At 36.7% G+C, this 121896-nt stretch overlaps 6 protein-coding genes, 2 long non-coding RNA genes and 1 pseudogene across 14 annotated transcripts; 5 read left to right on the top strand and 4 right to left on the bottom strand.

Moving 5' to 3' along the window:
• Positions 1-760: 760 nt before the first annotated feature.
• Positions 761-1600, bottom strand: LOC311095941. The gene is made up of 3 exons (XR_014608925.1): positions 1374-1600; positions 899-1040; positions 761-791 (listed from the first exon to the last, which is right to left on the bottom strand). It is a non-coding gene; the product is annotated as an uncharacterized lncRNA (long non-coding RNA).
• A 230-nt stretch (positions 1601-1830) lies between these two features.
• Positions 1831-2450, top strand: LOC311095940. Its single transcript, XR_014608924.1, has 3 exons — positions 1831-1975; positions 2061-2156; positions 2241-2450. It is a non-coding gene; the product is annotated as an uncharacterized lncRNA (long non-coding RNA).
• Positions 2451-3509: 1059 nt separating this feature from the next.
• On the bottom strand, positions 3510-8021 carry LOC311095936 (vacuolar-sorting protein SNF8-like; annotated as a pseudogene). The gene is made up of 8 exons (XR_014609506.1): positions 7658-8021; positions 7523-7573; positions 7298-7425; positions 6868-6972; positions 6422-6494; positions 6200-6341; positions 6047-6121; positions 3510-5201 (listed from the first exon to the last, which is right to left on the bottom strand). The product of XR_014609506.1 is annotated as a vacuolar-sorting protein SNF8-like (transcript).
• A 3392-nt stretch (positions 8022-11413) lies between these two features.
• gip (gastric inhibitory polypeptide) lies at positions 11414-12671 on the bottom strand. Its single transcript, XM_084134833.1, has 5 exons — positions 12598-12671; positions 12431-12518; positions 11962-12090; positions 11781-11876; positions 11414-11696 (listed from the first exon to the last, which is right to left on the bottom strand). The coding sequence occupies exons 2-5, from the start codon at positions 12511-12513 to the stop codon at positions 11687-11689; spliced, it is 318 nt and encodes a 105-aa protein (XP_083990959.1). The 5' UTR covers positions 12514-12518; positions 12598-12671; the 3' UTR covers positions 11414-11686.
• Positions 12672-13490: 819 nt separating this feature from the next.
• Positions 13491-26287, top strand: mxra7 (matrix-remodelling associated 7). 2 transcript variants are annotated; one of them, XM_084134676.1, is made up of 4 exons: positions 13491-13991; positions 14433-14562; positions 15867-15963; positions 25698-26287. In XM_084134676.1, the coding sequence occupies exons 1-4, from the start codon at positions 13713-13715 to the stop codon at positions 25810-25812; spliced, it is 621 nt and encodes a 206-aa protein (XP_083990802.1). In that variant the 5' UTR covers positions 13491-13712; the 3' UTR covers positions 25813-26287. The 2 variants fall into 2 exon arrangements, with proteins under 2 accessions (XP_083990802.1, XP_083990803.1); XM_084134677.1 differs by lacking the exon at positions 25698-26287 and adding an exon at positions 16618-16710 and having other exon boundaries at positions 13575-13991.
• A 93-nt stretch (positions 26288-26380) lies between these two features.
• On the top strand, positions 26381-30704 carry st6galnac1.1 (ST6 (alpha-N-acetyl-neuraminyl-2,3-beta-galactosyl-1,3)-N-acetylgalactosaminide alpha-2,6-sialyltransferase 1, tandem duplicate 1). Its single transcript, XM_084134675.1, has 9 exons — positions 26381-26612; positions 26748-26946; positions 27035-27197; positions 28310-28478; positions 28603-28741; positions 29209-29309; positions 29543-29626; positions 29702-29801; positions 29942-30704. Exons 1-9 carry the CDS (start codon positions 26518-26520, stop codon positions 30113-30115), a joined length of 1224 nt encoding a protein of 407 aa, XP_083990801.1. The 5' UTR covers positions 26381-26517; the 3' UTR covers positions 30116-30704.
• A 6724-nt stretch (positions 30705-37428) lies between these two features.
• On the top strand, positions 37429-41134 carry st6galnac1.2 (ST6 (alpha-N-acetyl-neuraminyl-2,3-beta-galactosyl-1,3)-N-acetylgalactosaminide alpha-2,6-sialyltransferase 1, tandem duplicate 2). Its single transcript, XM_084135586.1, has 9 exons — positions 37429-37722; positions 37863-38076; positions 39303-39465; positions 39560-39728; positions 39894-40032; positions 40116-40219; positions 40347-40430; positions 40526-40625; positions 40741-41134. Exons 1-9 carry the CDS (start codon positions 37616-37618, stop codon positions 40918-40920), a joined length of 1260 nt encoding a protein of 419 aa, XP_083991712.1. The 5' UTR covers positions 37429-37615; the 3' UTR covers positions 40921-41134.
• Positions 41135-44109: 2975 nt separating this feature from the next.
• Positions 44110-98643, top strand: LOC311096484 (CASK interacting protein 2). 4 transcript variants are annotated; one of them, XM_084135668.1, is made up of 22 exons: positions 44110-44295; positions 44655-45002; positions 57874-57925; positions 68800-68897; positions 69429-69574; positions 72790-72885; positions 74953-75065; positions 77310-77418; positions 77727-77835; positions 78694-78788; positions 81418-81535; positions 84483-84653; positions 85476-85565; positions 85959-86095; positions 87992-88070; positions 90359-90444; positions 91258-91368; positions 91556-91657; positions 92493-92631; positions 93205-94863; positions 95532-95772; positions 96981-98643. In XM_084135668.1, exons 2-22 carry the CDS (start codon positions 44909-44911, stop codon positions 97075-97077), a joined length of 3942 nt encoding a protein of 1313 aa, XP_083991794.1. In that variant the 5' UTR covers positions 44110-44295; positions 44655-44908; the 3' UTR covers positions 97078-98643. The 4 variants fall into 4 exon arrangements, with proteins under 4 accessions (XP_083991794.1, XP_083991795.1, XP_083991797.1 ...); XM_084135669.1 differs by having other exon boundaries at positions 44116-44295; positions 85962-86095; XM_084135671.1 differs by lacking the exon at positions 85476-85565 and having other exon boundaries at positions 44116-44295; positions 85962-86095.
• A 70-nt stretch (positions 98644-98713) lies between these two features.
• On the bottom strand, positions 98714-102946 carry nme2a (NME/NM23 nucleoside diphosphate kinase 2a). 2 transcript variants are annotated; one of them, XM_084135673.1, is made up of 5 exons: positions 102828-102946; positions 102114-102246; positions 100833-100934; positions 100576-100688; positions 98714-98951 (listed from the first exon to the last, which is right to left on the bottom strand). In XM_084135673.1, exons 2-5 carry the CDS (start codon positions 102240-102242, stop codon positions 98834-98836), a joined length of 462 nt encoding a protein of 153 aa, XP_083991799.1. In that variant the 5' UTR covers positions 102243-102246; positions 102828-102946; the 3' UTR covers positions 98714-98833. The 2 variants fall into 2 exon arrangements, with proteins under 2 accessions (XP_083991799.1, XP_083991798.1); XM_084135672.1 differs by lacking the exon at positions 102828-102946 and adding an exon at positions 102321-102482.
• Positions 102947-121896: the final 18950 nt, after the last annotated feature.

Genomic DNA, 121896 nt, shown 5'->3' with positions numbered 1-121896 from the left:
TCATCAGCAATCAAGCTCATCACTCCCATCACCAGCTGCAGCTCATCTCATCACCCTATATATATGCTCACCACTTTCTCATCTCCTTGTCAGATCGTTGTTTGTGGTATCCTGGTTGTGTTCCAGTCTGCATCTCGAGTCTTGTGCCTTCCTTGTTCCTGTTCGTGTTCCTGTGGATTTATTCTGGATTATTATCATCACTGGATTCGTCTCACCGCACTGCTGCACTTCCACTCACCGGGTTCATCTGACCATCGGGGTCCCTGCGCCGCTAGCCTGTCTGTTCTGGACTTTGACCTTCATTATAACATACATTCAATAAAGAGCTTTTACTTGCATCTTGCTTCCTCTTCTCATTCGTTACAATTAAGAGAACTATTAGAACTATTTTCATTATAATAGCTAATAACGAAAGTGATGCATATCTAGAAAATCCTGAACCATTCAGTACTTTAAAAAGCGACACCATACTTTCCTAAATACATTATATCAGATCTAGAAATCCAAACGGACTAATCCTCATGACTGTAGACATGATCTTCAAATTCCTGCTGTTGCCAGTCATCAAAGATCTGAGTGCAGAATGGACACACTTTGTGAGACAGCTCGTGTTGTTCCAATTCCTCCTCGCTGATGCCAGGAAAACCCTTCTGACAGTGCTGGCACACCCTAATCGGCACATCAGGAAATGCAAACAATTCAGTCATTTTGAACTCTGGAAACTCATTCTCAAAATATATGTATTCATAAGAAATAAGTAATTACCTGTATCTCTGTTTCTGCAGGATTTGCTATAATGTACAAATATAATAAGTTATCAGGTTAACGCACTAATTTTTGAGACGATTTTAGTCTAACTGAATGTTTCAACTTTTAAGATAACTGTTATTTTACCGACCTGTCAAATCATCGATGCTCTCATAGTAATGGGAGGTGGGTGGGCTTTGAGGGTTGGGTAGTTGATCAGACATTGCGGCAACAGACGCAACCTGGTAGTCAAACAACAACCTACGAAATTTATTTACTTCTTCCTGCAGTTCCTAGAGATAAAAAAAAACACACATCAAATAAGAATATTTTAATAATTATTAAATAATTGACTGGCATGTAGTTCAGTGCTCTGAACTCCATAATGTCTTTTGTGTACTACTGTTCAAAAGTTTGGGGTCAGTACAACTTTTATTTGGCAAGGACACATGACATTTCAAATAAATGCTGTTCTTTTGAACTTTATATTCAACAAAGAATCCACAAAAATTCCACAAAAATATTAAATGTATGCTATGTAACTTCTATTTGTTCAAAATGAACACAATTTAAGTAATGAGTGAATACAACATCAATCCTACTTCCAAAACACGTTTTTGTCTTACCCTGATTCACTACGGTAAGCCTGTTATAGCCCTGTCAGGATGGTTTTTGCGGGAAATTGCGTATATACATCACTCGTGCGTGTCTTTTGACATGACGCGAAGGCCAAGTATGGTAACTTGGAATTTGTCCTCTGCATTTAACCCATCCAAGTTAGTGCACACACATTAGGAGCAATGTGTAGTGAACACACACACTCTGCAAAACTAGAGGTCCAAAAGTTATATAATGTACCTTTAAGCAGCACAACTGATTTCAGCACTGATAATAAGAAATGTTTCTTGAGCACCAAATAAGCACATATTACAATGATTTCTGAAGGATCATGTGACACTGAAGACTGGAGTAATGATGCTGAAAATTCAGCTTTGCCATCACAGGAATAAATGACATTTTTTTCAAGACAAGACAAATGAAATAGAAGATTGTTTTGTTTGTATGCTTTATTTGTTTTGTTTTCAAATATCATTAATAGCTCAATCCAGAAGTTTAGCCGTCGTTATGCTGAATCAACCATTGCAAGTGACATCAGCAAAATTGTGGACTCGATGGTTCAGAAAAACTTTGTCAACTATTTGCTCAATCAGAGAGAGAAGAAGAGCGAGTAAGTTTGGGGAAATGGACAGCATGTATATGTTACATATTCAGGTTGCATAAAGTAACAGGCAGCATCTGATGCTCATTTACAGACCAACTATGGCAGATGATTCAGACACTCGCATCTTCAATGACCTGCTGAAAAAAGAGTTTGTGATGTGGGTTCAGAGTAAAGCCGATGCCTTCAAGTAAGTTGCCTTCTGCAAGTGAAAATAATCAGGATTTACCATTGTGTAAATTGCATTTTATCATGTTTTATTCGTGACCCACAGGAATCAATAAAGCTAAACAGGACGTGCCTCTAAAGCGACCTGGAGAACAGATCGAATTTGAAGAGCAAAGGAGTGTACCAGAATATTTCACATTTTTTCCTAGACATCTCAATGGCAAAAAGTGTCCAAATCACCCTAGATTCACCCCTATCTAAATATCTTGTCATGTATCTCTAAATGAAAATCGGTTAGCCTAATTATAATTAAATTGTTTTCAAAATCACCAATTGTCATTTGTGATTTTTTTTAGCATTAGAAAAAAAAATATGCAGAGCTGTTCGCTCATGACGTTTAAATGGATAGTTCACAAAAACTTACTCACCCAAGTTGTTCCAGACCTGTATGAGTTTCTTTCTTCTGATGAATTAAAAAGAAGATATTCTGAAGAATGTTGGTAACAAGACATTTGACGGCATCCATTGACTTCCATAGGAAAAAAAAAATACTACAGAAGTCAGTGGCTACCATCAATAGTCTGGTTACCAACATTTAAAATGTCATGTTTTTAGTTCAACAGAGGAAAGAAACTGGTTTGGAACAACATGAGGGTGAGAAAATTATGACAGAATTTTCATTTTTGGGTGAACTATCCCTTTAATATGTATGCATGTCCACAGAGGCATTATTTGGGAATCTTTTTTTTTTCTCTTTTTTTTGTCAAAATTAATTCTGTCCTCACCTCTCTTTGAAAGCAACTGAGAGATGAATCATATCAAATCCTACATTTATTAATTTAATTCATATAAGTAAAACAAAACACATTTGCACCACCCAGAAGATCAGGGGCCTGATATATAAACCTTGCCACGCATTCATTAGGTTTATATATATATATATATGGCATAAATCTGGTTTATAATAGTTAACTAAAAACTAAAACCATAAAAAATGTGTTACCTATAAAATACACTTTAACTGAAATAAAATATAAAAAAATCAACCTATTTTTAGCAGCAACATTTCTCATTTTCATGTAGTTTAACTTACACATAAAAATTAAAAAACTAATAAGAATAACAAAAACACAACTAAATTACTTAAGCTAATTTAAAATATGAATTAAAAAACTATATATAATATGTGATAATATGTAAATATGTGAGCACGGTCCAACAGAATGATATCAATTTTCCCTCATATGCCACATAGAAAGGTAGGACATCTAGTGGTGAACATATGAGGCTACAGGTGTAAAAGTCACATTCTCAAAACTAAATTCACTTTGAACACACTCACAGACAAACAGATAAACCGAGACAGGCAGAAATATTCTATAAAAATACGTTTTATTTGCTTTAAATGTTTTTCATTGTCTGTTTCCTTGATGCTCAGATGATGAGAGTGAGACCACAGCATATGACTTGCTCAGTCTGTTGTGTTTGTTGATGAGCAGGTGTTTCATGGCTGGATCATTGCGGTATCTTTCGTGCAGTAACTGCCTTTGTATTTTCTCCTCTTCTCTGATCTTCTTCTTCTCTCTCTCTGCAGTGACCTTTTTCTCTACCAGGTTATAAACGAGAAGAAGTCCCTTCTGCTTTCTGCTGGACTTCTGGCTGATTTTGCTGCTGCTTTCAGGCTCCTGTAGGTACGTCTTTTTCACCTTTGCGGGAGGTGGAGTAATATCTGCTGCCTGCTCTGTCTTTCTATCTTCTATCTTTGCTTGTCTTTCAGGACTTCTCTTTTCATCTTCTCTTTTTTTCGTACATGTGACTTTTGCACTGTCTCCATCCATCTCCATCCAAGCAAGCTTTGCTTTTGCTGGTGGTGGAGTAGCATAATCAGTCTTTCTCTCCTTTTTCATTCTCCTTTCTTGTCTCAGATCCACCTCCACTACACACCTCATCATTTCGTCATTCATTACAGGTGTTTTATCTTCAACCTCTCTCTCTTTTTTTATTGTCTCTTTCTCAGCCTTGGTATCTTGTGCAGGACTGACATCCATCCAAGCATGTTTTGGCTTTGCTGGTGGAGTTGCACCTGGAAGTTTTATAGTTGAAGAGCATTTCTGTCTCTCCTTCTTTGTCCTTCTCCTTTCAGGTGGACACTCTTGCTCCACCTCAGCTGGTGCCATCTGAACCATCAGTGGTTCTGCCACAGTGGAGAAAGATATTTCCTCCTCAGCAGGTGGAGTGAGATGCCAAGGTGCTTCCTGAACCATCAGTGTTTCTGCCACTTCAGTGAAGTAGCTTGGCAATTCTTTTTCAAGTTCTTCAAACTGAGCCATCAATGGTTCTGCCACAGTGGAGAAAGATGGCTGTATTTCCTCCTCAGCATGTGCCTCTTGAACCATCAGAATTTCTGCCCCTTTAGTGGAGGAACATGGCGATTTATTCACCTCATCAGGGGGAGTTTCCTTTTCAGCCATCAATGGTTCTGCCACAGTGGAGAAAGATGTCCATGTTTCCACCTCATCTGGTAGAGGGTGTTGCGGTGCCACCTGGATCAGCAATGGCTTCGCCACTGTGCAGGAACGTGGAAATTTTTCCACTCCGGCATGTGGAGTTTGGGATTCAGGCTCCTCCACTCGAATCATCAGTGGTTCTGCCGCACTGGAGAAATCTGGCAATATTTCCAGCTCAACAAGAGAGTCCTCGTAGTCCATCTCTTCCTCTATGTCTGTATCTTCTGGAGGTCTCTGGATGGGCTCCTCCTGAATGCTGCTACATCCTAGGTTGCCATCACTGCACTGTCTCACTGGCTTGTCATAAATCAACCAAAAGTGACACAAAGTATATGTTAATACTACTGACATTCTTTGACCTTCACCCTGATCTCCTCCTCCTTGCATGACAATATATTTACAAAATAGTGTCTTATTCTCAAGGTGTCATTTGGCTGGCCTCCTCAGGCGTGAGTCACGTCTTGCAAAAACAGTTCCGCGAACAGAGCTGGCAGCCAGTACTGTGGCTCCACTGCAGCTTGGGAGTCCAGCCACGCTAAGCCTTCTTTCAGCAGGTGATCCTGAAAACAGTGCAAAAGATATTAAAGAGGACCTATTATGCTTTTTTTTGTACATTTTCAACTTTCTTCAGTGTGTAATGTTGCTGTTTGAGCAAGAAAAAGTTCAGTAAAGTTGCAAAGCACAAATTCCTTGGTGCTCAATTCCGATTTATTGCTCAGATCCAATTTTTTTGGTTTAAAAGCAGAATCATTACAGGTTAAAGCTTGTGTGAGTTGAATTTTTGGTGAACTTAGACTCATTTCCATACCGAATTTATAAAATAATCATTAAAACATTCCGCAATAATCTGATCATCATCCTGGATACAGCCATCCACCATGAGTTTTAAATGTTTATTTGCTGATTTTTCCCTTCCAAGTAATTTGTCAATGCTCTTCCATAACTTTTTAGAGTTTCCCACTGATCTAGAGTGACGGTAAAAGTCGCATGAATTCTGATATGACTTGAAAAGATTAGATTCCATGTGGTTTGTGCTGTTCACACTATCATTAGAAAAACAGATCTGAGTCACATGGAAGCAAAAAATAGATTTGGGCCACATTTACCTGCAGTCTGAACGCAACCAAAGTCCACTCCAAAGGGAGTTATTCTCTATATCAGTAAGCTCTGTTTTTGAACTCCCTGAAAGAGGGGCTTTATAAGACAAAACTAAACAGATAGACTGGGAAGAGAGCTTCTGTAACAATGTAAAATGAAAAATAGTGTTTTTTTTTTAACATTCAAGCATGAAAACCTATTCAAGTAGACCCCAAAATCAAGATTTTGCAAATGGGCAAAATAGGTCCTCTTTAATTTGTGATATAAAAGCATTCAGATTGGTGTTTTGTTTTTCCTGCACACTTACAAGAACGTGACAGGCCCGCTCTCTCTCCCACTTGAGGCTGTCTCTGATCTCGCTCACTGTCACATAGCCCTTTTTCTGTAAAACAAGGCCAATGATCAGATCTGATATCACAGAAGTGTAAAGGCCTCAGACTTTGTGTCTAGTATTGATTACCTCTGCTAGCTGAAGGACAACAGTGTGATCCATGTTGAGCTCTGCTGGGACCGACTGGACTAGATAAGAACCTCCAACGGGAATCATCCCGAAGCCATTTCCCATGGCCATGAGCTTCTTGATGGCCCGCACCAAGTCATCCCTGAGTGACGACATTAATGGGTGGTGAGAGAGTTCATGTGTTCAGAATAGATAGAGAACAGTACAATCAAAGACACTCACTGGCTCACATCCTGAGCAAACTTCCCTCTTCCTTTCAAGACACGGTGGTGAAGTTCCTCCAATGTGATGAGACCTGCACCAATAATATCATTTATTGATTAATACTTACAATTATTTTGATTGAAAGTGAAGTTTTAGAGAGTTGTACTGGGCAGTTATGTGGTCATTACTGCAAAACAAACCAGGTGACAAGGTGATCAGGTCTTGTATGGTGTTTTAGAGAGTGTCTAGGAACGTGTCAACATTATTTAGAAATATCTGACTTCTAAATGCCACGATTGACCAATCAGAATCAAGGAGTCCAGACAGCTGAATAATCATAATAGAGCATTTGTTTTGCCACACATATGCAATATCTCCAAGGCACAAAATACTACCATCAATATAAGCCCGTTTAATTGATAATATGCAATACCACTTTAACCCAATGAAATGACAAAACTTACCACCATTTCTGTGTTTTAAAGCTAAACAGACTTCAATGATCTGTACACCAAGCTCATAGTAGAAATCTCCAACTCCAAGCATCTCAGACCAAAATCCTTTTCCAGCTGCACAAAAAAAAAAAGAATAAAGTTCATAAGGTCATATAACTTTTTTCACTGAAATTCTAATTATTTATCATTATACTTACAATAACATATTATTTATATTATAACTATACTGTATATCATTTATATATAGTATAATTATAAATTATCATTAGTATATGAATGAGTATAAATCATAAAAAAGTAATAATTTATATAATTATACTTAGAATTTATAATGTAAATTATACAAATTTCATATGAGCACACTGTATAGACTACACTTTAATATTACGGTAAATAATAAAATGACATATAAAGGGAAACATTTAGGATAAATACATACATGCAAGTGGATCGACCCCTATGGTGGCACACATCTCTTGGAACTGAACCCTGAATTGAGAGTTTACGGATTTCTTGTTTATGCTTGCTGGCAAACTCCTCCAAATGGGTCTCCAATTGTTTTGACATCTACAGGGACAACACATACATTCTGAAACTGTTGTTTCACATCTGTAAAGCTTGCTTTCATTCAAAATCCATGTCGTGCTCATCAGGGTACACGCACCTGTGCAATCTGATCCTCAGCCAGGACATTACCTCTCTCTTTATACTTTGCCTGTGACAGTAAACAAATTAGCTGGATGAAAATGCTAAATTATTTTCCTAGTTAATTAATCTCGCAGAAGTGCTGTGATCATACCTCTGCAAGTTTCTTCTTGGCGATCGCTCCAGCTCCGACTCCTCTTCTGTGCATGATGTCTAAATAAGAATCTCTAAAATACTACAAAATGAAACGGTATTATTTTCCTGTTCTAACAACTAAGTTATAGTAATTGACTTCCTATTCAGCTGAACAGCTTACGAGCTACATAGTAACAAATCGAGACAGAATGAAGAAGCAGGCGAACTAAAATAGATATATTACAATAAAACAAACTAATAGTGTTGTTCTCTGTCAATTATGCTCTTTATCTACAAAGTTTCCAGCAGTCCGGAAAGAAGACATCAACAGAAGTGTATTATTTCTTCTGTACACGAGTTAGGGCTCGTCGTTACTAATGTTTTGGTGAATGTGTCGATAACGACACCCATCGGACTGGAGAGCAACTGACGAAACAATGTTACTTGGTCAAGTTCATAGATATATCTATGGGTCAAGATTTTGTGGGATCATTATTCACATGAAAACATTTTCTTCGCACTTAAAATGTAACGTTACTTTCTGCAGTTTAGAACATAAAGCGGAATTATTACAAACAATCCTCGCTGTCATTAATCAAAATGTAGCGCTTCATTGGAAAAATAATCCTCAACAGGGCATATCAGACTGATATTTCCATAAATGTATGTGATTTTTAAAACAAAACCCCATTATACGCACATGTCTACACAAAACATGCAAGTATGTAATATTTCATCAAATTTAGTAAATTCAATATTCAACATAGGCTTCATCAAACGTGTGCAAAAGAGCAGATTCAAATGAAGGATTTTGGCCGTAATTGGGGCTGCTATTTAGAACTTTTTTATTATTATTATTTTATTTATTATTTTATTTATTTTTTATTAATGCCAAGGTATCAAAAATATAACTTGCATAGCAAAAATGTACAAATTACATACAACGAAATAAAGAAAGCAAAACAGCATATATATAGGCTACATATAGCCTGTACATGCTCATAAAAAATAAAATAAGAAACAGAACAGAAAGCTTTAATGAAATAAATTAAAAAGTTGAAACAAGTTTATTGTCTTAAGAGCTTTAAGATTCTTCGATGACGAAATGCTTTGTTGGACCTCTCGACCTCGCTCCATTATGACGCAAACACTCTATGACGTCATAGAGGCCGCGCTAAAGTGCAAAGTTGAGCATCAGTCTGTTGAGTTCAGGAGGAAAACGCAGCGATTAGCAGTATTATCAGACTGTTTATTTGCTAGTTCAAATCGGATTTTTGGATATTTTATCAATCTACTGCAGAAGTATCATAGCAGACATATCAGAGAATTGATTTTTGCTAGTGATATTGGATTTTTGGATAAGTGCCTAATTGTCAATCCATTGTGATCAATTGCGATCCATTGTGAAAATGACATTTCTGAGCAAACTTTTTGGATGCTTTAGCTTCTTCTTGCCAAGACACCACTTGTCAAGACAGTGCAGTGATGGCAACCTAGGATGTAGCAGCATTCAGGAGGAGCCCATCCAGAGACCTCCAGAAGATACAGACATGGAGGAAGAGATGGACTACTCTCTTGTTGAGCTGGAAATATTGCCAGATTTCTCCAGTGCGGCAGAACCACTGATGATTCGAGTGGAGGAGCCTGAATCCCAAACTCCACATGCCGGAGTGGAAAAATTTCCACGTTCCTGCACAGTGGCGAAGCCATTGCTGATCCAGGTGGCACCGCAACACCCTCTACCCTCTAAAGGGGCAGAAATTCTGATGGTTCAAGAGGCACATGCTGAGGAGGAAATACAGCCATCTTTCTCCACTGTGGCAGAACCAGTGATGGCTCAGTTTGAAGAACTTGAAAACGAATTGCCAAGCTACTTCACTGAAGTGGCAGAAACACTGATGGTTCAGGAAGCACCTTGGCATCTCACTCCACCTGCTGAGGAGGAAATATCTTTTTCCACTGTGGCAGAACCACTGATGGTTCAGATGGCACAAGCTGAGGTGGAGCAAGAGCGTCCACCTGAAAGGCGAGGGAGGAGAAGGACAAAGAAGGAGAGACAGAAATGCTCTTCAACTATAAAACTTCCAGGTGCAACTCCACCAGCAAAGCCAAAACATGCTTGGATGGATGTCAGTCCTGCACAAGATACCAAGGCTGAGAAAGAGACAATAAAAAAAGAGAGAGAGGTTGAAGATAAAACACCTGTAATGAATGACGAAATGATGAGGTGTGTAGTGGAGGTGGATCTGAGACAAGAAAGGAGAATGAAAAAGGAGAGAAAGACTGATTATGCTACTCCACCACCAGCAAAAGCAAAGCTTGCTTGGATGGAGATGGATGGAGACAGTGCAAAAGTCACACGTACGAAAAAAAGTGAAGATGAAAAGAGAAGTCCTGAAAGACAAGAAAAGATAGAAGATAGAAAGACAGAGCAGGCAGCAGATATTACTCCACCTCCCGCAAAGGCGAAAAAGACGTACCTACAGGAGCCTGAAAGCAGCAGCAAAATCAGCCAGAAGTCCAGCAGAAAGGAGAAGGGACTTCTTCTCATTTATAACCTGGTAGAGAAAAAGGTCACTGCAGAGAGAGAGAAGAAGAAGATCAGAGAAGAGGAGAAAATACAAAGGCAGTTACTGCACGAAAGATACCGCAATGATCCAGCCATGAAACACCTGCTCGTCAACAAACACAACAGACTGAGCAAGTCATATGCTGTGGTCTCACTCTCATCATCTGAGCATCAAGGAAACAGACAATGAAAAACATTTAAAGCAAATAAAACGTATTTTATAGAATATTTCTGCCTGTCTCGGTTTATCTGTTTGTCTGTGAGTGTGTTCAAAGTGAATTTAGTTTTGAGAATGTGACTTTTACACCTGTAGCCTCATATGTTCACCACTAGATGTCCTACCTTTCTATGTGGCATATGAGGGTAAATTGATATCATTCTGTTGGACCGTGCTCACATATTTACATATTATCACATATTATATATAGTTTTTTAATTCATATTTTAAATTAGCTTAAGTAATTTAGTTGTGTTTTTGTTATTCTTATTAGTTTTTTAATTTTTATGTGTAAGTTAAACTACATGAAAATGAGAAATGTTGCTGCTAAAAATAGGTTGATTTTTTATATTTTATTTCAGTTAAAGTGTATTTTATAGGTAACACATTTTTTATGGTTTTAGTTTTTAGTTAACTATTATAAACCAGATTTATGCTATATATATATATAAACCTAATGAATGCGTGGCAAGGTTTATATATCAGGCCCCTGATCTTCTGGGTGGTGCAAATGTGTTTTGTTTTACTTATATGAATTAAATTAATAAATGTAGGATTTGATATGATTCATCTCTCAGTTGCTTTCAAAGAGAGGTGAGGACAGAATTAATTTTGACAAAAAAAAGAGAAAAAAAAAAGATTCCCAAATAATGCCTCTGTGGACATGCATACATATTAAAGGGATAGTTCACCCAAAAATGAAAATTCTGTCATAATTTTCTCACCCTCATGTTGTTCCAAACCAGTTTCTTTCCTCTGTTGAACTAAAAAGATGACATTTTAAATGTTGGTAACCAGACTATTGATGGTAGCCACTGACTTCTGTAGTATTTTTTTTTTCCTATGGAAGTCAATGGATGCCGTCAAATGTCTTGTTACCAACATTCTTCAGAATATCTTCTTTTTAATTCATCAGAAGAAAGAAACTCATACAGGTCTGGAACAACTTGGGTGAGTAAGTTTTTGTGAACTATCCATTTAAACGTCATGAGCGAACAGCTCTACATATTTTTTTTTCTAATGCTAAAAAAAATCACAAATGACAATTGATGATTTTGAAAACAATTTAATTATAATTAGGCTAACCGATTTTCATTTAGAGATACATGACAAGATATTTAGATAGGGGTGAATCCAGGGTGATTTGGACACTTTTTGCCATTGAGATGTCTAGGAAAAAATGTGAAATATTCTGGTACACTCCTTTGCTCTTCAAATTCGATCTGTTCTCAGGTCGCTTTAGAGGCACGTCCTGTTTAGCTTTATTGATTCCTGTGGGTCACGAATAAAACATGATAAAATGCAATTTACACAATGGTAAATCCTGATTATTTTCACTTGCAGAAGGCAACTTACTTGAAGGCATCGGCTTTACTCTGAACCCACATCACAAACTCTTTTTTCAGCAGGTCATTGAAGATGCGAGTGTCTGAATCATCTGCCATAGTTGGTCTGTAAATGAGCATCAGATGCTGCCTGTTACTTTATGCAACCTGAATATGTAACATATACATGCTGTCCATTTCCCCAAACTTACTCGCTCTTCTTCTCTCTCTGATTGAGCAAATAGTTGACAAAGTTTTTCTGAACCATCGAGTCCACAATTTTGCTGATGTCACTTGCAATGGTTGATTCAGCATAACGACGGCTAAACTTCTGGATTGAGCTATTAATGATATTTGAAAACAAAACAAATAAAGCATACAAACAAAACAATCTTCTATTTCATTTGTCTTGACACTTTACAATAAGGCCTCATTTTTAATTAATGTTGTTATTGTATTAACTAACATTAGGCCTAGTACATTTGTTACAGCATTTATTAATCTTGACATTATTTAAACTTTTTAACTATATTTTAACTATTTTAATTATTAATTATTTTAACTATAGTTAACAAACAAATGGAACTTTATCATAATAAGTGTTGGCGCATTTTTATATACATATACATATGTAAATGTATTATTTGAAAATGATTTGATGATGTTTAATTATGATCTTACCTGCTATCAACAGGCTGGGATCCTGCACATGACCATGAACTTCCCAGGCATATCAAAACCAATGCAAATACGGCAGCCTTCATTTTTCCTTATTTAAATACATCAAAACAGATGAGAAAACACCATTCACAACAAGTATAGTGGATTTCAAATGACTTTAGACCTACCTTTTTTGGTTCTGGTCCCTATAATGGCTTAAACTGGTGCACAACTACAGCAATCTGCTCTGGTCTTTTATACAATGTGATTGACATTAACAGCAGAACAACAACTTATTTCCACATCATTAAAACAATTAATAATGAGGGCGATACATAGACATAAAATCTGATAAGGCTGCTTTTTCTTACAGTCTTAGGTGTCAAATCTTTTTACACTCTTTGTGGTTTGTACTGGACAAATATCATGGTCGTGGAACTGAAAATAGTGAAATGACCCCATTAAACCATTAATTTTAAAAGTCAAACACATTTTCAGTATACACAATCTGACTAGTATTTGTTGATGTAAGGAAATGTACCAAGCTAATGACTCGAGGTGTACATTTTCAGGCATTTTAAGAAAAGCAAACAGATTATGTATTTCTAAAAGGTTCTTATGTTCTTGTAGCCATAACAACAGTGGTGATGGATATACAAAATTAAAGGAAAGAATGGTAAAGATGTATTATTAAATTTAAATAAACAAAAATAACCATTGATATTTCTACTAATTCTGCTATTTCTACTAATTCTACTATTAGTACTGCAAGTAATGTTGTAAACATTTTGACTGAACATAGATTTGAATATATTCTGTGCAATGTGTGCATACATATACACATCCTGTATGTTCTTGGCACAGATTAAAGTTTAAATTTGTGTGGATATGCCCGTCCACTATACACTAAAGGTACAAATTTGTATTTAGTATTATTATTATTATTTTACAAACGCAATACTTAAATAATACGAAGTTAATTAAGTTCGTTCAAATATCTTCAATAAAATAATCAATCTTTGTAATGCTTCTTCAGTGCTTTTGTGACTGACATTTCTAAAGCTTTTATTTTGAAATAAGAACTTCCGGTGTGAGTAGATCCATAAAATTTCGTGTTTATTTCTGTAGGGTCTGACCTATAGAGTCAAGTGTAGTGATTTAAAAAACAGATAAATTCGTCGCAGTTGCACGTTGTCAAAGTATGCATTTATTAAAATACGCGTGTCAGCAAACAAGAAAACGCCTACGTCAGCGTTAGTTAATAGTTAATCGGATATACCAACTAAGAAAGTTATTCATAGTCATGATGGATGCAACCTCAGATCTATTTTGGCCGGCGATGCTATTTACGCTGCTTGCAGTTATAGTAGCAGCAGTTGTTTTGGGCAAAAATAAAGGCCCTGTGCCGTCAAAGTGCACCCATCAAACTAGTGGTGCTGCTGTTGTGGAGGAGAGAGCTGGTCCAGAGCCTGGAGCTTCCTCACAGTATCATCCTGAGAAACACTGTAATGAAACCAGACAACACCTGCAATCTGGTGCAAAGATCCTCAAAGCCAAAAATGAAACTCTGAAACATGTAAAGGTAAGGATTTATTCTGCTTTTTATGAATGCATTTGTAATAGTTTACAAGTAAAAATAAATAAATAAATTACAACACAATTAAAAACACAAAGGAAATTATTTCTTGAATATTTCTCAGTCACATTTAAGATTAGGGTCCAGTTCTCACCATTAACTAACTATTAACAACGACTTTTGCCTCCGTAAACTCCTAATTATTGCTTATTAATAGTTAGTAGGGTAGGTGTTAGGTTTAGGTATTGGGTAGGAATAGGATTAGGGATGTAGAATATTGTCATGCAGAATAATGATTAATATGTGCTTTAAAAGTACTAATAAACAGCCAATATTGTAGTCAAGTGGAGTGATTTCAAAAACAGATAAAGATAAGCAACTAGTTAATAATGAGAATTGGACCCTTTTTCTGTAATCAACCATTTACTGATTCTGTCTTTACCTCAGGATTCAAACTCTGATAATGAGGAAGAAGTGTGTAAGTCTGATTCTCCAGTTCACTCCACCATTGGATGGGGCGAGGATTCCTCTGAGTCAGGGATAAGGAATGCTCTGAAGGATTATGCTCAATCGCCTGGTATAATAATAATAATAATAATAATAATAACCCTCTTTACTAATTTCCTGTTAATATAAATACTTTGTGGGCTACTGCTTCATAAGTGTTATATTAGACTGGTTTTAAACTATTTTTCAGACATCAGATTTGTGAATATAAATGTATTCACAGATATTACTTCAATAAAAATGTAACCTAATAATTATTTTAATAACAAGAATTGCGTTGTATTGGAATGCATTCTCAGGTTCCATGTTTAGTTATTTTTTTTCAATCTGACCCACATGCTATTATTAAATATTAAGTTTTGTTAAAACTTTGATCTCTCCTGTAATCATTTAGTGGCGTTGTACACAATGTTGCTCAGGATACATTATCGTTATTGCTTTAGAACTGAGGGGAATTTTCTTAGTCATAGTAGGTTTACCCTTGTGCAAAAAGAAGTGCTCTTAACTGCATTGAATGCATACTTCAAATCTTAAAGTATATTTAAAAAAAAGCTGTACTTACAGATAATATAATACTAATGAAATATAAGCCCACTTAAATGTACTTAAAGTCCCCCTGTGGTGAAAATCAAGCTTTTAATGTTGTTTATATGTATATGTGGTGTTTTTAATATGCTTTAAGACAAACCATGTGCAAATTCATAAGTCAACGCCATTGCTGAGTATTTTCTCCTTAAAACTGCAGTGAAAAAAATACAGTCTCAAAAACGCGGTTTGAAATCGCTGGTGTTTCTGAAATTCTGACGTCACAAGCACGTCAACGTCTTTACATTTTAAATCATTAGATCATACTGTAAAGAAGTACACTTATAATAAGTGTCTGAAAACATTACTTTTTTTACAAGGATAGGTCTTGGTATGCTTTATATGTAATTTCCTACATATTGTCACATGTTTAGAATAAATGCACATTTTGATGTGTATTTGACAAAATGATCAAAAGACAAAAAAAGGTTGTCGCTAAAGGAAAGCAGCAATCGCAAAAAGCAGCCACAAAAGTAAATCACGATGGATGGGTCATAAAATAGATAATAAAAATAAAAAATCATGATAAGAAATGTCTGTGACCTTATTGGCAAACAATGTTTAAGGCTAATTTTGTCTACTAGGGAAGTTTTATTTGACTTTTGTTAAACATAATAAACTGACTAAACAAATCCACGGTTTGCAGGCTTCACAAGCATTACTGTTTGGCTATTCGGAAGCTGTTTTCACTTTACTTTTACTTAGGTTACAAATAATTTACTTGTGTCTTGTAGGATGGTAAATTTGTGAACAAATTGCAGTGGTTTGACATCTTTCTCTCTGCAATAGACGCTGAGAATAAACCCTTAAAGTATATGGCTGGCATGCTGAGGACCTGCCAGCTTGAAAAGATGATGACCAAAGAAGAACTGGAGGAAGAGCAGAGGTGATTCAATACACCCCTAAATATAGCATAATTTGTGAACATATTACACCATTCTCTGTATGAATACTCAATTCTGATTGGCTGGAAGGTGTGCTTTCAAACATGTAATGCACAGGTAGTTCCAGTCAGTTTAAACACGGTTCTATATTAATGCGGTGACTTAACTGACACTCGCACTCAGAGATCAGAGATTGTGCTGCACTCACACAGAAGCATTCAGAAGCATGGAAACTTGTCAACGCTGTGTAACGAGTTAGTTCAAAGGGGAAATATTAATAATTAATTATTAATATTTGGGTCAGTTAATTGGATTAACTTGATGTAGCTAAATTAATATTACAATCAATTAATCAGTTCGTCCAACGAACTATTTTGATTATTTATTTATTCTAAGAAAAGCGTATCTTTCATGGCCACCGAAAAATAATTATTTCTTAGCATGTACAGTTCTTAGAGCATGTAACAAGATCAAGATCGTAAAATAGACTTTGTTGCAAGCAGAGTTTAGTTTGGGTTAGATTTTATTTTTATGGTTTTGAAAGAAGTCTTTTATTCATATTGAAGTCTTTCATATTATGAAATATTATTATGATTTAAAATAACTGTTTTCTATTCTAATATATTAAATGTAATTTATTACTTCTGAATTTTCAGAATCATTACTCCAGTCTTCAGTGTCACATGACCCTTCAGAAATCATTCTAATATGCTGATTTGCTGCTCAATAAACTTTTATTATTATTTTCAGTTTTGAAAATAATTTGCTGTTAAATTTTTTTTGTTTGGAAACCATGATTTTTTCAGGATTCTTTGATCAATAGAAAGTTCAAAAAGAATAGCTTTTATTTTAAATAGAAACTTTTGTAGAATTAGAAATGTCTTTACTGTCACTTCTGATCAATTCAATGCATCATTACTGACCTCAAACTTTTGAATGGTAGTGTTTCTTCACATCCTTTCTCTTTGTCTCAATACCAGATGCAGATCTCAGAATTTAAATAATAACATTTAATTCACATTGTACATACATGTACATACATCATTATAATATAAATGTACAGTATAATCAAGGTTCACTTTGAGTAAGTCTTACCCTTACTTAGTAAGACTCAGTCAATCGTGTATGACCCATGCAAACAATCTTTCTTTATTTTAACTCCACCCATAACCAACATTTTGAAATAATTGTTCTTAAATAAACTTTACCAGCAAACAGTTCTGTCAGGCAGTTTTACCTTAATATTATAATTCCACAGTTTTCCTGTTTGACTTAAACATTGCATGTAGTTTGCATCGACCCAATATATACTCAACTAGGTAAACAATGGCATTTTCTGTTTAAACAGCATACACTTTAACACACCTCAGTGATCATGTTAGATAAACTCACAATTACAGACTAGAGCAGGGGTACTAAAGTTCAGAGGCCAAGAGGGACAGATTTAAATTGCATAAAATGTGAAGGGCCACAAATTCCAAATTAAGACTCTATTTACCCTGTTTAAGACAGTATTAGTAGTTTTATTTATAATTGGGACTTTATATCACGCAATTCTGACTTTATAACACGCAATTGAGAGTTTATATCTCGCAATTCTGAGGAATTATCGGAGGAATGTTTTATTCTGTGGCGGAAACGAGCTTCCCATTTAACTTGGTTGTACTCAAGGCAAAGCGAAATAAACACAATCATGTATAACACCAACAATATAACACAATAAAAAATAAATAAATAAAAATATTAAATTCTGCAATTCAGTTTGCATTGTATGATAGAGTTCAGTTCACTCAATATGTGTAAAATAGTTCAGTCCGTTTAATATGTGTAGTAGTTCAGTTTGTGTGAAAAGGGAAAAAAATTGTTGAATCCATTTCAGTTCATTCAATAGGTGTAAAATAGTTCAGTTCCTTCATGTGTAGTATATCATGTAGTGATATCCACAGAAACTTGAAACAGATGACTGTAAATTATACTAAGCTCCTTCCTCCTTAAGTACCCTACCTGCTATTCTATCAGGGCCTACTGACTTCCTTGTATTAACCCTTTTTAAGGTCCTACAAACTTCTTTAGATGTTATAATTACCTCCTGGCCTACATTCAATTGACGTCTAATCAAATTCCGCTCAGTCTTAAAATCTAATGTTTCAAATCTACCAAAAAATATATATAGTTAATTTGCAAAGGTCCAATCATCCCCATGATTACTCTGAATTGATTTCCTCTTCTCCTGTCCTATCATTGTATACACTCCCTGCCATGCCTACCTTAGATTGTTATCCCTCATTATCCTCTCAATCTTTTCTTCTTTAATGCTGCCTTTAATTCCCCATTTATCCACGGCTTATCATTTGGATACATTTTAATATTTTTTTTTGGTATGACTTTATCCACACAAAAATGTATATAATCTGTCACAACTTGATTTAGTTCATCTAGATCCTCACTGGTGTCTATAAAGACATCCCATGCTGTACAGTCAAAACATCCTCTAAGACAGTCCACAGATTCATCGTTCCATATCTGAATGGTATGGTATGGTATCTGGTATCTGAATGCTGGTTTTAAGCCGCTGTTTATAAAGAGGAACCAAATGAATAACATTGTGGTCTGACTCTCCTAAGGAGAATCTCCTAAGAATCTCCTTTAATGCACTCTTAATATTACCAAAGCACAAATCAAGAACCCTTTCTCCTCTGGTGGGACAAGTAATATACTGATAAAAATGGGGCAGCACATGCGTTAAGGAACAACCATTAAAGTCCCCAAGTATGAATTTAGGAGCGTCTGGTGCAATGTTTTCCAGCCGAGCCACAACATCATATATAACGTCTGCCGCAGCCTGGAAATTCGTCCAGGGATGAATATAAACAATAGTAATGAACAACTGTCCAAACTCACTAGGGAGGGAAAAAGGTCTTAATGACAAGGACAAAAGTTCAATACACTCAAAAAAATGAACTAGGAAGGTTGTGCACTTTACATAATATATTTATATTTAGTTTACTTATAATAATTGTGTTTGTTGACTTTAAATGTTTTTTTCTATTAAGGTCCACGTAATTATGTCTCAACTTAACAGTACAAAATCCTAACGCGTTGTCTAAACACAAACCATTTATGTTAAGTAAAAAATTCTTACATCCAGCGGGTGGCAGTATAGTGCAACGCCAACTGCCATTTTGCCCTAACTTAATTTGATTGTGTTCAATCTGCTTAATATGTAAAATTTAAGGTTACTTAATCCGTTTGTGTTGGATTATATGAATGATTTGTGTTGCATTAACTGAAACTGGGCAGGGCTTGTTAGTTCCCAGCATGCTTTGCATATGGTTGAATTAAGAGAGAATAAATGTTAAAATTAAGTGTTATTTTATGTTTTTTTTTGAGAAAATGAGAAAAGGGGAAGACTTGATAGTGTGTAATTGTTCAATTACATTGGAATTATTAGAACCATTTAAATTACAGTGGTTTACCATTGTGGAGACGTGTGGAGCATTTTGTTTGGCTGTGGACTGATTCAGTTACTTTTAACTGCTTTGGTTGAAGGAGCATGTAAATCTTAGCATTTAAGATGCTGATATGTGCTACTGCTAGCAAATAGCTAGCTGTAGTCTATCAATTTACTTCTGTGTCACTAAAATAAATGAAATATTAATGTATGATGAAAATAACAATCGCATAATTTGGATGCAAAGTAAATTAGTTGGTCCAAAACATTGCAAATTAGTTGGGCTGACAAATGTTGACATTAAATTAAGCTGTGTCCAACCATAGTAAATAAGTTGAATCAATGATTTTTGCTTATGGGTTCTATTTGCCTAGATTAAGCTGAGATAACATAATTCAAATGCGTGGAAATGTGTGTCATAATTATATTAAGTTACACCAACGATTTATTTTTTTGAGTGTATCCTCTGAGCAATAGGACTCCTGCAGTGTGAAGTTTTTGCACCATCTATCGTTTACGTAGACGCACACACCTCCACCAACTTTCTTCCCCGTTACTAGTGGATCATGATCAGTTCTCACAGGTAAAGAGTCGTCAATCGTGTCTTTAAAGGGGTCATATAATGGTACATGCACTTTTACAAGTTGATTGTACTGAAATGTGTGTTGGCAGTGCCTGTACACAACCATCATATAATGATAAAAATCCATCCAGTGGTCTTTTTTAATCTCCTTATGCTTTCCCCCGTCTCAAATCGAGCCGTCTGACGTGTGACATCACACGGTCGGACGCCCCTCCCACGATTGTTAATTGACAGCAGCGTTTCAACACAGACCCGCCCTGAGCATAGTCCGCGCGGACATTGTTGATACGCTGGAGCAGAATGGCGTCTAAGCGATTGTGGTGTTCTGTTCTTGGGTGTAATAACGAACACAGCAGTCATTTTGATGTTCCTAAATCCGAACCGCTGAAGACACAGTGGTTGAGTTTTGTTTTCGAAGGGAGTATTCCCCACGATCAATGTCAATGCTTTCATGTTTGCGCGAATCATTTCTCACCAGACTGCTTTATAAAGGAGGGTCAGTATAAAGTGAGTGTTACGTTTTATTAACCTTTATATTAATCTTTGCAAATCGCTTGCACGCTTCACGATGAATGCGGCTAAGGTTTACACTCAGGGTACATTACGGCATGTTTTCTATGTACAACATTCTCAACAATATTCTTCATAATCCCAAGTTTATAATGAACAACGCGTTATGGTTATTGTGTTATTACAAACTGTGTACGCACAGAACAGAGGGGCGGGGTGAGCAAAGCTCATTATCATTTAAAGACACATGCACTTAAATGGCGTGCTGAAAACAGAGCTGTTTTTGACCAGGTAAAATGAGTGTTTTCTTACAATACTAATGAGAATTTTTAATTAAAGTGTATTACAAACTTTTCATTTAGACCCTAAAGAATCATAATAACTTGTACAAAAATGGCATTATATGACCCCTTTAAGCCATGTTTCTGTGAAACACAGCAAGCAACTGTCTCTGTACTCGGTGAAATACCTTACAGCCGACTGAAATTCTGATAGTTGCTTGGAGAGAGACCGTGTGTTGGCAAAGATCACCAAATTATTTCCCCTCTAGTATTGGTAGGTTTAGGATTAGTTCTGGGGGAGAGGTTAGGATTAGGGGTGGGGTTAGGATTACACAATTAGGTACTGACTTCAACGAGGGGGGTAATAATTAGGCAGGGAGTCGAAATTCGGAACAACATCTCCTCCATCTCCTTTATGCTGTATTCGCAATTCCAGTGAAATTCGGCAATCACCATATTGTCCCCAGTCACCGGGCTGATCTCAGCTGTGGCTGCTTGCTCTCCTGTTGTTAAGATCTGTGTCGCAGCCGGTAACAGCAAATAAGCGACCAACAGTAGCCCATAAAGCAGCACTACACAACACATCCAAAGGGGCTCCATTAGGTTTAAAATACTAAATAACAAAAACATACAAAACAAACAAATCAAACTTGACTGGTGCACCACAGACACTTGTCGCCACCGTGAAGCGCCAGAAGTGAGTTGATTTGAGTTGATTCTGTTCAAAAACTTAATTAAACAAGTTGGCAGAACTGTCTAAATCGGTTCAGTTTGAATGGTTTGTTCAGTTTCCTGGTTTCACACTCGGAGTCTTAATATCAAAAGCGTTGTGACAGCAAATCTGCAGATGCACCCTTTTGTTTGACAGCGATGAAGATCTTTATTAGTTGAACATATGCGTATGCTTTCTGTGAATGAATGATTCCACAGGACGATACATTCGATTTCATTTAATTCAGGTAATATTTTGCAACCAAACAGATTATCACGTCATGATACCACTACTACAAAAGTAAAGAATTATGAGATATAATCAGTCTGTTTGATTGTTTGCCCATTGTTCCTTTAGACCCGGATAAGCACGTCATGAGTTTACATAATTTATTATTTGAATAGGGCAAATATGTGTAAATAGGCTAAATACTCTCCAGATCTTGCTGCTTTACTCATGTAAGTAAGTCCACTGAAGGCAAGTTTGAAGAACCCAAGTGCAGCATTTGTTCAAAATAAAATCAAACATAAAACAAAGGCATGATGTGGCATAAACTCAAAACATAAACATGAACACTTACAAACAGTGGTTACACAAACAATACTTGACAAAGACACAAGGCAAACATGAGGGCTTACACAAGACTTAATGACTAGACAAGGGACACCTGTGAACATAATCAAGACAATCAACCAATGACAACATGACATATTCACATGGGGAACATATGGCAGGATCACATGACTATAACGGGATCACATGACAGACATGAAACAAGAACATGGAACATGAAACAAAACCAAAACGTGACAAATCCCCCCCTCTATGGGCGGCTCCCGACGCCCAACATGAAACAAAAACACAAGAGTCCTTGGGGAAGAGATGGCGGGCCAGGCCTGTGCAGGGGAACAGGGCAGATTGCGTCCATCTTTGCCGAGGGCTCACGGGCTGGAGCCGATGTGTGTGCTGCCCACGCACACAATGATCAATGACCACTATGATCAGCGCTGCATCTTCCGGAGCTGACTCAGGCGCGGTGGTCATCTTGTCTGAAGACACAGGTGCGGCAGACATGGCGTGAGCAATCTCTGGCTAGGCAGGTATAACGTTAAGAGGCTCAGGCTCAGAAGGCCTGACGTGAAGAAGCTCAGGCATGGCAGGCATGACGTGAAGAAGGCCAGGCTCGGCAGGCATGACGTGAATAAGCTTAGGCTCAGAAGGCATGACGTGAAGAAGCTCAGACTCGGCAGGCATGACGTGAAGAAGCTCAGGCTCGGCAGGCATGACGTGAAGAAACTCAGGCTCGGCAGGCATGACGTGAAGAAGCTCAGGCTCGGCAGGCATGACGTGAAGAAGCTCAGGCTCAGAAGGCATGACGTGAAGAAGCTCAGGCTCGGCAGGCATGACGTGAAGAAGCTCAGGCTCGGCAGGCATGACGTGAATAAGCTTAGGCTCAGAAGGCATGACGTGAATAAGCTTAGGCTCAGAAGGCATGACGTGAAGAAGCTCAGGCTCGGCAGGCATGACGTGAATAAGCTTAGGCTCAGAAGGCGTGACGTGAAGAAGCTCAGGCTCAGAAGGCGTGACGTGAAGAAGCTCAGGCTCGGCAGGCATGACGTGAAGAGACTCAGGCTTTGGCGTGCTGGCTGTGGTGTGCACTGCGGGATTGTGGAGCCCCTTATCCACAATTCCCACAGTAAATGAGGAACCGCTCAGCAGAAGGGCATGGTCGATGTATTTCTCCAGGGGCCAGTGTATTTTCCCCCCAGGGAGCCGTGAACTAATGGGTTCGTTCAAACCCACACGAAAAATGTCTTTGAGTACCACATCATTAAAATCTACCAAGCAACATAGTCCACAAAAATCTTCAACATAGTCCTCAATGGACCGTTTGCCTTGACAAAGGCGAAGGAGGGCAACTGCTGAGTTCATGTTGAGGTCAAATATTCTGTAAGTAAGTCCACTGAAGGCAAGTTTGAAGACGCAAGTGCAGCATTTATTCAAAACAAGATCAAACATAAAACAAAGGCATGTCATGAACTGAAAACATGAATGATTACAAACAGTAGTTACACAAACAATACTTGACAAAGACATGGCAAATATGAGGGCTTAAATACACAAGACTAATGACTAGACAAGGGACATCTGTGAACATAATCAAGACAATCAACCAATGACAACATGACACATTCACATGGGGAACATATGGCAGGATCACATGACTATAACAGGGGTTCACGTGACAGACATGAAACAAGATCATGAAACAAAACCAAAATGTGACAGATCAGTAGATCTAGTGTCATTACTATACAGTTGTGGTGATATGTTAACATACACATTGCAGAATCTACAAAATAAGTGGGATCATAAAAATGACTTCTTCAGCTTATTCAGGGCAGTACTAAATAAAAAAAAACAAATATGAAAAAAATCCCCAAAAAAGAAATGTTTATGAATCCTCCCATTTTGGAAAAATTATTAACATCTAGCAGGTTCTGCAAGGTTTATGCAAATGTTTGAACGCAGCTGTGGGCAGTGTTGGGGGTATAACGTGAAGAGGCTCAGGCTCAGAAGGCCTGACGTGAACAAGCTCAGGCATGGCAGGCATGACGTGAAGAAGCTTAGGCTCAGAAGGCTTGACATGTGAAGAAGCTCAGACTCGGCAGGCATGACGTGAAGAAGCTCAGGCTCGGCAGGCATGACGTGAAGAAGCTCAGGCTCGGCAGGCATGACGTGAAGAGGCTCAGGCTCGGCAGGCATGACGTGAAGAGGCTCAGGCTCGGCAGGCATGATGTGAAGAAGCTCACTGTGGTGTGCACTGTGGGATTGTGGAGCCCCTTATCCACAATTCCCACAGTAAATGAGGAACCGCTCAGCAGAAGGGCATGGTCGATATATTTCTCCAGGGGCCAGTGTATTTTCCCCCCAGGGAGCTGTGAACTAATGGGTTTGTTCAAACCCACACGAAAAATGTCTTTGAGTACCACATCATTAAAATCTACCAAGCAGCATAGTCCACAAAAATCTTCAACATAGTCCTCAATGGACCGTTTGCCTTGACAAAGGCAAAGGAGGGCAACTGCTGAGTTCATGTTGAGGTCAAATATTCTGTAAGTAAGTCCACTGAAGGCAAGTTTGAAGACGCAAGTGCAGCATTTATTCAAAACAAGATCAAATATAAAACAAAGGCATGTCATGAACTCAAAACATGAATGATTACAAACAGTAGTTACACAAACAATACTTGACAAAGACATATGGCAAATATGAGGGCTTAAATACACAAGACTAATGTCTAGTCAAGGGACACCTGTGAACATAACAACATTGATAAAAAAAAACAAAACATGAAAAAAATCCCCAAAAAAGAAATGTTTATGAATCCTCCCATTTTGGAAAAATTATTAATATCTAGCAGGTTCTGCAAGGTTTATGCAAATGTTTGAACGCAGCTGTGGGCAGTGTTTGGGGTAACGCATTACAAGTAATGTGAGTTTCGAAATCAGATTACTTTTTTAAAATAATAATTAATGCATTACTTTCAAATGTACAATAAAATATCTGAGTTACTTTTTCAAATACGTAACCCAAGTTACTTTGTTTTCTCATTTATGGACAGACACCTCTCCTGTCCATGTCAAATAAAACAAATATACTTTATGTATTTAATCTCACTTTATTAACCAATGTCTTTGCTGCTGACCTTCGATGATCCAATTCAGCAATTATAATAAGCAAAAATGACTTTAGTCACTCTTAGTCACATTTGTTTTTAAGTAAGTGTTGAACTTCCTTCTCCTGTGTCCCATTATTTTGCAGTCCAGAATGGCAGCACAGCTGAAAGGTTTGTTTGAACTTCGAGTGAGTTTTCATCTCCTCCAGTCTGAGTCTTATTCATTTCACTCTTGGTGTGAAACAGCCTTTACATTTGTCAAAAATAGAATTTTAGTTTTTTTATATAAAAAAACAAACAAGCAAGAAACATTACATTACTGAGAAAAAGTAACACAAAAGTAACGTAACGCATCACCTTCCATGAAAAGTTACTAAGTAATGCTATTTGTTAGTTTTTAGGGAGTAACGCAATATTGTAACATTACTTTTAGAAGTAAATTTCCCCAACACTGGCTGTTGGTACAGTATGAATGTACAGACTGCAATATATTTTATAATGTGTGTGTGTTCTGTAACAGGGTTCAGCAGGAGCAGTTGGCTGCCATCTTCCAGCTTCTCAGAGACAAACAAGACACGTTCGGTGACGTGACCGAGGGCGATTTACAAGAACAGCTTAAACTCTACTCTATTTGACACCGGGATGTCTGTATATGTGGATTTGGTTAAGCTCTTCGTCATCTTCATAGATTCAGATACTTTTTATGCAAGTGTTCAAATTAATACCTGTCACAAATAATTGACAAATGATTTTACTAGATCAAATTGATTGAAGTCACATATTTAAAAATATTTCAAATATGAAAAAAGGGGTTTGTTTATGTCTTGCATGTATTTATTGGTCATTCATATAATTTTGTACATAAAATTAGTAATGAAGAATCGAAAAAGTCTGGATAAGTTTAGTAGCAGTCTCTTTAGCTTCACATTATGGGTGTAGTGCATGTCGGTTCAAACCAAATCCATATTACAAATGTACGGTATGAACTGAATTTTAACTCTAGTTATGTGTTAACACTGTGCTTAAGTTACAAGTATGCAAAATGGACACATTATTAGTGTTGTTTTTATAAATAATAATAATAAAAAAAACACTTTTTGCTTTATTGTATATTTTAATAGTTATTCATGGTTTTATTTTTAAACACTGCCCATAGATCTGTGCTGGCCAGGATAATCATGTCATTCAAATGGAAGGGGCGGACTGTAATCCAAAAATAAACAAATGGTGTGATGATGTAATGAATTTCAAAAGGTAGATTATAAAACACTGTTACCAAGTCTTTCACATAGTTTGCATGTGACCAGACTGATAAGATGAGTGCCAGTCACTCATGAAATATGTTGAAAGCCTGGGGCTTTGTTAGTCTCATTCTGACTTTTAGCGTGCTGCTCTATCTAGTCCTTTGGTTGAATCTCTCTGAACACTTCCACAGGTAAGAAATAAGTGTATTGGCTAAGTAAATCTTTTGAAAATATCTTATGGTGTAATTATGATATTCTTCTGACTCGTATTTTGGTATTCTTGCTAATTTGTTCCTGTTTTTAATGTACATTTTCCTCCTCATTAGCAAAACGTTCATTATTTCTGTACTGAAATTATCATCACTTGGAAATACTATTTTACACAAAACTGAAAAACCCTTTCACTCCGCTGAGCGAGAAGTGAACATTACACCTATTCCGGTTCTCTACAAGGAAAATTTTACAAAACTGCCAGTGTGGGATTTCGAAGATGTTTATTTGCGAGACCATCAAGCAAGAAAACCTGTAAGTGCTCCTTTTTCAATACTATTCTCGCGTCATGTTTCAGCTGTGCAGTCGTTTTGATCCCTATGAAAAATCACCTTTTCCGTAGACCTGTTCAAAGTCTCTTCAAAACACAGAGGATCCCACGTTCAAGGAAGCTGTCCTTTCTGATATTCAGCTGTGGCTATACAGAGGTCAACTCAACATAACAGAATGGAATCGATTAGCACACTTCAACAATCCTTTTGGCTTCATGGAGTACAGTTACAATGGTGATCATCTAAGGCAAATTACACAACATTTCTGGCAGATTTTACATGTTGTATGGGTGTCTAAAACCTCTGGCACATCCTGCATGTGTTTGAGAAAGGCGTGTAGTAGGTTATTTATCATAGGCTAGATAAATATTGTAAACCGTTCTCTCTTTCTTTATTCAAAGAAACATTATGGGTTCAGTGTAAGTTACGCTCAAATCAGTCGACATCATAATGTTAATTACCACTCGTCCCATCTTTTCTTTTAAAAACCACATGACATCAAAACTGACAATTCTTACTTTTTATGGAATATTGCAGTGTTTGTTATAAATGATTTATCCGTGCCCACTTTTTCAAAATTCATGTGCCCTCATAATCTTTAATCAGAATAACTTCTCCCTCTTGCAACGACTTCTCTTGTTGACATGTTTACTGGTGGGAGGCAACTCACATTATCAATTCAACATGATCAATGGGATCGGAGAAATAATGTTCATCGTCCTGTATTTTTCTCGTTTGAGAAGCCATTTCATGCAGATATAAGCCTCAATAGGGTAAAGATTGATGCCGCCTTTAAAAAAGTAAAGGTCTGGATTACAGTGAGGCACTTACATTGGTAGTAAATATGGTCAAGTCACAAAACAAAAATATTCAGTTTCAGTTGACTAGTCGGGGTAGCGCCATATTTAATTTTTGACAGGGATGAAAACGAGGCTGTGAGGGATAGAATAAAATGCATTCAATGGATTGTACTGTTTAACAATACACAGATTGTTCAGCTGATGAAACTTCTTTATGGAAAAAAACTTTCAATGGACAAAAATAGTTTGTCCTCAATTTTTATATTAAAGAAAAAAGGGACGACTAAAATATATGTTTGTTCTAATTATCATTATGCCACAAATACTGTTGATTGAGCTTTACTTGCAACCTTGAAATATTGGATGAATTTGGATGCCATCCCTGACAGCAACATAGTGTTGGGCCAGATCCGGGCCACATCTGGGCCACATCTGGTACATGTGGATTCCATGCGTCAGATATGGGCCGGATCTGGGCCGACACTATGTTGCTGTCGCACATTGCATTCCTTTACGTACATGTACGTTGTTTCTTTTCCACCGAAGAGGTGAAAAAAGCAGTGGACTTAATTCCAAAACCCCAGTCTTCAATATTACTGCCTGTGCCTGAAGGCTCAAAAGATGGCTGTATCCGCTGTGCTGTTGTGGGTGCTGGTGGTATTCTCAACAACTCAAAGATGGGCAAAGAGATAGACTCCCATGATTATGTTTTTCGGTAAGCGTGAAACTTTGAAACTAAAATTATCTTTGCGAAAAATGTCTACGGTAGAGATGACAATTGAATGAAAAAGTTATTATTAAAGGTCATGACTGTGTATTCTGATACTGTTTATTCTTAGAGTAAATGGGGCTGTTACTCAAGGTTATGAGGAGGATGTTGGAAATAGAACATCAGTTTATGTGCATACAGCTTTTTCCTTATATGCCACCTTGCTGAATTTAAAAAAGGAAGGCTTTCACAGTATTCCACAAGATGAGGTCAGTATTTTTTACACTGAATTCTAAAATAATATATTCACTGTAATTTGCAGATACTCACTTCAATGCACTATGCTGCTGTGCAGTTAAGTTTGTTTTTTTCAGTGGCAGGCAACACTACTTTTCAAATATTTGGGGTTGGTACGATTTTTTAATGTTATTGAAAGAAGCCTCTTCTGCTCACCAAGGCTGCATTTATTTGAACAAAAATACAGTAAAAACGATAATATTGTTAAATATTATTACATTTCAAAATAACTTTTTTCTATTTTAATATGTATTAAAATGTAATTTATTGCTGTGATGGAAAAGCTGCATTTTCCGCAGCAATTACTCTAGTTTCCAGTGTCACATGAATGATCCTTCAGAAATCATTCTAATAGGGATATATTGTATGTTATAGAATCACACACACACACGCATATATATATATATATATATATATACTCTCTGGTGTTATTCAATAGGGTATCAAATATGTAATGATCCCTGAGGGCCTGAGGGACTTTGAGTGGCTCCAAGGACTTTTGCAGGGAAAAGTAGCCAACGGTTCATTCAAGGGTGTGAGGTAAAGTATCCAGCTCTGCCAGTAAGCAAGATGAACACGGTAATATTAATACAGAAGTTCTTCGAGATAATTTTCACCACAGTCGACTGGCCAATCAGAATGAAGTATTCCAGAGAGCTTATAAATAAATAATCTTAAACCTTACTATGTTTGGCTCCTTGATAAGTGGTAAATATTTATCACTGTGCTCTTGATTTGTTTAAAAACCAATATTTGCATTTATTCTTTCGTAGGCCACTGAATTATTTCAATGGGAATTTTAATGAGAGTAGATTCTACGTTCTTCACCCTGATTTTCTTCGATACATTCGCAACAGGTAACATTTATGTTTACAGTGACCAGTTTGTTTGGTCATAGAACGATGACTCTTATTTTTTAATTTTTTTAATAGATTCATGCCATCCAAACAAATGCAGGGCAATTACTGGTCAATATACAGACCGACCAATGGAGCGTTTGCTTTGTTCTTGGCTATTCACACATGTGATATTGTAAGTAAATGCATATTTTTTCTATTACTTCAACTTATTCTTTGTTTGCAGCTCTTTAAAAACTGAAAAATACATTTTATGTTCATATCATCATAATTGCATTGTATTAGTAATACTTTATGAACATTACTTGACATCAGGTGGATGCCTATGGATTTATTACTGAAGACCACCATAAGTACTCCAACTATTATTATGAAAAGTTAAAAAAAACCAGTGTCATTTTCTATATTAACCATGACTATGGCCTGGAGATAAAGACCTGGAAGAAACTGCATGAATCTGGAATCATTAGACTCTTCCAAAGACACTAACACATCAAAAACAGAAGGTAGACTCTGTTCTGTCAACAGGTGTTATTTTAAAAGATATTTCCAAGTTATGATTCTGTGTCTTGGTGGTTGGTTATTCAAGGGCAAGATGGACAAAGGAAAGCTATGGACTTAAACTAAATGAAACTTCTGTGAAATGCTGCAAGTGAAGCATGTTTTTGGTTTCCTTTTTTTATAGAGAAAGCTGATATTTATACAGGTTTGTGTTTGTGTTCGGTCTTTTATTATTATTCATTATACATTTGATTACATTTCCAATATAAAACTGTTTTTTTTTATGATCAGTTTTCTATTATTAATCATTACTCTTTTTATGACTTTATTAGTTTTTTTTATAAATGCAAAATAGATTAATATTTTCCTAAAACTGGGCTTCCAATAGCCATACACAAACATAGGACCAACTTTAAAGAAGTATGCTATTTATTGATATTTAGATCTATATTTTATGTTATATTTTTTTAAAGCACCATGTCCTATCTAACAAATTCCAGTTCTGTGGATTGCAGAAATGTGTATTGATACACATTATCAAACAACATGAAGATAAGAATAAAAAGACGTTACACTTATTTATGGTGTCTGTGTTACAGTGTAATTATGCATTTAAGTACTGTGTAATAATAATTAACGACATGTATGGGGTTGGGTTTTGGTTTAGTGTTAGTTGCACGTAATTATGCATAATTTATAGTTATTAACTACATGTAGCGTGTAACAAGGACACTGTAAACCTGTGTTTTCATGCTGATTTATTCAAAGTACTATTGAACAGCTCACTTCTGTGAAAGACTTCTTTGATTTAGTTTGCTTGAGCTGTAATCTGATACAAATTCACTGCATCATCAAACCATGTGTTTATTTTAGGATAAAGGTAAACCGGAACTAGTCATCACACTTTCTCCAGTAAATATTTGTCAAGGTTGGGTCCCCAGGGGAAAGGTACTGTAATATGTTAACTTATCATGTTGGCACTGTATAGCATTGTACATTAGTTGCCAAATATGATATCCGGAGGGGATAATTTCACAATATTTATCACATGTTATATTGGGAAGAAGGATTCACTAAATTTGTTTAAGGTATTAAAAATTACAAAATGATTTGGCATGAAAGGCAAACGCAAACATATAATTAAAAATGGAAATATAGCTTACATTGACTACAATGTAATCAGTTGTGAATATTTTGTTGGTTCTCCCTTATTTTTGATTACAGCAGCCATTCTCCTGGGCATTGACTCACTAAACTTTGCACATGTGTCACACTTAACTTCTTTCCAATTCATGAACATATGTTCTTTCCAAGATCAATGTGACTTTTCACTATTCAGCTTTATAATATCACAAAGGTTTTCAATGGCTTTAAGTTTAGGAGACTGAAGAGGCTACTTGACAACTTCAAAATGCTGAGCATGAACACTTTCATTGCACGCAACTTTGTTTCATGCGTCATGTGTGGTGTGTTTGGGATCGTCATCATGTTGCAAAGTACACATTTGATCTCCAAACAGATCCTCCATCATACTTGGCTACATTGTGTTCAACAGGATTTCCCAAGTATTGATTCATTTTCAAACTGCCAGCAAATTTGAAGATCCTTCCAACACCTTCTGCAGACATCTGTAAATGGCGCACCATGTACAGTGAGGAAAATAAGTATTTGAACACCCTGCTATTTTGCAAGTTCTCCCACTTAGAAATCATGGAGGGGTCTGAAATTGTCATCGTAGGTGCATGTCCACTGTGAGAGACATAATCTAAAAAAAGAAATCCAGAAATCACAATGTATGATTTTTTAACTATTTATTTGTATGATACGGCTGCAAAGAAGTATTTGAACACCTGAGAAAATCAATGTTAATATTTGGTACAGTAGCCTTTGTTTGCAATTACAGAGGTCAAATGTTTCCTGTAGTTTTTCACCAGGTTTGCACACACTGCAGAAGGGATTTTGGCCCACTCCTCCACACAGATCTTCTCTAGATCAGTCAGGTTTCTGGGCTGTCGCTGAGAAACACGGAGTTTGAGCTCCCTCCAAAGATTCTCTATTGGGTTTAGGTCTGGAGACTGGCTAGGCCACGCCAGAACCTTGATATGCTTCTTACAGAGCCACTCCTTGGTTATCCTGGCTGTGTGCTTCGGGTCATTGTCATGTTGGAAGACCCAGCCTCGACCCATCTTCAATGCTCTAACTGAGGGAAGGAGGTTGTTCCCCAAAATCTCGCAATACATGGCCCCGGTCATCCTCTCCTTAATACAGTGCAGTCGCCCTGTCCCATGTGCAGAAAAACACCCCCAAAGCATGATGCTACCACCCCCATGCTTCACAGTAGGGATGGTGTTCTTGGGATGGTACTCATCATTCTTCTTCCTCCAAACACGTTTAGTGGAATTATGACCAAAAAATTCTATTTTGGTCTCATCTGACCACATGACTTTCTCCCACGACTCCTCTGGATCATCCAAATGGTCATTGGCAAACTTAAGACGAGCCTTGACATGTGCTGGTTTAAGCAGGGGAACCTTCCGTGCCATGCATGATTTCAAACCATGACGTCTTAGTGTATTACCAACAGTAACCTTGGAAACGGTGGTCCCAGCTCTTTTTAGGTCATTGACCTCCCGTGTAGTTCTGGGCTGATTTCTCACCTTTCTTAGGATCATTGAGATCCCACGAGGTGAGATCTTGCATGGAGCCCCAGTCCGAGGGAGATTGACAGTCATGTTTAGCTTCTTCCATTTTCTAATGATTGCTCCAACAGTGGACCTTTTTTCACCAAGCTGCTTGGCAATTTACCCGTAGCCCTTTCCAGCCTTGTGGAGGTGTACAATTTTGTCTCTAGTGTCTTTGGACAGCTCTTTGGTCTTGGCCATGTTAGTAGTTGGATTCTTACTGATTGTATGGGGTGGACAGGTGTCTTTATGCAGCTAACGACCTCAAACAGGTGCATCTAATTTAGGATAATAAATGGAGTGGAGGTGGACATTTTAAAGGTAGACTAACAGGTCTTTGAGGGTCAGAATTCTAGCTGATAGACAGGTGTTCAAATACTTATTTGCAGCTGTATCATACAAATAAATAGTTAAAAAATCATATATTGTGATTTCTGGATTTTTTTTTTTAGATTATGTCTCTCACAGTGGACATGCACCTACGATGACAATTTCAGACCCCTCCATGATTTCCAAGTGGGAGAACTTGCAAAATAGCAGGGTGTTCAAATACTTATTTTCCTCACTGTATGCATTTGATATTAAAACACTCCAGTCGTCTCCTACGAACATATCTGACACCATCCAAGGCTAGGATGTTAGATTTTGACTTGTCGGACTGCAAAACACGGTTCCAATCTTCTATACTCCAATCCTCATGTTCTTTGGCAAATGCAAGGTGTTTTTTTTTGGAGTAGATTTTTAATTTTTTTTATTTACTGGTACACAACCTCTCAATCTAGCCTGTTATATCTGTTGGCTTATATCTGTCCAGCCACAGCACTTCACATTCTACATAGTGGTCTCACTATGGTCTCACATAGGTTGGCACTAACAAGTGCTTTCAACCTTCTTTTTGATTTGAATGGAATGCAGAAAACACTTGAGGTTTGCAATAGACTTGTCCCACTGCCTAGAACGCAACCGAATGCTTCTTCAAGCACCTCCTACTTGAAAAAACCCCCCCCTACTTTTAAACAGGAAATTATGGAATATACATATGCTGATCTATTCGCACTGGATTAGCATTACCTGAGGTCATTTTTTACAGAAGGTAAAAGTCGCCGTAATCTTTACTGACACTGTCTGTTTGGACGGGACTAAAATCACTGAGAAGCTCTGGTAATAATTACTTTACCCCACCTCTCCATGTTAAACTAATCCCGTCCGAATAGGGCTCTAGACTAAAATGCATGTTTGAGCTGTTATAATGATAATGTTCATGAGAGAGTAGGGGAGTTAGGGAGAGTTAGGCAAAACCTAACGCGGGGTAAATGTAACACAGACCTTTTACATAGTTAGTCAGGGTCAAGCAGGTTGTGTTTCCGCTCTTTTTCTCTCGCTGCCAGAAGAAGTCGTCTCCGGCGGATTTGTGGAAAGTTTTGATAAGATTTCGTGAAGATTCATGGAGTGTTTTGACACCATGCAAGTCAAATTTTTCATCATACGTTGTTTTCGGTTTCTGAGTTGGGTGTGTACGTCACCAAATCTAACTTTATATTACCTTAATCACTGTCTTGTTGACTAAAACATGGCACCATTTTGAAACATATCAGCAACTCCTAGCAACTGTTAGCTAGGCTTAAACTATTTTTTTTACACAGCGGGGTTAGTTGTAGCACAGTGTTACAACTAAGCCGCCAAGTGTACAACGATAATGAAATGAAAACCAGAGGTTTGAGTATTTATTTATATATTTATTTTGCCACATTTAACTTTGTTGGACTTTCACAAACAATGTTGGAATTTAAATGTCAAAGTATGATTTTTTTCCACAATTGCATTGATCACTTGTTTATTTATTAAAAAGCCTGTTTTTCATGCAATAAACCCTTTAAAATGTGATTTTTAGCTCGTTTTTATTATTATTACTGTTATTATTAATAATAATAATTTTGCATGCAGCTGCCACACACAAATATAATTCAATAGCAATTACAATATTTGATGATTTTATTTATTTATGTATTGCAAAACTGTGCAGCCCTTTCATATATCTCTATCCATGATATTGATCCATAATAGAAGGATGATTGGATGAGGGATGGATGTATGGATATCTATCTATACAGATGTACAAACAATATCAAACTATACAGATAAAATAGTACTGAATTATGTGTGTTATACACAAGTGTTACAACTAACCCCTCTGTCTGTTACAATTACAATTACAGTCTGTACCAAGTTAAGTTGTAACATTTGCACTTCTGTCACTTTCAATGCAACTGTACGAAAATGGTAGGTCCTAGAAAAAAACTTTCAGTGTTCATTTGTAGCAGAGATGTGTATGTTGCTTGTGTAAAAAAAAAAAAAAAAAACGTAATTATTTTTTTAATAACTGAGCCAAAACCAAAATGTGTTAGGCCAATAGAATCTGGCGCGACAGATACCCCTCACTGCAGTACACAAGATCCAGGGGGCGGAGCTGGATCCAGAGGGTGGAGCTGGATCCCCTCTCACTGCATTTTGATTGGAGTTTTGCCAAAAGACATGTCATTCATACTTGTGTTGTTGCTCTACCGTTTTTCGCATTTTGAGTCGTAACAAGTAAGTTATTGTTATTCTTTTGACGGAAAAACAAACTGGCTGAAAACAAACTTTTTTAATAACGTTTTTAATGGTTACCCATACAGCAACATAGTGTCGGCCCAGATCCGTGTGGAATCCATGTGTACCAGATGTGGGCCGACACTATGTTGCTGTCTGGGTAGTTACAAACACTGTAGTTTGTACATTGTGTGAATGTGCACCTTATAATTATGTACAGTGGTGGGCAATAACCAAGTATTTTATTAGAATATTTTCATTTAGAGAAACGTTGCTTTTACTCCAAAACATTTAACAAAAAATAATGTAAAAAAAATTCACCTTCCCTGAAAAGCCTGTAGTTCCTTGTTACATGTCAGAATAAATATTTCTTAAAAAGAAGTGTAGCCTATTCTTTGATTGGCTGATCCTCTCCCAGTGGTCCCCATGCACTTTGACTTCAGTAGATTAATAGGTAGGCACATCTACTTGTATTGGAGTAATTTTAAATTAAGTTCTCTTTCTACTTCTAAGTAGAAAATATATGTGCTTTTTACACCACTGATTATGCATAATATTATAAAACTGTAGTAGCCTATAGCAGCACTATCATGTTATTATGAATGACTTCACAAGGGCATCTGACTTAATTTACATAACATAATAAGAGCATCTCACTAACATAAATGCATGCAAAATACATTACCAGCACAATGAAATAGAAAACAAACAACAACAACAACAACAAAAAACGTTTATTTACACACAAGGTAAAACAGACACTGAATACAGTAGGGAAACTTTGAACGCGAAACATAAGGAAACCCACATTAGGAGCACATCGTAAGCAGACTCACTGAACGTTAACATAAGCCGCTTTCCGACCGGAGGAACCTTTTCACAGTTCCTAGAACTATTGGCTAAAGTACCCGGATATTGGCGTGTTCGCACCGCAGGAACTAGGAACGATTTTAGTTCTAGGAACTCCATTTGTAGGAACTAATTTGGGTCCTACTTCAGAGTAGGGTCTAAACCAGCACTATAGGAACTATCCGTGACGTTAGTGTACGCTGATTGACCGAACGCACGCGGAACATCAGCACCCGCCATTTTTAAAACAGCTAGAATGTAAACACACAGATTATAGCCTATATATTTACTCCATAAACTATACAAACATGGAAAACAGTGATATATGGGTCTCTAAACCTTTATGCTGAAGAGAAAATCCAACGCAACTTTGAGGGGACCAAGCCAAACATGATTATGTTTATCTGCCCAGCTAGCAATACTGGACATCAACCACACGGCATAGGCTAATAACCTTTTTTCATATACTGTCTACTTTCTATAACAGTTCTATCTAATAAGATATTAAACAGTACTGTTAGACAGATTGCTAACTAATAAACACAGAGAATGCGAGCATTGTTTGCTCTGGCGTTCTCAGCGCCGCCAAAATAAAGGTCCGTCGCGCCGTCAAAATAAAAGTCACCGTGCTTGCGTCACTCCCTTACCCCTCCTACCAGTTCCTATGGCCACTTGGCCAGTGCGAACGCAAACAGCAAAACCGAGTTTGGGGGAGAGTAGTTCTTAGAACTGTTTAGAAGTGGACAGTTCCTAGAACTAAGTTCCTATAACTACTTGGTCGGAAAGCGGCTATAATAACACACCAACATTATGGAAACCACAGGACATTAAAAAGTAGTAGTAGTGAACTTACACACAGAATTAAACACTAAATCACTCATTCATTCTTTCACACTGCACTACATCATGCACACACAACACACTCAAATGTTGCAACTTACTCTAAAGATTGCGGGCTGCAGCTTCTGAAATATGCCGGTTCATCTGGTGGAGCAAAGTATATAAAGTGGGAGGTGTTGGATCTGGATCCAACCTCGCCCCCTGGATCTCGTGTTCTGCAGTGAGGATCATCTTCAACGACATATAAGGAAAAGAAGGAGGAGAAGAAATTGCCCACAAACCCGATTGGTTCTAGCGTCTATCGTCTAGGCTATTTAAAAATGCAAAAATAAATCTGTGAGAATAGGCAGTGTTTAAATGGCGCGACAGCTTAAAACATTTAGGCCTAAATATCAAGCGCGTCCATATTAGTATTGACAGTTTATTACGCAAATGAGGTTCAAAAAATGTTTCTAGGTAGGCAGCTCATTTGAGTCGTCGGTAATAGGCCTAATCAGTTTACAGGTGCGCTTGCAAGCTTTCACTGAGGATGTTTCTCCAAAGGATATTCTTTGTCACTTCCCTTATAACTTTAATACTCCTGTTTATTGTTGTAACCTTTTACAACGGAAACTACACCATAAAAGCAAATGTGCGGTAAGAAACGAAAATGTAGGCTACTGAATTCAAATATGTGTCATTTCGAAATTCAACATTTTGCTTTTATTAGTAGCCTACTGACATACTATCATTTAAAGTCACATGCTATAACAAGAGCTGCAATCCCTTTTTCTTAGACAGTATTACAACTTTTGGGTGGATGAAGACAATGTCACAGATTCTTTGCAGAGAGTTGAGGCTGACGCAGGAGCAAACAGTTCCTCTGAGCAAAATGTTCCTCTTGGGACTCAACCAACCCTTGTGCCCTTTATGGACAAGCACAACTTTACTGCTCTGCCCCAGTGGACATTTGAGGATCTGTATCGATTGGATCCACAGTTTAAACCGAGTGTAAGTGCAGTGGACAACAACAATAACTTAGAGAAAAGTTTGTGAACATCCTGCTAATGGGTGACATTACTGATATAACCCTTCTGAAAAGGAAAAAGCTCTTAAACCAGCCTAATAATGGTGTGCTGGTCTAGACTGATCTGTTAACTGGCTTTCACAGCTTGGTTTTGGGCACTTTTCACTCTCTCTGTCGTTTCTTTGTTAATTCATTTTGAACTAGCACTGAGTGATGATCAAAATACATGTGAAACATGTTTAACCCTATAAAGCCATTTGATACATTAATTTCTAAAGCTTTTCAAAACTTGCTGGAAAACCTGTTTTACACAATCTTCTAAATGCTTTCTGCCCTCTGACTGATTGTTCATACTTGTTTATTGGTTTTTTTTTTTTTAGCAATTAAAAGTCATGTTCACCTTCAGGTTGTGGTACATGTCTTTTTTTTTTTCCTGAATCTTTTTTTAATTTTTTTTTTTATAAAGATGACGGATAATTATTATTAGTAATATTTTAAGGTGAACATTTACTGGACTGAAGCAACTTAGGTTTACTTGATTTATTCATGCATTTGTTTTTAAAAAATGAAGTATGGATAAATCAAGTAAACCTTTTTAATGCTTTTTGTCTATAGCATTCTGACACTGATTCACATTACAATCAGAATTTCATCTTTTTGGCCATATAAATTACTGCACCAAATTGCAGATGTTTTTCCAGTGTAATCTATATTGTACTATATGAGCCGTAAAAGACTGATATATCAGATATGATTTAAAAAACATACAGTACTTGTCGAGTTTGGAAACATTACAATTTTTTATGTTTTTTTTTTTTTTTTTTAAACAAGTCTCTTATGCTCACCAAGGCTGCATTAATTTAATCAAAAATTGTGAAATATTATTTCAAATTAAAAGAACTGTTTTCTATTTGAATTTATATTAAAATGTAATTTATTCCTGTTATCAAATCTGAATTTTCAGATTTTATCTTTACTCCAGTTTTTAGTGTCACATGATTCTTCAGAAATCATTCTAATATGCTGATCCGGTGCTTGGGTATCATTTTTATTATTAATATTATTATCAATGTTGAAAACAGTTGTGCTGATTTTGACAGGTATTGTATACAAAACTGTAAAAAATTTTTTTTTTTTTTTTTGAAGGTACAATAAACTCTTCCATTTACAGGCTTTAGACGGTTTAATATGTTTCCAACATGTTTTTCAGGAATGCACGGCATCCTTGCGAAATTCCTCTAATCCAGAGTTTATGGAGAAGTTTATTCCAAGCATTCAGCTGTTTTTACAAAGCGATCATCTCAACGTGAGTGAGTGGAGCCGGCTTTATCATTTTAACAACCCCTTTGGCTATATGGGATGTAATTACACAGGTTTGTTTAATCATAAAGCATGAACGTGATCATACAGATGGTTTATTATTATACCATGAAGCTAAAATAATGCTGTATTTCCTTCTTTTTATAGCCACAAAAGCAGCTGTTGACACCATCCCTAAACTTGCCTCTACCCAGTTACTGCCAGTACCTACAAGAGCGAAAGATGGCTGCATTCACTGTGCTGTTGTTGGGAATGGTGGCATTCTCAATGGCTCCAGGCTAGGAACGGAGATTGACTCTAATGATTATGTGTTCAGGTAAATCTTAGAAGTTATCAAGAACAAAACATAGTTTAAATGCAGATTCAATCAGTCACTTTTAAACGAGTGTAATGTGTAAACCAGGATGTCTTGTGAAAGCTTATACATCAACTTTTTTATGTACTGATTTAATAAAACCACTTATTTACTTATTTCTGATAGAGTGAATGCAGCCATTATAGCAGGACATGAGGAGGATGTTGGGAAAAGGACATCTGTTTATGTGCACACAGCACATTCCTTAACCCAGTCCCTCATGTTACACAAAAACAGAGGTTTCAAACAGATTCCTACTGACGAGGTTGTCTTAACTATCACTTGTTCTTTTGAGCTGCTTTGGATGAACCTCTAATAGTTTTTTTGTTGTTGGCCTTTTTATGGAAGGACATTAAATATGTTCTAATCCCGGAGGGTCCAAGAGATTACAACTTTCTCGAGTCCCTTATGAAGAACAGAAAAATACCATCAGGAGCATATAATGGACAAACGTAAGTCATAACATTTGTCATCATAAACCAAAAATAAGAGCGATTAACCTTGTTGATGATTGTCGTCTACACACTAATATTGATTTGTTTACATATGCCTAACGTTCAATGATTTATTATTTTGAAGGCCAAGGAATTATTACAGTGGGCATTTTAATGAAAGTTCTTACTACGTCCTCCATCCAGACTTTCTGAGATATTTGCGAAACAGGTGGGGGCTCAAATGTGCACACATTAGAATATGTTTAGTGCATGAAGTTATCATTTCATTATTTGTCATTTCATGTCTCTCACTTTTCATTTTAGGTTTCTTGAAGCAAAACAATTAAAAACTAAAAGATGGTGGGTGGTCAGACCCACTAATGGCGCATTTACACTTATGCTGGCTATGCACACGTGTGACATTGTAAGTGATCTTTAAAAATATGCACAGTTGTTTACTTGTTAGCATTCATGTTTATTTTTATCAGATGAGTGTATCATTTTATAGTGATGCCTTGTTTTTCTTGCTCTTCACGTAGGTGAGAGTCTATGGTTTTAGCACGGTCGACTATCGGAAATATCCAACCTACTACTATGACACCAAATACACTAAACTAGTGTTTTATGCTAATCACGATTATAGGTTAGAGATGAAAACCTGGAAGAAATTGCATGACGACAAATTAATCTGGCTGTATTTGGGAAAATCTGATATCTAAGTGAATCTGTGTTTCTTAAAAGTAATTCAGCTTCCTTAATGACCCAAATAATTGCTAGAAAAGAAATATATACTTCAGTCAGTGTTTTTTCACAATAAGAAAGAGGTGTAACTTGTTGCAAATGTTGAGTGTGTTTTATAACTTTTTTGCATTGTTAGTTTCTACTTTGTGTATCTGTATTCTGAAATAAACAATAAATTAACTGTGAAATTCCAAAGTCAATTCTGCTTTCTTATATCATTACGTGCAACTCTATGAGGAGCATATTAGAGGTAAGACATTTTGCGTTTAAATGAGATGCTAATTATTAAAAGTCATGGATTATATTGCATAGTGATATTATCCGTGCGTCACCTTTCAAGTCGTTTCTGCATATTGTAACATTTAGGGAGTCAGTAAATGACAATTTAATATCTAGTTTATGGTTATGGAAGGCATTTTCCGCCAAATTTAAATAAATAAATTAAATGATTAAAATTAAAATCAGATTAACGATTTCATTACAGAAAACAGTACGCAAAATATGTGACAAAATTGAGAATGAAATTAAATGATTTCATTTTCACAGCGTTATCCCTGTCAAATTGAAAAATAAAATGCAATTGGTGATTTCACATTTTTTCACTACAGTCTCGAGGCAAGACTGCCAATATTAAAATGAAAAGCCAAACGTGAAAAAGAAACTACAAATACAGTTTTTACAATGCTCTTTAGTAACGCTCACGCAATAATAGTGACACAATTCAAATACAAATTTAAATTTTCGTTTTCATTTTAATTCCTCTTTTATTTCACAGTTTTCATTTTCGTTTTCATTTTCAAAGACAACCTGCATGCAAAATCTATGTTAATGAGTGGGTGTGGCTTATTCTAGTAACGGCGCTAGAGGCACGCCTTCTGTAAAGCGAAGTCGTCGACATCCCGTGTGCATGAGTTGAATGTGTGAAACGAAATTATTTAAATGTGATTATATTGTAATCGAGACGACGAGATATGGCGAAATCTGTTAGGGAGCTTTTGCGGGAAGCTGCCGCAGCATTAGAACATGGAAACAACCAGCCTGACCATGTTAGTTATGATGTTAGACTCAGACTAGACCATAATCGACGATGAGGTTCATTCATGTATTAGGCTGTTTTGGAAATTCAACTATTTGGGTGTACAAAGGTCTTAGTAACACAGTTTCTACAACAATTATAGCCAGACATTAATACCCGCTAGCTTTAACCGAGGACCTCGGCCAATGTTTCATATTCGCGTCGTGCCTAACAACGCCCTTCAGCCGCGACTTATTCAGATACAGCACTAGCCTGTATCTGTCCGCTGTTTAACTGTTACCTGTCTTTTGGTTATTTTAAGTTTGTGTACAAAAAGTGTACAAAAACACAATGCTGATTTTCATTTCCAGTAACAACTTCTGGATGAGATCGAGAAAGCGAGTGTACCTGCATTTACAGTAGGCTAGATATAGCATTTTCTTTCAGGTCAGTGCTATAGGCCTATTCATAATAAAAAATCCGTTTGAATGTCCGGTGTGATATCTTGTACTTTTAACAGTTAATAGGGGTTGTCCGTGCCTATAGTCATGTCAGTTGGGTCTTTCTTCTCCGTGATCACAAGTTTGAGTCATTTCAAAAGTCTTCTCTACTGACTGACTGACTCACTCATTAAGACAGTCTTTGTCTCCATCTAATGGAGAAATAATGTAACTTATTCTGTTGCTTTATGGTCAGGGACTTTTTTTTTTTCTCCAGCGGAAGGAATTGGCTTTTAGTGATTAATTTTACTTCATGAAAGTTTCATGCATATGTTTCGGGATTAATATTTGTATTGCGTGGTAACCGTTTTATAAAAGCAATAAGGTACACTAGGCTAGTGCTGTATCTGAATAAGTCACGGCTGAAGGGCGTTGTTAGGCACGACGCGAATATGAAACATTGGCCGAGGTTCTCGGTTAAAGCCAGTGGGTATTAATGTCTGGCTATAATTGTTGTAGAAATTGTGTTACTAAAACTTCTGTACACCCAAATAGTTGAATTTCCAAAACAGCCTAATACATGAATGAACCTCATCGTCGATTATGGTCTAGTAGTCTGAGTCTAACATCATAACTAGGTTGTGAATTCTAGCTTTACAGAAGGCGTGTCTCAGCGCCGTTACTAGAATAAGCCACACCCACTCATTAACATAGATTTTGCATGCAGGTTGTCTTTGAAAATGAAAACGAAAATGAAAACTGTGAAATAAAAGAGGAATTAAAATGAAAACGAAAATTTACATTTGTATTTGAATTGTGTCACTATTATTGCGTGAGCGTTACTAAAGAGCATTGTAAAAACTGTATTTGCAGTTTCTTTTTCACGTTTGGCTTTTCATTTTAATATTGGCAGTCTTGCCTCGAGACTGTAGTGAAAATGAAATGTGAAATCACCCATTGCATTTTATTTTTCAATTTGACAGGGATAATGCTGTGAAAATGAAATCATTTAATTTCATTCTCAATTTTGTCACATTTTTTGCATACAGTTTTCTGTAATGAAATCGTTAATCTGGTTTTAATTTTAATTTTAATCATTTAATTTATTTATTTAAATTTGGCAGAAAATGCCTTCCATATTATGGTTGCAGGTAAACGTTCACTTAAAATTAAGCCTTTTTTTTTTAAGATTTACGCAATTTAATTAATGGTAAAATGTCATCAAATTGAAATGAATAATCCTTAAGTAATTTAATTGAACAATCCTTAATCAATTTTTCAAGTAAATTACGTAAATGTAAAAAAAGGCTTCTTTTTTTTTCTGTGTAGGAACTTTGGCGGGACATTACACCGTTAAGGCACCAGATGTCGCAATTACTTTAGAAACAACAGTGACTTCACATTAGGATCACAGATGTCTGTCTTGGATATATCTCCGAAATTACTATCAAAGCATATGGAGACAATTGTGAGATAACTGTTAATTTTGTCTTATTGATTAACACACCCATGGTGTAATACAAACTGTAGGCTACATGTAACATGCACATATATAGACAGCTTTAGAACATTGCATCCATCAATGTAAACATTTAGAGAATGTTATAGAATATATTGGCCATTATCCTTTTGTTTCTTTTCTGGAATCGTTAAATTGAAGCGAGAGACTTAAAAGCGCACCTTTCAGGAAGAGAGTTACACCGGGGAAGCGCGTGACAGACGCACGCGCGCTCACGCACCGGCCACTTGTGTTGTGTCAAACACGTTCAAGCATGGCATTGCGCTTTTGCGATTTCCCCAACAGGAACAGAAATCATAAACGGGATTATTCTTATTGAACTACTTCGGTTTCGTGGAATAAGTGGTTTTAAGAGTTAAATCGACCTGACTACGTATTGGTGAGTAGCTATGTTACAGATCTACATGGCAAGCGTATTCCCTATTTAGCTTTTGATTTAACAAATAGTCAGACAAGTAACTGGTCAGGAAAGTTGTCATTATTGTTTAGGGTTATTTCAAACATCGTATTATACGTCCTACGGTACTTTCCATAACAACCAAATGATTACAGAAGCGCTCTAAGGTTGTCTTGGAAGTGATTGGTTGCCTGTTTATTTCAAATGAAAGAGAAATTAAATACAGTTGTCTATAGACTCAATATTCCATTCACTGGTTTCTTCAGAAACTGTGTTTTATGCTCAAATATATTAAAATGTATTATGATAATGATAACACTGCATGTGTGTTCTTCCCATAGGTTTCCATGTGATGTTTCTGGCTGTGAGGATGGCTTACATTCAATATATACGCGCTGCTCAAAAACAAACATGTAGCATAGGACCTTAAAAACAACTTCAATCCAAATTAAAAGCTTAATGTGCTAAATGTTTTGTCCATGTTTAAAAAAAAAATAAGTTAGACCAAAAGCCAAATCCTAGGCTTCGTGAACCGAGAGAACCATGACATTGTGAATCCAGACTGTAACACACTTCTGGGAGCTGGACAAGAGCCATGGGCAAGGAGCAGGACCTTCTTCTGGCTGTGAAGAATAGAGACCTTCCCTTAGCTCATAAACTTCTGGCCAAGATCAAGACCAACCGAAATAGTGAGTTATTTTAAGGCACATGTTTTTCTTTTGCTAATGATACAGTTTGTAGTTAGACATTCGTAAATGTAGTTAACAAATTCATCATGTACTGAGTCAATATGCAGCCACAGATCATATTATACATCATGCTTTAAGTATTTAAAATATTTTAATTGCGCTAAGCTGCAACTTGATACCCTGTACACAGTCATTCTTGAAAATGCTGTTATTGTGTCAGATTACTCTTCAGGTGAAGAATTCATTTTCTTTATTTAACATCTGTACTGCGTATGACACTAAACAACAACTGCATCCAAACTGAACATGAAAAGACCATTAGCATTTCTTGGCGATTCCAGTAATGTGTACACTATGACTTTATGTAAACACTAAGATGTAAACAGGTACCTTTAGACATCAACTCTAGTTGGAATAGTATGCCAAAACCTTTAAAACAAGTAGGCTAGTCTGTTACTCAGTAGGGTTCAAGTTAGTGCAGTGCACCTGCAGAGGATGTTTTCAGGACAGTCTGTAAGTCTTTCCCAAGCAGATGGAGACCGAATCGACTGGAGGCCAAACAGGGTCAGTTCCTGGCGGGCCAGACGGTCAATGAACTCCCCTGCATATCTGAATGGTGATAGTCAGTCCAATATGGTCATATTCTTCTACAAGATATTGATCGCAGTGTTATTAATATTGAATAATTCTTGAATGTGTTCCCTGTCAGTCAAATTCATAGGCTATCGATCTTAATCATGTCAAGGCTTTTGATTAAGTGCCTTGAAGATTTTTGGAACTGGGTTTGTTTTTACGGGTTTACTGGGTTTGTTGTTTAACTTCTTATTTATTTATATCAAATTAATGTCTTTCTGATTCTTTTTCATTGTGCTTTTATAAAATTGTCAGAAAATGATTTATTTTGAATTCATTTTTAAAGTCGCAATGAAACTGAAGTAGCGACCGATCTTTTCGTATGTTGTGATGTACTTATGACTGAATGGATTATTGGAAAAGAAAAAAATGTAGGGCAGGAGCTTGGTTCTATCCATCCAATGTTGATCGGATGGAGGCAGATCTGAATGCGAGCTTGAGGTCGAATTTAAGAAAGTGGCAGGGATTAAGTGGACTGAAATGATTGGGGAAGTCTATACGCCACCAGAGAGAAGTTATGATATTTTAATTAAAAATTAAGAGGGGATAAAAACTCAATAACATGCATTTTAAAATAGATTGGGTGAATTTTCATTTTATGGCCACTTTAAGGAAAAGGAACACTGAGTCAATCATTCACTCACAGTTTCTGTAGATTGAGCGTAACTTGTATTGAACCCGGATAAACCTTGAAATTCCTTCTTCCATTTAGCTAAAATCTAGTATCTTGTGTTCTTCCCTGCCCCCACCTGTCTTGTTACAAATCAGGGATAACCCATATGGCAAACTGACAGATTAACTTTATAGAGATCTGGATTTCAGCACAGCATTCACTGTTCCTTAACAATGCCATGGGCTGCTTTGCTTTCAGTCGCTTTTGTTCCCTAAAAATGTAGGAGCCATGTAAATGACTGGGGTAAACACCAGCAAGACACATAAGGTGACTCCAAGCCAGTGATTTTTTTTTCTACACAAAGCATGTTAAATGCAAGCATATACATGTTGTAATACTCTCTCCTCTTGCTCATGACAGATGGGTCAGGCTACTCGGGACTGTTTTGGAATCTGCTCAGTTAATCCATGAGCGATGTTGTCAGTCATCACTAGATCTAGTATAAACTGTGTAAGCCGGCCATCCTTCAACTGAGCAGACCTGCATCTTACAGTCAGCTTTTAAATATTCATCGAAACTAGAGATAAAGGATGGACAGTATTATTAGCATTATCTGAGAGCTTGCATACATTTTCTATTTTTAGCTTAATTAGCCTACAGAACACAAGGCTACTGTAGAAAACAAACGGCGCAGATCAGAAGACACATGCATCTTAAATCTAGACTCTCATTTATTTGCTTACTGAATGTGACTGCATGTGAATGCGCTCTTCTGAATTTGTTTTAAAGTGATCTTAAGTTTTGTGTAATTCCTGTTTTGCTTCACGCTGTGTCCAAACAGTGAAACAGTAGCATGACACAAAGAGATAACCGATAACGGATATCTCATGTAAATCTGTATTTCTGCCCTAACCGGAGCGTGATGGCAATTTGACGATCATCTGGTTTCTGTTTTTGCGTCATAGCACTGTGTAGCCCCGCTTACTGTGAAATCTAATTTGATCAAAATCCCACTCCACGTAGTTGTACATTTTAAATATCAAATAGGCTTCAAAAATCACAACACATTCACATCGTCATTGGCTTAGTAGGTAACTTAGTAGGTACCTTATGTAATAGGTAAAACAACGCAAGTGTAATTTCCTACTAATGTGGAAGCAAACATAATCTTTGGTATCACTATAGCCACTGGTCATATGATCCACCAAGCTTCAGCTCATTCAGAACAGATTTTCTTTTTTTTTGACAAAACGTTACTGGCCTGGTTATTTCCAATAGCATTAATTTCACACAAATTGGCAATTAAATAGAAGGACGCTTTCATAATAAAAATGTCAGTGCGCAGACTAGCAAGGTGAATTTGATCTGACTGTTTCTCTGCAGCTTTGTTTACAGTCTTTCGCACCAAATCAACCTTACAAAGGCAGGTGACAAAACCAGACTACGCAGGAGATAAAATCAGAACACCATGTCTGCTTCTGTTGTAATGATTTTATCGTCATCCAAGTGATTGACTAGGATCAATCTGTGAAGTTTATCTTAAATACCACCATCTTTACTTCCTCCTTGATGGTTGGGTAAAGATTTTCATTTTGAGACGAAATAGATAATCATGGATATTCATTAGAGGTGGGAATCTTTTGGTACCTCACGATTAGATTCAAATCGATTCTTGCGGTCATGATTCGATATATGCATAATTTATACTGTTTTGTGTTACTATTCCTGTTTGACTGCAGTAGACAGTTTAATAGGTCTAGAAGAAAACAAAATCCCACTGAATTAAATGTGAATCTTGACTTTTTTTTGGTTTTCTTCCCATTTTAGTCAACCCAATATTATAAAACAAATGCCCTTTAAGCTGACTACAATCATTACACAGTCTTCGGTAATAAAGCAAGGCAGGTAATTTTATTTTATTTTTTTTATATTAAAAATGGGAACAAAGCAGCAAATTACAAACAATAAGACAAATACAATATAAAAATACAAATAAAAAAAAAAACTTACGTTTTTCAGGTACAGTAGCATAGGTTTATTTAACATGTAAATACTACCGAAATTGAATCATCAAATGTAAAAATAAAACACTTTATTAGCTTCACTGAATGAATTAAATATAAATTGATTAATAAAAAAATTAACATTAATGAAATAGACGTTTATGAGACTGCTGTCCCTTTAACAATGAATGCACGGATCTAATATACTGTTACGATTTTTTTGAAAATTTACAAATACCTTTTTTGTTGTTTTTGTGAGTTTATATCACAATTCTGTGAAAAATCAATATTGTGATGTGTTATATTTAAGTACAGTTTTTAGTGCTTCATGCCATTAAATGAGGCAGAGGAAAGAAGAATGAAGGAACATGTTTATGTAATAATTATTATTCATTGATTGTTTTTAACATGGACATATTCGTATAACCCAGTGTGCGTAAAATGTGCATGGATAGTACTAGTCTGCAGAATGTTTTTTAGTGAAACTTTGCATTTATGATGTAGGTTTGTGTGAGTCTTTTGCAAGATCATTTACATTATTTTAAAAGTACATCCAGCCAGTATAAGTCACCCTTGTGCACAGTCACGTGGTGTGTGTTACATAACCGGCTCCTTTCCTTTATCTCCGCTCATCCACTGACAGTGAGCTCAGACAACTTGACAATTTTCCACTTGTTTTGTTCAGGAAGGCTTTCATCATGTGGCAGAGTGTTGTTTAAGAAATGATCAGAGATCCAGTGTTTTGGAAAGGTATTACAGTAAAACCTTTTCCCTATTTTGTAGTGGTAATTCCCTTTGAACACACTGTCACAAAGGCTCATGGGATAACAGTAATGTGACTGCTGGCTGGGTCTGGATGCTGAAATCCATGTGGGTAAACCTTATGCAAAGATGAGAAGTTTGTCTTTTGTCAGTCCAATTTCTTGTCTTACAGTCTTCATTTCTAATGCCACCTTGTTCCAATAAATTGGCTTTTAGTTTTTACACACCGTTATAGAGTAGAGAGGTTGTTTGCTTGTATTTCACACTGTACTGTTTACTGGAACAAATAGTAGGTAGGTCATTCAACTCTATACCCCAAATTGATTCTGGCAAGCCAAACCCAATCAGAAGTGATCCATGTAATTCAAGTCAGTATCTAATCTGTTGAGAGCTTTACCTCCAACACCTGCTTGTGTCCCTTTAAAGTCCCTGTGAACCGGAAGTTGCAAACAACTTTTCTCCAGTGTTGTGACGTATTTCCAAGTGAAACGGAATATTGAATAGAGGGCAGGGTTTTACTTTAGCGCTCCTCCTCTCCATCTCTCGCTCATAGCATGCTAATGGTTTGAGGGGAGTGGTTAAGCGTTTTCAACCCAAGCCGTCTCACGGCAGTTCGTACGAATTCTACGAGGTGGCTAATTCGTACGAATTCATACGACCTCACTTGTACGAATTAGTACGATTTTTGCTAAATTGTACATATTTTACGAATTGCCCAATTCGTATGAATTCATACGAATGACCTACCCCTGACCCCGCCCCTAAACCTACCCATCACGTAGGTTTAAACAAATCGTACAAATTCTTACGAGTGAGGTCGTACGAATTAGCCACCTTTTTATCACTCGTACGAATTCGTACGAATTGGTCGTGAGATAGCGTTGGTCAAACTGACGACATCAGAGGAGGAATGCCATTTCAGACCGGAAGTAACTTTTCAGATTTTGATTAAAGATTACCACGACAAACGATTTTTTTCTGTGTATTAACTTGCACGGATTAATTGTTCACCACAAGACTAGTAATATGCGCTAACAAAGTAAATGGGGTCAATTTTGATTTCATGATGACTTTAAATTTAAAAAAAAAGAAGGAAAAAAGGGTTTAGGATCATGAGTGTGGTTTTACATTGTGAATTAAGTCATAGAATAGTCCTTAAGTCATGACTTTTTATTTATTCCATTTGACTTGAACAACATGTCTTTTTATAAAAAGGGCAAAATATGTGATATTTTTAAAATATTAATGACCTTGTCACAGTAATGGGGAGGGCGTCTATAGGGATCTTCTTTTTTTTTTGTTTGTCACATGACCACATAATGACTTTCTGCATGTTAGTTGCACCGCACTTACTTGATTTGGCTTATTTTATTGTCAAATTTCTTGATAAAATACAGTAATATTGTGAAATTATTATAAATAGTCTTTCAGTCACATGATCCTTCAGAAATCATTATAATGTGCAATTTGGTGCTCAAGAAATATTTCTATACTCTTATCGATTGTTGAAAGCGGTTGTGCTGATTTTTTTTTTTTTCAGGATTCTTTGATGAATAGATCCCAAACCTTTTGAACGGTGCAGTATGCCGTCTTCTGTGTTTATATGGAAAATATATACTTGTGTGCATTCATTGGTATGTATGAAACATTGCAAGGCTGTCAGAATGATAGCGTAGCTTAACTGTAATACAGTGCTGCAAAATCTGACCTTAATTCATAGAGGTTTTGCAACATGATGTTTGTCTTCTAAGTCTTATCTCTGTAAAGTTGCGTTTCAAAATGGCTTGGCATTAATTAAAGACAGTCTAAGAGCTTATATTAGTTTGACATTTTCACAAATGTACTTTCAGTGACTTTATTATTGTTAGCTTAAATGTGTCAAAATCCTAAAACTTGTGTATACTGTATAGGGCTATTGTTGATTATGCCTTAGACGCTCTCTCCTCTCACATGGTCACGGTTCTTCAGATTCACTCAGTGCCTGGCTGTTGTGATTTTAACGTTTTTTTGAGGGGCGATACTATTCATAAGTAAAGGTGGAAAGATGCTTTCAAGCATAAAAAAAATCAACAGACTCAGTGACAAAGAATGACTTGATATAAAGTGTCCTTTAAATTGGCTCATTATGTTTATTGTGTGGGTTTAGGGAGTGGTTGAGCCTTGTGCGGTTACTGTGGCTCATTTCATTTGAAGGATGCCCACATTAGAAGCAGCTCTTCCATTCAACGAGAAAAGACCACTGTTGACAGACACAAAGGGTGTTTGTGTTTCCACGCACGCTTTTGTGTGGATACTGTGAGTGAGAGAGGGACATAGATGGAAATTGAGAGATTGGGTGGGTTAGCCATGTCTGGAATGTTGTCATGTTGAAACTCGAACTCCTCTTGAAAGACCCACATCAACTTTTTTCTTCCCCTACAGTCATATGTAAAGTTCATAGCTCTGTTGGCATTGTGCCCTCTGCCCCCTGGCCATGGGGTGGTCTGTTGGAGTACAAGGCCTGTGATTAGCCCAACATGAGCCAAAGGCATGGCTCACAGACCCCTCAGATCCATAGGAAACCGTTGATGGCAATTTGATAAAATGTCAGCATAATTGTTGGATTGGCCAAAATAGATGTAGGGATCTGCATTGATCTGTGTGTACTCCACATGTATGTTTTATTCTTTTGCTGCTTTTTCAGTTTAGTTAATTAAAATGAACTAATGCAACACAGTTCTTGAACATTTTGTCACAACACGGGATGTGTTCATACTTGACTGGTTTAATTTGATTAAAACAAGCTCTTCTGTGTTAGTGCAGTTCATTTGAAAAAGTGTGATCGCTGTCATCCAAACCCTGGTGTGCAGTACATAAACTATGTAGTTTAATTTCGTACTCTACTATATTAAAATTGTATTTTCTTGTTATGTTTTTAATTTTTATATATATATATATATATATATATATATATATATATATATATATATATATATATATATATATATATATATATATATAAAAATTAAAAACACAAGCAGTAGGGATATTTATATATTTATATTTATATTTATATTTATATTTATATTTATATTTATATTTATATTTATATTTATATTTTTATATTTATATTTATTGATTTATTTATTTATTTTTATATTTATATTTGTAATATTGTGGCCATGTTCTGAATGAAATACTAGCTTACTACTTACCATTGTGCAATGTATATACTGTAGACCAGCTACAATTTGTGAAAAATAAAATTATACGTTAAACATTATTCCATGATAAACAGTTTACACAGCACTACATTGCATTTTAAATTGGCATCCAATTATCATCTTGGAAATTAAAATGGTTATTTTGCATTTTTCAGTTTTGTGTAAAAAGTCTGATCATGAAAAGTAATTAGTCAAGAACCAGGTGTTTAAAGTCATTGCGGAATATTACTTCATTACTCATCTCTGAAAATGGAGAGTAAAGTTGAGTGTATTGTATTGTGGGATACAGTGAATGAACAATGTGTGGTTTAATTCAGAATGGCATACAACTCTTACTATTTCTGCCATATCCTTACATAAGTAAGAGTAGTTATATAGACGTGTATGCTAGTATTCATGGTGTGTTTCGATTCCTTTCCAGACCTTGGTATTTTCATTACTTATAATAGGCATTACTTATTTAATTTGAAGTGCCCCTATTATGCTCTTTCAAAAATGACCTTTCTGGCAGTGTGCAATATAGCTGTTTGTAAATGTATAAGGTCTGTTTTAAAGATCAAAATGCACAACAACAAATAGTTATTGTCTACTTAAAGAAATAATTGATTTTGAACTGCTGAAACGAGTTATCAGCAATTCCAGTCTCACTTCCTGTTACCTAACTATAACATTGTAACAAATTTACAGAATGCCAGCCTATTGTCTTCATTGACTCCCTGCTAATGATGTCTACTTTCACTCGCTCTCAAACACTAGTTGTAGCTGTGTTTGGTTCGTGTTGACATTTCTAGAAGACTGTTTTTAGCGCTGCAAATTAGGGCTGCACATGCACAATATATCGAAATTATCGAAATATCGCAAATGTATATATCGTGATATGCATATCGCAACGGCTTGCAATAACTGGGGTCATGAACAAAAGACAAAGAGAAAATCACTCACTGCTCTTGGCTGAATAACTTTTGTAGCTTTAATAAGAATCAGTATATATTTAATTCATACAGTGAAAACTAAGCGTTTTATTTTTACATTTGATTATTCAGTTTCTGTTGTTAAATAAACCTAATGTAGGATAACCTGAAACCCTAAAGCCCCGTGGTTTACACTGATGTTAAAATAACACTTCTTATGCTACAGTAAAACACTGCTGTTCACTTTCAGAAGCAGTAGGGATGTTTTCTTGTCACAAAAAGAATGTGAAACACGTACAGTATGTAAGTTATATCATTTTAAATATATTTTAAAGATGATTTAAGTTTACTTTACACACCTTTTAAGCATTATCGTATATCATATCGAATATCGCATTATTTAATGAGTTATCGCATATCGCATTTTTCTTCAATATCGTGCAGCCATACTGCGAATCCACTTTGCATGCACTTGAAATGGGTGAGGAGTTCACCCAAAAATGAACTCGCCCTCAAGCCATCCTCGGTGTATATGACTTTCTTCTTTCAGACAAACACAGAGTTATATTAAAAAATATCCAAGCTTTACTATAATGTATAGAATAGTATACTACTATATAATAGTAACTAAGATTTTGAAACCCTAAAAAGCACATCCATTCATCATAAAAGTAATCCATACGACTCCAGGGATTTAATAAAGGCCTTCTGAAGTGAAGCGATGCATTGTTTTGAAGAAAGATTTCCATATTTATAACCTTATAAACTAGAATCACTGGCTTCCAGTAACAGCCGTTCACGAGTTGAGTTCCGGCGAAAGAGTGACCTCTGGCCCGACGCATGATGTATTGATGAATTTGGAAGCGCAGAAGATGGATAAAAACAAAACACTGGTCACGAATTAGAAGTCTAAACCGAGAATCTTTAAAGAGAAATGTCGGAGGAGTTTGAGTTTGTCTACTCTCAGCTAAGCTTATGCTACTCCTCTTATGTCATATGTCATACGCCGGAACTCGACTCTCTCGTGAATGCTCGGATGGATGTTAACAGAAGCTAGTGATAACAGTTTATGAAGTTTTGATTATGGATATTTTTCTTACGCAAACAAATCGCTTCTCTTCAGGAGGCATTTATTAACCCCATGGAGCCTTATGGATTACTTTTATGATGGATGGATGCGTGTGGTTTTTTTCAATAAACAATAAACACTCAATTGAATTTTCAAAATTCAATAGTAAATCTCACAATAGTTTACTCCCATTTTTTTAAAGCTTGGAAGAGCCTGGATATTTTGGCTTAGATTGTGTTTGGCTGAAAGAAGAACACTTTCAACACCGTTGAAAGGTCACGCGTGTTCCAGTTCAAAAAGGTAACGTTAGGGTAGGGAGAAAAACTCCATCTCATTTTCTCCTCCAATTTCAAAATCGCCCGACATCGTTGTTTTACCATATTTATTTTATTTTATTTTATTTATTTATTTACTTTTTGTAAATACCGCTTGACTTAGTCTTTGCACGTTTGCTTTGTGGTTCGGTACTTCAGCCAGTCACACGTGATCTTTCAACGTGTCCGATCGTTGCGCTAAATAAGACTGGGATCCTTGGCTGGGATCGTGTAGAGCCCTTTAAAGTTGCATTGAAATTGCAATTTGGACCTTCAAACCATTGAACCCCATTGAAGTCCACTATATGGAGAAAAATCCTGGAATGTTTTCCTCAAAAACCTTAATTTCTTTTCGTCTGGAGAAAGAAAGACATGAACATCTTGGATGACGTGGGGGGTATAAATTCAGGAAATGTTAATTCTGAAGTGATCTAATCCTTTAAGTGAGCTGATAGCCATGGATGTCTATAATTCGGGAATAACAAATGCAGTTTTCACAATAAATACGATTTTTTTTCTGATTGGTTTTAATCCAGAAGATGTGGGGGTAGGAATTCATTGCTCCCACTATGCTGGAGGGTACAAACAGTTATAGATCTAATTTCCTGCAGTGTGATTTGGAGCAGGAGATGGGATATTTTTTGAGGCTGATGGTCTTATATGGATTGGATGGAAAGGTTTCTAAGCAAGTGAATGGTTGAAGTGTATAGGATGTAAGAAAACAAAGAAAAGTTTAGGTTTATTAGTCAAAATGGGGCAGGCAGTTGTGTGTGTACTGACAGGTAAGTGAACACTGTTTACATTTACAGTTAAGATTCCTTTTTTCCACGTTTGAGATAAAAGCAGTCAGGATGCTGTAGTTCAGAGATCATTTAAAATGATGACACAGCTCCATGTTGTTTAGAGGACAGACTTGTCTACTGTCACTGACAGTTAGTCTTGCTCTGCATTCATCGCTCTTCACTATAGTGACCTAGATCACATTTTCCCTTCAGCGTCAGGTGGAGTGTACGATTTTTAAATGTTTATTTTTTTTAATGTTACAGTGCTTACAGTGCACTTTATTCCAAATATTCAAAGTTTTCTTTTCTTTTACTTCTCCACATCATTAGAACATTTGGTCTCAATTTATATTGTGTCTTTAACTACTATGTACTAACATATAAATTAATATTTTGATAGAATGCACTTACAGTATTGTGTACATGCATTATTTTTACATTGTACTTAAAAATAAAAAAAAATCCCGCATGTAATTACAGCTGTAATTAATTTCTATAATTACATCTATAATTACACCGTTGACCTCACCTTTCCCGTATACCCTAACCCACTATTAAACCTACTTATACCACCAAACCTACCCGTATCCCACCTCAATAGCAGCAAGAGTGTTTTGCGATACAATATGAGCACAATAAGTACATTGTACTTATTTTTTGATGGAAGTACATAGTAGTTAAAGACACCTAATATAAAGTGTGTGACCGAACATTGCATTATAGAACCGTTAGTTCCAGATCTTTTCACAGTACATATTGTTTTAAAGCAGCTTCACAGAAAATGCAATGATTATATCAAAAATAATGCCCATATGGCAGTAATATACAGCTATGAAAGGCTAAATGTTATGTGGTTAACTTCATGTATTATGTTAAGCTGAACCAACAAACGTGTGTTAGGCAGCAAATACAACTAGTGCTCATAGCCTCATAATGTTTACAATACAAGGATTATGTTACAATATTGGGATGATATTTGAAAGTTTTGTCTGTCGATCCAAAGTTGCTATCATCTGAAATCTTCGCAATTATCGGCATTGCCCGAAAACATCGCAAAGGCTAGATCCAAACAGATCCGGATATAATTGTAATACGATTATGCAATTAAGAATGCTTGGCTAAAGGGATGTCTTTATTTTGGATTTATACAGAATTTACGTCACAGAGTTCATCTTAGAGGTCGGGAGTTTAAACTCTGGGAAAATTTTCAGTCCAGTGATCTAGTAGGCTAAGCGAATTCATTCAAACAATCAGTTCAAAACGGCGCAAATGAAGAAAACCAGGCTGGTTACATCAGAGATGGCAGAGCGAATAGAGACACGGTTTTCAGTGAATTATTCATTCCACTGTGTATTTCGCTTTAAAACACGAGCTCTGTCATTTTGACAGATATGTCATCTGTCATCTTGGAATTGGTCTGTTTATCTGTGACTGATAGAGCACAATCCCTAAACGCATCGCGCTGTGTGAAATACAGACTGAGCGGAACGTCAAAACATCCCACCGCTGGCCTGATGATATGCAAACTATGTTTGTCTGCTGGATAAAGCAAACCAGCATCTCGCTAGTAAAGTTTTGATGGATGAGGAATGCAGTCAAGGTAAAGACAAGTGAGGTCTCCAAGTGTCCTTTATTGAAAAGACACCTAAATTTACCTTGAAAAAAGCTTGCAGAAAATACTGTTTTGTGAGAATCATCCTTCAATCTGATGATTTACTTTGCTGGATATAGCAAATGATGACAAAATGAACGTGTTGAACAATATAAATGGTGTATGCTTAATTTAACCATAAGGGTGCGATTTAATCACAATTACAGTCACAAAGGAGCAATACCATTTAGGGCTATATTATAAGTAAGAGGCAATATTTTATCATTTCTATGGGGCTTAATAGGTAGTCAATGTAGAGATGCTTTTTGACCTGGTAAGAACTGTATCATCTGCATTCTGGATTTGGACTAACTGTATCTTGTTTTTTGAAGATGCAATGACACTGGGACTAACTGCACTGGGACTTTCCACTGTTTGTATCACTCCACTTGTTTGCATTTGCATGTTCCAAAAAAGTAAAGAGAGGAACATTTAGGCTAGTTGCTTAAAGTTTATTCATGGGAATCATTCCTAATTTGGATTGTTAGGAATCCTGCATGGCTTATAAGACAGTGTTTTTGACAGGATTGAATAATGAGACCATCTGTAGACGCTGGCTGATCTCTTGGAATTGCATGAGTGTGAGTTAATAATGACAGAATTACCTTTTTTTTTTTGCCCTTTAAGACAGTTTTTAACAGAGAAATACTTTTCAGTTCATATCCAAAAAAGTAATTGTTATAACATTAATATTGTGCCGATGACAAAATAGACACGTAATGAATGTTACTCACTGGAAAAATATGACAGAACCATCAATCTACGTTGTGTTTGAGTTCAAAACAATTGCCTGTTGAAAGTTTGAAACAAGTGCTTTCATGCCGTAACATCATCATGCCTCATACCTCTCTAATGGAGGGTTCAGCAGCTGACTGATTTGTTTGAAACATCACATCATGTCCTGACTTTTATTTCCATCTGTTTTCCTAGAGTTACTGGGCTCCACAAAGAGGCTGAATGTGAACTACCAAGATCAAGATGGGTAAGTTCTCTCATTTTCCACACGTTCAGTCCAAAATGTGGAGAACAAGGAAACTTGTATGCAATATCACATGAGCAGAAGTGGGATATGGCTCTATATCAGAACAGATGATATAAAGGGGTGAATTCAGGGACACTTTTCCCCAGTTATCTCAAAGGCAAAAAGTGCTCCAATCAACCTGAATTCACATTGCATAAATTTAACATATTTTGGTGGGTCGTTTGGTGAGTCATCCAAACCTTCCACCTTTAGAGTTTAATATTTATGTAGTAAACTCACTTGACTGAAATTTATGAATTTTTCATGTTTATAACTGCTGAGGACCAGATTGAAGCAAACGGAGCACATCAGGCACAAAAGCTTTAATCACATGTGCAAGGTTTATGTGCACCTTTGGCTGATCAGAACATTGTGTGTGTCCCACCTGTTTAAACACTGAAAATGTGCTGTTCTATCATGTCGACATCCTTCTTTTTTACAATTTCTATGCTTTCTGACGCTGTGACTAGTCAACCCTTACTCAGTTTAAAAAACTTAAAAAATCTTGTCGAAAAGGAATTGTCACAAAAACACAAATTGGGGATTTCTTTCTGTTTGAAAAACACTATTATTAATAATTAAAAAAACACCTGCCAGACTCAACATACATGAACAAACATATTATTTTACTTGGCTATTGTTTTTGTTTTTTTGTATATTGACACTCTTTGGCAATCTGTGCATCATTTCCCCACTCATGAAATGCACCCTCATCCGTCCCTAAAGCAGTAATGAAGTTATCAAGGACATTAATTAATTAAACCTAGACGAATATGTTACCTGCAAGGGATAACTATATGAATATTTGACTCATCCACCAATTATAATTTCCTCTTTGTAGAGTCTTCTGAGTTTACAATATTGTTCCCCTAGTAAAATAATTGGTGAAGAAAGATAAAACACTTGGCATCAAGCTGTTTAATTACTCATTACAAAATTATCCGTATAATTTTGCATTGCTATATTTTAGTGTGTGTGTTTTTAAATCAATGAATGATTTATTAAAGTGATTTATTTTTTTTGTAATATTTTTTTTTTTTTTTTTTTTTTTTGCCAGTCCTGCATTAGATTATAGCAATATAGGGCCCTATTTTAATGATCTAAGCCCATGGTTTGAAGCACACTTTAAATTCAGTCCGAATTCACTTTTGCTAATGTAATGACAGGAAAAATGGTCGGTGCGCCCCGGCGCATGGTCTTAAAGGGTGTCTCTATTCTCTTAATGAGTAATCGGTGTGTTTTGGGCGTAACGTCCAATAAACCAGTCAGAGTCTCATCTCCCATTCCCTTTAAAAGCCAGTTGCGCTCGCGCCAACAATGCGCCTGAACACGCCTCGTTTTCAGACCAGCGTACCCATGGGTGCACAAATAGGCGCAAATGCATTTGCCATTTAAACAACGTGGTGCAGAATGATAACTGCGTCGGGCTAAAACTAGCAAAAAACACTTGCATCATGCCTGGCGCTGCATTGGGCCGGGTGTATGATGGGGCCCATAGTGTACATCGGCTGTACACTGTAAATCAGATTGCATTAAAAATAAAAACAGAGGGAAGTATGGGACTTGAAATTGTTCACACATTACTGTAAACATTCACACATAAATGTCTGGTAAAAGTTTTTTAAACAGGAATTTGTATTGTAAGAATTAAACATAATACGTCCTATTATATGAACCTATGTTTGTTTACTGCATGCCCTGCAGAGTCGCAGACACATATTAAAATTATATGTCTAAAGTGAAAGCAAACATTTGAGAGAAAATCTGGTGCGTGTGTTATATGCGTGTATATTAGATGCGTCGTGTGCCGGTCTTAAAGCGACAGTAGCCTAATAGTAAACATGCTGCCGCTAATCCTTAAAGGAATAGTTCACCAAAAAATGAAAATTATGTCATTATTTACTCTCTAATGTTGTTTCAAACCTGTATTAATTTCTTTCTTGTGCTGAACACAAAATAATATATTTTGAAGAATGTGGGTAAACAAACCGTTGCTGGTCCCCATTGACTTTCATAGGAGAAAAAACCTACACACTGGGGAGCAGCAACTGTTTGGTTACCCACATTCTTCAAAATAACTTTTATTTTCAACAGAAGAAAGAAACTTTTTACAGGTTAAACTTGAGAATAAATTATGACAATTTTCATTTTGGGGGAACTATCCCTTTAATGTTAATAAAACAACAAAACACAAAGAGAAAATCATTCACTGACGGAGAACTTTAATAGTAGCTTTAATAAGAATCAATGTATAATTTATACAGTCTATGTAGTGTTTTAATTTCATATTTGTTCATTTAATTACTTTCTTCAACTGCTAAATACACCTACTGTACAGTATCTGAACAAATAAAACACTGTTTATTTCATTTGTATATTAAGCTGTGTAATGTGTATCTTTGTTCTTATTTTTTTAATAACAAAGAAAATAATGACAAAGATTTTTATCTTCACCACTTTGGCCTAAATGTCTACCATTCCTTTTTATTTTATATTTTGGTACCTAAGGCTTTTGAAGTATAGGACTTGAAATTGTTCACACATTACTGTAAACATTCACACATAAATGTCTGGCATTACTTCAGGTAAGATTTTTAAACAGGAATTTGTATTGTAAGAATTAAACGCATAATTAATACGCTATTATATTAACCTTTGTTTGTTTACTGCATGCCCTGCAGTGTCGCACACATTAAAATTATATTCCATGTCTTGACTTGAGTTTGTTTGCTGCGCCTAGCTGTGGTTTTGCTTTCACAGTGTATTTGCATACAGTGGGGAGAACAAGTATTTGATACATTGCCGATTTTGCAGGTTTTTCCACTTGCAAAGCATGTAGAAGTCTGTAATTTTTATCATAGGTACAAAAATCACATTGTATGATTTTTAAGTAATTAATTTGTATTTTATTGTATGACATAAGTATTTGATGCATCAGAAAAGCAGAACTTAATATTTGGTACAGTAGCCTTTGTTTGCAATTACAGAGATCATACGTTTCCTGTAGTTCTTGACCAGGTTTGCACACACTGCAGCAGGGATTTTGGCCCACTCCTCCATACAGACCTTCTCCAGATCCTTCAGGTTTCGGGGATGTCGCTGGGCAATACGGACTTTCAGCTCCCTCCAAAGATCAGTTCAGGTCTGGAGACTGGCTAGGCCACTCCAGGACCTTGAGATGCTTCTTACGGAGCCACTCCTTAGTTGCCCTGGCTGTGTGTTTCGGGTCGTTGTCATGCTTGAAGACCCAGCCACGACCCATCTTCAATGCTCTTACTGAGGGAAGGAGGTTGTTGGCCAAGATCTCGCAATACATGGCCCCGGTCATCCTCTCCTTAATACAGTGCAGTCGCCCTGTCCCCTTTGCAGAAAAGCATCCCCAAAGAATGATGTTTCCACCTCCATGCTTCACGGGTCGGATGGTGTTCTTGGGGTTGTACTCATCCTTCTTCTTCCTCCAAACACAGCGAGTGGAGTTTAGACCAAAAAGCTCTATTTTTGTCTCATCAGACCACATGACCTTCTCCCATTCCTCCTCTGGATCATCCAGATGGTCATTGGCAAACTTCAGATGGGCCTGGACATGCGCTGGCTTGAGCAGGGGGACCTTGCGTGCGCTGCAGGATTTTAATCCATGACGGCGTAGTGTGTTACTAATGGTTTTCTTTGAGACTGTGGTCCCAGTTCTCTTCAGGTCATTGACCAGGTCCTGCCGTGTAGTTCTGGGCTGATCCCTCAGCTTCCTCATGATCATTGATGCCCCACGAGGTGAGATCTTGCATGGTGCCCCAGACCGAGGGAGATTGACCGTCATCTTGAACTTCTTCCATTTTCTAATAATTGCACCAACAGTTGTTGCCTTCTCACCAAGCTGCTTGCTTGTTGTCCTGTAGCCCATCCCAGCCTTGTGCAGGTCTACAATTTTATCCCTGATGTCCTTACACAGCTCTCTGGTCTTGGCCATTGTGGAGAGGTTGGAGTCTGTTTGATTGAGTGTGTGGTGTATTTTATACAACAAGTTCAAACAGGTGCAGTTAATACAGGTAATGAGTGGAGAACAGGAGGGCTTCTTAAAGACAAACTAACAGGTCTGTGAGAGCCGGAATTCTTACTGGTTGGTAGGTGATCAAATACTTATGTCATGCAATAAAATGCAAATTAATTATTTAAAAATCATACAATGTGATTTTCTGGATTCCGTCGCTTACAGCTGAAGAGTACCTATGATAAAAATTACAGACCTCTACATGCTTTGTAAGTAGGAAAACCTGCAAAATCGGCAGTGTATCAAATACTTGTTCTCCCCACTGTATATTCTATCCAAACTTTGTGCTGTAACACCTTTGTGTGCAAACAGGAAGAAGAAAGTACCTAAGAGTGCCTAGCTTGTCTAAGAGATAAAAATGTAATTCTTCTGTTGCTTCTCCTCAATATATGACACAAACTTACATGTATCGTAGGTTTTCTTTAAACTATAGCTCATGGTTAGTCAAAAGCAACGTGACATGGTTTGACTTGTTTTCTTATGACTCTTCCCATGATTCCTTTGCTTTGAGGTACCATCACTGTTTGGAATCAAAGCTTAGACTGTTGAGAGAGCCACAGACTCAAAGCTCTGATCACTCTTAAAAATTCTGGACTGTGGCTCTGGGAAATGTCGTCTGGAGATGAAACTGCTACGTGTATACTTTGTGTGCATTTGAGATCACAACCAATGTACATTAAAGAAAGATGACATGAAAAAAGATTTTGTATTTGATGATAATGATTGAGTTGAATGAACAGCTAGACCCCCTAAGGTATTGCTGACATAAGTCACAGATGAAGACAAAGATTTTTGTCTTAATTGTCCTTGGTAAAACTTTTGTTTGGCCAACTTGAATTAGTTTGTTCACTGAATTTCTCATTCAACTAGAAAATTCCTGTCAAGGCAACTACTAATTTCTTGTAGGGATGGGCGATATAGCAAAAATATTATATCACGATTCTTTTCAGGAAAATTAATTATCATGATTCTTTTTCAAGTTGGTTTTACTATTTTACAAGTGACTGAGCATTACAGCCAAACTAATGTCCCTATTTTAAAAAACAAAGCCTTATAGGTAACCAAATATAAAATAAAAAGGAATGGCAGACATTTAGGCCATAGTTGCAAAGATAAAAGTCTTTGTCATTATTTTCTTTATTAAAAAAATAAGAGCAAAGATACTCATTACACGGCTTAATATACAAATGAAATAAACAGTGCTTTATTTGTTCAGATACTGTACAGTAGGTGTATTTAGCAGTAGCATTGAAGAAAGTAATTAAATGAACAAATATGAAATTAAAACACTACATAGACTGTATAAATTATACATTGGTTCTTATTAAAGCTACTATTAAAGTTCTCAGTCAGTGAATGATTTTCTCTTTGTGTTTTGTTGTTTTATTAACATTAAAGGGATAGTTCCTCCCAAAATGAAAATTGTCATAATTTACTCCTAAGTTTAACCCGTAATAAGTTTCTTTCTTCTGTTGAAAAGAAGTTATTTTGAAGAATGTGGGTAACCAAACAGTTGCTGCTCCCGATAGGTTTTTTCTCCTAAGAAAGTCAATGGGGACCAGCAACTGTTTGGTTACCCACATTCTTCAAAATATCTTCTTTTGTGTTCAGCACAAGAAAGAAATTAATACAGGTTTGGAACAACATTAGAGAGTAAATAATGACATAAATTTCATTTTTTGGTGAACTATTCCTTTAAGGATTAGCGGCAGCATGTTTACTATTAGGCTACTGTGGCTTTAAGACCGGCACGCGACGCATTTTAACACACGCACCAGATTTTCTCTCAAATGTTTGCTTTCACTTTAGACATAACCATCTCTGTTTATGTAAACCTTGTGTGTATTTGACAGTATTAGCGCAATGAGACTCTAAAGATAATTCAGTCCAGAAACCAGGCGCTGTGTGACAGGCTTTTAGTGCATGTGCACTTCGGGTGTATGAGCTCAGAAAAGCGCACGTTAGAACAGCACATCGGCACGCGAATGAAATGTTTAACCGGCAAGTCTTTAAAGCACATGCAAATAATGAACTTTTGTGAATTGCAGTGTCCCGTACCTCTGCATTAACTTGTGATGTGTATGTACGTCGCGTTGTACAGTATGTTGAGACAAGAGGCGCCAGAACTGCAACTGATAGAATGCACTAACACGATATTTCTTCAAAAGCAGATCGTGGAGACATTTTAACACACAAAAATCGTGATATTGCACATCCCTAGTTTCTTGTTTCAGAAATTGTAAAGAAATTTCATTGTTCATGGTTTTATTCTTATGTTTTAAATCACATCAATAGGCCTATATGAAGTACACTCTGCAAACTCTGCCTCACAGAAACAATATTGCACAGTAAAAGTATTTCATGCAGTCAGCATGAAATGAAAATTCATCCCTTTTTTTTAAATGCATGTTGTTGAACTTATTGTGAACAATTAAACTATGCATTCATTTATTATCTTTGTATTATTATTTGACAGTAATTTAATCAAATTATCATAACTCGATCTTCTGGTGAAAGACAGATGACTTTCTTGTGAAAAATGCTGAAATTCCAGTCATTTGGTTTGCTTAAACCCCGCCCTTTCTTACAATTGACTGCAAGCTTGCATTCAGATCTTCCTCCATCCAATCAACAACTGACTATTAAACCCAAATCCCCCACACTACATTTTTTTTTCCTTTTTCGATAAATAGAAAACTCTAATGTACATCACTCTACAAAAGAAAAGATCTGCTGCTACTTGTTACATAATACATTGCTTTAATATTCAAATTTAATAAACTCACCAACCTCAGTCAACAAATATCATTTAGTAAAAACATTTTTAGTATCTCCAATTAACAAATGCCCAACAGTGATGGTTAAAACAACATAAACAATAATCTGATTAAAAAAAAAGAAATTCATGCCGCAGTTCAGCTCAGATTGGTTCAAACTCTCTTAGGCTATTCAGTTGGTTAACATGTTTTTTTTTTTTTTTAAATGTAATTCTCATTTCTTGTATCTGTGACTCACTAAGCCCTGTATGCTAGGCAAAATCTAATTGCTTTTGTACAGTGTGTGCACAGGTTGAATCTGTTGTTGAATCTGGGTGTCCCATTAGTCTTGAGAGACAATAGTTGAAAGCGTATCTCGATGAAGTTGAGGGCCTCACATTAGCATGAGTGCTAATTTGCGCTTTCATGAGCAGCAGGGGAAGAACTGAGTAACTGGCTCCTGAGGGACCTGCAGCTGAGGTGGAGGAAAAACAGTTCATTAGTCATCACTGCTACTGGCGCTGTTCGCTTCTTTCTTTATCTCTTTCTTTCTCACTCTCTCACTCTCTCACACACACACACACATAATAATTTGTCAAAGCCCAGCAGGATATTTTTTAACATGCACAGTAGCTTTCGTAGGGTGACATACTAGTGTGTAAGAGGTGTCCCTAGTGGATGTGTTTCAGAAGTGTGGATCAGACAGAGAGCTTTCCGTACCTCTGTTGACAGCAATGCAACTGAAACTTTGACACTTAAAAATGTTCATAAAGAGATTGTAAAAACTAATCCATATGAGTTGAGAGGTTTAAGCCAAAATTCTCTGAAGAGACACGATCGTTTTATATGGTGACCAGATTTAATTTAGGCTTTTATTCACATATATACATTCATCAACTCATATATCAGTTGTGGTAAACCAACAGAAGCTCAAGCATATTCGTTCATATCATATTCGACATGCGAGAGCCAATGAGGTTTGTTTTTGTGTTATGCAACACTTTTGAGCTTCCGCAATAGGTTTTTGTTCTCGAGTGTCAAGCAGGTTCAACTGAGCTTCTCTTTATGTTCGCTGATCAATGTTTATATGCGAATAAAAGCCTAAATTCAATCTGTTCGTCATATAAAGTGATCGATAAAATTTGGATTAAACCACTCAATTCATGTGGATTCGTTTTACGATCTTTTTATGAACTTTTTGAAGCGTCAAAGTGTCAGTTGTGGAGTTGGCAGAAAGCTCTCAGATTTCATCAAAAAGATCTTCATTTGTGTTCCGAAGATGAACGAAAGTCTTAAGGGTTTGGAACGACATGAGGGTCAGTAATTAATGACAGAATTTTTATTTTTGGGTGAACTAACAGTTTAAAAGTAATTTGTCTGTCCACACTGAATGTGAAAAGTTGGTGTTTAATGTAAAATTAAGAAGGACATAATATTAATCACATAGTTGTCATCACTTTAAGTACTTTCTTACTTACAACATACTTATTTAATGCAAAATATAACAATGGTCCAGACTTCAAGAGGACAACCCTGAATGCCTATACAGTATCTTTTCTCAGTCAAATGGCCTTCTGCTATATATAAATGTAAAAATAATAATAGCCTGATATAACATCTGATCTTACCTTTTAGTATTCATATCCAATTGATCTCAGCTGATGAAATATTTAATTTGTTTTGGCTCTCGGGGGGCAAAAATTCTCATCTTTGACTATTTTGACTGTTAGGCTAGATTTTTTTTATTTCTTTATTTACAAAGCACTACTGCTGGGCAGATGGAAATTTATAACTATTCCAAAAAAGGATTGTAGTTAGTAATTACCATATTAGTAATAAGTAAAAAAAATAGTAATGAAGTAAAGGACAAAGAAACACATTCACATTACATAGAACAAGTGACAGGTCTATTAATTTGTATTTACACTCTTAGACTGTTATGTCCTGTTTATTGTCAATCATTGCAGTTTTGGATTCAACTGTGCATTTAAATACAGTTGTAAATCCAAAAACTTTGCAGTGTACTGAGCAGCATGAAAAACACAACTTTTTTTCAAATAGTATACGAGTTATAAAACAAAGTGAGCAAAGAGCGCTTCCTTTATAATCACTGAAGCGGTCAATCACTTGGGCTATAAGGCTATTCAGCACCTGCTCACTGAGATCTACACTCCTGCGAAAACTCCCTCTATAATCAAAAAAGCTGTCTACACGGTGCAATCTTATTTACATTGTGTTTACACTTTGTTGGTAATATGAAAGGATTTACGAGCATGCAGAGGTCTAAATTGTGCAGTGAACGAAAACCGAGCCGTTTTGAGCGGTGTTGAGCAGATTCTGATTAACTTAAACACCTCTGATAGGCCATTTCGTTCTCACATTTAATAGATATGTCTGTGATTGGCTGCAACGATCAACACTTTTTTGTAAATGCAAACCTTTGATGCTCTTCACAAAGTGCTTACACAGATACTCACAGGAGCGTTTGAAAGCAGCATCTATCAGTAGGTACCGAATATACCTGGTACTCGCAGTCACTGCAGAAATGCTGGTATAATTTTTATTTTTTTATTTCAGACAATCCAATCAGTGACAATCCTTATGGGCACTTATATATAACTTAGAATTAGTTCATAATTAACAACTTTGGAAATTTCAATCGTATACTAATCGCTGAACTTATGTTCTACGTTTCATTTCATTAATCCATTCACTGTACTCTGTGCACTCTGTTAGGGCCCTTTATTCTCCTGTATTTTAGGTGTTTCTGGTAAAATGGGGTTGTGTGACAAGTGCACTGTAAAATGCATAAATGTCTCATCCATCATTAAACTCAAGTCAGAGGGATTGTGATGCTGAGTTACACTTATGGACTGGAAAGGAATGTCTCTAAACTGATCCTTCAAACTTTGAATAAATACTGAGTAACTTTAATTGGAGCATCATTGAACCGGTGCACACTGACATCGAACGACAGCATATAGTATATAGCAAAAGCTAGCTGATAGTGAAAACAGTGACATTTCCTCTCTTAGACAAGCAAGTCTAAAGAAATCTTGGTATTCAGTTCCTGTGATACATTTTTAATACAAATTATATATTTATCTGTCTCAGACAGACATGCTTTGTTGGTATTTGCACAGTTCTACCAGATTCAGTTTTAACCCCAGAAACAATCTGAGTCTGCAAGGAAAAGTCATCTTAAATCAAAGAGCCAATTATACACTTATTAGCTGAACTAACACATTTTAAAAGCCGTTAGAACTTTGCCTACTTCATGGCATTTACGTATCAATAGGACAATATGTGGTGGTCAAGTACACTTGGCATCACACTTAAGAAATGATAATCCTTTTATTCAGCTCTTCCACTTATAACAATCCCTTTGATGGTATCATATCTGTAGATCTGTCCTGACTCTTGAACAGCACACTATTTATTTCATGTGTTTGGTCCATAACTTGTATATGTATGGTGACGGAGTAGATTTATTTGGCCTAATCTGCATAGGTTGAGTTCAGTACTTTTAAAGTATGTTAAGAAATGTTCTTTTTTTCATTTTCCAGTCTTCCATTCCCTCAAACACATGCATATTTTAAAGCTGGACCATCTCCTGTCATAACGCGACTGTGAAAGCAGAGATTTAACTGCTAATTGAGCAGTGCGCTCTTGCTGTGCCTTCAGGATTGATCTCAGTACTGTTCTCAATTGAACTGGCCAACATTTCCCTCTTTCACACCAGATGGATTATTTTTCTGCTAAATGAGATGCATTTTTGTCATGTTCTGTTTGTAAAATGAATGAAGGCCTTTTCTAAGATATTGATTCAGTGTGGTCCATCAGGGCATAAAAACACACCATATTTTTGATGTTTACAGTTTATATTTTCTTAATTAAATCTGAGGAGTTGCTGCTTGGCCAAATGCTTTAATTTAACCAATAAACATACCAGTTCAGAGATCTAAGTAGCTTTTAACAGTTTCCAGGAAAATTGTGTAGTTTTCAGGACTTTTTCCTGATTTTCCGTTCTTCAGTTTTTCAGCTCTTCATCATGCGGCTCTCACTGGCACCTCTGAACTCTTGTCTCTGCTGTTGGAGGCACAGGCCACTGTGGACATCAAAGACAGTAACGGTGAGACCTTTTACCATTTTTATCCCATAGCCAATGATTTTCTTTACTTCACAATCTTTTTTTGTACTTTTGTATGCAATGTACTTTTTTCCCCATATCAACACTTTCCACCAAAAAAACTAAAATAAACATTATTAATAAAATAATATTAACGAATGAATAATTAATTCATTAATTTGTGAAATGATAGATAGATAGTACATGCGTACATGATATTGTGTTGTTCATGAGCTGAGCATAGAAAAACTAGTCATTGTTTTTCCCTTTTTTAAAGGAGCTATATTATCATATATTATTATCATCGTTCAGTCTCTTGTACTTTACGTGTGCACAAGTGCAGGCATGAGGAAATAGTTGCTTGCTGCAGTTCACTTAACAGCCACCGGTGTCGCTAGTAATGGGTTTCTGAATTCTACGTAAAGCCCTTTTAAAAGAAAAATGATTCCGCCACCAAAGAAAGCACAGTTTCTTTCCCTGTGTGAAAAAAAACTAGAAGCTGTGAAAATAATGATTTTCTGCTCACTGTTGAAGGTATGCGTCCATTGCACTATGCTGCCTGGCAGGGGAATGCTGAGACTGTACTTATGCTTCTAAGAGCTGGAGCTTCTGTAAATGGGGCTTCACAAGATGGACAGATCCCTCTCCACCTGGCTGCACAGTACGGACACTATGAGGTGGTACGTACCTCACTACTCCTCTACTTTTGACCAATTTGTGCCTGTCTACGCTGACACAAGGCTTTGTCTTTTTTAACACTGAACCTAAAGCTACAAAACATAAGGCACAAGGATAGGGCCACAACCTGATTGTACCGCTTTTATGACATATATTTTGCAAGAGAATTTACCAAACATTCAAAACAGTGCTGTGTTGGACTAAATGCACATTGTATGTGTGTTCATTCATATAGTGGTATTTTTACCAGCTGAGAACTCACAAAGAGCTGAAAAAGTGTGTAAGGGAATCAAAACAGTGCAAGGAATTCCTCTGTTGCACATAAATGAACTGTAGTAGAACTGTGTCATCAAGTCCTGTTTTTAGTTTGTTGAGATGTCTTTGGTCCGTTACATTCATGTTTCAGCCGAACCATACCAGAGTTAATTTGGATGTGGACAGAGACCCCCTGAAAATGTAGGTCTCGGTTTGCTTGTTTGATGCACACCAAGGTTCGGATGGCATTGTCACACTTACTCATGAACCACACTCAAATGAACAAAGCAATCACACCAGAGTTTGGTAATCACTCTTTGGGGTCAATCTGACCCCAGTGGACTTTTCCTTCATTTTTTAAAAGTGTTACCTTCATCTCAGGGGCATGAAACTCTGTGACTTTTCCTTAATAATCTATCTAAACATGCACAAAAAAACTGGGCTTGATTTGGTTGTTCTAAAGGTGTGTAATTTTTTTTTTTACCTTTTAAGGTCTTTGGGGTCAAAATGACCCCACATTGAAAATGAATGGGAAAATGAAAAAAATGACTTTTTTTAATTTTGTTTGTCAAAAAAATAAAAGTAAATCCATTATAAATCTGAAAAATTCTACAAATAAACCAAGGTCTGGTCCTAGAGCATAAATAAAAAGTAGAACGAACTTTCTATCTCATACACACACACACACACACACAAACACACAGATGTATGTGACTGCAACAGAGATCATTTTCACAGAAATTGGCAATTAAAATAAACAAAACTGGCATAAATCTAAAAAAAAATACATTTAAATGAAGGTCTGGTCCTAGAGCATAAACCCAAAGTGGAACAAACTTTCTATCTCATACACACACACAAACACACACACACACATGTATGTCACTGCAACAGAGAGCATTTTTATAGAAATTGGCAAATAAAATCAACTAAACTGGCATAAATCTGAAAAATGTCACATATGCAACATGGAACAAGCTTGTACACACACACACACACACACACACACACACACACACACACACACACACACACACACACACACACACACACACACACACACACACACACACACACACACACACACACACACACACACACACACACACACATATTACAGTCATGTCATAGTGGTGACTTGTAATGTTTCTGCAAATGTATGTATAATAATTTGCAAAAGCAGATAATTCAAAATATATCAGAAAACAACAACAAATTCTAACTCTGACAAAACTACATATTTTTTATGTATTTCAAAATGTTTAAATAAATATTCACAAAATATATATCATAAAGTTGTGAAGAGAAGTTGAAGCATCAAGAACAATGAAGTGAAAATGAATGAGTCTCTATGGCCCTCTATTGGATATATGTGGTCATTGCACTTTCTTTCTTTAATTATAATTTCTAAAGTTTTTCCACAAACCAGCAGATGTCAGTATTCTATCCCTAACACCTAGAGCAATGTCCAAAAACTATTTAGATTTAATTAAGATCATCATTTAAGTGATTTTTTTCTTTAAAAAATCATTTTTCATGAGCCAATTTATGGCCTAGTTATGTAATTGTGCAGTAAATAGGTAAAAAACTTCAAAATTTCCACAAAAACACAGCATAAATGTATAGTTGAGAAGTAAATAAAAAAAATGATATATAGTTTTCCATATAAAAAATGTATATTTCCTTATGCAATCGCTCTTTAAAAGACCTTAAGTGTTATCCTTTTTTAGGAGTGATTAAGGGTTAAATCAGACCAAACCTACCAAGTGAACACACACCAAGTGATTTCCATGCAACAAATTATTTTTCTTTTTTACGATAATCATAGAAGTTTGTATTGCCATCACAAATTATGGGTCTGCATTTGTTACATCTAGTGATGCACCCCAGTGAATTTTTTTCCGTAACTGAATTTAAAGGAAAGCGGAAAATAAAGTTTATTTAATAATCAATTAATAAATCACATTTATTTAAAAAAAGCAACACACAAATTAAATCCGAGTTGTATATTCTACTACAATTCGTAAAAATTTAAATGGTGGCTGCAATAACTTGTTTTCATGACAGATTTATTCAAACACTCTTTAAATAATAAAGACAGGTTAAGTAAAAATAAAATGAATATACAATATAGTGCAAAATTCTCCCCTCTATTTATTTGACTAATGAAATATGTAAATTAATGGCTTTTCTGAGGTAAATGTTACATAGTGGGCCAAAATCATTGACTGAAGCACTGACATTTCATTCAATACAATAATATTATAATACAAGTATTTTCAGTTGCCAAAATTTCAGTGCATCACTAGTTACATCACTCAGTAGTTTGTTCAAAATAAATGGGCGAAAAGGCTGAATGCAGCACTGATAGTGACTCAGGAATGTGCTGCGACTCAAACCAAGATATTGCTTTTGAGGCTTTTTACAGATCTTTGGCAGCTAGATAAATGCGTAGTGTTTTATGTTGTCTAAAGGGAAAGGAAGGAAAATGCAAGACATGTCGTTGCACGCTCCAGGCAAAAAAGAGGTCCCTACTCCTAACAAAGATATAACATTACTTTGCAGATCCAGGGCTTTGTTTCAAAACAATGCATTTTTTTTTAGTTAACCCAGCTGTGTATTTGATACCTCTCAGAACCAGGTTAGATTGACCAGTTGTTTGGCTTGAAATGCTGAGTATTTCCTTTCCAAGTGTCAAACCTTTTCTTACAAAAAATGTCATAGGATACACGGTGTGCCATATAACATAATAATTTACAAAGGATCAACGGTATTTCTCTGGCTTTTCCCTCTTAGTCCTTGACCTTTTTGGATGCTATTTCAGCTTTTCATACAGTATATGTGTAGGCTAAAACCGATATGACTTTTGACATTGTCTTTTATTGTGTATTCCCAGAAACCTTATGCAAGCAGACACCGCTCCTCTGACCTTTCACTGTATCTCTGTTTCTGTATCCCTCAGTCTGAAATGCTGCTACAACACCAGTCCAACCCCTGTACTGTCAACAAGGTGAAGAAGACCCCTCTGGATCTGGCCTGTGAGTTTGGCAGACTCAAGGTGAGCCGGGAGGAGATTTTGAGAGTGGCGCTTTCAATAATAATAATAATAATAATAATAATAATAATAATAATAATAATAATAATAATAATAATAATAATAACAACAACATCTGTTGTGACCTTGTAACTTGGCCTGGCACTATACCCCCTCAGTGGGATTAATGTGTTTGAATTGTGCTATTCAGTTCTCAAAAAGCATATATCAGAGATGCCACAAAAAAAAGAAAAGAAAAAGATTGATAATAATCTTGCAGTTTACCTGCACAGTGCTGACCAACAATATCAAACAGAATGAACTTTTGTTAAAGCCTTATTGACAATTATTGAGTGAAGATGGCTTGATTTAAGCTATCACTATAGATTTTCTATAGAAATAAGATTTTCATTACATTGAATGGAAATAAGCCTGTGGATATGAAATAGTCTCTACACAATCATTTCTTTTCAACTAGATAAAAGTTAATTGGTGGTGAAAATGGTTTATATCCAATATCGGCTTGTGTGTGTGTGTGTATAATATTATTAAATGTCATCTTTTGGAAATCTCAAAATGAATATATATATTTTTTTATGTACTGTACATTACAGTTTTGTCATGCCTACATGCATCTGTAGCAAAGACTTTATATACAGAAAACCACTCAGTCTCAAGCAGCTTGTGAGTCGCAAGTACCAACATTTGTGGCTTACTGCGCTTAAATTGTCAAACACACAAAATTCCACACAAAAAGTCAAAATGCCCATCTTGGCAGGTATTTAGTTAAACGCAGTCAGTTTTGGAACCTAATTAGTTTAGAAAGATAACGTAAGTTGTGTAACATTATATTGGATCTGTGCATAAACTCTTAAAGGGACAGCAGTCTAATATTCCTGCTGGTTTCTGTCATGTTAATAAAATAACAAAAGAAAATAAAACAACTCTCTGCTCTTCACTGAATAACTTTTGTAACTAATTGCATTAGGCCTAATCTTTATTGAATTTTTACAATGAAGACTATCCAGTGTTATTTTACATTTGATTCCTTTTAATTTCTGTTGTATTTCTTACCTGAATATACTGTATACCCACCTAAAAAACTTAAAGCCGTGTTTATTTCATATCTCTCTTTATTCTATTGCATTTATTTGATCTTAATTTAAAAGTCTTTTTACTTGTTTTTTTTTTTAAATGAAATTGAAGAAAAGTAGATTTTTATTTGCATATGCGGTCAATTATAATTCTTTGAAAGAAAATCGGTATCGGCATCACACTTTATCTCTAGTTTTTTGTTTTTAGTGTTTTTTTTATTCTTTATTTATACAAAATAGTATAGAATTTTATATTGATAACTTATTGTTATTGGCCATAACATTTAAATAATTATCAGATTATGTATAAGCTGGGTGCAATGGAATTGTTCAGCTATTGGTATTTCTGCATCAATATAGTTTGGGCTTATCCGATTTAAAATTGCTGTGCCTTTTATAACTTCTAACGTATTTATCCCAGTCTCAGTGTAAGCTTATAGTGCTGAATCTCTTTCCACACTGCATTCTCAAATATAATTATAAGCAGGAGTTCATGACATAACAAAGCTTGAAAGAGTTCTTGTTTATTTTTGCGAAGACTGTATTACGTGCGCATTCAGTTGCAAAGAATATCAGTAAGCTCATACAAACTGCCTGAGAGAGCTTTCCTGATGACAGAGAGATCTTTAATTCACCTCAAACTAGATTTGCCAGGGTGAACTATTTCTATTTAATCTTTTACTCTAGTCATTCGGAATTCTAGAATGCAAATGCTGCAGAGAGTCGGGCTGATGGAATGAGTCTAATTTAGCAGCACACCAGCGAGTCAGTTGCTGGGCTGCAGGAGGATTCTGCCCCAGCTGGAAACTGAATTCCATTTGATAGATTCTCAATGCCAGGGAGTACAAAGTCATATGCCAGGCTGGTTGTTTTCCTCTACTTTAAATTGGCAGTGACATCTTGTTTAGACCCAAGTAGGCAAAACTGTAGCGCTTTTTGGCTGAAAGTTCTCTAGTTTCGGATCACTTTCTCACTGTTTCTTAATTCTTTCTTACAGGTGACCCAGTTGTTGTTGAGCAGTAACATGGTGGTAGCTCTCTTAGAAGGGAATGGCAGAGATAACACCCCCCTGCATCTGGCTGCCCGCAACGGCCATAAGGACATCATCAGGTCCACTTTTCCCTAACCCCTTGAATCCTGTTGTTTTTCTAAATCTTCCTTTAAGTCTACATATCAGCTTGTGCACTCAAACTGTTGTCATTGTTTCAGAGAGGTGAGCTCTTTTTAAAAACATAGTGAGCTGCATACTACCAACATAGGTGGTCATGGAGCCTCACAAGTGAATGATTTGGAGTGCTTGACATAGGCAGCAAGTCCCTGCTCCACACAAATAGCAGGGAGACTTGACTTGCAATTGGCTCGATAATCTAATAGGTATATAAAAACAAATAACATTTGCGCGCACAAACATTAGCTAATAGTAAATTTTTTGATTACACCAGTTTTAATCCATTTCAATTATTCTTGATTAGTTTTTATCAATTATTTTCAAGTGGTGAATGGAAAATAAGTTTATGATCATCGTTTCCTATCGTTTATTTATGATGAACATTTCTATTCCATCTGCCATCTTGGATTTATTTTACTTTTCTTTTCTTTTTAGCTTTTACAGCCTGAAAAAAATTGTATTTGTAAAGTACTGTAATTATTTATTATTAAATATTGATTTATTTTAATAATATTAATAATAAAAAATAATGTGTGTGTGGCTGCAATGCATTTTAGGATTGCATTCTTCACAGAGAATTCATGCAGTGGCATCTTAAAATTTGGCCAAAATTGAGATACATTACCTACATTTTGATATGTCCGTCGCATCTGGAGCATACCTATTATGCCTTAAACTTCTATAGGCAGACATGCAAGCGTGCCGGGAGGGAGGGAGGTTGTCTGTCTTTTCTGCAGTCAGTCATGCAGACTTTGGCTGGACGCCTTGTTGACATGTTTGTCGAGCAAGTGAGGTGAAGAGAAGGTGTGGAATGAGTGTAGTGTGTGTAGTGCGTTTGTTAATGTGTGGATGTGTTGACCTGGGCTGCCCTCCCCTCTGAGTGCGCTGTGATGGTAACATGCATAGGAATGAGGCCGAATAGGGTTACACCAGCCAGTCAGCTGCTCAACATGCTCCTCTAGCAGTAACCATATATGAAAGTTCAAGCTTCAGCTCTCCCCTCCACTGACTTTCTGGAATGCTGGAACTTGTAAACATGGGAAAGAATGACAGTGGTAACAGGCGGCCGCTCTACACTTATTAGTATAAAACATTCAGTTGCTTGGCCTTCATAAAAACTGAATGAATTTATGCTGAACAAAATGTGTTGAAACAAGAAATCAATTCATCAATCAACATTTTTACTACATTTTATTATTGTCATGTTGATTACTGACTGATAGTTCAACCAAAAATGAACATTCTGTCATCATTTACTCACCCTCATGTTGTTCCAAACCTGTATGGCTTACTTTCTTCAGTGGGACACACAAGAATATATTGGTTGCTCTTTTCCATATAATGGAAGTTAAAGGCGTCTCCAAAAAGTTCTACAAATTTGGTCCATATGCACAATGTTCCAAATCGTTATTTATGGATAATTTCTGAAAAGCTCTGAAATGGACAACAAAAGTCATACAGACTACAAAAATGATGTGTCAGAAGCACACAATAGGTTCTTCACATTTCTCGTGATGTCAGTACATTAGTCATCATGACTAAATGGGTGAATTTTTGGGTGAACACTTTTGGTTACCTCTTTTAAAGAGGGAAGGCAAGCCTTTAATCTGTTCAGTTGGCTGAATGAATCAATTAGCTCAATGGGAAATGGAGACTGCACTGCTGCTTTGGAGACTGAATCCTGAAGAGACACTCAGAATGTAAAATTGATTGATTGCACAGGCTGTTTTTGTTACTCAAAAGCTTTAAATTGCCATGACTTTTGACCCCATTGCTGGTGGTCTTGAACTTACTATCATCATGTGGTTTTAGTTTCAGTCCAGCCCACATTTGCAATTTTTGGTGTTGATTTTAGTTTTGTATTGTTGCAGGCTTAACAGAAAAATCTCCTACATAGTTTTGCTAGTTTCATGTTTCTCATACTGTATTTTTCTATAGCCTGTTTCTTCTCGCATTTTAAATTCATTTCAACAGAAATCAATATTTTATATCAATTTGTTAATTAATTTGTCAAATAGCTATTTAATAAAGGACATAGTACAGTATAATACCTGATGACCATGCCAGGTTTAATCTTGTGGTAATGAGCAGCTCACTGTACCGTTTATTAAAGACATGAGTGATTTTGTTCGTGTCTTGTGGACAGGATGGCTCATGTGTCGCTGTGGTCTATCACTCATTTTTAGACTGCTGCTAAAAGCTGGGATTGACATAAACAGAACCACTAAATCTGGAACGGCTCTGCACGAGGCTGCCCTCTACGGGAAAACGGAAGTAGTAAAATTATTGCTTGATGTAAGTAGATACAAACAGAATAATAGGAACAGTGTTGATTGATTTACCATCTGCATATTTTCTGTCCCCACACAAGATGGACCATGGCAATACATGATTTATTTCTAAGAGAGTTTAAAGTGAACTTATGTCAGATTTATTATCATGAATAAATACTCTGGGAAAGACAATTCACAGTTAAGTGCTCGAGTCTGTCATATCAGAACACAGTGATATATCATTTTGTATTTTTGTTTGTATACAAAGTTTTTTTCTTTACTGAACTAACCATCACATTTCAATCCACTCGTTTACCATCTGTCACTTAGACTGGGATTGATGTGAACAACCGCAACACCTACAATCAAACAGCCCTGGACATTGTGAACCAGTTCACCACTTCACATGCCAGCAAAGAAATCAAACAACTCCTTAGAGGTGACTCAGAAATTAAAACTTCTTTTTTTATTCTTCCTTTCCTTTCCTTTCCTTTCCTTTCCTTTCCTTTCCTTTCCTTTCCTTTCCTTTCCTTTCCTTTCCTTTCCTTTCCTTTCCTTTCCTTTCCTTTCCTTTCCTTTCCTTTCCTTTCCTTTCCTTTCCTTTCCTTTCCTTTCCTTTCCTTTCCTTTCCCTCTCTCTTTCTACTGTTGATGTACCTTATATTATTTAGTGTCAGGCCACATGTTTTTGTTCATTGTTAGCTTCGACTGGATGTAGACAATAGTTGTCTAGAGGGTGTTTTGTGTTGTGTGTTCGTTTCTGGGAATCTGCTTTCATAGCTTTTGTCATAAACCTTATAGAGTTGCATAACATGCCTGGAGATTTAGCTAAAAGTTTTGTTTACCTGTTTGCGTGTGTGTGTCTAGGCGCACTGTATGTCTGGATGTGTTTAGTTGCTGCACCCTTCTACTGTCCCTCCTGTAATCCAGCAGCTTGTTGTCTTTGAAGTGCACGCTTTGATACGAGCACTAAAACAGCTGAAGGAGCTGTGTTTGAAGATGAGGGGTGTTTAGCATCCCTGTTCTGAGCTCAGCTCCTCATTACATTTTCAGATGTGCTTCAGAGTATTTAAACACTACATTACTCCTCTTTAAATTCTGCTTATTACACTTCTTTATTGGAACAAACCCCAATCGAATTTCAGGTAGTAGTTTTGTGTACCTTGGTTAATATCAAGACCTCAAAAATGACTTCCACCCCGAGTAGAGGAATGATGAATATTTTCAATGCAAACTGTTTTTCTGTCTCTCTCATTCTCACTCATTCATGCATCCATTGTCCTGGGTTGTGACATTAGATGCCAGTGGAGCATTGCAGGTGAGAGCTTTGAAGGACTACTGGAATCTCCATGACCCCACTGCACTCAACATCCGGGCAGGAGATGTAATCATGGTAGGCTTAAAAGAAACACCCCACTATTTCTCACAAGAGGTGTCCTAATTTAATACTGTATAATGTGTGTTATGCAATTGGCCTATATAATTGGCAATGTGCTTGAGCGTTGCCTTGATCTGCATTCTTACCAAATAACTATATTCTGATGAATCACAGAAACATCAAAACCCAAAACAACAAAGTTTAGACTAGTGGAAGAAACAGTAAAGCTGAAAGCAGTTTTAAAATATGCACTAAGATGCAAGACAACATTCAGCATTGCATATCATATTTCTAACTGATATAATCATGCCCTCCACATAAGACACAGCAGTAACGTGAACAAGTGAGGATGGTAATTTGGTCTTCCCTACAGAGAATACTTTAGCATGTTGCAACAGGTTTTTGCCAATCATCCTTTGATGTCTGACTTGAATGAACCGTAGCTTGTTGTTTGTGCTATAGTAGTGTGTGTTCAGCCTAGTTTCCCTTCATAACAGTGTGCTTCACCCCCACTAAAAGACTGTGCGTGTACTCTATAGAGTGCAGCCCGAGGCTCAGTGCCGCATGTACGCTATGTCACTGTTCACACCTTGTCTGTATAGATAGCTTTAGGCGTCCATTCTGCCAGCATAAAAGACTGCTGTGCTTTTGTGGCAGTGTGACATAAGAGACTTTAGGCGTTTTTAAAAGATAGCAATGAAAGATAGTTCCCTTACAGCAATATTAGGACTTTAGGGAGTTGAATTAGGGGTAAATTAACATATCTCAATGATTAATACAGTAAGAGGTAAAATATGAACCGTTATTCACCTTTAAGAGACAGATGTGGACCTTTAAAATGTGGTTTTGAGAAACAAAGCACTATGGGGTGAGATCATTAAACAACGTGGTTCATTTGCAGATTGTATTTCACATAAAAAACGTATTTACTAATCACCAACAGTAGTTTACCCAGGCACTAAAATGCTGAAATAGCACTTAGCCATGAGTATTTGTCATTCTTTTCCTCGCAAACATGTCCCCTTTTAATGTAAACGATTTATTATTGAATTATATAGTAAATTGCATCTTTTCACAAAACTCAGCACTATTTACCTGGTGTAAATAGCGTTGTGATGTTCCTTTCCTGGAAAAAAAGGTGGTAAATTGAATTCCAAATAAATGTTTATTCATAAAATTATGATAAAATGATTGATTCGAGTTATTATAGCTTTTTATGGATCTCAATAATGCTTAATTTTAATTTACCTTACAATAACAACGCTGCATTGACCAATTAAAATTATTACAAATTTTATATTAAAATATAAATATTAAATAAAAAACTTAAACAAAAGTTTGAAATGTTGCCTTGGCAACTAACTGAAAGTTCTTAAATACTTAAATATAAAAATAAAGCTAAATAGAAGTATAAAAAACTTTTACTAAAGAATAAACCTAAAATGAAAATTCTAAATATTAATGCATACTATAAAAGTATATAGATTATCCAAAAATATAATTTGAGCAGTCTTAGCAATTATTCTAAACTGGACTAAACATTAGAAACATTAGACAAATAGGATAATAGATTTATTTCAACCCAAATCAATATTGCTTGTCCACATGTTTATTCACATAGTCTTCTTCACATTGGTCATGCAATCATACAAGGGACATGTTTGCCCCATTACCTGATTTGTAGTTTTTCTTTTATTTAAGTGACTTCTAAAAAAAACTCAGACATGTATTCGTAGTGTCTGTCTCCAGACCTGTTTTAAACACACATTCATGTCAGTCATGTCGGGTCCTCTCTGCCATGTGTGGAATGTCAACTGACTTCATTTACCGCATTGTTCGGCCAAATGAGGAAACGATCACAGGCTTGGCCATGAGGTTAGAAGAAAAGGTTAGAAGATGGTTAATTAAAACTTGATGACACAAAGGTTATTCAATTTTGAATAGTGGAGGGTACACTGTGGGCTATAATTAAATCGTAGATTATTTAATATGATTACACACAAAAATAAAAGCGACGTCTCATTAGCTCGAATTCTCTAAAAATGTTTAACAGTGTCCTAACCAGATGCAATGCGATAAGATTCTAGCCACAAGCTTTTTGTCTGTCCACAACAGACGCGACACTACTATGAGACAGTATCGCAAAACACAGCCAATTAGAAGAGCATGTGGGCGGAGTCTCTCTCTAAGCGCACAACTCGCAACGAAATGGATAAGTACATAATCAAATTCATGAATGTTACACCATTTTAACATTATTAAAAATACACTGAGTGACTAAAACAGTCTTTGTCATAGAATAAACTTGTTTGTTCACTTTAAGTTCACAGTTTGAACCTTAAATAATCCTTTCATTTATTTACAAGATCTGAGGTAAATTATCCATTATCGCTTTCAGTGTGGATATAAAGGTCATGCGAAATAATATTCAAACTCACTTAAGATGCTTTTAACATGAAATAAATCACATAATCAGTCATACTTTGTATGTTGTTCTTCTAGCCACTCCGTTGCGGCTGGTTAGGACAAAAACACTGATTAACATGGAAAAGATGCCTTTTATCACGTTTCGTTGTGACTGGTTAGGACACGGTGTAAGACCTGTTGGTCCTGAATATCCTGTGATCTCATTGGTCTGTTCCAGGTCTTAGAGCAGCACATGGATGGACGTTGGAAAGGGCACATCCATGACAGTCAGAGAGGCACTGACCGTGTGGGATTCTTTCCTCCCTCCATCGTGGAGGTCATTAGTCGCAGATCAGGTATATTGAAAAAATCTGTTTATTGTTCAACATACTCAAGCATTTATTTGTTCCCTACAAAAATATGGTTCATTGTCAAATTATGATAACCTATCTACTTGGCTACATTTCCCACTAAAGATAAAGTCAGTTACAGTATTATTTTTTATTTTTTATACAACAACACAGGATGCTATGGGGTCCAAAAATCCATTAGGGATGTTTCCTATTTCAATAAAATGTTTTTCATTCTGAATTATCAGGGCTCTAGACTGCGACCTTTTTTCTTGCTGGTGCAACTACATTTTGTTCATCACACTGGTATCACCAGTACATTGCCCAACTGATGAGAGCTACCTTTTATGTTGCATATGAGAAACATCAAAGTGCAAACGAAAGGAAACCGCACTACTCGCTTAAGCTGTGTGGACAGTTTATCGGCTCGGAGCAATGATAGACAGCGCAGCGCAAGCTCAGAATAGGTTTACTTGTGGAACGATATCCGTTACTACACAGCGCTGGGAGATCCAGTGAGAAAGAGTTTGAATTTGCCGCAGAATTAACAACATTGCACCGAGATCTATTGGGAAGCATTCAAATTTGGCGCAGAATTCTCTGTTATAAACCACAGATATCAGATCAACCAGCGCTGACGTGGAAACCAGGAGAGACATTGTTCCTTGAACGAACAATTTATAAAAGGCTTTTCAATCCACGAATCACCAACATTCATGTATTCAATGTATCAATACAAACTGTAAACATGGTATTGTGGCAGAATGTTTTTTTTTAAAACATTATTAATCTCAGGGTTCGTAAAACCTTTTAAGTGAAATTCAAGCACTTTTCAAGGGCTTTCAATTGCTTCACTTTTTCCAGCACTCTGCTCTAAATATTGTCCCATTTTAATGTTATTTTTGCACTTTTTAAAGGAACACTCCACCGTTTTTTCATATTAAACTGTTATTCCCTTAACTAAGACGAGTTGATACATACCTCTCTCGTCTCAGTGCGTGCACTCAATCGCTCTGCCGCGCGGCGACACTTTGATAGCACTTAGCTTAGCCCAGTTCATTCATTAGGATCCAAACAGAGATGAAGTTAGAAGCGACCAAACACCTCCACATTTTCCCTATTTAAATACAGTTACACGAGTAGTTACACGACCAAGTATGGTGACACAAAATAAAACATGGCGCTTTTCTAAGCGGGAATACTAAAAAGGATAACTATAATGTATGGCGGAATAGCACTTGTGAGCACTTCGACTCGGCGCAGTAAAAAGTCACGTTGGTTCTAATGACAGAAGTGAGAGGGAGAGGGGGAGAGGATTTTTCAGGAGTGATGATATTACTGCGCCGAGTCGAAGTGCTCCCAAGTGCTATTCCGCCATACATTATAGTATACATTTATATTATATTAACAGCATTTGTATTGAAATACTGTCACCCTTTTGCTTTAAAGAAAGCTGCATAGTTTTTGACTTAAAAGTAGTGCAGAATTATTTTGAATAACTTTTTTTTTTTTTTAAATCCTTCATAATCCTGAAACTTTCACTATTTTCAGGTTTAAAATAGAATTTGAATCCCAGATTTTAAATGCGCTCTCTGACATTTGTATCCCACAGTATGCATATCAAAATAATGCTATACTGAACTAGTGCAGTTCTCATAAATTCTTGTATGGACATGTGGACATGTAGTCCATTGATAAAGTCTCACGCAGACACACACTTTAATGGGATTAGCAGGAACATATTGGGGGCAGGCGGATCAGCTTTAGAGCCATGTGCCTCTATGAAAGGGGGAGCTGGCCTTAGATTGCTAGGGCCTGAGCAGAAAATCTTTCCCTGAAATGAGTCTGGTATTTTTTTTCTTTCTGTGCGCGAGAGCGAGCGCAGCGGCAGACTCAGCATTCTGTCATGTCACAGCATCAACATCCTGCTGCTCGTACGAAATTAGCCTCCACTATAAGCTCCTGCTTCAATACTGCTGAAGAGGACATGATGGAGGCAAAACCGCCAGATTAAGACCCAACCACTTATCTCGTTGTGCTGGGGTTTTTCTCCCATCCGTTTTATCTCCTCAAGATGCTAAAACCTCCCCAGTTCCGTCTCAGTCTTTCATGTTAAAAGGATAGTTGACACAAAAATGAAAATTCTGTCATTCCAAACCTGTATGACTTTCTTGTTCTATGGAATGCCAAAAATATTTTATTCATACAATGAAAGTCCAATGTTGTTTTAGACCCCGTTTATATTTATTGTATGGAGAAAAACAGGTTGAACAACATGAGGATGAGTAAATGATGACAGAATTTTCATTTCTGGGTGAACAATTCCTTTAAAGATGTCATTTTCTTTTTTCACTTTTATTATTTATTTAATGAATAATAAAATGAATATTTACACTAATTCAGAAGCTTGGGGTTGGTAAGATTTTTTTAATGTTTTTGAAAGATGTCTCACCAAGGCTACATTTATTTGATCAAAAATACAGTAAAACACTAATATTGTATATAATAAAATAATAATAATTTAAAATAACTGGTTATTTTAAAATGTAATTTATACTTGTGATGGCAAAGCTGAATTTTCAGCATCATTAATCCAGTCTTTAGTGTAACATCATAATGTAACATCTTAAGAAATCATTCTAATATGCTGATTTGGTGCTCAAGAAAACAGTGCTGCTTAATATTTTTGTAGAAAATGTGATACTTTTTTTAAGATAAGATTTTTGAGGAATAGAAAAGTCACAGTATTTAAAAATGTGTTTGATCAATTTAATGCATCCTTGCTGCATTTTTTTTTTAACCCTCTTTTTTAAATGTGCAAACCCCAAACTTCCATAAACTACCTTTAGTTTATATCATTTAAAGCATGTCTCCAATGGAATCATCTTTCTCAAGGATGATGTTTCATTTGTGCCCATGGTGCCTTATTTGTGTTTCAATGTTGTGTCCATAGGGGGCGTTCTCTCCCGGCAGGCCTCACTGCCCAACCAGAGACATCACATTCTGTCCCGAGCCCTGCCCTCACACAGTTCTCATCACACCTCTCACACTGATGACTCCTACACCTTATACTCATCCACCCGTCCTGTACTGACTCGCCACAACGGTCTGGATCAGCACTCAGGTAGCGTGAGAATTAGACTGTTAGGGATGAATTCAAGTATACAGGCCTGCAAACTTATAATCTAACCTCAAGAGCCCATTCAAGCATCTTTGAGGGCAAAAAAGTCCTCCATCCTTGATCATGCGAACAACACAAACTGCACTTTAGCCCATCACATTTTCCAAACTCTTTTGATTCCTAGTCTAAAGCTTATTTTGATCGGCACTTAGCCCTAAATGCCTTAACAAACCAAACCAACGTTTGGCTGTCAGCTCACTTTTTGTGGTGTGCTCTGCACCGTGGCCCATCGGCACTAGTCGGATCCCATTGGTGGCTTTTTGGCCGATTGAGTATGTTGAATCTGCGTTAGGCAGTCTGTGAGACGATCACTCTGATTGACTCTTCAGTTTAGAGAACCACTGTACAGGAAGAAAAGATAAAGTGATGTATAAGAAGACACAGAAGGCAGAAGGCACAATCTTACCTGAGAATTCCAATATGCAAATATTTTCATAACGACATGGTCATCTGTAACTTAAAATGGAAAGCAAGTGCTACTTTGCTTGCGTTTTGTATAATCCGCAGTCCTAGTGTCCGTTTCCCTTTTTGAGTGATGAATATAGACTAATACCACCATCTGATATAGACCGTTATTCCCTCTCATACAGGTGCAGAACGTACAGTGTGTGCTAGTCGGCCATTGGCTGTAGTCTTTGCGCTGTGTTCAAGCAAAAACTTTTAACGTGACATGAAGAGAACACAGTCTGCTTTCGTCGCTGCTAGTTCTTTGATGTCGGCCTTAAGACTTCCCCTCTGGCCCGTTAAAGTATTTGTGTTTGCTAGGTGTGCTTCCCGACAGTCCCAGTGCCCTGTGTAAGCCAGCTAGTCCCAAAGAACCAGAGGATATTTGGGTCCTCAGGACCTCTCTCAATGGTAAGAGTTGCGCATCTCCCCTAGCCTGTTTTGTCCTCCTCACGTCCATCCGCTGGTCCTAAAGCCTGCACACCAGTGACTTTCGTGTCAAGTTGAATTTTTCCCAGCTGTTTCACAGGGTTCCTGTTCCCTTAGGCTATTTTTGTCCTATGCTTGTCAGCCTACAATCAGCTTGCCATTCACGTTCCTTAATTTGCACGAGTCCTCCTCAACTTTCCCTTGTACTCCTTAACATTCTCCTTGTCTAGAGAGACCTTGCTGGAGTCGCAGTGCAAAAAATCTTTCCCCCATTTGTTGGCCAATGTGAAGAAAAGGAGTGTTTTTTTTTGGGACAGTATTTCACCAACTGTTCTTTTTCTTTCTCCTATGTTTGTCCGTTCCTCTTTCTTTCAGCAGAAGACAGGAACAGTGTGGGGAGTGCAGGCAGCATGGGCAGCAGTCGCAGTGCTGGCAGTGGACAGAGCACTGAGGGAAACTTTCCTCACAATGGACCCCATCAGTCACCTTCTGTTGTCCAGGACACCACCAAGGTGGGCTTCAGTCTCACACACGTCCAGTGTTCCCTTTAAAGCCAGGGCTGGGCAACTCTGGCCCTCAAGATCCACTTTCCTGCAGAGTTTATCTCCAACCATGATAAAACTAATATTCCTGTAGCTTTCCACAGTAGCGTTGCTTCCAAAATATACTTCCCTATTATATAGTTTGCGAAAAACGGTAAGGCAACATAGTAATATGTCCAAATACATAGTATTCGATAAATGGTTGGCGAAAAGTTCCCGGATGACCTGCTACTTCCACCGAGATTCTGAAGTGCATAGACCCTTGACCCTTTACTATCCCGTGAGGCCACCGGGAAGTGAGGTGACTCTACTGACGCTGGAAACAACTAGTAACAACCTGGCGGATGTAGTACGTTCGAATTTCATTCATACTTACCCGTATTCATACTATATAAAACATCCATTTTTAACGGTCGGACGTAGCTTAGTAGTTTTGAAGACCTTGATTTGCTTGTACAGGTGTGTTTGAGTTGAGTTTGAGCTAAACTCTACAGGAAAGTGGATCTCGAGGGCCAGAGTTGCCCATCCCTGCTTTAAGCTGGAGATTTTCTAATTCTGTCTGCATGGCCATTGATTTTCATTAGGGAACTGAAGCTTTGAGAAAACTTGTGTGGCGAAATATGCAGCACTGATTAATTTTTGAGATAGGGACCCTATCACAGTACATAGATTTCATGGTTCATAGAGGCACCAAAGGGAATAAATAATTATTGTTACATATAGAAGCCCACAGAAGCCATTTTTGTCATGTGCTCTCAGTATATTAATTTTCATGTAATCTTGACAAAACAGTTGAGTTTTCTTGAAAAAGCAAGTCAGACAAATAACAATTCTTACCAATATTAAATAACTATTATCCTGTTGTTGTTATTAGCCTAAATATTTGAAATATACTACATATATGGAAGAAACAAATAATAATAAAGAAATGAATGATTCTGAATTAGGTCATTGGTACATTAGGTGTTTTAGTTTACACTACCGTTAAAGAAGTCTCTATGCTCACCAATACTGTGTTTATTTGATCATAAATACAGTAAAAACATTAATATTGTGTAATATTATTACATGTATAAATATACCATTTATAATAATTGTTTATATTTAAAATTTTAATTTATTCCTGTGATGGCATGGCAGTCTTCAGTGTCGCATGATCCTCCAGAAATTATTCAAATATGCTGATTTGGTGCTCAAGAAACATTTCTTATGAATGTTGAAAACAGCTGTGCTCCTTAGTATTTTTTTTTTTTTTTTTTTAGGATTATTTGATGAATGGAAAGTTCTATAGACAGCATTTATTAAAATAGAAACCTTTTAACATTGTCTTTACTGTCTCTTTTGATCAATTTAATGCATCTTTGCTGAATAAAAGTATCAACTTCCTTGAAAAAAATCTTGCTGACCCCAAACTTTTGAATGGTAGTCTTTGTGCCTGAAGGGTCCGGCTAATAGAAAAGGATTTTGCTAAGCAAGAACAGTAATTAAAGGGAACATAGCTCTCATCTCTATCACAGTGGTATTCCCACTTATTACATAACACAATAATCTCTGCATTTTATATGCAGCTGAGCATAGGGTTACTCCTATTGCAGCATTTATTGCATTTAAATTACCATTGCGTACTTGCTGTGATTTATCCTCAATATTCTCAATGATTGGGTCTGTAAATGTCTGTAATAGAGTCTTACATTTGAAATTAAAGAGATATTCAATTTATGTGTTGATAATTGTAATTAATATTCATGTGTAGTAATTAGACTCTCTGTGTGAAGTCTTTCACACGCAGTAGTGGTCTCTGTGAGCTATTTCTGCCAGACAGCTGTTGAGTTAAATGTGACAGTGCTGTGTTTTTCCTACGTGTAGCTGCCTCCCTCTGCTGGAGAACTGGTGGAACAGTGCAGTCACGCTCATGACCCCGCAAAACACACGGACCCTCATTCAGGTCAGCACTGTCTTCAAGAGAGTAAGCAGTAAAAGCAGAGCTGAAGAATTGAAACAAATCATAAGATCGATAACTTGGGGAAATATATGGGGAGATCTATATATACAGTGCTGGGTAGTAACTGATTACATGTAATCTGGATTACATAATCAGACTCCAAAAACGAAGTACTTGTAATTAGATTATCTTAAATTCTAAAATACTTGTAATCAGAGTACAGTTACTTTTTTATTGATTACATGATTACATGTTATTCTCACAATGGCAGTAATTTATTCATAAGTCATTGATTCTCCCTACTTCTTTTTTATATTTTACATTTTCCTTTCTAAAAAATCCTTGGATGCGTTCAGAAGGTCTTCAGGGTTTGTGGAATTACACACATTAGTCATGAGCCTATCATTGGAAATCATCATTTCACTTTTAAGAAGTGCTTTCTCAAAATTGCATATCTAATCAACTCCTGATGAACACATTAATTATTATTTGAATTATCACTCAGTGAGTCATTTAACCATGTATTACCTTCCATTACTTTGGAAGGCTTTTGTCTTTCAAACACATTAAATGTACAAATTCACGTCATTTCATATTTATGCAGGGATTCCACAACTTTTTTTAGTCAGCTGAACCTCGATGACCTTATATATTTACTTCAAGTACCCCCTGAAAAGGTTAATAGTTTAGGTCAATAATAAGATTAAGTCCAGTGATAGAATCAAGTTCACGGTTCTCTGATGTCTATAAATGGTCACATGATATGCAGGTAAAAAAAATAATAATAAAATAAATAATTTTATATATATATATATATATATATATATATATATATATATATATATATATATATATATATATATATATATATATATTAATCTTTATTAGTAAGTGTTTTATTTTGATTTAAAAAAAAAAATGATATAACATTTTTATGGTTTAATTACTTAATAGTTTTGGTAACACTTTACAATAAGGTTCATTAGTTAACATTAGTTCATGTATCAACTAACATGAACTAACCATGAGCAATACATTTGTTACAGTATTTATTAATCTTTGTTAATGTTAGTTAATAAAAATACAGCTGTTCATTGTTTGTTCATGTTAGTTCACAGTGCATTAACTAATGCTAACAAACACAACCTTTGATTTTAATAGCGTATTAGTAAATGTCGAAGTTAATATTAACTAAGATTAATAAATGCTGAAGAAGTATTGTTCATTCTTAGTTCATGTTAACTAAGGTAGTTAGCTAATGTTAACTAATGAGCCTTATTGTAAAGTGTTACCATAGTTGTAAAGTGTTACCATAGTCCATGAAACTCATGTGATATGCTTGAGCATGTCTTGCCCATGAAAAAGACAGATTCTTAGAATGGTGTAATACAAATTTCACCTTAGCCCTGTGTGTTCATTAATTATTTTATTCTTAAAAAAAAAAAAAAAGCCTTTTATTTCATATATCTATTGCGGTTTAAATGTAAAAAAAAGTTTCCTCCCGAGTCCCAAGACCACAACAAAGACACGAGCAAGGCAGCTTAAAATACCTGTTCATACCTGCTCATTTTTACTTCTAGACTGATACTGTGCAGTGTCAGATTTCAGTAGGAGGGAAGGACACAACACAGGCAAAGTTGTGTGTAAGTCTAAAATACCAAGGAAAAGAGGAGAATTTGAGAGGGAGAGAAGATCAATGGCACGGACACAATAGTGTTTTTGTTGTGGCTTTGACTTGAAGAGGATCTAAAAATAAGCATGAGATCAAGAAACGCTCCTAAAATCTGCTTATTTTATGGAGGTGAGTTAAATGGAGGCATATTAACATGCATGTTATTGCCACTGTGGATATTTTAAAAAGGTCCATATCAATTCAATCTTATCATCATGCTTTGTTACAAGTTAAAACAAGTTGTTTTATGGATTTGTATTATTTCATAACTTTCTAACCTTGGGTGTACTGTTTGTTATCATAGATGAAGGTATGTGCTAGTCTGTCTCTCACATGAACACATACGTTTGACAATCACTCATCAAAACAGCCTTAGGTCTTAAATCCTCATCTCTAAATGTCAGTGATTGCGCTATTCTGGTATGATCCATTGTTAATGAAGATGAAAAAACTGTGCCTCGGGTCACAGGAGAACATTTTTTTCTGCTGAGACGTACTCCTTCAGCACACTGATTTATAAACATGCAGGTACAGTAACATGCTATACTCCACAGCCTAAGGCAATAGCCGAGTCTATGTCTTTGACAGAAGTGTGTGTGTGTGTGTGTGTGCGCTTTAGGTGCTCTTGGACGGAGGATTCCACTGAGCAGCTCCAGACCTGGAGAACAACATGTCATCCATCCGCAGCAACTTCTAGATGGCAGGGTGAGGCCAAGGCAGAACAACATACTATCATATACTACATTGTAAAAATAATATATACTGTTGTATGTGTATTGTGAGTCAGATACAAACTGTCTATATTCAACAAAAAGACTCGCAGTGCAATGTGCTTGATTTGACCCTTCATTTCCAGTGTAATCGATGTACCAATTTTTTGCAACTCTTTCTTGACTCTTTTTTTTGCAAAAAACTGGATGGTAATAAAAATAGGGTTATAATAATAATAATAAATTACTATTAAGCAGTACTAGGTTATTATTATTATTAGTAGTATTATATTACAAATATTTGTATACATTTTACAGTACATATGGGATTAACTATGTAAAATAACTAGTGCTGTCAAAATGATTAATCACATCTGACAAAGGTTTTTGTTTACATAATATATGTATGCAATGCATATATATTATATATGTCTGTGTGTTAGTGTGTGTGTATGCTGCTGTATTTATACTCTCACACACATAGATTATTACTAATTAGATGCCACTTGCTGAGGTCTTATAGTAAGGTCATGTGATAATGTTGCCCACTCTTTCACTTTCTACTTACTTTTTTTTTTTTGGCAGTACATGGTATGCACTGCACATGCACACTATTTATTAAGTAGTAAACTAGTATTCTCTTAGAATAGTAGCCATAAATAATCATCTGAATCCTCTTTATTTTTCTTTGTTTTCAGTAGTACACCACCTATTAGCATTTTCACATCTAAATGACATGTGGCCCTTAACATGATGGCCTATTCTGCTTTTACTTTATGCATAATGCTCAATCATTTCTTTGAATCAGGATGCTGAGGCAATTTACCAGTGGCTCTGTGAGTTTCAGCTTGAGCAATACGCGTCAAATTTCCTCACAGCTGGTTATGATGTGCCCACAATCAGCAGAATGACCCCTGAGGTGAGCCATCTTTTTGTGTATCAGCATTTAAGTACACAGGCTTATGTTTGTGTCTTGCTGCATTTCTGGCACAACACTTCTGCATCTAATAGATATCAAAGCTGAACATACTCTAATAAGGTTTCTGAGATGCTTTTATGAAAGCTATTAATTTTGTGAGTGAATCAATCTTTTTGTATGGTTTTAGGATCTCACTGCTATTGGCGTTACAAAGCCTGGTCACCGCAAGAAGATCTCCATGGAGATCAGCAACTTGAATATCCCAGAGTGGTTGCCGGATTACATTCCAGTAATTCAATGCTGTATTTTCATATAAACAGTTTTAAACATTTACCTACATGTGCTATAGAAGTTCAAGGTTGTGACACACCTAATAAGAACTTCAGTAGTTGTTAAACAGATAATTGCTAAATTCATATCACAGACATTGACTTTTATAGGCTTAAAGGGTTAGTTCACCCAAAAAATGGAAATTCTGTCATTAATTACTCACCCTTATGTCGTTCTCAACCTTTCGTTCATCTTTGGAACATGGTTGGAGATCTTTTAATTCAATCTGAGAGCTTTCTTGACCCTTCATTGACAGCTACGCAACTACCTTTTTGTGTAGCCTAGTTGAGTGTTATGTTTGCACAAAAAAACATAATTTACCACTATTTATAAAATATTATTCTCCAACGCGCATTCACGAGAGCACCACGACACATGCGTGTTGTTGACGTGAGAGCAGACGTTGCGTATGCGTGCGTTGGAGGTTAATATTTTGTAGTAAATAAAGTGGTAATTTTTTTTTTTTTTTTTTTCGCAAACAAAGAGCTTAAGTCACTTCATACAATTGAGGTTAAACCACTGGAGTCAAATGGAATACTTTATGATGTCTTTACTACCTTTCTGGGGCTTGAAAATGGTAGTTGCGTAGAACAGAAAGCTCTCAGATTTCGTCAAAAAGATTGTCATTTGTGCTCTGAAGATGAACGAAAGTCTTATGGGTTTGGAACGACATAAGGGTGAGTTATTAATCACAGAATTTTAATTTTTGGGTGAACTATCCCTTAAACCATCAGAAGCATTGTCAATTAATCAACTAAAGTAATTGGAAAATCATACTTGTCTGTTTGTTTCAGTCTGATATTGCGAAATGGCTCAGTGCTATTGGGCTGCCACAGTACCAGAAAAATCTAGCAGAGAATGGATATGACTCCATCAGCATAGTGCAAGATATCACATGGGAGGATCTACAGGAAATTGGCATCATTAAGCTGGGTAAGTGGATTGATAGATGCACTACCGTTAAAATGTTTTTTTTTTTTTTTTTTAAATGACCTTTAATGTTTTTGAAAGAAGTCCCTTTTGTTTACAGAGGTTGCATATGTGATCAAAAATACAGTAAAACGGAAATATTATTACAATTACAGTTTTCTATTTTAATATATTTTAAAATGTAATTTATTCCTGCAGTGTTTTTCCTCCAGTCTTCAGTGTCGCATGATTCTTCAGAAATCATTCTAATATGCTGATTTGGTGCTAAAGTAAATTTTTTTCCATTATTATCAAATTTGAAAACTGTTCAAATGAACAGTATTTATTTGAAATAGAAATTTTTTGTAGCATTATAAATGTCTTTACTGTCACTTTTTTTTATTAATTTCTTTCTTGACCCCAAACATTTGAACGGTAGTGTAGATAGATAGTCTTCCACACATGCATTAAAATGATGCACTCAGATTAGGAATATACCAGATAAACGACTCTGTTAACAAAATGTCATTAATGCCCATGTACATCAGATTATTTTTCCTAAAAGTATATCTGTGGATTAACAATGTTTATCTACAGGCCATCAGAAGAAGCTGATGCTTGCTGTTAAGAAGCTCAGTGATGTACAGAAGGCTCGTAAGAACCAGGCCGAGGGGCAGGCCATGCTACAGTGCCGGAGAGTTCCCCCTACCCTCGAGCTGGTGGCCATCGAGCACCACGACAGTTCCGACTGCCCCTCGTCCCCTCTGTCACCAAAGATGCTCACCTTCCAGGACAGCGAGCTGAGCGTTGAGCTACAAAACGCCATGGCTCGGAGCGGATACAGTGGAGGCCAAGATGGTCTCAGCAACGTGAGTGGAACAGCCATGCGTCTTAGTCAAGAAAGCATTGGTACACGGTCAGGAGGGTCAGGACGGTCGCAAGAACGCCCAATGGCGTCGGTAACCCCCCACAGCCGCTCACAAGAGAGTCTGGGCAGTGTGGACAGCAGTCCCAGCAAGGAACAATATGCCATCATGGAATCTCAGGATAGAAGCCAAAAATCACCTATCAAAATGGCGCCGGTGTTGCTGCTACAACCTAATCACCCCTTATCTGGCAGTCCAGCAAGGACACCACCCATAATCACTAGTAAAATAGCACGCTTTGCATACCCACCCATCCTCACCAAACCTAGACCGGTGGTTTCTCCCTCTCAGCCCCATCATGGATCTCCTCTTCAGAGGGGCTTCAGCTATCTTTCGCATCAAAAATGCAATCCCAACATGGGAAGCCCAGGTCCAATCAGACCCCAGCAGCCAAACGGAGACACACCCCGTTCCAAAAAGCGAACTCAAAGTCTTTCACGCTATGCCATGTCGGATGGAGAGAATGAAGAAGACGACATCTCAGCCCCTATGACAACTTCTGCCAATGTGGCATCTTATGCCACGCTTACTCGCAAACCCGGCCGCAGCCAACCGTCTTACGTCAGTGAGCGTCAAGTGGGCCGCAGTCATTCCTTCGCCATACGTGCCAAGAGGAAAGGTCCTCCTCCTCCCCCTCCAAAGCGACTAAGCTCTGCCCCGAGTGGGGTAACTACAGGCGGGGTTGAAACGGAGAGTGCAGGAAGTGTCCGCAGCATTGCAGCCAGGCTGGAGAACAATAAAGGAAGCCCCAATAAGACATGCAACAACCCCGTTTTTAAAGCCATGACGCCAGCCACCCCACCAAAAAATATGGGCAACCGTAGGAGGACCGCTAGTGAATCTTCGACGTATGAAACGAAGCATGGCGTAGAAAATCCTGCAGATGAAAACATCGGCCCTCTGAGGAACCAGCAATGTGCAGTTGCAACATCCTCACAGGAGAGCATACCTTTCGCCGAAGAGGGCAAAGTGACCATCAAACAAAGGACCAAAATAGCACCGGCTAAGATAGAGTGTGAGGCTGGTGTTGAAATTCTGAAGCCGGCACAATTTATCAAATCGTCCCTAGAGGTGCATGAGTTTAACTTAAAGGAATCAGACACGGTCAAAAGGAGACACAAGCCAAAGGAACTCCAGATGATAGGTCAAGGCATCAGCACGCAAATAGGAAATGAGAGGGCCACAGGGGCCGAGATGGTCTCGCAACGCATGCAGAATGGTGGATTGACAAAAAATCCTTTTAAATCTGGCCTCTCTCCAAAACCAGGCTCTCCACATAAACCTCCCACCCCTTCTAAGCCCACACGCCATTCTTCTGCAGCAACCTCAGGTAATGCAAACTGTTTAGGCCATTGTTTAATTTTTTATTTTAAACACATTCATAACTACTTACAAACATACACTACTGTAAAAAAAATGTGTGGTCTGTAAAAGGGTTGTTTTTTGTGTGAAAGTAATAAATGCTTTTATTCATCAAGGACACATTACATTGATTAAAAGTGACGGTAAAGACATGATGTTACAAAAGATTTATTGTTAGAAAAGATTGTGTAAGCCCATTTTACTTTTCTTTACATTTTACTAAAAATGTATTGTGCAGAACTGGGATTGATTGGCTCCAGTGTTATTTTAGTATTTTTATATTCTGTCAAAGTATTTATTAATATTTTGAATTTAGCTATTATTTTTATATTTTCAGTTTATCATTTGGTAACACTATTTTGATAGTCCACTTTAGACATTCTACTAAGTATAAGTAATTTGCAACTACTGTACATGTCAGCTACCAGTCATTATTAGAGTATTAGTAGACTGTCTTCTTAATATCTGAACAGATATTCTACTGTCTAGAAGTAACTCTAACAGTCTACTAATACTAAACTAGGATTCCCTGGGAATTCTCACAAGCATTTGCCCATAATTATAAGGATACTTGCGATCCAAGGTTTATGCTCTTACTAAATTATTATCTCCTCCTTTGGCTAAAAATTTCTTCAGGAGTGACAGTCAATGTCGCCCAGAGCGTGGCCTTTGCCGTTTCACCTCCCTGCAGTCCTCTAGCTCACTGTCCCCCAAGCAAAGCCCCTCAAGGTCAGGCTACGCTGGCAGGAAAGCCACAGGCTGTGACCGAAGGCCAGGACGTGTTGGTCCACAAACGACTTGAACAAACCAGCACGTCTCTAGAGGCAGCACTTAAAGTTGTGGAGAGAAAGTTGGCTCAGGAAGATCCATCAGAAAGGTAACACAAACCACTTATTTTTCTCTCTTTGTATCTGTCCTCTGTCAAAGTAGTATTAAACAGCTTGAATCCCCTTTTTCACACAGTAGAGAAAATTGTGTATTTCAATGAGACAGCCTTGCAGATGGTACCATAATGACCGAATGACCACTTGTCACAACAAGCCTGCTGGGAAATCTAGCAATAAGTGATCTCCCTAAAACTAGTGCCTCTTTTTCCTTTGACTCTTTGATCTGTTTGGCTGCGATGACAGATTGTTGATGTCCTTATCTCATGGACAGAGACAGATGGTGTCTCAACAATTTAAACTTTCATTTGATTCCTCTCCTATTTCATCACAACAAATCCACTGGTCAATCTGTCTGCGTTGAACCTTGTTTTGCATTTTGAACAGATTTAGCTCATAGCATAGCATATGCTAATCAAGGATAAACCCCCCAGTCAGTGTGTTTTACATAAAGTAAAACCCCACTCCTGACTATGTTCAGATTGGAGTACTAATATACTAACTACTGTATACTGTGCTGTATACACTATACTATATACTAGACTTATATTATTATTGATAAATGAAATAAAAATTGTTATACCTTGGAGTCCCAGGTTATCCCGGTATATTTTTCTGTTGATATGAAAAATCTGGTACATTTAGCAATATAGTGGGTGAATTATGTATGTGATGTATATTACAATGTTATGATGAACTATATGCCTTTCTCCACTGATGTTCAAAGCATTTCTAAGGATGCTGATTGTTAGAAGGCATCTAGTCTGATTCTGAGATGGTGAACGCGAACATGGATTGTGTAACATTAGCAACACATTATTAGCTGTTCGATAACGTAGTCAAGCAAAAGGCTAATCATATTAATTAGTGCTATGTGTCTGGCATTCTAGAGAGCGATACATAAAACTCATTAACATTCTGATACATCGACTTGTAGATGAGTCTGTATGAGTGAGTGGAGGCGGGGCTCATTTGCATATTCATGGTTCCACGAATACTAAATGATATAGAGTTAAATTCAAGCTATTTAAGGCACAGATAAAAAAAATGAACAGGAAAAAACTTTAAATATGTAATTTTGGTGATCAAAAATGAGTTTTAAGGGATAAAATAATTGACTACAGGGGGACTTTAAGACATACACTCACAATACCTCCATATTAAACCTTCTCAACCTTGTTTTTGCTCTTCTTTCTCTCAGGGGTATTAACACAGTGAAGTCAGCTGGGAACATTCTTGATGATATAGGGAACATGTTCGATGATCTTGCTGACCAGCTGGAAGCCATGTTGGATTGACCTACTGTAATTCCTTTGCATGGGGCCTTCACATGCGAGCTTCTGGATGATTTAGACATGCAATGTCTAACTTCTCACACTTTGTTTACAACACACCTTGGTGATCCTGCTTACAAGTATTGGTTTTAACAGTTGAATTAAATTAGCTAATTTAAGATACTAGTTGCAATGAACTGCGGTGGATCCTGCCTCAGATTTCCACAATATCCCAAAATGTCGCTTTCTGCATCTTCGGTTTGCTCGGACAGGATATCTGCAGTGAAGATTGCAGAATGTAAGCACTTACTGTTCAGCTCTACTGTACTAAAGCTCTTCCAACAGAGACACTTTTAATTTCCTGTTGTGCTCAGATCAAGACTCACAGTTGGCCTCTAGCAAATGGATATACGGTGTAAAATCTAAGTGAGATACAACCAGAACTCTGTTTCAAGTGCTCTGAGACTTATCACTCTTCAGTTGTGTTTTCTGTAGACTGGACGATCCTTTATTCGGTTCAAAAGTAAGCAATAATACAACTGATCAAAACATAAGAAAACTGCTCAGCGGACATCATCATTGTGTAATGACCCAAACCTCATGGACCAAGTATGTTTTACTATAATGAAACTTTATGTCCTGCCAACAGATTCAGTGTTGTACAGAATATTTGTAGTTGGACTGTGCAGTGTCTATTTAAACCTTTGCTTAACTAGATCTTAAAATGTTAAGAAAATGACACTTCTTAACAAAATAATAGAGCCATAGTATATTTTGACAACTGTTGCGTTTTGGGAAAGAGAAAACCTTGTATGGATTACATCTATTATATATTTTTGTACCAGAATGATAATTTATTTGCTTTGTCAGGTTAAAAAGGGACAGTCCCTCTTTGTGAATGCTGTCATTCTGGCAAAACTAGAAACTGCAAAGCACTACATTTTTTGGCTCGGCTGACCAAAAGGGAACTTGCATTTTAATAAACGGGCCCATGTGGTTAAAACACAAAAATATCACCAAACTAGAGGACGAGAAGTGTTCAAATGGAGCTTTAAAGTCTCAAACGGCTGTTCACTTCTGTGAATCTTGTGCACTTTTACAACATTTATGTAGTGTATGTACTATGTATATTTTATTGTATCAATTTATTTCTGCATGTACTGTACACTGGTAAAACAACCAGTACTTGACTGAAAGAGACTTTCTCTAACTGTCAGATGTAAACTACATTGTTCAAAAATCTGCGAGAAGACCAGACCATCCTGTTCTTGCATGCTTTTTTTTTTTTCTAAGTAGCAATCTGGAATTCTATATTTTGTATTATGTGGCATAATGATATTTTAATGGACTTTATGAAAACAGCACTGGTGGTGCTACAGTATCATTTAAATGAGCACTGTGTACTTTATTTCCCCAAATTCATTCCTTTCTGCAGTGCTTCATGTGGCATTGCTCTGTCAAAACCCAGACACATGGTTCGTTGCTTTGCCTGAATGGGGCCACGAGTACCATACAGTAAGTATAAATAGGCTTCTAATTCATCCATTTGAACTACTTGAAGTATTATGTTTAATAAATCCTTGAATTACATGACTTGTCGTCATGGCTCGAGCTTTTGTTTTATGATACAGTACCAGCTCATTGAAAGTGTCCCTTCAACTCACAGGATTTCATGTTTTATTGTAAAGACAAGCACCAGAAACATTGGGGGGAAAATGAAAAAGAACTAAATCAAAGCAGAAACTCCAGAGAGGGAGAAATGTGCAGAAAAAGAACGTGTTCAGCCATTGATCCAGCTGTCCTGACATTTTGTGTAGTCACAGATCTCGTCTGGTTTGAACCACAGGTTGATCTCAGCGTTGGCACTGTCCAAAGAATCACTGCCGTGAATGATGTTCCTGAAGCCAAAGCAATTTAATGTTAGCAAAAACTAGTGCAGGTAAATAAATGAAAGTGACAGATGCATCCTAGTTAGTGGTCGGTAAAATGTTTGTAATGTTTTTGAAGTCTCTTATGCGTACCAACCAATACCAATGCGTATTGTTTATTTGACCGAAAATACAGTAAAAAATGGCAATATTGTGAAATATTATTACCATTTACATTTTTTTTTTTTTTTTATTCCTGTGATGACAAAGCTGAATTTTCAGCATCATTACTCATTACATGCATCATTACAGTCTTCAGTGTGACAAGATCTTTCAGAAACATTTCTTATATTATCAATGTTGAAAACCGTTGTCCTGCCTAATATTTTTGTGTAAACCGTGATGCATTTTTTCAGGATTATTTGATGTTCAAATCAAAGTTCACTCTGAAGGGCCTTTCACACGGAGCGCGATTAAGCGACGTGAATTAACGACGCAATGACGCTCTTGAATCGAAGCAACAGTATGGAGTTAATTTTGTGCCATAATTAAACAAACAAATCCAGCATTTTGCAAACAAACTCGATCTGCTTTGCAAAGGAAAACTCGCCTCGCAAACAAACAGAAAGCAATGTGCAAGTACAAAGTAGTCTGGCTATCACCAGACCAAGCTCAATCTTTTAAGATTGAACATTAGTCTGGGGAGTCAGATCTGTATTTTTTGCTGCACAAGAGGTGTGATCAACGGGCATAGTTCAAATGACTCTGTACGTAATTGGATAGTCCTTCAACCAATCAGACCAACGATTCGGGTGACGTACTTTGCAGAGCGAAGCGAAAACTCCAGGCAGGAAACGTGTCAACAAACGTGTTGGTTTATTATAGCATTGATCAGCGGTTTGCAGAAGCAGCAATGGCATCGAGCGATTTTTGCAGGTTGTGCAAAAAAACCCATGAAAGTGAGTGGTATTTACACCCACTCGAGCGATTTGTTTGCTAAACTAAAGAAGCCATTGAACATCGTCGAGAGGTTAAAAGGAATTGGATTGGATTAAACCCGCCAATAGCGTGCCATGTGGATAAGCCAGTTTGTGATTGGTCCCCGCAGATTTGTAACGGAAGCAGGATAGAAAAATGTACAGGTTTCCAGCCTGAGCTGCAGGGCGAAATCAAATCGCCGGCAGATCGGGCTGGGTTTACCCAGTCTAAGTACAAAGGTCAATTTGAGCGAAAATGCAGTGGAGTAACAAATATATATTGTGTTTTACAAATATAAATAAATGAGCCTAGATAATATTTCACAAATAAATACAAACCATCCTACAAATTGCATGTAACCTTTGAACAAGTACCAAATCTAGTGCATACAAATGCATATCTGTCTGTTATGATTGTGTGAGAATTGGCTTTTTGTGAGATCTCGGCTCGAGAATCGGTTCGATTTTCTCACAAATGTGTCCAGGCAGATTTTCTCAGATTTTCAGACTCTTCAAAATTAAGTGATATACAATGTATATTATGAGAAAATTAAAGTGTTTTTTGACCTTGGATGCATGTAAACCTATTGTAGGAGAACACAATTAGGAACCTTTGAAATAGCACTTTAAAACAAAGTCATCAAAATGTCATTTTAGAATACAGTATGAGATCTTACCGGGTAACCTGAACGCAAAAGTCACCTCGGATAGTCCCAGGCTTGGAGTCAATGGGATTAGTCTCGCCGAGCATTACTCTACCGGTTTTAATAACGTTAAAACCCTCCCACACCTAAAAATATATCACGGAAATAACATTAGTACAGTCAACTTCATGAAATGTATGAAGAATATTTATTAGCAATAAGGGATAAACATTATTAAATTCAAAGTGCCTTAGAGCCACACTGGGGAAAATAAATATAAATGAGTTTACCATGGCAACCACAGGGCCAGAGGACATATAACTGACAAGCCCAGGGAAGAACGGCCGGTCCTTTAGGTCACCGTAGTGCTGTGTTAGAAGATCCTCATCGGCCTGCATTAAAGACAAGCAAAAAAGACAGCAGCGGAGAAAGTTTTGTGAATTAAAGGGCCGTTAATCCCACATCCCCCTTTGAGTTTTTTTTTTTTTATGACAAAATCTTCATTTTGTGGTCATGTTTACTGTAACGAGAAAGTCACATGAGGATATATGTATATTTGCAGACCACAAGGAAGTAGTAATTGGTTTAACTCCTAAAACAAGTGAGTGTCTGAGAGAGTTCAAGTTCCCTCACACTAAAAATAGAGTTTTCTAAAATTATAGACTAGGGAAAATCGAAAATATATAACGTTTTAATCTGTTAAGTAATATAATAAAAATGTAACAATCAGAGAATCAAATTAAATTGCAGTTCTAATACAATTATATAAAAATTCTAATATTTTTTGAAACCATTAACTAGAAAATATTATATATTTACATAGCCTAATAGAACTTATTTTTGTCAAGTTAGAAATATTTCTAACCATGTAATGTATATACAAAGAATAGAGCTTCCTAAATCAAAAATATATAAAGTTTGTATTGCTCTGTTCTTTTAAGTAATATAGAAACCTATATAGTTTATTATAAACATTCATTAGAAAATATAATATATAATTTATTTTCAGTGGCATTTTTTTCTTCATTTTTACTTAGATATACACAAATTTCTGTCAAGTAGCATCCTTCCGCTAGAAGATGCTGAAATAACAGAATGTTGCTATGAGAGCTGCTTAGTGATAATATTTTTGATAATATATATGATACATATATTTTTTAAATAATGTAGAAATAAAAAAACAAATCTTGCATTTTTGTTACATTCGTATTGCACAATACATCCACAAATAAAACTGTTACATGTAACCACAATTATAACCCAAAAATGGAAATTATGTAATAATTTACTCATCCTCATGTTCCAAACCTGTATGAGTCTTCTGTTGAAACCGTGTCGAAGTCATAGTCAATGGGTGCCGTCAATTGTCTGGTTACCAACATTCTTTAAAATATCTCTTTTTGTGTTCAACAGAAGAAAGAAATTCATACAGTTTTGGAACAATTTGAGTAAATGATGACATTTTTGAGCGAACAATCCCTTTAATCTCGACTCCCTCTTTAGAACTGTTTGGCTATTAAAATGCAAGTCTAATACAAACTATTGAGATCAAAAAGGTTCATTTAATTTACCTGGATTAACTTCATAGCAACTAACTTGAACCCTTTCTGTTCGAAGCGCTTGATGATCTCTCCGATAAGTCCCCTCTGCACTCCATCAGGCTTGATGGCAATGAAAGTGCGCTCCTCGTTTTCAGACATTGGGCTAAAATTAAAAAAATAAATACCGGTAAAACATACACGAAAAACAGCTGCTGACAGAACTGCATTGAAACTTACGTCGTCCCACATTTATCACACTGGGCTGGAGGTGTGGATGGGGGTTTCGTTGATGAAACCCCTGACCCCATCACTAAGTTACATTTCAAGTGACAGGGGAAGATCCTTCTGTCTTGACCTGTATTGACGGCTTACTGTAACTGTAACTGGCTGCTTAAATCGTGACTAGTGATCTGATCTGATCGCTGTCCTCAAACATCCTGATTCCTGCCCCCAGCACGTTATCTAATCACCTTTTCATGTTAACCAACTTTATTTAGCCAAATCTATTCTAAAATAAAAGCCCGAAGTCATATAAAATCATAATTTCATTCGAATTTCCATTTCAACTGACACTTTTATTAAACTATTATACAGGAGATTTATAATTGGGAATGTACAAGTAGCAACCGATCTGCGCGTGTGCAGCAGCATGCCATGATCTCAGCATTGTCATTATTTCATTTGTAAGATTCAACTTTTGTCAAATAAACACGACAATACAACACTGTGAAAATATTTTCTTACTTTCTTTGACGACAGTCCACGAGTGTGAATGAAGCTGATACCTCGCGCGAGTGCTTTCACTAATCCATTATCTGCAGTTAGTGTTTTATAGAGGTGGGCGGAGACTGATTCAGTGCTCGCGCATTCAGTGATGTTTAATCTGTTGCGATGGAATCCACATGATACTCAACTCCTTAACAAATCTTGCTTGATTTTTCGCAATTATTAATTAATAATTAATTATTATTAGATTGTTTTTTTCCCCACCAAGATAAAGTTATTTAAACTTTAAAAAGACAACACATCTTTCTGTGCATCTTTCTTATTTCCACCAACAATACATCTGTATCTTTAAAAAGTCTTAGGATAGATTGTAAATAAATAGGGGGGATGGTGCTTGTTGTCACATTTTTTACTCCTGCAGTGAATATTTCTCAGAGTAGGTTTATTTCATCAATAGATTTTACATTTACAGACATTATTTTTTAAATAATAAGTAAAAAAACAAACAAACAAACAAATAAATAAATATATATATATATAAATATTATTAAATGATTATAATGAAAATAATAACTTTTTACATTTAAATAGTTTAAAATAATTTAAAAACATTTTAATAATAATATTTTACATTTTAATATTTTCAAAAGATTATATATATATAAATTTACATTTCAATTTATATTTTAATGAATTTTAATCAAAGTAAATTTAATTTAATTAAATTTGAATTTATTTATTACAATTTAAAAAAAAGTTTAAAAAAAGTTTCTCTTTTTAATTTCTCTTTTCTTCTACATTTTCCCCTTCTGTTTTGTTTGTATTCCCTCCCCCATAAGAGTATGATTCTGTATGCGCCCCCGTTTATAAATGCATTAATAATATAAAAGATTCAGTTATTCAATTAATGTTTCATGTTTTTTTGTAATGTAAATTTAGTCTCATGGTAACACTATTTTCAATGGAGCTCTAATGGGTTACAGTAATTCTAACTGCATATTAAAATTCATCATGCAATCACTGAAAAGCACATTAGAGCAAAAATATCTGATTCGTTAAGTGCATATAAAGCAATTTATCCTCTGGACACTAATTTAACAGCTCCAGTTAAGCCACAACGTTTTAACGTATATCCTGCACATGGCCATTATCTCCATCCGTAGAACATATATCCATGGTGGAAGTTAGATGGTGTAAGATTTGGGACCATTAGACCATCTGTGCAGATAAGAATTATGTATTAAATCTCTGCTCAGATTCAGCATCATCCTCATGCAGGGAATCACTGCACTGCAGTAATGTCAGTTACTTCACATACTCTTTTACACAGTTCCATTAAATGTTTTATGCAACAGTGCCAGTGTCTAATACATGCACAGTGTAGTGGCACTTTTGGCTGTTGTTTTTATATCACTATTAATTGACCATACAGTCTTTTGAAAACTTGTAGTGAAGGCATGCAAGGCAGTTCAACTTCAGCTTTGTACAAAAGAGCCTGGAGGGTTCTCAGTCCTATTAAATAGGCCTAAAGTAGTGCACCACACTGACAATAAAATGAAAAGCAAGAGTGTGGAAAAGAGTGTTCATTGCTAAGTGTACACTGAAAAAAATGAAACAAGCACATTTATATAAGTGCATTGTTATATTGGTCTAATCGAAAACCATGTTTTACCCATTTAAGTTCAATTTGTCTAAAAGCAAATAATACTCCCAACAGAAAAATGAACACCAGCCACCATCAGAATACTGATGTGATGTAGCCTATATTTTTAAAAAGACATCACAATAAGCAATAAGTTATTTTGAGGTTGTCTTTATTTATAGAAAGTAAACTAAATTAAACATTTACTAAATGTTTTTTTTTTTTTTTTAATCTTAACTGAGCATTCTACTTTCATAGTTAATTTAGCTTATGTTTCATCTGGTGAAATTTTGTAAAACTAAAAAAGCCCCAACATTTTTTTGGGGGGGCTTATGTCAAAATAAATTTATATTGATTAGGTATGGGCTTTACAATAACATTTCGGTAACACTTTACAATAAGGTTCATTATAGTTAACATTAGTTAATGTATTAACTAATTAACTAACATGAACTAATGGGCAATACATTTGTTGTTAACGTTGGTTAATAAAAATACTAAATAAATAAAATAAATAAATAAATAAAGATTAATAAATGCTGTATAAGTGCAGTTACTTATTAGTTCATGCTAACTAATGTAGTTAACTAATGTTAACTGATAGTGTTACCAACATTTCTTGCTTTGCATTTTTTTAAATATGAATTCATATTAAAGGGCCCCTATTATGCTATTTTAAAGTTTCCTAATGTTGTTGTGGAGTCTCCTACAACATGTCTGCATGCATCAAAGGTAGAAAAAAACTGTTTAATTTCCTCATAATATACATTTGCACATCATCACATTTTCAATGACTCTCAAACGACTCGTCGAATGAATCAATCTCTCTGAATCCCTCCTTTCCGTGATATACTCTGCTCTGATTGGCCAGACAGCTCAGTCTGTTGTGATTGGCCTACCGTGTACAGCGCGTCGAAAACAAAACCTCCCATTGCCATAACAACGTCAGCTCTGCTTGTCCTGAGGCTTCCTACACCGTAAACTAAACACAGTAACGAACAATGACGTCGATTTTACCATATCAGTGCGAGCGCGAGTCCGATGATGAAACATTGGAAGAATTCATTCAACCCGAACCTCCATCGCAAGGACGACTCGAGCAGGACTTAATGTTTCTCAGTGACACACTACTCAGTTTAAGGTACATTATATGAGATGTTGCAACTGTAATTCCTCACCATCAGCATTAACAAGTGCATGTCCATCAACAAACCCATTATTTTAGTTGTACTAATGACTGATGTAACATAAACGTTGGTAAAACAAATATTTCCTCAATTTATTGAGAACGACAGACAATCTGTATTGGACTCTGAGATTTTAGAAGCAGTCTTCAGTAAAATAAAGGGAACACAGCAAACGTTTAGGATTATACTGCTGTGATATTGTGGTAAAGATTAACTTTAACCACTGATTCTTCACATGCTCGTCCTTGGGCAGTGAAAAAAAACTGGCTTTGCCTTCACATTATAGAGCACAGCGTCTTCTCGACATGATGCTATCCAGTATCCACAGGAATCAGCTGCTGGTTTGAGGTTCAAGTTTTCCCTGTTGTCTGTGTGCAATAAGTGGGTGGGCGATATTCTAATGTGTCGTCTTGACGTCACAACAAAACGGCTCGTTTGAAAAACGATTCATTTAATTGACTCAGAGTCGACTCTTACTTTTGAAAGACAATAACTTTATATACGGTGCACTCTCAGATTTAAACCTTTGCAGGATGTTTTCATTCACTTAGAGCTATGTTACACACTACATGAAAGGTCATTTTCAAAAATCCATTATAGGGGCCCTTTAAATAAATATTTGATATGAACTAATACATTTGGCTGTAACAAGTTTAATAATAAAAAATAAAAAAATCAGTGTACATGTATGCAGTCACATACACATAATGAAAAAAGAAACAAAGAAGTAAAAACACAAAGGTTTATCTGTAGCATTAATCAACAATACAGTGCAACTTATCCATATAAATACAACCCTACCAAAGTTTAGGTGTACTCAGTCTTTTATCCATTTCAGATATGACCATGACATGACAAGAACGATTGCTGACAAGATCTGTCCAGTTTTGGCAATAATTCATGTTAGCATTCTCAACCCATTATTCCTATTTGCAGTCAATGCAGTTTTTGGCAACAGAGGGATTTATGGTGCTGACCCTGAGAAAAAGACAAGAAACAAACAACCCATGCCCCCAGCAACTTCAGTACCCAAACACACACAATGCAATGGTGGGGTAATCATGTTACTGACCAAAGATTTTTTTAGCAAATGTTGGGCCTTCACAAGTATGTGTCATGCAACACAACCTGACATGTATGATAATGAGTGATCTAAAGGTGCAGACGCAGTCACATTTACCATTGTTCGACTAATTTTCACAGGCAAATTCCAGTCATTTCAATAGGAATCCACACAACTGGAAATTTCGCATGTAGGTGAAAGATTTCCTCACGCAGATTTGTGCTTCCTACACTATTGATAATAGACAATGGAGCTTTTTGCCTAATGTGAGCACACCTTAACACATATTTGAACATGCAATCTTCTAGTTCATCATGTGTGTAGAATAAGAACCACTAACTGAAGGGACATGATGGCCAGGGCTCTTATTTCCACAAATCCTTCCTTCTACAGAATATGTACTTAACTGACTAAATGGATAAATAATCCTCCACTAATCTCTCCAACAGTACTAGATGGTTTGTATTCCATGCTCTATTTTTACCAGGGCTTAAAGTATAAGGATTAAATGAGGTAGCTACAAAGTGGTGGTCTGAAGTACTGCCTCCTTAACTTTGATTTAAGTCACTCCAGATCTTGTCCTTTCTCCTTCAACAGAAATGTTGCCCCCTTTTCAGTTTTAACTGCTTTAATACACATTACTTATCTAAATAAGTATCTTGTGTATCTTGATATTTATTTGTTAGGATACCTGATTAATGTGGCAGAATGTCAGCCAATCAGCACAAAAGCATTATGCAATGCTCATTGAGGTCTAACAGCTCTGGGGGGAGAAACTGCAGGAAATATTAGCAAGTAAAAAAAGTCTATTGTGAATTACACAATTTTCTCTACTATCTTTTCCATTTGCTTATAATTACATTTGTACACCGGCAGCTTTATTCGGGTCACCTCATGTAATTGTAAATCACTGTGATTTTTTTGGTGCTCTAATTTTCCGCATCATTTATTTGTCTGCGTTGTAGGAAGCAGAGTGCACAGAACCAATAATAAGCAGGTATTCTTAGTGTTTGATTTCCTTTCATTGGAGACTTCATTAAATTATTATAGTACTTAGATGATGTCTGCTCCAAAGTTAGAAGACAAACCAGAAAGTAAATGCTTGCTGGCTAGAAACTTTAGTATGACAAAATTCAGTATGACATTCACTTAGTTCCAGTGGTGTAGTCTAGTTTTTTGTAGTGAGTATACTCTAATATAACCCCCCCCCCCCCCCCCCCCCCGCCCCCCCCGCCCCCCCTAAACACCACCACACTCACTAATGCATACAGTATGCATCGACATGTGATTGAGAGCATTATGAAATACTAAGTGTTATCAACATGTCAATTTATTATAAGCAACACAAGACTTTAACAGCCAATGACATTTACAGCTGGGGAGACTGGACTGATTTTCTACTGTTTAGTGTTAATCACCATCTAACTCAGTCAGTTAAGAGCTACCTTTAGCCTTAGATGTTATATGAATATGGTCCCTGAAGCACAGGTTTTATCAGTTGACAATTTTCAACAAATTTTTTTTAAAAACATTATAGGCACAAATACAAATTTACTTTTAGAAATGGTGTTTTTGAAATTTTTTTTATTTTAAAATACCTTTTACTGTGCAATTTCTTTCTAATTAATTTGAGTTAGACCGAACTTTTATTTTGGTGGGTTGTAGACATTTGAGTTTCTGTGTGTTTTAATAAACTATTATTATTATTATTATTATTATTATTATTATTATTATTATTATTAGGCCTGTTGTATACTCTGTGCAATAGTAATATATTTCTGTTATAATTTCTTCAAGTTATACAGAACTTTTATTTTGACAGGTTGTCGTAAAGACATTTCAGTTTCTATGTGTATATGAAACGAATGAATGACGATAGTTTTATCAAATGAAATGGTGAAATTCTCATCAAGTGACTCTCATAGCAGCTCTGCGATGAAATGCACATGTGTAGCTTACATCATGTCTCAATACAGTGAAACGCTGAAAACACCACGAGCGTGAGTCACGCGTGCTTCTCTGTGTGTGTGTGTGTGTGTGTGTGTAGTGGAGCACAGTACACACTGAGCGCTCATTCCCAGAGACGCGTAGAACAATTGCAGTCTCTTTTAGCTTTAATATTCGTAGACACTAGTCCAAATCGAGATTTTATTCATTGTACAGCAGCTACTTTTGATTTATTCATTCAAAAATAGCCAAATTCCGTGACGTTCTGCTTTATATAGCACGTTCCATTTGTGACTGGATTCCGCGATTCGATCCGTCGCTTCGCAAACACAGACGGGATGAATTTATGAATGAAAGTGTGAAAGTTCTGACACAAAACGAAGTTGATACGTATCCTCACGCTTTTTTTAAGTGGGTATACGCAAATCCTTGGCCTTTTCTAGTGGGTATACAGCGTATACCTGCGTATCACGTAGACTACACCACTGCTTAGTTCCCTTTCGAGGAACTTCTATGCTGCGTCAGCTGCCGACGCTATGGGGGACTTGCCCTCGCAGAACCCGGTGTCTGAGGCACGTGTACAAACACGCCATACAATGGCCGATGCAGTGCGATGACGTCGCAAGATGCACCCCAGCAAAGTTTCTTGCCTGCGTTTCTAAACGCCTGGCTATAGTCACAAGCTGTGTGTTATTTGACTGGGAGTGCAGCATTCACATTCAGCCCTCGAGGGGGCTTGATGCATACATTGCAATGATTTCTTACTGAGAAAACTTTGCTCCCAGCTGACTTTATGAGTAAAGAGTCAAGTCGTTGAGCCCCACGGCTCTAGCGCCGCGTTTGCTGAGGCAGCGCACAGGCTACAATAGTGAGAATCTCAGACGGAGCAGGTAGAGGAGCGTGATGGAGTTCCCCTCACCTCTCTCATCGGCTCCGTTGTCTATGTGCCAAAAGCGGAGGCCTGCTCAGCGGTTTCTTTCACAGAAAGCGAGGACTCATTGCCCGTCTGTTATTCTGATATAATAGACTTGGTGTCTGTAGAAACAGATATATTTAATAGATCTGTTTCCTGCTCGATACAGCAAACCACTGAATACAATGAGCTAGTGAAACTTATGACTCATATCACAGTCTGGGTTTAAACTGGTCTGGCTCAAAGCGTTAGACTATGGAAGGTCGTTTAGATGAACGATATCTGCAGAGTCATAAGTGTGCAGCTACACTGAGCCTTCCCTTTCTCCGAGACCTGCACAACAAAGTTTCAGGTGCGTGGAGACATCCATACTCTACCTGGGTGGTCCATTCTGCTTCGAGCAATTTGAATGTAGAGGGGCTGAGCAAGCAGGGTTATGGGTGGATGCCTTGGGTGGAAAGGATTTTAGCGAATTACCTTTCCCCGGGGACATCCTCATCACGGAAGGCTCCTGTTTTGCCCTCTAAACGATGTCCGACGGCATCGAGGTTGGTGGGCAGAGCGTATGTGGAGGCTGGGCAGACTGGTGGAGCTCTGCACTCTATGGCAGTACTGCAAACTTACCAGGCAGATCTGCACAAACCTGGATCAGGGGGAGGGTTTATCTCCTGAGGTAGTCACTAAACTGTGTATAGCCACAGATCTAGCTCTCTACGTCATCAAGCAGGAAGAAGTGCGGCTGCCCCTCCTCATACTCTGAGGAGTGGGGAGCAAAGGCGGAGCAAGAGGAGAAAGCCGTACGTCGGGGATCTGTGGGTGTGGCAAGACCACCCAGTGGTCAACGAGTTCCTGGGAGAAGAGCAAAAGGGTGGCTAAAGCTAGCTCTCCTTTTGAGGAACTGGGAGCCAAGCGAAAAGGCCACACACAGATCTGGGTGCTGTATAAAAAAAAGACCAAAAAAGGGGAGTGATCGAATGGGGTCACTGCTTAGCTCTCGCCCCCTTTTTCAGTCCTTTCAGCTCCTCGTAGATCGTCTGTGCCCTTTCCAAGAATGAATTCCTGGGGAGAAGAGTGTGGCTAAAGCTAGTTCTCCTTCTGAGGAACTGGGGGTGAAGCGAATCGAGTCACACACAGATCTGGGTGGTCCAAACTGAGCTTTAGTGCTTAGATTGTTATGAGTTAATTGTTATGAGTTAGATTGTTAGATTAATAATGACAAGCATGCATTGGTCAGCATGCTGTAGTTTGTATGACGTCCCCATATCATCAGCAGCTGACGCAGCATAGAAGTTCCCTCGAAAGGGAACGTCTAAGGTTATGTATGTAACCTCTGTTCCCTGAGAAAGGGATTGAGATACTGCTTCACGCTGTAGGCTTCGGGCATGCCTGCACGTTTTCCTTCAGACAATAAGAATTTGATGACGTGTTCTCAGGTGTCCTCCTTATACGCTGGGGTGAACCTTGCGTAATCTCATGCATAATACAGCGCAATGATTGGATTAAAAGAGTTCATTCCTATGAATAATGCAGAGAAAGGCTCAGAAACTGTTTATATAGATACATATTCTCCAGCCATGGTAGCCAATCACCACACCAAATTTACACATATACCTCACTTTTCGTGACGTTGGTTCAACCGGAAGAACGAAATTGCTCCAAAAAACGAAGGAACCCCCCCCCCCCCCCCCACTTTACTCTTAACAATAAACTTGCAGCAATAAAGTGCTATTGATGTTTTCATTGATGTGCAACCTACATATCTTTTAACATCTCAACATTTTTTTGGGGGGGTTTCATGACCAACTATAATACTTTTGGCCCTCCAGTGGTTAAAAAATAATGTCTTGCGGAAGAACATTGCTTTGGTTGTGCTTCGGCTCTGCTCTTCTTCTAAAATATAAATCATTGTTATAGATTTATCAAAGCATATTCGGGTAAAGTAAAACAAGATTTGGAAGGTGGATTTTTTGGGGGGGATGATTTTGCACTCTCCCAGTAGCCTAATGACGTATATATAAGTTACATAGTTTAGCTTTAAACAACAACAACAACAAAATATTCCATTAGCAACAGCTGCTCTAACACACGGCCATTATACACACACAGATTTTCAAAAATAGGGTTTTAGTGGATTAAGCGAGTAATGACTTTAGCCTACAACAAGTGTTTAACATTTTCTGATATCAGCAAACAAACATTCCTTTCAGCAACAAAATAATAATTTTTCAGCCAGTAATTATTTTTCTAACCCCCCCGCCCCCAGCCCTGATTCCACTTGAAGCCACACGAGGGAGGTGTATAGGCAGCGCAGTCATTTCAGATGGTTTCATAGCTTCATTCTCGGCCTGCCAACAAACACATATTATCGACAGCAATCTAGCTGTAGATGGATCCTCATTCAGCTGCACTCCTGCAAGGATGAATTCAGGAGAACTTTAAATGAGGACTACCATATGGTTGGTAATTTACTGTGATTTACATATAAATTGATATAGAAAGAGATCCCATCCGTTCACACTTAACTTTCCACTTGTTCTCCTGGCTCGTTTTAGTCCACTCGTCTGGAAACGGGTAGTTGGGCACAAGTTTAGAGCGGAGCCTTTCAGCCGAGGGAAAGAAATTCAGTGCTACAAGCTGTTGCTGAGATCACTGAAACAAAGGTTATTTACAGTAATAAAACCTTGTCATATTTAAATCATTATAAACACTAATATATGATACTATTGGAAGATAATGTTGTAATGATTGATTATACATAATTGTATTTGGTTCACATCTCATTTATTATTATTTTGTTTTATGTCCCAGTGGTTGATTTGTTTTATTTTTATTAAAACAACAGGTTTTTAACTTTTTGCATCTTTTTGAATTTCTTATTAAAGCTGTCTGGAAGGCTTTTATCATATCAGTTTTTTTTTTTTTTTTATCTTATCAAGCTTTTTTATCCATAGTTTTTGCTACATTTCAAATCTTTTTATGTAAATATTTTATACTCTTTTTCCAGAACCAGACATTAGACTCTTAAACTATTTAAATTCATCATAAAAATATGAATTATTAAATGTTTAAAACTATGATGATCAGTAAATACCTCTGAAATATTTGTATGCATTGCTTTATGGGACAGGTGATCTGGGTCTTATATGGCATATATATATATATATGTATATAATTTTTTTTTTTTAACAGTTGCTGTAAAACGCCATGACCAGTATCAATCTGGTATTATCTGTTTTGTGTTTCAGGCTTTTTTATTCTTGCTGTTTGGAAGTAAGTTGACATTATTAAAATGCACTTATCCTCCATTTCTGGTGACTTGATGGACTGAGAAAGACATTACATAATTTCTGGTAAGCTATATAACCAAAACCTTTTAAGGTTTTTTTTTTTATTGACTGTTGTACAACTCAATTCAATGGTGTCAAGGCTGTAATGTGATCAATGTTTTATCAAGGCACACATGATCCAAGTTAGCCATTACACTTTTTACAATGATAGAGCTATGGACCCTCTTAACTCCCAATAATAAGACTCTGATATAATGCTTACAGTTATTAGGGTGCATTCTGGGCTGTAAGGGTTTATAAGCAATGTTAGACCAAAAGCATTAATTGGTGCACACTTTGAAAGTATGACATCCAGATAACTTTGGCTTACTTTATTCAGTGTACTGTGAAATCTAATCTTGTTGCATGGCTGTGTTGGGTTAATTTGTTTGAGTCAGATTATTGTCATGCCTTAAATGTGAAGTATTAAGTGCCCTCCAGGAGCAGGCCTGAGAAACTTGCACTGACAAAAGGCGGTCATTGCGACACTGTAAAGCGATGACACTATGGAGCTATGTTTAAAAAATAAAAAAAATAAAAATCATAGGTATAACATTACATTCTCAGCTCGGAAAATACACTAATTTGACAAGAAACGCCGGAGACCGGAAATGTAAAGGATAATTCCACTATGAGTTGGGCGAGACTTCTGCATTCAGGAAAAAGGTGGATATTTGTGCATCAATCAAGTCAAAGTATACAAGTTTATTGCAAAAGTGTCCTAAAATATTATTATATTAAATTATATTATATTATATTATATTTTATTGCATATACAACAGTTCTCAAATCTTGTTGGCTGAGAGCCTTTTCCAGCCATGCGATATTCCCCCAGTATCAGCACTCTAACCGTTTCAGCGTTTGTATCACTCCGCTTGCAACATTTCTCACAGAGAGTGTCATGTCGGACGTGCAAACCACCATAATTTTACAAATACTACTGTAAGTTTTAGACGAGAATGTAGGCTAGTTAATTAGACCTCAAATATGCGACCTATATATAAACATAGCGCATTATTGACAATTTGTTTAGATGTTTTCGAGATTGAGCTCCAGAACGTCAGCGGCCATTCAGCGCTCATGTACCCGCAGAGAACTATGGAAGCATATGCGTAGCAATATTCAATTTGAAATGTAATATGTAAAATGACAATGCAATATGTAAAATGGCAATGCGTTTCTGTATTTAAATTTACATTTTCCATTACATTTGTGCAATGTTTGATGCAAAATGAAAATGATAATTCAATTATATAATTTACATTTGCCATTTCATACACTAGTTTTAATATGTAAATTGTGTAAAAAAGTGCTTCGTTTGTGCCGGTAAAAGTTTTGTTTGTTCTGCTTCGGTTTTTAAAATATTAGACCGAATTATAGACGATGAGGTTACCGGCCCCCGACCTGCTCCAAATTCACCCAAAATAGGCTCAATCGTTTGTGCTTCGTTTGTGCCGGTAAACGTTTATTTTGTGCTGCTTAGGTTTCTTAGATATTAAAATAATATTTATTGGTCATTCTGAGGTCACTCAGCTCCTCACATGCTCCAAATTCACGCAAAATAGTCTTGTTTGTTTGTGCTTCATTTGTGCTGCTTCGTTTTTTAAAATATTAGACTCTGAATTATAGCCGCTTTCCGACCGGAGGAACCTTTTCACAGTTCCTAGAACTATTGGCTAAAGTACCCGGATGTCGGCGTGTTCGCACCGCAGGAACTAGGAACGATTTTAGTTCTAGGAACTCCATTTATAGGAACTAATTTAGGTCCTACTTCAGAGTAGGGTCTAAACCAGCACTACAGGAACTATCCGTGACGTTCGTGTACGCTGATTGACTGAACGCACGCGGAACACCAGCACCCGTCATTTTTAAAACAGCTAGAATGTAAACACATTATAGCCTATATATTTGCTCCATAAACTAACTATACAAACATGGAAAACAGTGATAGATGGGTCTCTAAACCTTAAATGCTGAAGAGAAAATCCAACGCAACTTTGAGGGGACCAAGCCAAACATGATTATGTAGGCTAATAACCTTTTTTCATATACTGTCTACTTTCTATAACAGTTCTATCTAATAAGATATTAAACAGTACTGTTAGACAGATTGCTAACTAATAAACACAGAGAATGCGAGCATTGTTTGCTCTGGCGTTCTCAGCGCCGCCAAAATAAAGGTCCGTCGCGCCGTCAAAATAAAAGTCACTGTGCTTGCGTCACTCCCTTACCCCTCCTACCAGTTCCTATGGCCACTTGGCCAGTGCGAACGCAAACAGCAAAACCGAGTTTGGGGGAGAGTAGTTCTTAGAACTGTTTAGAAGTGGACAGTTCCTAGAACTAAGTTCCTAGAACTACTTGGTCGGAAAGCGGCCGATGATGTCACCAGCCCCCGACTTGCTCCACATTCACCCAAACTTCACGCAGTGATTGACAAGGTGGGAGGGGGCGGGGACGTGATCGGCTCTGAATGCATTTTCAATTTACACATTGAATTTTGCTACATGCATTGTGGGACATTTAATGAAAATGCAATCGCAAGTGTCTTAGCTGTGAGTGTATTACAGAAATGATTAGATATGTTGAACATGTTCAAGCAAAAACTGTAAGGCAAGGCAAGGCAAGGCAAGTTTATTTATATAGCACATTTCATACACAATGGCAGTTCAAAGTGCTTTACATAGAAGAAATTAACTTCTAAACTGTAGCAAAATGATCATTTAAATGTTATGTTTATAATTGCGTATTGAGAAAAATAACATTTAAATGATCATTTTGCTATAGTTTTTGCGTGAACATGTTAAACATATAATCATTTCTGTAATACATTTTAATTTTAATTTAGCAACTTAAAATATGTATTCAATTTACATATTAAAACTAGTGTATGAAATGGCAAATTTAAATACAGAAATGCATTGCAATTTTACATATTGCATTGTCATTTTGCATATTACATTTCGAATTGAATATTGCTACCCATATGCTTCCATAGAGAACCACTTCATCTCTGCCAGTCCTTCGGGAATTGGCCGCTGGCTTTTATGTACATAGTTTAAACATGAGGTATTTTTCATTTTGGGTAGGCTATATCAAGTGGGCAATCTTTGGTCTTATTAATCTATTAGGCCTACTTTTTTCCCAGAGCAAATGGCCTAGGGCAAAGATAAGTTTCATAACTTTATATTTAACTGAAATCCTGTACTAGCGCTGCTGTTTTAGCTTCTTTTGACTGAACTGTTTGCTTGTGTTTATTTCCTATTGTACAAACTTTTTACACTTTTATAATGGCTAATATTGTTTATTTAAATATTATGTTTCAATAATTAGAAAGGGTGAGTGGGTTAGTGATTGTGATTTCGAGTTCAGTGATAGTTACATTGTTACACCATTAGATGGCAGCTAAGACTGTCTTTATGAGTGAGTCAGGAGCAAAGACTTTTATATTGAAAGGGACTTAAGTTTGTAAACAATAAGATGCAACTTACAAATGCATTGACTAGCTGTCATGGAAAATCCCCTTAACAGTTTAAAGGACAAAGACAAAGACATCGGGACATTCAAACTGATTTTGTGATTATGAGCATGAGATTCACCTGAAGAATATCAACTAAATTACCCCTTTTCCACCAAGGCAGTGCTGGTGCCGGTTCGGAGCCGGTGCCTACTCGCGAACCAGTTCTTTGTGTTTCGACAGCCAAAGAACCGGTTCTCGGCCAGGAAAATTGGTTCCAAAGCGGTACCAACTCTTTGCTGGACTAGAAATGTTCTTTTACCACGTCATGCTTACATCGGGGGCTGGGGGCGGGGTTATTGTCGAACTTCTTCTCGAACGTAACCTCCGTCTATAGTAATCCAGACGAGCAGCACAAATGTGTTCTAAACGTCTTCTTCTGACCCCAATATAGGATCGCAAAGCCAGGAGAAACATTTGCAGAATTTGCGATGTAGTCCAACATTGTAATTGTTATGCTTGAAGTTGGGAAAGCTAAGACGTATGGCAACGTACACAGTGACGTAACGACATCGTTCGCTGGGCTCTCTAGTCAGTGGAAAAACAAACAGGTTCTGAGAAGGTTCGCAAGTTGAGCCAACTTTGAACCAGCACCAGTTCCGAACCAGTTCTTTTTTGGTGGAAAAGGGTCAAATGTAAGTAATGCCATTACTTAGTCGAGCTATCTCTCATAATACTCTACATAATACAATAAGCTTCAATTAAGCGACTCAAAATTCCTTCATTACTAGTTCTAAAGTGATGTTTTAGAATTATTAACGGAGGCTAGGGCTCAACTTTTAAACTGTCAACTTGAGATTCGAAGTAGTTCTGCACAAAAGAGACACTGTTTTAAAGACACTGTTGTTGTTTCTTTTTTATTTACCCACTTGTGTCATCAAACTGTTGTATAAATGCAGTATCACACTCGTAGCTGTGCAGCATGCCGTGATGACCTTCGGCCGTGCTGATATACAACCATTCTGCTCGCACTGTGTGATATTGCTTATATATTATTATTTTATATCATTATATATTTTTTAATATAACATAATATATGTAGAGGACAAAGGCACATTTTTTTATTTTATTTAAACTTAAAATTACCAATACAGAATATTATTTGTGTATTTGTGGAATGTATTGTGACTTTTCAGTAGGGATACATGCTAAATAAGGGTGGTTTCATGAAGTTATTACCAACTGTGATTGCACTTTTTAAACGATAATGCTTATTGTTATATCATGCACTGAGAGTTTTGCTGTGGTGTTTAGACAATCCATCTGTGCTCTGTCTGTCTGTATTTGCTCATGTATTCCCAAAAGTCAGAGAGTTGTACAAGGAAGGTGAGCAGTCATGCCAACAGCTTAATTTCTATCACAGCGGCCTACTTTACGTCCAGACTGATGCGAGGAAAACAAGATTATATTTATAAGTAACACAGCTGAGATAAGGGTGACTGATGCGGCACTGTCTGAAAGCTCGAACACAGGAGCGACACTCTGATATTTTCAACACTTTGATAAAGTTGTCATGCCAGTTGCAAGTTATCAATGAAGCTTAATGGCCTGGGATCTTCATCACACAGTTAGGAACTACTGAAATTGGATTGTGCGTGTGAGATGGAGAGAAGGGAGCGTGGAGGTTAAGGATGTGATTTGAGAGTAAATGTCATTTTACATGATGATCGTCAAGTATGTGTGGCGCAGAGTCAGATTTACATAAAGCTAAGTGGTTATGCTACTTGTCCAAGTAGGAAATTAAATGATTGACAAAATATTTTATTTAAATTTTAAGTATTTTTATTCATTTTGACAGGACTGTAATATAATAAATCTTATTTTTCTTAATACTTTATTGCTGCTAGTCTTAAATTGTTTAGCCCAAAATGAACATTTTGTAGTTATTTACTTAGTTTCACTGCCATATTCTGTTATTTTTCTGAAAACAGAATCATTTTTAAGAATCTTCATGCAGCTCTTTTCTGTAAAACGTTTTAGCACCATAAAAGCAACACAATCATATGTTATTGTGGCTTAATTCGTATGAATCTGTACAATCTCATTTATATGTTTTTGTATTTGTTTACACCCCAATGATGGGTATGTTTAGGATTGGGGTTAAGGGTGGACCTTCATGCTTACTTTTCCCCCTTATAATCATGTCTTTTATATGATTCGCATTTTATGAATTGATTCGAATTTGCCACCTCGAAACAGTCACATTTTCCTGTGAGATTAGGTTGATAAAAATGATACACACATCTTGTATGACTTCAGAAGACACATTTCCAATAGCTAGTAAAAGGCAGACATTTAAATATTAATTTGAGAACTCTAACTGGTTCACTGAACTGCCAGACTCTGTGATCTTTTTGAAAGTTAACAGCTCACTGAGGGGAGATTATCAGTGATTCTGATTAAAATATTACCTTTCATCACACAAATGTATTGTATGACTTCAGTTTGGGTTTTTAAACTAGTTATTACTTTTATGAGACAAAGGATGCATTACATTGATCAAAAGTGACAGGAAAGACAATTATAATGTTATTAAAGATTTCAAATTCAAATAAATGCTGTTCTTTTGAACTGTCTATTCATAAAATAATTAAAATATTCAAAATATTTCGGATCACAGAACAAGTTCATACAGTTTTGGAACGACATGGAGAGTAACTAACAGAATGTTATTTTTGAGTGAACTAACCCTTTAAACTCTTTTCATGTTGTCTCTAATACAAAAATAATACATTTTTTACAGTTTGGAAACATGACTTCCAAAGAGTCAACTAATAATAGAAACCTAATTCTCAACTTTGTTTGAACCTGCTGCTGTAGGAGTAAAAATCTCAGGTTCCCATCTGTCTTGGGACTTGGTTTGACAGCAGAACTTGCTGAATCCTGAAAATTGGGCTGTTTTGGGATCTCGCTACAAACACAGAGTTAGTGTTGTTGTGAATCCCAAACGCGAACATCAAGTCCCTGCTGAATAACTAAATATGAGAATTATACAGTGTGATTCACAAAGCAACTGACACACAGACACCACCTCTTCGTAAAAATGCACTACGTGAGAGTAAAATAAATGGCTTAAAGCAAGCATAAGCCTTTTTGTCAGGAAGTTCAAGTCTGGGAAAGGGTCATCGGGGCCACATGATTTGTCAAGGACAGAGGAGGTCTCCATTAATTTAACATTAACCTTCCTCACCTGCACCTTCCTTCCCCAAACCTCTGCTTTTGTCTTCATTAGATGCCATGACGTGTTCTCCGTATAGCTCAGAGTGCCTGTTAGCAGACGTGGAGCATCAAACACCCTGTGAAGACTTTGCGTCTGTGAAATCGATTTTCCAGCTGGGTACGATGGAATACATTTTCATTGGAAAAGCGAAAAGCCGAGAAATCCAGTGAATACAGATATTTTCAAAAGCCGTACTTTAGCTTTGTACCCGAGCAGATAGTTTCATGGGAGCAGGTCTACTTTTTTCAGGTGTGGGATTTGTTGTGCCTTGTCATTACAGAGGAGCAATGGGAACTCAGCCATCACTGTTGTTCACCTCTCTTGTCATTCTGGGAATGGATTGTACAGGGATGAAAAAAACAGCAGACAGGCTCGAGATAGAAGGCTCAGTTGAACTGTCAGATATTCTGAGCCTCTCCACATGAATAAGACTCCTTAATGTTGGTAACCTTGAGGTTTGTGTTTGCTCTCCATAGAAACAGACTGCTGAATCTTTGTTCCCCTGGTAACCTGCAACGTGAGGCAGTCCAGCTGGTGAGAGTGGCATGCTTATTGGAAAAATTCTCCCTATACCAATTGAGCAAATAGGGTGACGATGATGAGAGAGACTGTAGGTGGAACCGCGACGACAACGTCTGAGGGAGAGCTTTGGCACAGTCTTACATTACATAAAGCCTCAATGTTGCTTAATATTCACCGCATCTCCGTCCTTCTGGCTCTGGGACTCTGTCTTTATCTTATTGAAGAGCTTATATTCTTCCAATTCTTTTCTTTGGATTCGACTCAGGATTTGACTGAGCAAAACTCAGCTGTCAGAACAGGAACAATGCATCTCCTTTAGGCAAAGTCTGCATCTCCTTTAGGCAACGGTATTGCATGACTGATGCAACTTTGACCTCAGGGCTTGGCATTAATGCACGTCTTGCTTGTTTATTTGAACAAAAGCAGTAATGTGTGTCAAATGCACGAGATAAGTTCGACTAGTGTGTCGTTGAAGTGAGGCGATGAGTCCGGACTCCTCAGATGCCTTATCAAATAATGAAAGCGTTGGGGTTACAACATATTCAGATTGTCTGGTGAACACCCAACAGATGCTGGTTTGAAACAGCAGAGGGCAGTGTTCTCTTTCTCTGTCAGGAGAAGGCTGTTTGATTCAGTGGTGTGTTTAGGAGTTTATTCATTTATCATCATTTAGGAAGTTTTTCAATTCTAAGAGTTACAAATGGGTGATATTTAATTTTTGTAGATTTGTATAGCCTGCATTAATGTTCATAAGTTTGGGGTCAGTAATATTTTTATTTAAATTTCTCTTACTTATGTAGCAACGATTTATTAAATTGATCAAATTGACAGTAAAGCTATGGGGTTATGTTAAAAAGATCTTGAAATTTGAAATTTGAAATTTCTGCTCTTCAAAGAATACTGAAAATGAAAACAATCACGGTTTCCACAAAAACATTAACTCTTTCCCCACCAACGTTTTTAAAATCCTCATGCACAATCCTCTATGAAGACCATCATTATGTGCATGTTTTGGTGTAACTGAGTGGCACACACATATAATATGTAAAGGTAAATTCTGTTTGAAAAGCTTCTTATACTTTAAATGCATCCATTGTGAATAGCAGGTATTTTCTCTCCATGGAGAATTTTAAGATGTTGTGAATTAAGCCTATGCTTCTGTTCAACGGATGAATCATTTTCTATCAAGAAATTGTGTTTTCTGGGAATCCACAGAATTGCTTCTACCCTGAATCATTTCGTGTTGTTGTCACTTTGTAGACTGATCCATTATCGCACTCATCCCGCTAGCTAGAACTGTTGATCACTTTGTTAATTCACTGTGACAGAAGGCTTCCTGTGGTCTCTGCCTCCTGAGACCCTGTAATTCATGTTTGTCCCCTGTAAGCGACTCAAGATCTGAATTCATGGGAAGGAATAGCTTCTGGCCTGAAACTATGTTCTAATAAAGACTCCATACTGGGCTTTTCAGTGATATCCCATTTGTTTGATTAAACCTTGGCAGTCATTTATCCTATCTTCTCAAATACTTACATGCCCAACAAATGTCCTGGACCGCTGGGTCTCGGAGGCTCTACTCTGTATTCCTTTACCTCATAGACATGATTTACTAGTGAATTTGGTTTATACTGCATGTAATGATATGTAAACTAATACTTAAAGACTGTTTAGTTATATTCCATATTATATAGTTATATTTCAGACTAATTATACTTTACAGTTATGTTGGAAATTATGAAAGATTAAGCAGCCA

This window comes from Abramis brama (genome assembly GCF_963993115.1).
Source record: "Abramis brama genome assembly, chromosome: 14".
NCBI classification, from domain to species: Eukaryota; Metazoa; Chordata; class Actinopteri; order Cypriniformes; family Leuciscidae; genus Abramis; species Abramis brama.
This window is presented reverse-complemented; position numbering and strand designations above follow the sequence as displayed.

Coding starts and splice junctions, on each gene's coding strand:
- gip (XM_084134833.1), bottom strand. CDS start 12,513: ATGAAGGCTGCCGTATTTGCATTGGTTTTGATATGCCTGGGAAGTTCA. Junction 12,091..12,430: donor TCCCAGCCTGTTGATAGCAG/GTAAGATCATAA, acceptor TATCATTAATAG/CTCAATCCAGAAGTTTAGCC. Junction 11,877..11,961: donor CAGAGAGAGAAGAAGAGCGA/GTAAGTTTGGGG, acceptor GCTCATTTACAG/ACCAACTATGGCAGATGATT.
- mxra7 (XM_084134676.1), top strand. CDS start 13,713: ATGATGGATGCAACCTCAGATCTATTTTGGCCGGCGATGCTATTTACG. Junction 13,992..14,432: donor AAACTCTGAAACATGTAAAG/GTAAGGATTTAT, acceptor TCTTTACCTCAG/GATTCAAACTCTGATAATGA. Junction 14,563..15,866: donor GGATTATGCTCAATCGCCTG/GTATAATAATAA, acceptor TCTCTGCAATAG/ACGCTGAGAATAAACCCTTA.
- st6galnac1.1 (XM_084134675.1), top strand. CDS start 26,518: ATGTTGAAAGCCTGGGGCTTTGTTAGTCTCATTCTGACTTTTAGCGTG. Junction 26,613..26,747: donor CTCTCTGAACACTTCCACAG/GTAAGAAATAAG, acceptor CCTCCTCATTAG/CAAAACGTTCATTATTTCTG. Junction 28,742..29,208: donor ACAGTATTCCACAAGATGAG/GTCAGTATTTTT, acceptor GTTATTCAATAG/GGTATCAAATATGTAATGAT.
- st6galnac1.2 (XM_084135586.1), top strand. CDS start 37,616: ATGTTTCTCCAAAGGATATTCTTTGTCACTTCCCTTATAACTTTAATA. Junction 40,431..40,525: donor CTGAGATATTTGCGAAACAG/GTGGGGGCTCAA, acceptor TTTTCATTTTAG/GTTTCTTGAAGCAAAACAAT. Junction 40,626..40,740: donor CTATGCACACGTGTGACATT/GTAAGTGATCTT, acceptor CTCTTCACGTAG/GTGAGAGTCTATGGTTTTAG.
- LOC311096484 (XM_084135668.1), top strand. CDS start 44,909: ATGGGCAAGGAGCAGGACCTTCTTCTGGCTGTGAAGAATAGAGACCTT. Junction 75,066..77,309: donor GGCCATAAGGACATCATCAG/GTCCACTTTTCC, acceptor ACTCATTTTTAG/ACTGCTGCTAAAAGCTGGGA. Junction 84,654..85,475: donor CGGTCTGGATCAGCACTCAG/GTAGCGTGAGAA, acceptor TGTGTTTGCTAG/GTGTGCTTCCCGACAGTCCC.
- nme2a (XM_084135672.1), bottom strand. CDS start 102,391: ATGGGGTCAGGGGTTTCATCAACGAAACCCCCATCCACACCTCCAGCC. Junction 100,935..102,113: donor TTGCTATGAAGTTAATCCAG/GTAAATTAAATG, acceptor TCTTTAATGCAG/GCCGATGAGGATCTTCTAAC. Junction 100,689..100,832: donor CTGGCCCTGTGGTTGCCATG/GTAAACTCATTT, acceptor ATATATTTTTAG/GTGTGGGAGGGTTTTAACGT.